Source organism: Siniperca chuatsi, linkage group LG1 (genome assembly GCF_020085105.1).
Source record: "Siniperca chuatsi isolate FFG_IHB_CAS linkage group LG1, ASM2008510v1, whole genome shotgun sequence".
NCBI classification, from domain to species: domain Eukaryota; kingdom Metazoa; phylum Chordata; class Actinopteri; order Centrarchiformes; family Sinipercidae; genus Siniperca; species Siniperca chuatsi.
This window is the reverse complement of record NC_058042.1, coordinates 33,762,806-33,906,984: the sequence shown is the minus strand read 5'-3', so window position 1 is coordinate 33,906,984 and position 144,179 is coordinate 33,762,806. Positions and strand designations below refer to the sequence as shown.

Below are 144,179 nucleotides of genomic sequence, written 5' to 3'. Positions count from 1 at the left end.
TACTGAAGTACCGTCAACAACAACTGAGGGAACCACAGCCAAACCTATAGAAACAACCACATCAGAAGCACCAACAGTAACGGTTGAGACAACAAAACCTCCTAAAGTCACCACTGGCCCAGTTACACTCTCTACCACAGCTGTTATTGAAACTACGACCTCAGTTCCAGGTGTCACAACAACAAGCCAAGAAACAACCGCTGTAACATCAACACCTTTTGTTGGTACCACAACTACTGAAGTACCGTCAACAACAACTGAGGGAACCACAGCCAAACCTATAGAAACAACCACATCAGAAGCACCAACAGTAACGGTTGAGACAACAAAACCTCCTAAAGTCACCACTGGCCCAGTTACAATATCTACCACAGCGGTTGTTGAAACTACGACCTCAGTTCCAGGTGTCACAACAACCAGCCAAGAAACAACCGCTGTAACATCAACACCTTTTGTTGGTACCACAACTACTGAAGTACCGTCAACAACAACTGAGGGAACCACAGCCAAACCTATAGAAACAACCACATCAGAAGCACCAACAGTAACGGTTGAGACAACAAAACCACCTAAAGTCACCACTGGCCCAGTTACAATCTCTACCACAGCGGTTGTTGAAACTACGACCTCAGTTCCAGGTGTCACAACAACAAGCCAAGAAACAACCGCTGTAACATCAACACCTTTTGTTGGTACCACAACTACTGAAGTACCGTCAACAACAACTGAGGAACCACAGCCAAACCTATAGAAACAACCACATCAGAAGCACCAACAGTAACGGTTGAGACAACAAAACCTCCTAAAATCATCACTGGTCCAGTTACAATCTCTACCACAGCGGTTGTTGAAACTACGACCTCAGTTCCAGGTGTCACAACAACCAGCCAAGAAACAACCGCTGTAACATCAACACCTTTTGTTGGTACCACAACTACTGAAGTACCGTCAACAACAACTGAGGGAACCACAGCCAAACCTATAGAAACAACCACATCAGAAGCACCAACAGTAACGGTTGAGACAACAAAACCTCCTAAAGTCACCACTGGCCCAGTTACAATCTCTACCACAGCGGTTTTTGAAACTACGACCTCAGTTCCAGGTGTCACAACAACAAGCCAAGAAACAACCGCTGTAACATCAACACCTTTTGTTGGTACCACAACTACTGAAGTACCGTCAACAACAACTGAGGGAACCACAGCCAAACCTATAGAAACAACCACATCAGAAGCACCAACAGTAACGGTTGAGACAACAAAACCTCCTAAAGTCACCACTGGCCCAGTTACAATCTCTACCACAGCGGTTGTTGAAACTACGACCTCAGTTCCAGGTGTCACAACAACAAGCCAAGAAACAACCGCTGTAACATCAACACCTTTTGTTGGTACCACAACTACTGAAGTACCGTCAACAACAACTGAGGGAACCACAGCCAAACCTATAGAAACAACCACATCAGAAGCACCAACAGTAACGGTTGAGACAACAAAACCTCCTAAAGTCACCACTGGCCCAGTTACAATCTCTACCACAGCGGTTGTTGAAACTACGACCTCAGTTCCAGGTGTCACAACAACCAACCAAGAAACAACCGCTGTAACATCAACACCTTTTGTTGGTACCACAACTACTGAAGTACCGTCAACAACAACTGAGGGAACCACAGCCAAACCTATAGAAACAACCACATCAGAAGCACCAACAGTAACGGTTGAGACAACAAAACCTCCTAAATTCACCACTGGCCCAGTTACAATCTCTACCACAGCGGTTGTTGAAACTTCGACCTCAGTTCCAGGTGTCACAACAACAAGCCAAGAAACAACCGCTGTAACATCAACACCTTTTGTTGGTACCACAACTACTGAAGTACCGTCAACAACAACTGAGGGAACCACAGCCAAACCTATAGAAACAACCACATCAGAAGCACCAACAGTAACGGTTGAGACAACAAAACCTCCTAAAGTCACCACTGGCCCAGTTACAATCTCTACCACAGCGGTTGTTGAAACTACGACCTCAGTTCCAGGTGTCACAACAACCAGCCAAGTAACAACCGCTGTAACATCAACACCTTTTGTTGGTACCACAACTACTGAAGTACCGTCAACAACAACTGAGGGAACCACAGCCAAACCTATAGAAACAACCACATCAGAAGCACCAACAGTAACGGTTGAGACAACAAAACCACCTAAAGTCACCACTGGCCCAGTTACAATCTCTACCACAGCGGTTGTTGAAACTACGACCTCAGTTCCAGGTGTCACAACAACAAGCCAAGAAACAACCGCTGTAACATCAACACCTTTTGTTGGTACCACAACTACTGAAGTACCGTCAACAACAACTGAGGGAACCACAGCCAAACCTATAGAAACAACCACATCAGAAGCACCAACAGTAACGGTTGAGACAACAAAACCTCCTAAAGTCACCACTGGCCCAGTTACAATCTCTACCACAGCGGTTGTTGAAACTACGACCTCAGTTCCAGGTGTCACAACAACAAGCCAAGAAACAACCGCTGTAACGTCAACACCTTTTGTTGGTACCACAACTACTGAAGTACCGTCAACAACAACTGAGGGAACCACAGCCAAACCTATAGAAACAACCACATCAGAAGCACCAACAGTAACGGTTGAGACAACAAAACCTCCTAAAGTCACCACTGGCCCAGTTACAATCTCTACCACAGCGGTTGTTGAAACTACGACCTCAGTTCCAGGTGTCACAACAACAAGCCAAGAAACAACCGCTGTAACGTCAACACCTTTTGTTGGTACCACAACTACTGAAGTACCGTCAACAACAACTGAGGGAACCACAGCCAAACCTATAGAAACAACCACATCAGAAGCACCAACAGTAACGGTTGAGACAACAAAACCTCCTAAAGTCACCACTGGCCCAGTTACAATCTCTACCACAGCGGTTGTTGAAACTACGACCTCAGTTCCAGGTGTCACAACAACAAGCCAAGAAACAACCGCTGTAACGTCAACACCTTTTGTTGGTACCACAACTACTGAAGTACCGTCAACAACAACTAAGGGAACCACAGCCAAACCTATAGAAACAACCACATCAGAAGCACCAACAGTAACGGTTGAGACTACAAAACCTCCTAAAGTCACCACTGGCCCAGTTACAATCTCTACCACAGCGGTTGTTGAAACTACGACCTCAGTTCCAGGTGTCACAACAACAAGCCAAGAAACAACCGCTGTAACATCAACACCTTTTGTTGGTACCACAACTACTGAAGTACCGTCAACAACAACTGAGGGAACCACAGCCAAACCTATAGAAACAACCACATCAGAAGCACCAACAGTAACGGTTGAGACAACAAAACCTCCTAAAGTCACCACTGGCCCAGTTACAATCTCTACCACAGCGGTTGTTGAAACTACGACCTCAGTTCCAGGTGTCACAACAACCAGCCAAGAAACAACCGCTGTAACATCAACACCTTTTGTTGGTACCACAACTACTGAAGTACCGTCAACAACAACTGAGGGAACCACAGCCAAACCTATAGAAACAACCACATCAGAAGCACCAACAGTAACGGTTGAGACAACAAAACCACCTAAAGTCACCACTGGCCCAGTTACAATCTCTACCACAGCGGTTGTTGAAACTACGACCTCAGTTCCAGGTGTCACAACAACAAGCCAAGAAACAACCGCTGTAACATCAACACCTTTTGTTGGTACCACAACTACTGAAGTACCGTCAACAACAACTGAGGGAACCACAGCCAAACCTATAGAAACAACCACATCAGAAGCACCAACAGTAACGGTTGAGACAACAAAACCTCCTAAAATCATCACTGGTCCAGTTACAATCTCTACCACAGCGGTTGTTGAAACTACGACCTCAGTTCCAGGTGTCACAACAACCAGCCAAGAAACAACCGCTGTAACATCAACACCTTTTGTTGGTACCACAACTACTGAAGTACCGTCAACAACAACTGAGGGAACCACAGCCAAACCTATAGAAACAACCACATCAGAAGCACCAACAGTAACGGTTGAGACAATAAAACCTCCTAAAGTCACCACTGGCCCAGTTACAATCTCTACCACAGCGGTTGTTGAAACTACGACCTCAGTTCCAGGTGTCACAACAACAAGCCAAGAAACAACCACTGTAACATCAACACCTTTTGTTGGTACCACAACTACTGAAGTACCGTCAACAACAACTGAGGGAACCACAGCCAAACCTATAGAAACAACCACATCAGAAGCACCAACAGTAACGGTTGAGACAACAAAACCTCCTAAAGTCACCACTGGCCCAGTTACAATCTCTACCACAGCGGTTGTTGAAACTACGACCTCAGTTCCAGGTGTCACAACAACCAGCCAAGAAACAACCGCTGTAACATCAACACCTTTTGTTGGTACCACAACTACTGAAGTACCGTCAACAACAACTGAGGGAACCACAGCCAAACCTATAGAAACAACCACATCAGAAGCACCAACAGTAACGGTTGAGACAACAAAACCTCCTAAATTCACCACTGGCCCAGTTACAATCTCTACCACAGCGGTTGTTGAAACTACGACCTCAGTTCCAGGTGTCACAACAACAAGCCAAGAAACAACCGCTGTAACATCAACACCTTTTGTTGGTACCACAACTACTGAAGTACCGTCAACAACAACTGAGGGAACCACAGCCAAACCTATAGAAACAACCACATCAGAAGCACCAACAGTAACGGTTGAGACAACAAAACCTCCTAAAGTCACCACTGGCCCAGTTACAATCTCTACCACAGCGGTTGTTGAAACTACGACCTCAGTTCCAGGTGTCACAACAACCAGCCAAGAAACAACCGCTGTAACATCAACACCTTTTGTTGGTACCACAACTACTGAAGTACCGTCAACAACAACTGAGGGAACCACAGCCAAACCTATAGAAACAACCACATCAGAAGCACCAACAGTAACGGTTGAGACAACAAAACCTCCTAAATTCACCACTGGCCCAGTTACAATCTCTACCACAGCGGTTGTTGAAACTACGACCTCAGTTCCAGGTGTCACAACAACAAGCCAAGAAACAACCTCTGTAACGTCAACACCTTTTGTTGGTACCACAACTACTGAAGTACCGTCAACAACAACTGAGGGAACCACAGCCAAACCTATAGAAACAACCACATCAGAAGCACCAACAGTAACGGTTGAGACAACAAAACCTCCTAAAATCATCACTGGTCCAGTTACAATCTCTACCACAGCGGTTGTTGAAACTACGACCTCAGTTCCAGGTGTCACAACAACCAGCCAAGAAACAACCGCTGTAACATCAACACCTTTTGTTGGTACCACAACTACTGAAGTACCGTCAACAACAACTGAGGGAACCACAGCCAAACCTATAGAAACAACCACATCAGAAGCACCAACAGTAACGGTTGAGACAACAAAACCTCCTAAAATCACCACTGGCCCAGTTACAATATCTACCACAGTGGTTGTTGAAACTACGACCTCAGTTCCAGGTGTCACAACAACAAGCCAAGAAACAACCGCTGTAACATCAACACCTTTTGTTGGTACCACAACTACTGAAGTACCGTCAACAACAACTGAGGGAACCACAGCCAAACCTATAGAAACAACCACATCAGAAGCACCAACAGTAACGGTTGAGACAACAAAACCTCCTAAAGTCACCACTGGCCCAGTTACAATCTCTACCACAGCGGTTGTTGAAACTACGACCTCAGTTCCAGGTGTCACAACAACCAGCCAAGAAACAACCGCTGTAACATCAACACCTTTTGTTGGTTACACAACTACTGAAGTACCGTCAACAACAACTGAGGGAACCACAGCCAAACCTATAGAAACAACCACATCAGAAGCACCAACAGTAACGGTTGAGACAACAAAACCTCCTAAATTCACCACTGGCCCAGTTACAATCTCTACCACAGCGGTTGTTGAAACTACGACCTCAGTTCCAGGTGTCACAACAACAAGCCAAGAAACAACCGCTGTAACATCAACACCTTTTGTTGGTACCACAACTACTGAAGTACCGTCAACAACAACTGAGGGGAACCACAGCCAAACCTATAGAAACAACCACATCAGAAGCACCAACAGTAACGGTTGAGACAACAAAACCTCCTAAAGTCACCACTGGCCCAGTTACAATCTCTACCACAGCGGTTGTTGAAACTACGACCTCAGTTCCAGGTGTCACAACAACAAGCCAAGAAACAACCGCTGTAACATCAACACCTTTTGTTGGTACCACAACTACTGAAGTACCGTCAACAACAACTGAGGGAACCACAGCCAAACCTATAGAAACAACCACATCAGAAGCACCAACAGTAACGGTTGAGACAACAAAACCTCCTAAAGTCACCACTGGCCCAGTTACAATCTCTACCACAGCGGTTGTTGAAACTACGACCTCAGTTCCAGGTGTCACAACAACAAGCCAAGAAACAACCGCTGTAACATCAACACCTTTTGTTGGTACCACAACTACTGAAGTACCGTCAACAACAACTGAGGGAACCACAGCTAAACCTATAGAAACAACCACATCAGAAGCACCAACAGTAACGGTTGAGACAACAAAACCTCCTAAAGTCACCACTGGCCCAGTTACAATCTCTACCACAGCGGTTGTTGAAACTACAACCTCAGTTCCAGGTGTCACAACAACCAGCCAAGAAACAACCGCTGTAACATCAACACCTTTTGTTGGTACCACAACTACTGAAGTACCGTCAACAACAACTGAGGAACCACAGCCAAACCTATAGAAACAACCACATCAGAAGCACCAACAGTAACGGTTGAGACAACAAAACCTCCTAAAGTCACCACTGGCCCAGTTACAATCTCTACCACAGTGGTTGTTGAAACTACGACCTCAGTTCCAGGTGTCACAACAACAAGCCAAGAAACAACCGCTGTAACATCAACACCTTTTGTTGGTACCACAACTACTGAAGTACCGTCAACAACAACTGAGGGAACCACAGCCAAACCTATAGAAACAACCACATCAGAAGCACCAACAGTAACGGTTGAGACAACAAAACCTCCTAAAGTCACCACTGGCCCAGTTACAATCTCTACCACAGCGGTTGTTGAAACTACGACCTCAGTTCCAGGTGTCACAACAACAAGCCAAGAAACAACCGCTGTAACATCAACACCTTTTGTTGGTACCACAACTACTGAAGTGCCGTCAACAACAACTGAGGGAACCACAGCCAAACCTATAGAAACAACCACATCAGAAGCACCAACAGTAACGGTTGAGACAACAAAACCTCCTAAAATCACCACTGGCCCAGTTACAATCTCTACCACAGCGGTTGTTGAAACTACGACCTCAGTTCCAGGTGTCACAACAACAAGCCAAGAAACAACCGCTGTAACATCAACACCTTTTGTTGGTACCACAACTACTGAAGTACCGTCAACAACAACTGAGGGAACCACAGCCAAACCTATAGAAACAACCACATCAGAAGCACCAACAGTAACGGTTGAGACAACAAAACCTCCTAAAGTCACCACTGGCCCAGTTACAATCTCTACCACAGCGGTTGTTGAAACTACGACCTCAGTTCCAGGTGTCACAACAACCAGCCAAGAAACAACCGCTGTAACATCAACACCTTTTGTTGGTACCACAACTACTGAAGTACCGTCAACAACAACTGAGGGAACCACAGCCAAACCTATAGAAACAACCACATCAGAAGCACCAACAGTAACGGTTGAGACAACAAAACCTCCTAAAGTCACCACTGGCCCAGTTACAATCTCTACCACAGCGGTTGTTGAAACTACGACCTCAGTTCCAGGTGTCACAACAACAAGCCAAGAAACAACCGCTGTAACATCAACACCTTTTGTTGGTACCACAACTACTGAAGTACCGTCAACAACAACTGAGGGAACCACAGCCAAACCTATAGAAACAACCACATCAGAAGCACCAACAGTAACGGTTGAGACAACAAAACCTCCTAAAGTCACCACTGGCCCAGTTACAATCTCTACCACAGCGGTTGTTGAAACTACGACCTCAGTTCCAGGTGTCACAACAACAAGCCAAGAAACAACCGCTGTAACATCAACACCTTTTGTTGGTACCACAACTACTGAAGTACCGTCAACAACAACTGAGGGAACCACAGCCAAACCTATAGAAATAACCACATCAGAAGCACCAACAGTAACGGTTGAGACAACAAAACCTCCTAAAGTCACCACTGGCCCAGTTACAATCTCTACCACAGCGGTTGTTGAAACTACGACCTCAGTTCCAGGTGTCACAACAACAAGCCAAGAAACAACCGCTGTAACATCAACACCTTTTGTTGGTACCACAACTACTGAAGTACCGTCAACAACAACTGAGGGAACCACAGCCAAACCTATAGAAACAACCACATCAGAAGCACCAACAGTAACGGTTGAGACAACAAAACCTCCTAAAGTCACCACTGGCCCAGTTACAATCTCTACCACAGCGGTTGTTGAAACTACGACCTCAGTTCCAGGTGTCACAACAACAAGCCAAGAAACAACCGCTGTAACATCAACACCTTTTGTTGGTACCACAACTACTGAAGTACCGTCAACAACAACTGAGGGAACCACAGCCAAACCTATAGAAACAACCACATCAGAAGCACCAGTAACAGTAACGGTTGAGACAACAAAGAAACAAGAAACAACAGCTGGTGAAATCACAGGAAAGCCACAAACAACAACTGTAATTACAAAACCTTCTGTTTTGAACACAACAACTATTGTGGCTTCAACTTTAATGACAGGAACAACAGGCAAAAGAACAACTTCTATTAGCCCGATAACACAGACACTTCCAGGCAGCACAACTTATTACACAACAGGTGCAACTACTATCGGACCATCCAGAACCACAGTTGTTTCTACATTCTCACTGTTTACCACAACTACAACATGTGTCTGCAATGTCAATGGAACTTCTTATCGTCCTGGTAGGTGATTCTTCGTTTTACATTTTCACATTACTCTTTTTTCTTTTATTAAGGGGTCTCATTACAGAAGGTGCAGGGATCCGTTTTCTTTCTTTCTTCTCTTTTTTTGCTCTTTCAGATCACTATTTTTTCTCCTTTAAACGTCTAAAATGAAATGATTATTATTAATAACTTTAGTTGGTAACACAAAATTGTGAGTATTTACTAAGGATGGAGTGAAGAACAAATCAGGAATGACCTGATAATTAGTGAGTTGTTATAAATTATTATAAATTATTATAAATAAATAGTTCCTGAACATATAGTAGATAATTAAGACTATATAGTAGCTAATGAGTTACTAGAGAACAGACTAGGAGATACTGTATCAATGAATCATTAGGTGTAATAATGATTAGTTCGTAAATATCTTTGATTCAACATACTGACACTTTCTTCATGAGTCGTTCTTGATTAATTCTGAATCCACCAATTCATTAAATATTAATTACTTAATCATTAGTAACTCTTTTTGTATACCCTCAAGTGATACATCATACTGAGTAGTCATTAAGTAGTCCCTCATTATTTGATGATTATCTTACCATTACCTACCATTTTTGTGCACCCTCAAGCAAAATGATACCTCATACTGAGTAGTTACTAAGTAGTCCCTCATTACGACATTATTATCTTTCCATTACCTACCCTTTTTGTGCTCCCTCAAGTAAAGTAGTACATCATACTGAGTAGTTACTAAGTAGTCCATGACATTACATGATTATGACAAAAAGCCACTGGGGAATTCACAATTAGGACTTTAATAACAAAACAGATGTTTTTTGTCATTACTGCAAGATATGCAGAACAGACAGTCTTAACGGTATGATGACAACAACAACAATAATCAGAAGAAAGACATAACATAAATCCTGACACAACAATTATTTCTTATATCCTGAATAAAAACAAAGAAACATTGAAATCAATAGAAAATAGAGACAATATATTAATATAATATAATATAATATCTATTGCATTTTATAGCTTTTCTGTTTTGTGAGTTTTTAACAAAGGTGAGGTACACACAGCTGATTGGACTGATCTGAACCACATCATGACATCACCCTGCAGTTATATACTGGGGTGGATAGACAACAGAACCAACTCAAGAATGTAGCAATAAAGGCAGCAACAAAAATATGTAACAATAATTAATAAGCCTCAAAGGGGCCCCAAATTATGGAGCATTAACACATTAGGCTAACTGATATTGATAGACAATAGACATCAGAGTATCAGAAATAATCAATATTTATACTAATTAACAGAATTTTACCATGAATCATTAAATTCACCTTGGGGCACCACCCTTAAAGAAGGGAAAACAATAGCCAATTAATTAATTCAGTCTCAATTCAGAGGTTGCTATTAAGTTATTGAGTTGTGTACAGTGATCATAATACTTCATAAACACAAACCACGTAATCAACTTCCTTATAAATTAAAGGTTTAATAAACAACTAACTACACACACAGCTAACAACTAGGCAACTAAACATAAACATGAGTGAATAGATGCAACCATGAATAAATGCAATGAATACAGCGATGAACAATTAAAAATGACCAGAATCAGAATCAGAAATACTTTATTGATCCCCGAAGGGAAACTCTTTGTTACAGCAGCTCGCCTTTACGTCAGTGCACACAGGAGAAAGTGCTAGCAAAAAATATAATACAATACACTATAAAAACACTATAAAAACAGAAAATAAATTAAGTACCAGGTGGGTATAAGTATACGATAAAATAAGTGTGAAGTACCAAGTGGGTTTACTGGTTGATGATGATAATACAGTATAATAATACAATGTAATAATATAATGTAACAAGTAGTGGTGCATGTACTGTCGAGTTAAGTGTAGCTTATTGAGATTATTAAGATATTCCACAGCAGTAATGGAGGTATATAATATCAATAAATAGGAAAAAACTAACATAGGAAAACTAATATTGCACGGGAGTAATACACAGAATATTGCACAGTTATTCAAGTATGGCAGAGATGTAATGATCAATGTCCAGTTTAGTGACCTAGGGTCATACAGACTAACACTTAGATGGAGGAGTTAAAGAGTTTGATGGCCACAGGCAGGAATGACTTCCTGTGGCGCTCTGTGGTGCTTTTTGGTGGGATGAGTCTTCCGCTGAAGGTGTTCCTTTGCTTGACCAGCACGTCATGGAGCGGGTGGGAGACACTGTCCAAGATGGCATGTAGTTTGGCCAGCATCCTCCTCTCTGACACCACCGCCAGAGAGTCCAGCTCAACTCACACAATGTCACTGGCCTTACGGATCATTATGGAAAATCTTTACGGAAAATTAATAAGAGCCAATGTATAGATGCGAACAATTATTAGATTTAAAAAAAACATGTTTCTGCTAGTTGAAATGGTTCATGTGTTTTCAGTGTCTGAGCAGTGAAGTGCTGAAGTGGTTTGACTGATCTGTACAGGGTATAGAATAATGCAGGTTTTTGATAAATGTCAGATGTTTGTCAAGCGGTTTATAGTAAGAGGAGACATAGTCAAAATAAAAACAACATTGCGCTTGCAATGGTAAATGTGCACCATTATTATTATTGGACAGTGCATACCGTATGTGCAAATACAAACTTCGCCATTAAAAGTCGCTACAGAGCTGTGAAAGCCAACTGACAGCTAATCCAGAGACATCGTTTGAGATGTCAGAGGAAAGGATGTATTTTCTCTAAAAACGTGTTTCCTCAATTCCTCTCTCCTTGCATCTTTCCCTTGCATCTCTCGTCGAGTGTTAAGTGGGATGGAAGGAAAAGACGCAAGTGAGGGAAACGTGGATGCAATTACGGGTATTGGGATGTACCCATTTCCCCCTTAGTTTTCCTTGATCCAGGAGCCATTTGCGATATGCGAGTCTTTCTAAATTATTCTGAAGTTTTACTATACCATTAAAATGTGCATCTTGGGTAGATTTAGATTCATGTATGATTAATTTCCAGTTGTGTTAGAAATTAGAAATTAAGCTGGTAAATCACGGAGGGACTGAAGGACCCCCAGAAATATATGTATTTCAATATACCATCATATGCTTACAAGTTAACATCTAGTCTAACATAGTATATGACGTAGATGTGAATTTTTTTGTAAAGATATATTTTTCGGCATTTCTGCTTTATTTGATAGTCACAATAGAGAGACAGGAAAGGTAGGGGAGAGAGAAAGGGCCCAGGCAGGCCTTAGTAAGCACTCAGCCTTAATTACATGGTAATTAACTACCAGGTGAGCTCTGGGGTGTCCATGGATGTGTGTAATGGTAAGATAATGGTAAAGTAATGAGGGACTACTTCATAACTACTCAGTATCATGTATTACTCTAGTATCATATATTAATTTAGTAATTTAGTAGTAAAAGTTTACTTGGGGGTGCACAAAAAGAGTAACTAATGTTTAAGTAATTAAATTAATTATTAGTAGTTAAAACATTACTTTAATTAATTAATAACTTGTTATTTCTTACTGGTGCCACTCAGCGAGTGATTCAGAGATAAGTAGTCAGTATGTTGGTTCACAGATATTTATGAATTATCATTACATAATGATTCATTAATATAGTATCTCTCCTCATTATCTACTTTATAGTCATCGATTCTGAGTTTTTCAATGTGAATTGATTGGTCAGTCCTTAATGTCTGTGTTACAAACTCATGAAATAAACTCCAGTTTGTGCCTCTCATGTATTAGCACGTTTGAGTTACAGAGGTGACTATCACTCTCTCTAAAAGATAATTAACCGCCATTTACCAGGTGGTTAAGAGACACTTGCCATCATTCTGAAGGTATTTCCAGAATCCCCAAATAATCTTCTAACCATCTGGAATAAAAAAATACTCCATCCACTGAATGATAAAGATTTTTTTAACCCGTTTCCCAAGTTGTGCCTGTGTTTCCGAATCAAAACAAAGATGGCAACCCGACCCACTTTTCCTATAGAGCAGGTCTAGACCATACTCTTTAAAATCTGGTCAGGTCTAGACCGTACTCTTTAAAATCTGGTCAGTTATCTTTTAGAGAAATTGATGGTTACCACTGTGAGCCGAATATATCCTAATATAAATTACCCAGACTTGTCTGCAGGCATCACTTTGGAGTTGGCTTTACAAAACAGATTAATTCTAGTTCAGTTTCTCAAGCTCTTTCAATACAGACTTTTCACATTTGCTTTTTTTTTAACGCAGGGCTGTTTTTGGTCTGCACACCCACTAACTCTCTCTCTTATTAAATCAATTTATGAATCAGTAATCCTTTAATTTTGTGGACTAAACTTTTATCTCCACTCTGATTTTTACAGGAAACTTGTTGTACAATGTCACTGATGGCTTAGGATGGTGTTACGTTGCATATTGCAATGCATCTTGTAAAGTTGAGATACAATCCAGTCCATGTCCCACAACACCAATACCCAGCACAACCGCACGTTCTACCCCTGCAGTGTTCAGCACCACTGCAAAGGCGACAATTTCAAGCTCAGTAACACCCACCACAACTATTCCTCCCTCTACTTCCACTCCATCAACTACGCTGGACTGCTACGATGTGTATCCACCAAGAAAGGTGTGATATAGGTTTAAATGTGTTTTTATTCATGATTGTGTTTCAAAAATACTTCAAGCATTATATTTCACCGGCTTTGTGTCAAGGAACACACCTGCAGGGAAATTTCTGTTAAACTTAGCTCTATGGGCCACATTTTGGTGTTGGCACAATGAATTGCATTTTCCTGGAGCGCACTGAGGTTTTTTCCTCAACTGTGCCAGTTTCGTATCTTGGTGACTCACCATTATAATACAGACAGATGAGTGCCTGTGATGAGCAACATGATATGATAGAGATTGTTCAGGTTTAATTTTATTGTGGTGAGTTATTTTAAAAATCCTACTTTATTTGTGCATCATTATCAGGATCAGATTTATATCGCAATGTGAAGGTTAAAGAGGCCAATATTTGTTCCCCAGATTGTCAGCAATTATTTTTGCATGTAAACCAGTTCAAATCTAACTGATTTAAACTTTAAAAATAATTTCAGAAATTATAAAAGGGCAAAATGCAAAATACTAGACCACATTTTAAAATCTACTTTTATTTTATATATGCCACTGTGGTTATAGTTAACTGCAGATGGTTATTGTATGGATCACTGTGATGTCAAATAAAATTGTGCACTAGTAGACATGGACTGCTGGATCATCAACATGTCCAGAAACATAAATAAAATTTTTAAAGAGTCATCATCTGCCCTGGGTACTATATTTGAGCTGCTGTTTCATATTTGAAACTCTGCATGTCCCAGACTACAATAAGTTTCCTCTGAAGAAAACTCTCCACAGGATTTCCAAACTGTCTGTGCATCATAACAGGGGAGAGCCCTGTGTTTAAAGCAGAAAGTAGAGAATGTGGTTGGCCATGATTGTCACAGCTTCTAACGCAACCAACTATAATGTATGATAATGTATTCTTTCTGGTCCCACCGCATGTCCAAGTGCACCATAGGTGCGCCAGACGAGCCTGGCACCAAAAATGCACGTCCCAACGCGCTGCAGAAAATAGAGCTCTGCATCTCGAAAAATTAATTGAATTACACTTTATTGTTTTACACATCCATGGTTTCCTGCATGACTTCTTCTTGACTTGATCCAGAATGGAGAGTCCTGGAAGATTAGCAACTGCACTACAGCTACCTGCACCAATGGCAAGGTCACAGAGACACCTACTCCCTGTCCCACAGTACAACAACCCATCTGTGCCAATGGACGTAAAGTTTCCACGGTCTATGATGATAACGGATGCTGCTTCCACTATGAATGTGAATGTAAGTTAAAAATGTAACCTTTCAATACAGTTTACCACTTTTGAATTTTATATGCAGCAGAGAATCTCTTGTCAGGGTGCTGAGACCCTTGACAACAACACATTCCTTCTGCAAATGAATTGACAATTCCACTAAAAACTAGAAAGCACGGGTTTACTAAAAAAATGAACAAAAATGTGCGCTGCGTTTTCAATGAATTTACAGCCACAATCTGTGTATTCAGCGCCAGAGTTACTAAGGCATTACGCAGTCAGGTCCAGGACTCACTCTGCGAGTGAAGGAGAGCTCATATTTCTATGAGATTGCCACACTCTTGATAACAAAACATTTACTTTGGCTGCTGTTCAACCCTATCTGAGAAAAACAATTAGGCTATTTCTCAAAATATTACTCATAAAATTTTGATATTGTAATCTTAAGCCTATATCTGATTATTTATACATTAGGAGGCAACATGTTCATGGAGTGGGGCGACTGTGGCTTAGTTGTAGAGCGGTTCGATCCCACATGTCAAAGTGTCTTTGGGCAAGACACTGAACCCCTAGTTACTTTGATGAGCAGTTCTGCCATCACTGTGTGAATGTGATATGTAGTTGAAGTGCTTTGAGTAGTCGTCTAGACTAGAAAGGCGCTATATAAGTAAGGTCCATTTATGGTGGAATTTGATTGATTCAAGTTTGATGAACACAAACCAAAATTCCCTGTCCACTCTTAAGGCCCTGACACACCTGGTTAGCTGGCTAACTAGCATCTTGAATCAGACTGTCAGTCCTGACAGGAGATCAGACATTTCAGATCAGACAGATCAGACAGGAAATCAGACATTTTCTCGATTAGAAGCTGTTTTACGAAACTGTCTGAGCAAGATCAGGCAAACCTAAATCCATGGGGCTGCTTTTGTTTGGGGTCTTCTGGTGTTCTTTTTTGAATGACGAACGCAGACTACCACTGTGCTGTTGTGTCACTTTTTGTCCAGGACACAGGCGACGTGAGGCGGCACAACAGTTGGCTTTTGTAGCCGTTAGTTCTTTGACATCAGTTTGGTGTGTCAGAGCCTTTAGTTTGCATTACACTAATCAGTAACTGTGTTCATTAATTATAGCTTAATTGCTCAATTTTTTGTTTCTAATAATCATTTTTTAGCTATATACAAGCCTATGGGGAGAGAGACACACTTAGCAAACACTTGTTAACATGACACCTTCATTAATCTTCCGCCTGGTGCGTCCATTTATGTACATTTGTTATTATAATAATAAAAATGTTTAATTTGCATTTGGATCCAGATCTGCATTAAAAATCATGTACTTCTCATCTAAATGTGGTTACCATTGCACAATGTCTTCATGATTTAATAGCTGTTTGTCAAATAGGCCATGCATATAAAAATTCAGCAACCAATTACAGGAAAATGGTATAGCATATCACAAAACAAAATAAATAACATGTTTTCATTCAAATATGCTATCTAGAATTTGGTAGATAGTAAGATAGGATGAAATTTGTGGGAGGAGTGGTTAAAAAAACACTGTTGTCTTGTTTCAGTAGTTATCATCACAGTTGTAGTCACATGATGGCAGTAATGGATCCAGACACTTAAAAAGTTACTAATTTATTTCTTAGGTCATCGTCTGACTATCCACTCAAATGCATCAAAATTGCTTCAGTAGTAGTAAAACTACTAAAGCGATTCTGTAATAGATACTAACTGCTAATAAGAAAACATGGCCTTCTTGGTGGAGGTAGTTATGTTTTCTGCATGTTCCAGTTCTTACTTATAATTTCCAAACATGGTTCTTGTTATCCTGCAGGTGTGTGCAGTGTCTGGGGTGGATCCCACTACATGACATTTGATGGAAAGTCATACAGTTTCAACAAGAACTGCTCTTACTACCTGGTCAAAGAGATTATTACTAAATATAGCCTGACTATTATAGTAAATAACAGTGACTGCGATCCTTCAGACAGCACATTCTGTCCCCAGGCTCTCATTGTTACATACAAATCCTACAAGGTAGTTTTGACTCAGTTGCAGACTTCAGGAACAGCAGCTAATGTGGTAAGTAATGATTTAAATTGACATTTGTTGTTTTAGTGTCAGTATCTCACTTCATTTATTATTTTGAGAGTTCTGACTAAATGGTTAATCTGTCAATCAAAGTGATGTGATGCATACACCACTTTGCACTTTGCACATACAGTTGGAGTTGAAAATGCTGCTGTGCTTGGTTCACATTCTTCTCTAATGTGTTTTGTCTCCTTGTCCTACAGGTGTATGTGAATCTGAAACGTATCTATCCTGCCTACAGCAATTCCGTCCTGCGCCTCACTAGCACAGATTTGGTGATCACATTGGAGATACCGGAGATCAACACAAAAATAGCCTATAGAGGCTCTTCATTCAGCATTGATCTTCCTTATTTACTCTTTGGTGGGAACACTGAAGGACAGTGTGGTGAGTTACCAGAACACTTAAGCCCTGATCCATACCCTCACTAAGTGACCCCTAGTAGACAAATCATGGGGTGAAAAAAATGTGAAACATTTCAATTTCAACTTTCAACTATGGGCACCTTAGAGACTGTCCATTGCACCTACTGACACTGTTAGGATATGCCTAATGATTACACTAAATAACACATCTGAAACTGAAAGAAATGTAAAGTGCAAAAATGTCATTATTCAGTACAACAATTCACAGATCTGGTATAATCAGAATGATCAGAAGAACAGGAAGACTCTTCAAAATTCATAAGAAACAGGATGAAACTACTACAGGTTAGCACTTGAATCAAGAAGGCAAAATGAAAGTTTAAATCTAAGTCGACAGCATAGCACTGCTAAAAGAGACAATGGGCTTCATACAAGAACATCTTTGTATTCCAATTATCCTAAAATTCTCTACTTTGTTCTTTGGGGTTTGCTTGTACAAGTGTTCCAAGTCAGACTCATCAAACTTTCCAAACTGCACAAACTTGTCATAAGGCCGTTTGGTGCCACCAGTTCACGAGGATGTGCGCATTTGTGAGATTTACATATATGTTCTGTGTGTGGACAAGATTTTCAGTGAGGAGCTTCAAGTCCTGCTGTCGGAAATCAGCAGACATAAGTTTCGCAGCGGTTGTATTACAAGACCACTTTGTTGTTTAGTCATATTTTCTAAACAATTGGAAAATATTAATCGTACCACTGCCCACGATGTGTCATCAGTGCAGACATAAAAACGGCATGGTTTAGGCTACATGACATTAATTGCTAAAAAAAAAAAAGTCTTTCTAAAGCAAAGTGCTCCATGACTAGTATGAGAGGCTGTCAAGGGGACAACAATCACTGAGGTATTAGACAAGGAAATATCATGGCCTAGAGTAATCACTGATGTTACACTGTTGGGTGCAACAGAGGATGATGCTGGACCTGCATAAAGACCATGAGGCAGCTGTCAGAGTGAGAGAATTTTCCTAAAAACTACTGAACTGTAGAACTTGCTGGATCAAAATATGCCACTATAAATATATATACATATATTATTAAATTAAATAAATCTTGGTTTCGTATTTAAACTCCAAATCAATTCAGATTAAGCCATTATAATTCTCAAGTCAAATTATTGCATTTACCTATCTGTACGTGACTTGTACTACAGGTCTGGACCACTCATAAATTTTGTTCAGAAATATTAAATATGAGAAAACTGTTAAATGCCACAAATTCTCTTAAATAGCTCTTACACACACCTTAAGAATAAATCTGCTGCTGTTCTCTGGCTTCATCCTGCTGCCTCTCCTTTTCCAGGAACCTGTGACAACTCCAAGACCAACGACTGCCGTTCTCCAAACGGCCAGTTGGAAAGCTGCTCAGACTCTGCAGGCCAGTGGCATGTCCCAGGCACACCCTGTGTCACCCCCACAACCCCACCAACTACTACAACAACAACACCCGGGACCACTTCAAAACCACCATACTCGACAACACCCCCTGTTTGCAAACCTGCCATCTGTGATCTCCTAATCAGCAGGTGAGGGGAACCACATCTGGATTCTATTCAGTTAGGACAGAGGTCAGACTGCACTGTCAGGTCTCTTGAGATGTCCTGTGCAGTCACTATACCTGTGGAATAGGATGCTGGCATATGTATTGAAGGCAGAATCATTAGAAAACACTGTTTTATGCAGTTTTCAGCACAAAAAACAGTGCTTTTTGCAGTGTATGTTTGTGCCTATTACTCCTCTACAGTACAGTATAAAAATGCCAGAAAATTATGGCACATTTGGGAGGCATAACTGCAATTTTTTGTCATCATCTTGTTCTTATACGACAGAACCTGCGTTTCTGATTATTTGTAATTTATTTGTGATGATTGTAGATGTGCATTTTTCTTTTTCTTTCTGTTTTTTGGCATTAGGGCCATGTGAAATTTTTTCGGCTGTAAAATATACAGTTTTGGATGTGAAACAGCTTGGTTTAATGGCAAATGGAGACCCTGAAAAGAATCACTACACATCTGGCTAAAGCTGACCTCTGGCTGCCCATTGTGGCATGATGATCAAAGTGGGAAACAGGCCTCCCCATGGGGGCTCCAAACTGTTTCAGGGGAGGCTCAGTGAACAAAAGTGAAAAAAATATTACATTAGTTATTACATTAGTTATCAAAAGGAGATCAGATAGAATAGCCTAAATGTGTGTGATTTGGTTAAAGAGATAGTTCAGAGATACAGTAGTTTTGGGGACATTTGCGACATGGTGACTGTGGCTTCCCCCACATGTCGAAGTGTCCTTGGGCAAGACACTGAACCCCAAATTGCTCCTGTTTGAACGATTAGTTACTTTGATGAGCAGTTCTGCCGTGTGAATGGGGTCATGTGATATGTAGTTGAAGTGCTTTGAGTAGTCAGAAAGTTACTATACAAGTACAGACCATTTATACGAGGATTGCTCTGAGACATTTATGGGATAAAATAACAATCATGATCCCATAGGCATCCAGGATTGAGCAAAACTAAACTGGGGAGGGGGGCTTTTTCCATGCTAACCAGCTAGCCCTGACCCATCCTGTGTTGTAATATCACCTTTGCCTCGAGAGGAGATAATGAGTCACTGGAACGTCCAGTCTTCCCTCAGTCCAACATGAGAGGATGAAAAAGTAGAGCTGTCCTGAGCGCTTGATGCTGCTGAACTAGCTGGCTACTCTCCCTCACACTCCTTGACCTCTCGTTCCTCCGCTGCCTCTATTTGTCTCCTGCCACCATTTGATCTAAATTATTAGTATTATTAGTTTAGTGACTTAAATATGTTCTGCCATGAAGTATGGCATATTGACATATTTTCTGCAAATTAAATGCACAGTTTTAGATGGCTTTGACCCTCCATAACCCTAATGCAGTCTCTACACCATTTGTGAGCTTACATAGGAAACAATAGGTGTACCTGTTTTGGCATGGGTCATATGCCGCTGTTTTGTTACACCCTTTAGAGACATCCTCACTTAGGCCTATTTTCCTCAGATTTATCAACATGAATAACATATTGCATGCAGAGAATGCTGAAAATTATTTACACTGTGTGACCAGAGAAATAGAAACTTCTATACACTGTAATGCTATCCAGTACAACACCACTACAAATTATGTCCTCAAAATACACCATAGACTGAATCAGAAAAATGGGCCTCAACAAAAACTGAACATTTTATGAAAGCTAATGTTTATTGCAGGTCTATTTTATTGCTTTCCATTACATCTTAGATGGTGTTTATGTTTTTCTGGTCACTCAATGTATTCAAAGTCTTCTGATAACTTTTCCTGACATACTGTCCTGGCTTGTATGTCCCCTGTAGTGTATTTGCGCCATGCCACACAGTCATATCCCCAGGACCATATGTGACATCCTGTGCATTTGATATTTGCAACGGTGACAATAACACCTGCTCCAGCCTGGAGGCCTATGCCACTGAGTGCTCTAATGCAGGAGTCTGTATTGACTGGAGGAATGCTACCAATGGGCAGTGTGGTGAGATATATAGTCAATAGTGTGCTATAGTACAGTTGTTGCTTGGAGTTATGAAAAACGTGTATATAAACATATCATATAAACATATCTCCATTTTACAGAGCACAAGTGTCCAAGTAACAAAGTGTATATGGCCTGTGGCCCCACAGTAGAGCCTACATGCAATGACAGGTAAAGTATATGTCAACAGAATGATGTTTTTTGGTTTGTTTTGGGTGTTTTTTAGGTATCTTAACATTTACACACCACTTTCCTGATTCATATGCTCACATTTCTGCTGTCATAGAAGCATTGAATTAAACGATGTTTAATGTCCATAGTGGAGGATGTTTTGTTTCTTGTCAGTGTGTGAGAAAGATGTCTCAAAAACCACTGAATGGATTTTGGAGTCAAACAGATTCTGATATAAGTAATATGTAATTTAATGCAAAACTATCAGAGACAGAGACTTGATTACAATCATGAAGATGTATAATAAAAGTTATCATTAGCAAAGGTTTCCACTCTCAGAGCCTTGTAGAACAATCCCTAAAAACATTTCACTCCAATGTAATAACCAATAATTCCATATTTCTGACATCAGATACAACAAGAAGTTCCAGGCAGATAGGGAGGCATCCACCAACTACACTAAGGAGGGTTGCTTCTGTCCTCATGGCACCATCTTATTTAACACAGTCTATGACACGTGTGTTTCCTCTTGTGGTAAGAGGCGATCCTAAAGAAAACTTGGTTTAAATGGGTCATGGAATATTTTTCACAAAAGAATTACTTGTCACACTTATACATCTACAAACATTTGTTTCTGTTTGAATTTCAGATTGTGTTGGACCTGATGGAAAACCCAAACAGGTGAAAACTCTGCCTGACATATACATTCATGTATACTAGTAAAGCATGAGCTGTGTGTCTGAACTAGTTCCTTTCTCTTAACCAGGCTGGTGACACATGGACAAGTGACTGCAATACCTGTCTGTGTGACAAGGATTCCATGAGTATCCAGTGTCAGCCTGTTCAGTGCCCATCAGTACAGAGCCCCAACTGCAGTGAGCCTGGCCAGCAGCTGGTCAACAAGGCAGACAGCTGCTGCACAACACAGTCATGTGGTCAGTTGTAGTGTCACAGAACTACACATGATTCAGTAAAATGGCAATAAAATCTGCCTCTGACAAAGATTAACCCACAGGCTTTTTTTTTTTCATGGGACTGGTGTAGAATATGATATACCCAATCTCCACCTGATACTAATATATCTGCATCTGGATATTTTATCTGGATAAAGAAAAACACATGTTAATTGGATCTGCCAGACCACATCTGGAAGTGGTTTTCTTTCTTTCTTTTTTTCTTCTTACATAGCGCCAATTCATAACAGAAGTTATCTCATTGCGCTTTTCCTATAGAACAGGTCTAGACCGTACTCTTTATAATATTAATTACAGAGACCCAACAAATCAAAAAGTTATATCTCAGCCACATTCTTTAGGTGTGTAGTAAATGTATGAATTCATTTTTAACACTGAACTGACTATACTGAATCATAGACTGTATATAAAGATCATCATCATCACCATCGTCACTGACTGAATCAGTAGCTATTTTGCACTGAAGCTCCCCTCACTGTACCATTGTCAGCTCAGGAGTAATATATAGTATGATACAGTATGTTAGGTGGTTGCTGAGATATTAACCTTATCAACAGTGCTTATATAGGTCTGGTTTGTACTGGACTGGATGCAACAGACTGAACTTACTACCTCACTAAAGACAGACAGAATCAGCACAGTCACGTTACAGTGTTATGAACAGGAAGCAATTGCTTACTGATGTACTGAAGTGCATTTAAGCTGTGATGCGATTGCTTTGCTCAGAAAAACATGCTTGAACTACATAGTCAGTGACTACAAATCTTTGAATGGAACAAAACAATAAGCAATGGGATTTGTAATTTCTGCCACTAGTGTAATTCCCAAAATGCTGAACTATTCCTATAAGAAAAAGTCCTCCTAACAAGTTAATAGGTGACCTAACCACATGTCTTCCAGCCCTGCCTACCTAATTTGCATAATGAAATCAAATCACAAGAACAGAGATAATGGGAACTCTAATCAATCATCAATACAAGATGTCATTGCAAAGGCTCATGATCAGATGTCATTATTCAGATGATATCGAGTTACAGATCGCATGTTAATACCAGGTGGAGATCGGATTTTACGTTACTGTTTAATTGTTCTCACCCACTTCAATCTAAAACATGTTTGTTTTAGATTGAAGAATATGTTTTTCCTACCTTCTAGCAGCCAGTGGTTTTATTTTCTGTATTGTAAAATAAGCTTGAGATATGTCATCCATCACACTGAACATCCTCTGCTTTTTTCTCAAAGTTACCTTGCTAATGCAGAGCAGACATTTTAAATCAATGGGCAGATATAACTGCCCTGCCTCACAAGAATAATTTTAACAGAAATTCAAGCAGACATAATATTCACTGTGATGTAATGAGCAAGTTTGAAGGCTCTACAGGACAATTTTCACAGGGAAGTAATTAATATAAACCAGCAGCTGTCTAGAGGGAACCAAAAATGACTCCACAACCAAAAACTTTGCTTTGAAAAATGGTCAACATTAATATTGGGGCATTGGCTAAAGGTTAGAGAAGTCCACTTGTGACTAGAAGGTCACTGGTTCAATCCCCAGACAGGTAGTATTAATCTGGATGGGGCAAGTGGTTGCCTCTCCCTCATTACCATCAGTGAGGAGCCCATGAGCAAGACCCTTAACCCCCAACTGCTCCAGAAGAGCTGCTCAATGACCAGCAGATCAGATCCAGGTGTGAATGTGTAAGAGCAGTCCTTCCTGAATAAGAGAGCCTGGCTCTCGGCAAAGTCTCCCGCTAACTTGTGGTGAATCATCTAAACATGGAAAACTGCTGTTATGGTTCTTTAAGTTATTGTTATCAAAGACAAATTGAGGCAAATCTCCACATTCACATACTGATCCCATCCTTTTGTCCCCAACAGAATGCAATGTAAACCTGTGTCCCGCTCCTATCACCTGCCCGCCGGGCTTCCAACTACACGTCACCAACAGCACCTGCTGCCAATCCTACGAGTGTGGTTTGTAACTCTAGTCTATCAACATAGCATTATCTGTTGGTGTATAATATGTAATGCTGTACTGTATATGCTGAAGAAACATACCGCAGTTAGTTTTATTTATTATTTATTTTATTGTTTATTTGTCAGGAACAGTGCAGAGCTTCTTAGCTGTACCAGAGTTAGCTACGTATAAGCTAATTTACATCTGTAGTCCCTGGGCAGGAAACAGAGAATGACATCTCTGTTAAGAAAATTAACACTAGTATAAAAACAAAATTACAAGACAGTACATATTCACTACACAACAACATCAGCAACAACAACAACAACATTTCAAAACAATAACAGTTTTGGGGAAAATGCTTGTTTACTGTCTTACCTAGAATTACATTGATAGAAGATCGATATAAATTTGTTTCTCTGAATCCTGTACAGAGATAGAGCTACAGTATATATAAACTTAGCACACATTACTAATCTAATTAAATAGCATCAATGGTAACTTAACTCGTGTCTTTTGTTTTTGCAGTTCCTAAAGGTGTATGTGTCTATGACATGACTGAGTACAAGGTAAGCGCACAGTCCAAATATAGTATATATAGTCCAGATATCAATATCTATTAAGGTTCCAGTACAACAGGGAGGAGGATCCAAATACAGACACAGGCAGGCAGAGCATGTTGAACTACAGGTACTTTACTAGAATACAAGTTAGTGAACAGGCTTACAGTTCAGCAGTCCAAACAGGCTAACAAATCCAACAGGGTAGAGGCAGGAAGCCAGTCAAAAACACAGGTAGCAGGACAGGGACAAAGACAGGAATAGCTGGAAAGTTCACATATAGGAAGGGGTAGTGGCTGGTATTTATACTGTGGGGCTAAATGAGGGAACAGGGGTGCAGGAAGGAGCAGAGGGAATAGGGAACTCAAGAAGGGCCACTGGTGGACAGATGAGGACTAGTAGGGGCTGAAAAGTTAAATTCAATTCAATTTTATTTATATAGCGCCAATTCATAACAGAAGTTATCTCATTGCACTTTTCCTATAGAGCAGGTCTAGACCGTACTCTTTATAATATTATTTACAGAGACCCAACAAATCCCACCATGAGCAAGCATTTGGCGACAGTGGCAAGAAAAGACTTCCTTTAAGAGACAATAGCCTTGGACAGAACCAGACTCAATGGTGGGCGGCCATCCGCTGCTGCCATGAGAGAGAGAGAGACAGAGAGAGAGATGGAGAGGGTGGGGGAGAGGGAGGCACAAAGCAAATTCCACCTAGAATCCGAACCCGTAAAATGCCAAGCCAGAGGAAGATAGAAATTGTGAGGTTGAAAGCGGGAGACTGAGAGAGAGCAGGTGTCACCATACCAATATCAGAGCCCCACTGCCATCAACATTCAACAAAGCTCTGAACCTTAACAGTCAAACAACATAATGAACACCATCTTTTATAGGTTTGAATCACAGTGAGAATGTCTTAATTTCCACTGAAAGACTGTCTGATCCACCAAAGGCATAACTGTTTTTTGATGTCCACTGTGTGCATGCACTCTTGTATATATTATATATACTCCTGACAAAAGAAAGCTACACTGAGGTCACTTTCACTCCTCAGTTCCCTTAGTCCAGACCAAAGAAAAAAAAGATTAATTGTTCCCTTTCTTAAACACAAACATATTACAAATTAACAAAGTTGTAAGCATGAAGTCATATGGATGGAGAGGGAACTCTTACTATTGGACAGTTTTGGTGTCTGTTATTCTGCGTCAGCAGTGCTACATGGACCTATGTGGGGAAATCAAAACAAACTTTATTCCTTTGAGTTTAATGCGCTTTATGCATCCTTTTACCTCACAAAGAGATAGTTGGTGATGACCATTAGCAGTCAAGACTGACTGAGAACCTCATCTGTCAAAAATAATAACAGATGAGACACGTAGAAACTGGATGAGAATGATAGTTACTACCATATAGCATTCCAAAATATACAGATTACTACACAAACACAACACACCTCTCTGTTTTAACCCTTTTCACTTTCTGATGTATGAGGGAAAATCTCAGTAATCACGTGTTGATGTGCATATGTATTACCATGACCAAAGGTCATCGACCTTTGGAAGAGGAAATGGTTTTCTTGACAGTTGCCATGATTAGCAGAGAGATCGCTTACATGTCATTTACCTTCTATATCACAGTGCTGGTGTGGACTAAACAACTGCACCAAGGCCACTTGAAAAGGTCGCTTCTGAGCGAACTCAGTTTGTTTATAGGAGATACATGATCTCACCATGAATTCAAAAGTTAAATTGCTATTAAATTAACACTATTCCACTGATTGTAGGAACTGTGAAGGAAGCAATCTCCTAGCATCTATATGAGCAATCTAATTGTTTAACCATGGTAACCTGTATTTGCATCATCATGTGATTTTCCCTGATCAGAAAGTAAAAAGGAATCCCTTTTCTAGCTGTCCATCCTTATTTATGACATATGAGGTCTAGTTGTTGTCTTGACCAATACCCATAACTTATTTCTTCATCAGCTCTTTGTGACACCAGAAAAACTAAATAAACACATAAGGTGTCTGTACAAGAATAAACGTTTGTTTTACCGCTGGGTCCACAAAACATTGATGATACACTATTACAGTCACCAAAACTTTCCATGGAATGAGTTACCTGTCAGTCAATTCATGTTTACACCTCTTGGTTTGTTTGCACTACATCAGTGTGAACATGAAAGAGACCAGAACTAAAATGTAAAACAATGACTCTTTTTTCCTAGAAATCTTTTTTTCCTGGTCTGAACTGAAGTACAGGTGTGAAAGCTTCCTTAGAATACTGAAATGATGTTTGAGAGTAAAGCATTGATCAATGTGTATTCTATAGCCTGGTGCCAAGATACCAACACCAGAAACACCATCAGAACCACCATTGGATGCACCATCAGGACCAGGACAACCATCAGTAACAACAACAACACCATCAGGACCAAGACAGCCATCAGGAACAACAAAGGCACCATCAGGACCAGGACAACCATCAGGAACAACAAAGGCACCATCAGGACCAGGACAACCATCAGTAACAACAACAACACCATCAGGACCAAGACAGCCATCAGGAACAACAAAGGCACCATCAGGACCAGGACAACCATCAGGAACAACAAAGGCACCATCAGGAGCTGGACAGCCATCAGGAACAACAAAGGCACCATCAGGAGCTGGACAGCCATCAAGAACAACAAAGGCACCAACAGGAGCGGGACAACTATCAGGAACAACAAAGGCACCATCAGGAGCGGGACAGCCATCAGGAACAACAAAGGCACCATCAGGAGCTGGACAGCCATCAGGAACAACAAAGGCACCATCAGGAGCTGGACAGCCATCAAGAACAACAAAGGCACCAACAGGAGCGGGACAACTATCAGGAACAACAAAGGCACCATCAGGAGCGGGACAGCCATCAGGAACAACAAAGGCACCATCAGGAGCTGGACAGCCATCAGGAACAACAAAGGCACCATCAGGAGCGGGAGAAGCAGAGTCTTTTAAACCTGGGCCCTGCCAGGAGTGTTACTGTGGACCCAAAATGGATTCCATCACCAAGCTGAACATCATTACCTGCAAACCTATTGTCTGCAACACAAAATGCTCCAAGGTAAGCTCATTCACAGGACATACCAACAAACACACACACAAAAGCAATTTTATTGGAACACGTCTGGACTTCAAGGATACATTCACACTTAATGGCCACTTTTTTGGTACAACTGTAAAAGCTAATGCATATTGTAGTTAGTGTTAATGGTTGTACTGGACTGTACAATACTGTATGTAAATGTGGTGGACAAAACATGAGAAATACATCTCAGTATAATGCAGTCCAGTACAACAGCACCATAAACTACGACCTCATAAAACACATGTAATTGAATTAACCGCTGTCTGACAGTGTCAACAAAAACTGAATATTAAAAGCTTCATACAGGTAGAATTTATGATAGAGCTATTGCATGTGATTGCATTAGCTCATACAGCATATATAAGTATGTACAATATGCATTTATTTATCACCTGTTTTTCTTCTATCTTGTTGCGTGTTTTGTTTCTTTTTAAAATATATTTATATTTCTTTTATTGCCATTTTTGGAAAAACAAAACATCCTGGGTCCTTTTGCCCATATTCTAAGCTAAACTGGTATCTCCTACAGTACTGAACAATACAATACATATAACCATATATCTGAAAATACTGTATGAATAGAAAATCCCAGTATCATGTTCCAGCTTTTTAGAAAGTTCCATTACATATGCTTTATCCATTTTTGGGCACCAATGAGTAATGAGGAATAAAGAATTTCTAATGTTCTAATCGTAGAAAAGGATTCAGTCGTAGTCATCTGGACACTGTTTTCAGAATCAAGACGTTTCGGCTCCCATCCGGAAGTCATTCTCAATTGTGAAAATGGTCTGAGAACTCAGAAATTTAAGCTACTCTGTATTAGCTACGATGGAACACTCCTGGACGAATGAGGGACTACACCATCTTCTAATGTTCTAATAATAGAATATGACATAATAATACAGCTGCAGAGGTTGCATTGAAAACTGGAATGATATATACAAAAAGGAGCTAAACATGGTGCACAGTCAAGAGCACACACACACACACAGTAACATGTTCTTACAAAGCCAAAGGAGTTAATTTTGTTTTCTTTTTTCTCCCTCTCCCTACTCTCTCACACTGTCACCAGGGTTATGAATATCAGACTGTACCTGACAAGTGCTGCGGGAAATGTGTTCAAAAGAGCTGTATTTTCACCACACCTGATAACACAACGCAAATCATTGAGGTCAGTTTCCTAACATTTTTAATAGCCAAGAATATGAGAAAAGGGATGTTAGCTGTAGCAAGAGTTCTTTTTACCAATTAATAATATAGATATATATTTAGACTGATAATGAAGGTAAGACAAACAGAAACAGAAAAATTGATTTTATTTAATTCAAAGCTAAAAAAAATAAGACTAGTCTTATTTCACTACATTAAAGTTGTTTACATTTTTAAAAAGACATATAAAATGTGATAAAATTAAACAAAATACCAGAACCTATTAATGTTACCTTCATCACATATGATGTTGTTAGTTCTTAGACTTTCTCTACTGCAGACACGTAGTGTCACTTAGGCAAAGTTGTGTTTGTATATGAGTATAAGGATTATCTCTTTGTTGAATATCTGACTTAGCTTCTGCTTTTCCTGTTGGTACAGGTCAACAACACATTGGTACCCCCTAATGACAACTGTGTGCAGTATACCTGTGAAAAGATCAAAGGACAGCTTGTTACCAAGGAGACCAAGATCACTTGTCCTCCCTTTAATCCCTTGGACTGTGAACCTGTGAGTTTATCAGACCTCTACAGCTGTTACCCCTCCCACTGTCACCTGCCTCACCACATACTGCCCATGTCTAACACACAATATGTCTTCCTCCTCCAGGGCACTGAGACAACTGATGCTAGTGGATGCTGCAGAACCTGTAAGTTAGAGGAGACACAGTATTTAAATAATAACTACTAAATCATGAATACATTTTAAGAATGGATAGTTGACTTAGGAGGACAAAGCTGTGTATCATGTGCCATTGTTAGATCCTAACAGTTGATGTGTGTTCCAGGCAAGCTGCGGAGCATCTGTGAGGTCCACAGTAAGCAGACAGTCATCGAGGTGAGCGGCTGTAGGAGCACGCAGCCGGTTAACATGACGTCCTGTGCCGGACACTGTGGAAGCTCGTCCATGTGAGTCTATTTAGCCCCAAATTTGAAGTTCAACTGATTTGGCAAAACCACTTAATTTTCAGTGTAATTTGAAGTTCAGTTCTCTCAGGTGGATTTTATTAAATTGTTTTAACTAAGTGAGTTTTCTCAGTTTGTGAGAGGTGGCTGTCAGCATATGCTGCCTCACTGCACTCAGCCTGCTATAGTTCATGTGGCACTGTGTACTCTTTAACACGGCAGCTCATTTAGACTATTGGTGTCACTTGTCAGAGTAGATTTAGCACAGCCTGACACCCACTGCGGGGCCCAATGACATCATTAACATGAACTGGGCTTCCATTTAGCAATAAACACCATGTGAGTATAATATATACTAAATTAATGAATCTTAAAACTGGATTTTGACACAAGACCCATCAATAAGACACAGGATTAGATAATAATGCAGATGTTATGTTCAACTGACTGTTGTCTCTGTGTGTGTGTATACAGGTATTCTGTAGCAGCTAACATGATGATGCACCACTGTGAGTGTTGCCAAGAGGCCACCACCAGTCAGAAGCAGATGGAGCTGATCTGCGCAGACGGCTCCAAGATCCAGCACAGCTACACCATAGTGGAGATGTGCCGCTGCAGCAAAGCAGAGTGTGTGGCGGGGACAACATCCAAACCACAGCGCCGCAGGAGACGCTGATCGATTACTTACTGCTTTACACTGAACTTAAACCTTACAAACACAATGCAAGACTTAACTTTAGACCTTCTTATTCTTATCAGGTTTTATTATTTATAGCCCAACATGTGCTCTTTTTCAGTGTCACAACATACTAGCATGATGTAAACTTTCTTCAATTGAGGATTTCTTGGATAATAATTAAAATTATATTTCTGCAATATGAACACTTGTATTGACATTCTTATTGATCCCGTGGGAATGGGAATAACAAAAAACAACTGTACATTCTAAGCAAATGGCAAAAAGGTCGGTTTGTTTCACAAACATTTTGATGACAGTTTGACATTTTGGAGGACACAAATTAAGCACTAGTCCAAAGCCTCATAGAAAGGCTTTCCATTTCCGAAGCTAATTACCTCATTCAAGCTGGGTATTAAAAACAATTTCAGCCTGTCATGTATAGAACTAAACACATATACTACCTGTTCTTGTTTTCTGGCTTAAAACATGAGTTTGGAATTTGAAGAAATTAACATTTTAAAAGCTGCAAATCAAATTTAAGACCAAACTGTCTGGGCTTACAGATGATGTGCAGCAGTGAATTGACAGAATCCCATGACACAGAATAAAATGACTGACATTTTAAGAATCTCAACAGCAATAGTTTTGAAATCACAACTACCAGTCATCTCTGAAACATTTGGCAGACAGCACATTACCAACAAGCCCTTGTAACCTACTAGTGTCAAGGGAAAGCTTTAGGAACTACAACACGTACAAATACTGTAGGTAAACATTTAAAGCTCTGCTTGCAGTGTTAGAAGCTGCTGTCCATTACACTCAATTATGAATCATGAAAGAGCTCCCAAAATTATTCTTTTCCCCCTAATGTACAAGTTTTCACCTGATGGTGGTGCTAACAGTATCGTCATTCTCATCATGCTCACACTGCATCTTTATCAAAACTCTACAGTTATTTTAAAAAGTGACTCCACAGGATATTATTTTATAACATCAAGTCTTGACATCCTTACTTCACTGATTGAAAATGGGTTACATCTAAACTTTACAAAAAACATTTATCACTGTGAAGGATGAGTGGTGTGGCGTTTAGTGGGGATATTTCTTCTAAACCTCAATCCCTCAGGTCATTTGTTCATTCTCAATTCTCAACATATACAATTCTATATCATTTAATACATCCATAATAATTTATCAGATTTTGAGTGCACAAAACATTTTACAGCTTCATATAAAACAGAAGTAGTTCACTGCAGGTTACTACAGACAGCTTCGCCATGCACTATTAACAACATCAACATAAACCGAAGAAGGACTGAACATGACTCACTGTAGCTCAAACAGTGCAATCAAACCCTGGGATCAGTGGGGGGAATACAGACTGGGTTACCATGGATACAGTGAAAGTGACTGTGTCACAAGTCACACTACTGCCAATTCAATATTTTGTTTGAGTCTCTACTGTGATACAAACTTTAATGATCCTGTCATGATCCTGCCATTGATATCATCTTAAACTAGTGACTCCTTAAAACCAAAGGTGAACACAGGTGTTGCAATGCTTTGAGAATCCAGTATCAGTTGTGACAGCTGTGTGATAGCAGAGACAGCCCAGGCTTCATATACTGTTAGGCCAACAAAAGGAGAGGAAACAGATCTTTGTGGCTACCAGCTGGTGGGAGCTCAGATATGGCTGCAGTATGGGGGTGAGCTATCATACTGTGGGAGGACTCTGTGTGTGTGTGTGTGTGTGTGTGTGTGTGTGTGTGTGTGTGTGTGTGTGTGTGTGTGTGTGTGTGTGTGTGTGCATGCAAAGGGTGGGCAATCTCTCCATGAGTAAAGACGGTTTTTATATGTCTGTGTGCATGCATGTGTGTTTGTGTGTTGGCATGTCCACTGTGAGATTGTGTTCTGCAGTTAGAGCTCCTCAGCCATCTGCAGCAGAGAGTTGATGGCTGCGTCCTTGTTGCCCTGTTGTGCGTCCAGTACAGTGCGAACCACCTCCTTATCTAGGTTGGGGAACATGTCCTGCAGAGCCTTCAGGTCCTCCTCGCTGCACACTGGCCCCTGGCCCCCAACAGCTGGCATGGCTGCTGGCATTGCCATGGGCACCATACCCTGGTTGTAGACTGCAGGCACTCCTAACAATACAGGACACACACTGCTGATGTAAGAGCCAGCTTTAATGTAGCACATTCAAGGTATGGAAATAAACATGAAAAAACGAATCAGTGTCCAAGTATTGTAACATAAGCTTTCTGTTATAAATTTGCCATTTACAAGCCTCAGCTGCAATAAATGATGACAATAAATGAAATCATCTGAACGGTTCAACGGTTATACATTAGCCTGTTTTCACAGACTGGGTGGTGAACAAAAGAACATAAATGTACTCTGTGTGTGTGTGTATGTGTGTGTGTGTGTGTCTGACCTGCAATGGGCACATATCCTACTCCTTGCTGATACACAGAGGGCATTAGGACAACAGGTTGAGTCATCATTCCTGCTGGTAAGGACTAGCACAGACACAGAGACAAGATTAAGAGCTTCACTGAACATTTAAAAGTGAATGTGCTTTACAATATGATATCTAACTCCTAATAGTATCACATCCCTGCAACATCTGCACTCTACAAGCTGAAGTCTTTGGAGGTAACATCCACACCGGCAGAGCAGAGGGCAGCAAAGCAGTGTGTAGAGAGGAGGTCCTGGCATAAACAATAAAAAGCCCCTGCACACAGTGTGATTTTAGGCCCTCCCCTTAAATTACAAACAATTACAACACCTTGCCCCTAATAATGTTTTAGTACAAAATCACCAATAAATACAAGATTAATAATATAATTGAGTGAATATGTCAGACTCATTAATTTACTAACACAATGTTGCAATACATCTGCAACACACTTTTAAAGTTGATCCAATGGAGGAAACTTGAAACCACCTCAGAGTAGAGGTCTTAACGGGGTCCACTAAGTTCTTAGTAACTATACCCTGACATGGGACCTGAGTCAGGCTGGGTCCAAATTAGATTCAGTCTCTGGGACTGTTCAGGTCCACCTGATTTTGGATCAGGTCTATTTTGAATCAGTTCTGACTGTCCTCCTATCCCTTTTGGATCGGGTCTCATTTTTAAAAATGAATTTATGCATTTTGGGTTGGTTTAACATGTGTGTTTGCATCTGTTTGGGCTGGTCATTGAGGCAACTGAAATACCCATTTTTACCTCTCTATCTCCTATTCAACCTGATCACCTGAAGAGGGTCGAAAAATGTGTTGCCTTTTCAAGTAGCTGATACCCATTTCACTAGGGAGCCACACGATGAGTGTTGTTTTGTGAACCCCCCCCCCCACTGAGGAATGGATTTTAAAAACTAATGTGTTTAATTTGCAAGTGCCTGACTCTTGCAGCCAAGAGTGCTATTTTGCTGCTGTATCTCGAAATGGAGGGATATTTCCCCTCATTTGTGTGGTGGAGAATGATGTTGGCTTTGTGAAGAAACTCATCTCTAATTTCTGAAGCGCTCTCACTCTCTTCCTCTCTCCCTGTGTCCCTCTCTCCTGAAGATGTCCATGGTACTGACTGATAATGGGGTTTTTTATGATCGATGTATTGCCTCCAAAACACTATACTGAGTGGAATTAGCTTACCTTTAAAAATGTATAGGGCTATCAGCTAAACAGTTGTTGTTTTTGTCTGTGTACGTTGTGCTTTTAAAACCTAACACGACAGCGGCGGATGACCGCCCACCATTGAGTCTGGTTCTGTCCAAGGTTTCTGCCTCTTAAAGGAAGTTTTTTCTTGCCACTGTCGCCAAATGCTTGCTCATGGTGGGATTTGTTGGATCTCTGTAAATAATATTATAAAAAGTACGGTCTAGACCTGCTCTATAGGAAAAGTGCAATGAGATAACTTCTGTTATGAATTTAATTGCTATTAATGACACTCAGTGTGACAATCTAGATTGTGGGGGCTTGGAGACCTGTTAGGATGACACACCGATGGTTCATTAAGTGCAAACAACAAAGTTCACTCTAATGCTAATGTATTTGGGCTCTCTTACCTTCCAAGATAAGCAGCAGATGTTTGTGAACACACTGTCTGTTTCAACCAATTTCTCCATTTAAAAAGGTACTGTATGGAGTTTTCAGAAAATCCTTGTTATTTATGACACCGATGGCTGTTAAGTGAACTGCAGTCAGCATCCTGTTGCTCACACTCCGTAGGCACCAGTGTGTATCGGCCAAAACAGTGAACACGGCCGAACCGGGACCGAAAACAGCCCGAGACCGACAGAGGCCAATTTGACGACAGGGAATAGAGTACCGAGGTGATTTACAGCGGCTCTGACCAGGACTCTGACTCTGGGGATGGAGGAGAGGAGCGAGAGGGAGGTCGGGAATCAGTCAACGCCCACCTCCGGTCGTATAAAAAGCAAACAAGACCATCAGCAAGAAGATTGGCTATTTCTATATAGGTATTCTAAATGCCTGTCACCCGGTCCAAAATCAGATGAAACGCAGACCGGAAGAGCCTATGTTTACATTTTCCCAGGCAAAGTTTCGCAGTGAGTAGTACATTGGCCAGTTAAAAGGAAACAGGAGATTTTTCTTCCCAGAATTTTATTTTTGGCGTTATATTTTGTGGTTATGGCTGATACTGGGGCAGGATCAGCAAAGAGAAAAAGGAAAGAATTGACCGAAGAACAAAAAAAAAGCTAGAAGGGACAGTGATCAGAGGTGAAAACACGAGTCAACCTTGGTCGGTCATTCAACAGATGGAGAGAATTGCAGGATTTGAAAGGTTTCAAAACTGATCCTGAATTGGCCCTCTTCCTCCTAGACAGGTATGTAATATGTCTATTTTATTTGGCGGTATACAGTCCATGGAGGTATAGGTCACGGTGGACATTAATGTAATACAACTGGCTTATAACATAACATTTTATGTTGGCCTTGCTACCGAGCTTGCTGTTGGCTTATTATTATGAAGACATTACTAGAGAATGTTGATAACTTTAGCTTTCTTGACAAAATTACTATTACAGAGAAACGAAATCTATTAGTTGTAGGTTTACATGTAACCTAGGTGTATGAACGGTACTAAAATTAAGTACTTTGTTTCACCATTGTCATATTACAGTTATTAATGTTACATAGCCACAAACAGTATTAAAATAAGTTGTGACTTTCTTTCACTCGCTTCCAAAATAAATGCACGTGCATTAGCCAGATCAAGATCTTTACGACACGAGGCGGTTTCATGGCACAGAATAGAAGGCATAATCAGTGACTAGAGGCGTTTCTCTTTCAGCTGTCTCGCTTGCTTGCTCTCTAAATTTGAGCAATAACCTATATATTATTTTAGCTAATGAAAAACATCCTTTTAGGAGGCAGAAACCAGACTTGCAAGTCCCAGTGCGCCACTTTTTCTCAAAATGCAGGGACGTTTACTGGGAAAAATCTCTCTCTCTCTCTCTCTGTCTGTCTCTCTCTGTCTCTCTCTGTCTCTCTCTGTCTCTCTCTCTCTCTTTAAGTATTGTGTTCAGTTTGAAAGCGCACGATACAGGTTAATATGTGTTGTGCGTTTCAACTTATTTCACCATTTACACTACATTTATGAAAGAAGACACAATGTTAGTGATGGTAAACACGTCAAATTTAACAAATACAGTAAACAGTAACCACAACTTGATCCTTTGTCACCTGGGAAGAAAGTCCCCTAGTCCCTATAAAAAAATCAGTTTTATGAGTAGTTGATAATAATAAGTGCTTCACTAAAAGTATGCTCTGTGTGGGAAGCACACCCTCTCATACACATCAAATATGATAAGAACTGCTGATTTCAGGCACACTGGGACAATGACAACGTCCTGCTACTCCTGGAGGATAAATAAAGTATTGCAACTGGTTTCAACACATGGTGCTTAGGGGCGTTATTAGGCTGAGCTGCGTTCACTACGTCATCGAGGGGGAATCTCATTTCAGCCAAGGACCCAGCAGGGATCTGTATGGGCCCTATCAGGGACCAGCTGGCAATTCTAGATGGCTGCATCTGTATATTTTTTTATTAGTTTGGTGAGATAGTGCATTTTACTTCATGTTTTACACCAGCTTCCAGACCAACAAACAAAAAATTAGCTGGTTTCGTGATCATTTGTGACAACTGCAAATAATATAAATAACCTGCATCATTGTACTGATAAGTTAAGCATCAGTGAAATTTTTCATCATAGAAACTTAAGGAGGACGAACACTTTTCAGTTTGTTGGACGGGGTGTCTGTAAATGTACTCACAGCAAAAGACATCACCAAGTTGATCATGCCCTCCTTGTCGTCACCCTGCCTGCCACTGAGGCTGAACCACTCATCCACCACACTACCCTCCCTCAGGCCTTCAGGGATGGTGACATGAGTCCATGCTATCCTGTCGTCCATGGAGAAGGCTCTCTGGGTGGCACACCAGCAAAAACACATGGAAACGACAAACTACATGTTCATCAGATCACTAAATACACACATGCAAAAAGGAAGGAACAAAACAGAGATTTTTCATGGGGCTTTTTCATTAGATGTATTTTACAGTTTAAAACTATTTTAACCCTTTGTTGTCTGGAACAGAACATGTTTCTTAAACCTGACTGCCGTGTTCTCAGAAGCTGTGGTTTCGCATAGATGTAGTTTAGTTTTAGTTTAGTTTAGTTTAGTACCCAGTAAACTTGCATCTTTTCCATCAGAAGATCCATCATAAATTTTACTTTATATGACGGCACAGCTGGATCAGTGGTCATTCGGGTTTAACAGCTCTGTAGCTCTGTGCACTATTTTTAACTAGATAGTGAATCAGAAAACAATGTGACGTGGTTTCAGAGCACTCTGATCAGCTGTAGCGTCCAATCAATAACAGATTTCCAATAAAGGGTGTGTCAGTCTGATAAAAGACTTCCGTGAAGTTTGGTCTTGTGTATCCCCACTCAAGTCTCCTCTGGGATCCATCCTCAATCCTTTGAGCAGAATTAAGCAAATTGGAACGTCCTTCATAATGGCGGACCAGATCAATTTCCAGATCAAGCTAGGAGTGAGGAACGATCACATACGGGAATTTAGATGTCCCAGTGTTTAACAAGCCCTTGCTGACTTTGCCTCTGCACTTCCCCTCCTCCTCACCAATCCATGTCCACATCTTAACCATTTAAACCCTCAACTGTTTTTGTTCAGTTTTTACTCCCTTTATTTATGGCAGAGTCACTACATGTCTTAGCTACTTCTATCATATACTGTTATTTTCAGGAAAAGTTAGGATACATGCCATCAATTAGCAAGTCAGTGGTTCTATATGTTCTGGGACAGTTTATATGCACCTTTATGTGCACAGGTTTTCAACCCACCACAAATATCTGTATATATATGGAAAGAGCAGTGTTAGTGTTCCAGTGATATAAGGACCAAGTTGATGGGGCATTCTGAACCTTAGTTCTGTAAACTTACAGTGCAAAACTAAAAAACAAAAAATAAATTTTCATGTCACTCCTGTTTTTGTTTTTTTGTATATCTACTAGGGATGAATATATTTTGAGTTTGTGACACCAGGGTTCCCATCATACTGTGTGTTGATTTAAACAGGAGGTGTAATATTGGCATATGAGTCGGTCAGCTGGGAGATATGCTTCAATACTGCCTGGGGAAGAGCGGCAATCTTTAAAAACACATTGCAATCCAGGGTAGCTGCCGATCCAAGCCTGTTCTGGGTTCTTCATGCCATTAAGTGCCTCTAATTATGCACATATTTAGCATAATACATTTTCTCACATTTCTGTATTTGACAGCCTTTTTTCTTTGTGTTAGATATGCCAATAGCGGGGAAGTAAAGGAGGGCATGTCAAACAATTACATGAGCTGCACTGATGGTTTAACTGAGGTTGAAAATGTAGTTTTCAACCTTTCAAAATGCAGTACTGTACATATTTAGTAGTTGAGATGATCCACAACCCTGTGGCCACTGCGACCTCCTCACCTCATCAAAGATCTCCAGATAGAAGGAGTCCACCCCAGGAGGCACCGTGCACTGGATCACCTTGTTCCACCGCGGGTTCTTCGCTCCATTGTGAGCGGTTGGTGTCTCGTAGACTGCATAGCCTAGTCGGATCCTACAGTACGGATCCATCCGGGTCATACCATAGTTTTTAGCCAACTTGGCCTATACAGCAAAACAAACAAGGTGGCTTCAGTTAGGTAATACAATCATGTTGGCTACCATCAGTTAGTCTGTCAGTTCAGCTGGCCTGTGTATTCAGATGTACTCAGTGGATGGTGGTATACAGTTTGATGATTTCAAATATGCAATGAGGAGTCAACACATTATTAAGCTATTCCACATGATTTCAGTTCTGACTGACTACATTTATATGCACACAATAAAAACAGGTGAATGTGTGAAATTAGTGTACCGTTCTTTAAACATGGCTTATACCATGGCCACTGAAAATGACTGATTCTGATTGGCTGGAAGATTCAATTAAATTTTATTTATATAGTGCCAATTCATAACAGAAGTTATCTCATTGCACTTTTCCTGTAGAGCAGGTCTAGACCGTACTATCACCATGAGCAAGCACTTGGTGACAGTGGCAAGGAAAATCTCCCTTTTCACAGGCAGAAACCTCGAGCAGAACCTAGGCTCAGGGTGGGCAGCCATCTGCCTCGACCGGTTGGGTTGAGAGATAAAGAGAGGGGAAAAAGAGAGAGAGGAAAAAGAGAGAGAGAGAGAGCAAGCAGGAGGAAAGAGAACACACACACAGAGATGTAAAGTAATAGTAATGCTAGTGGTAATAATAATAAAAATAATAATAAAAATGGAAATAACAATAATAATAATTATAACAATAATAATAATACCTAGACCTGCAAGCAGGTATTAACGGGGTCAAAGCCTCCGGCCAACGGAGGCAGTGTAGGTCAGAACTGCAGTCCTACGAGCACGGTGAAAGTCTCATCGTTTACAACATTTAGTTAAAAGAAAGTAGTGTGGAATGTTTTTTTTTTTTTGCGTATTTAATGGTTTTGCAACAAAAGCACCACCTAGTAGCTGATTGGTGTCAAATTTTGTACAGAGCCTCAGGGGGGTGTGGGAAAGTACTGGCCCAAGTTTTGTGTTAATCGGACAAACCTTTGTGGATATATGACATAACTTCCTATTTTAAAGCAACCTACAGGAAATTGTTCCTTTATAACCTGCGCATTTTTTGGAGTATCAAAATTCTAATATTATAATTACTAATAGTTTAATAACTTTTCATCATAAGGGTCCATACCCTTACAAGTGCAAAATTTCGGGCAGATCGGACACACAGCCTAGGAGGAATCGAAAAAATTTTAAACAACATTTATGGGCGTAGCCTATATCATGAGTTGCAGCTCAATTCAGGGAACGCGTACATGTGAGGTTTTTGAATGTGCAACATACTATGTGGGAGTTACTGGCCAAACATTTACCTTGATTATAGCGCCACCTGTGTCATTTTTGGTGTCTGAGGTGTATGCACCAGTCTATACCTCCCCTGTGAATTTCACTTGCATAACTCTTACGGTGTAGGCTGCAGTACCACTTTAACCAACAGAAAAAAAGCGATTTCAATAGGGTTCCCAGCACCGCTCGTTCTGGGCACAACGATGCCTTGTATTTGTGGTTCCCATCCCACTTGGGCTTGGACCCCTAATAATAATTGTAGCAGCGAGTGATAAGCAGGAACATGGGGGCCCGCAATAATAGATCCAGACTACAGCTCTGGAGGCAGAAATACCTACTGAAAGCAACAGAAGGAGAGAGAAGAGAGACGAGAAAGCACAGAACTACAGGAGAGAGAAGATGTAAAGTTGCATTAATGCATTAACATGCATTAATGCAATTAATGGGATAAGAATGCATTAATGGGATAAGAATGCATACAGACAGAGAGGGAGAGGAAGAAAGAGGATCTCAGTGCATCATGGGAAGTCTCCCAGCAATCTAGGCCTATAGCAGCATAACTAAGGGATGGTTCGGGGCTCACCTCAGCCAGACCTAACTATAAGCTTTATCAGAGAGGAAAGTCTTAAGTCTAGTCTTAAATGTGGAGATGGTGTCTGACTCCAGAACCCTAACTGGGACATGATTCCACAGGAGAGGAGCTTGATAACTGAAGGCTCTGGCACCCATTCTACTTTTGGAGTCTCTAGGAACCACAAGTAATGCTGCATTCTGGGAGCGCAGTGTTCTAGTGGGGTAATAGGGTACTATGAGCTCTTTCAGATACAATGATGCCTGACCATTAAGGGCTTTGTAGGTGAGGAGAAGGATTTTAAATTATATAATGTCTCTGAAGTGTTTAGGGTAAAATAAGTAAAATAAATTCAGTTTGTCTGAGTTTAACATCAGAAAATTGCACGTCATCCAGGTTTCTGTCCTTAAGGCATGCAGTTTAGCTAACTGATTGGTTTCATCTGGCTTAATCGATAGATATAATTGGGTATTACCTAAAGGAAGGAAGAGAACTGATCCAACCACAGAACCTTGTGGAACTCCGTGACTAACTTTGGGTGTGTATGGAGGATTCATCGTTAACATGTACAAACTGAGATCTGATAAATAGGACTTAAACCAGCTTAGTGCGGCTCTTTTAATGCCAATTAAATGTTCCAGTCTCTGTAATAGCATGTGATGGTCAATGGTGTTGTAGGAAATCTACATGTTTCTGCCTGCATTTTGTATTAATATGTAGTGAATACGAAACAGCAAGCAATTTAATTAACACTCTCCACCATTTAACATGTAGTTAAAATTTAGCTCAGTTTTACACTAAGCCGTTTCTCTTAATCAGTCAAGAGTAATGCACAAATTAGCTTTGTGAGGGAATTAACCTGAAATCAGGTAGCAAGAGGTAAAACAAGGGACATACATTCGTAAAGTGACTGAATGTAAGTTACAGAAACCAAAGACAACAATCTCCCAAGAGCTCGGACTTCTTCGAGCATTGTTGGTCCCGCAGTGTAACTTGGCTTGAATTGGTCTCTCTCGGAAGGTGAATCACATCTTGCGCACCCAATTGGCTGGGTGTTCTGTAGCTGCGATGGCTTTCAGAGTTTGATAAACTTACAGTTCGCTCAGTTCTAACTTCGTCATGTTAGAATGCTGGATGTTGGCCTTCAACGCGTTCATACAGGCGGCCGCTAGCCGCTATCCGGACGAGTCACAGAAATTTGTTAAGGGTCTGCCAAGTATTGAAGAGAAGAGCGTGAAGACTTAGACTTGTTTGGGCTTTCTCTGTTTTAGTAGTCTTAAGTCCGGGGAGCGGCGATGTGATGTCATCAGCACAACACTTCCACGCTCCCAACCCCAGATCTTTTCTGTCTTAGTTATTTTCCTGTACTAATTTCTTCCTAAAGAATCAATTGTTTGTTACCTCCGATGGGCGTAATCGGGTGTCGTTCCCGCCGGCGTGAATAACAATCTTACTATATTTACGCTTATCCTTTGCCAGAAGTTTTAAATACGATTCAACGTCGCCCGCTCTGGCCCCAGTAATACCTTTGACTACAGTCACTGGTGTCACTAACTTCACGTTTCTCAAGATAGAGCTGCCAATAATCAGATTCAGTTTCTCAGCAGGTGTGTCGCTGAGTGGGGACAACCTGTTAGAAACATAAACTGGATGGTGATGAACCATGCTTAGGGCTTTGCTTCCTTTGGACAGTCACCCAGCCTCCTTGGCTTCCGGGATGCTTGGGAGCTGCCAGGGGACGGCTAACAGGAGCTACACTTGGTCAGCCCACACAGGCTACTGGGGGCCGGCTAACCACAGCAGCTAGTGATTGAGTTTCTATGGTGCGGAGCCGCATTTCCAATCCACTATGCCTCGCGGGCCAAGCGGGAGATCTCAGGCGGACGGCCCGGGGGCTGGACAGAGATGGAGCTGGGCACCTCGGGCGGACATCCGGCGGTGAAGGCGGACCCCCTCTGGAGGCTGGCGGTGAAGGCTGAACCCCTCTGGAGGCTGGCGGTGCAGGCCGAAGGTCACTGGAGGCCGGCGCAAAGGCAGAACCCCTCTGGAGGCCGGCGGCGAAGGCCGAACCCCTCTGGAGGCTAATGTATCCGAGCCTGACTGACTGAGGGCTAGTAGGCTGGCTGTTAGCATGTTGGTTGCTAGCAGGCCGGGAATCAGGCTGGTTGCTAGCAGACTGGGGTGAAGGCTGGAGGCTTTGCTTGAGGGTGGAAATCACTGATAAATTTGTAGCCACAGCCAGCATGGCCAATAGCCTGGGCCTTGACAAAATTGCTTTCTCCATTAAGGAATAAGCAACCAGCCTGTTTTCAATGTCTGTAGAACCTGCTATGGGACAAGTGCAGTCTCTGCAAAACAGAATTTCCTCCTGGAGCTCCTCGGAGAGGGAACAAAGTCCGCTGGGTCCATGTTATTCAGTTCATTCTGTCGTAGTGGATGTCACGCAAAGGAGCAGGGAACACAAGGAACAGGACCCAAAAGCAGACTCCAAGGCAGAGCAGATGCAGAGCACATGCAGTTCGTTAATTTATTACAGGGAAAGGCTTACATGGATTGTCAGGCAGGCAGATGTCCAAATGAGGAAGGCAGTCCAAAACAGGCAAACAAATCAGACAAGTAGCAGGCAATAAACAAAATCCAAAAATCCAGGCGAGGTCCAAGTAAATGCAGAAATAAATCCAAGAGACTCAGGAGTAGTACAGGAAACAAGGCTGGGATACCTGACATGTATACCACATACCACTGCTGAAGCAAGTGATAATGACAACAAACTGACACTGAACAAAGGACAAAACACAGACTAAATACACTTTAGGGGAGTAGGGGAGACAACGAAACACAGGTGCAGTTGATCAAGGCGGGGCCAACAATCTATACTGGGGGGAAAGCAAACAAAGACCGGAAGTAAAACCACTAGACACACGAGGAGGGAAGAACACTACAAAATAAAACAGGAAACAGGACAAAACCAATACTATGACAGTTATGTTACAGCCTTATTGCAAAATAGATTAAATTCATTATTTTCCTCAAAAATTCTACAAACAATACCCCATACTGACAACGTGAAAGAAGTTTGTTTGAAATCTTTGCAAATTTATTACAAATAAAAAACAAAAAAAAAATCACACATACATAATTAATCACAGCCTTTGCCATGACACTCAAAATTGAGCTCAGTTGCATCCTGTTTCCACTGATCATACTTGAGATGTTTCTACAACTTGATTGGAGTCCACCTGTGGTAAATTCAGTTGATTGGACATGATTTGGAAAGGCACACACCTGTTTATATAAAGGTCCCACAGTTAACAGTGCATGTCAGAGCACAAACCAAGACATGAAGTCCAAGGAATTGTCTGTAGACCTCCCAAGGTCCCAATGAGCACAGTGACCTCCATCATCCGTAAATGGAAGAAGTTTGGAACCACCAGGACTCTTCCTAGAGCTGGCTGCCCAGCCAAACTGAGCAATCAGGGGAGAAGGGCCTTAGTCAGGGAGGTGACCAAGAACCCGATGGTCCAGGCTCCAGCGTTTCTCTGTGGAGAGAGGAGAACCTTCCAGAAGAACAACCATCTCTGCAGCACTCCACCAATCAGGCCTGTATGGTAGAGTGGCCAGACTGAAGCCACTCTTTAGTAAAAGGCACATGACAGCCTGCCTGGAGTTTGCCAAAAGGCACCTGAAGGACTCTCAGACCATTAGAAACAAAATTCTCTGGTCTGATGAAACAAAGATTGAACTCTTTGGCCTGAATGGCAAGCGTCATGTCTGGAGGAAACCAGGCACAACTCATCACCTGGCTAATTCCCTACAGTGAAGCATGGTGGTGGTAGCATCATGCTGTGGGGATATTTTTCAGCGGCAGGAACTGGGAGACTAGTCAGGATCGAGGGAAAGATGAATGCAGCAATGTACAGAGATGTCCTTGAAAACCTGCTCCAGAGCGCTCTGGACCTCAGACTGGGGCGAAGATTCATCTTCCAACAGGACAACGACCCTAAGCACACAGCCAAGATAACAAAGGAGTGGCTACATTCACAACTCTGTGAATGTCCTGTAGTGGCCCAGCCAGAGCCCAGACTTGAACCTGATTGAACATCTCTGGAAAATTGCTGTGCACCAACACTCCCCATCCAATCTGATGGAGCTTGAGAGGTCCTGCAAAGAAGAATGGGAGAAACTACCCAAAAATAGGTGTGCCAAGCTTGTAGCATCATACTCAAAAAGACTTGAGGCTGTAATTGGTGCCAAAGGTGCTTCAACAAAGTATTGAGCAAAGACTGTGAATACTTATGTACATGTGATTTTTTTTTTTGATTTTTTTTATATTTGTAATAAATTTGCAAAGATTTCAAACAAACTTCTTTCATGTTGTCATTATCAGGTATTGTTTGTAGAATCCAGGCTGGAACGTACAACTTGTTGGGTATTATCTCTTACTTAACTCATCCAGGTTAAGATGATGTTAGCTAGCTAAAATGATCCTGTTAATTCTCACCAAGCTAACACAGCTGGAGGATTGATTTGTTAATCCTGAGGTTAGCTTGAATAACATACAATACAATAGTATTCCTTAATGTTGTCTTCACTCTCAAGAAACCACACCAGCATCAGAAACAAGTAGGGGAAAACACAAGCAGCCAATCACAGTTCTATCAGTCCCCAAGTGGTATCAACCACGGCCATCAACACCATAACCTCAACATGTAGTTACATTTTTGAGGAGGTGCACGTCAGCTACGCTGTAGCATAACACAGAAGTTTAAACCAATCTTAACAGGGACACTGTTTCTTGAAAGAGAAATATAAGGTACTGTCATTCATATTATGCTTTATACCTTAAAAGTACACGTTATTGGTACAAATATTCAAATGAGATGCAGTTGTATTTAACAGCAAAGCTGAGCTGTGTTTACCTGGACCACAGTAATGCTGAGTCGCCCTACGGTGCCTATTGAGCCTCCATACTGCAGCTGCCTGGCTGCCTGGGCGTCCAGCTGGACCTGCTGCTGCTGCTGTGTGGGAGTGATCCGCAGGAAGTCCTGGGAAAGCTCCCCAATATACACCTAAATACACATAAATAAAGGGATTCAGACAGTGCAAAGAGAAAGCACACACCTGAGATAGATGGACAGCAAAACAACTTGATATACCTTGATAACACAGATTTTTTCTAACAAACTTATGGTTCAAAGTCAAAAATGTACTATATTACAGTATAACTAATAATAGTTTCAACTAAAAGTCAACATTTCTGCTGATTTTAATAAAGCATTTGATAAGGTCAGTTTGGATTTTATCTACAAATGTGTTAAATACTTTTAAAATACTGTTACATTTTAGAGATATATTAATTAGTGGGAAGGGACACCTAAGTGATGTTATTTTGAGACTATCATGGAAATAAGGAAATGGAAACATAATTGGAAACACTGGATGTAGTAGAGTGTGATTTTTAGGTTTTTGACTTATTTCTATCTAAGTTTGATTAAGTCGAATGGCAAATGTATAACTTTTGGGGTTTTGTTTGTTTTGAGCCTGTGGTATCTATTATGCTGTATCTATGTGTATGTTTAGGTCTTTGTGTGAGTATAAGTTTTAAGAAAACTAAAAGTAACCATAAAATGACAACTCCAGACTGAAAAATTGGCTGTCAAAAGTAACAATCATCACTCGAATCTTGCGAACATCATGCAAGTCTAAACTTACCCATCCTTATGATATCAACGTTCAAGGTACATTTATTTGTCACTCTACAACATATGGCTGCACAATGAAATTAAAGTTGTAGCTCCTTTCACACTACACACAAAACATTTACAAATATTTAAAATTAGAACAGAATAAAAATGAAGGAAAGAAGCTGCTCTGTAGTCTGGTGGTATTGCAGTGGCTACTTCTGTGTCACTACTTCAGAAGGCAGTAGGGTGAACAGGCTGTGGCTGGGGTGAGTATTGTGTTTTAGTATACTTTGGGCTCTGCGCAGGCACCTCACCTCACTGATTTCACAAGGTAGGTTGGTACCAATATATCTATATTTTGAAAAATATAGAGTGAAGGACTTAATTGACTATAGGTTGCAAAGAGGCAAACTTTTATCACACATCAGTGGATGTGCTGTAAAAATTTCAGCTTTGTAGGACGTACGGGTGATTTTTTGAAGTTTGGAATGTGAAATGTGTAGAAATTTACATTTGTTGTATTAAACCACACCCACTTTTATCAAACATTACCATATTTTATGCATCAACTGAGTCATGACCCTAGATCGTTCATCCTGGTTCCCAGGTTTGTGGTTCCTAGCCCACTCAGGCTTGGACCCTAATAAATAAAAATCTGAGCGATTTCAAGAGGGTTCCGAGCACGGCTGGTACTGGGCACCACGATGCTTTGCATTCATGGTTCCCAGCCCACTCAGGCTTGGACCCTAATAAATAAAAATCTGAGCGATTTCAAGAGGGTTCCGAGCACGGCTGGTACTGGGCACCACGATGCTTTGCATTCATGGTTCCCAGCCCACTCAGGCTTGGACCCATAATGATAAAGTTATTATTAAAAGATGGCTCTGAATCAGTCATCAAATCAATTTCTGTTCCCAGCCCACTCGTTTCTTTCTCTTTTTGCTTTTTAATATCTTCAAATATGTGATCTAGTACAGCCAGATAAAAGCATCAAACCACCTGTTAAAAGGCCCCTAGAATACATCGACAATGAACTAACAGAGAGTAATAAGTGTGTAAATATTTGTGCTAATGTGTCCATCTTTGCGACTGTATTAACTAGTATTGGTCATTCATGTACTTGAGACAGAGAAGTAGAAAGTAAATTATGCACGAGAACAGAGAGACAGCCTACTTTTATTTTATGTGGACATGACTAATACGTTTCAACCACAGATGGTCTTCCTCAGGTAAAATTGAAGGTTACCCTAAATGAGTCATCTGATATTACACATTTTCAGTAAGATTAGAGACAGATTTGACCAGTTGTGTAAGTTTATTGTCTTCACTTGATTGAAGAGACCTGGATATGATGGGCTCACACCTGAACTGTGGGTGTCTGTGATGGGAACTGAGACTATATGCTGGAACGATCAAAGTTTAAGGACACTGTAACATGTTGACACTACATTACTTTTTGACATAATAAATATGGTCCATTCATAATAATTTGCTTATATATTTGCCAAATCATAATATAATATTGGAGAGAAAAAGCTAAAATATCTTTACTTATTGGTGTATTTAAAACTGGGAATATTGTCTTGGTGTATATGTAGCAGATTATCTGATGACCCTAAATGCAGGAGTAAGGTTATGTTCACTTCCTTACCTTTACCGAGGAAGACCATCTGTGGTTGAAATTATGTCATATGATCCACATACAATAAGGGAAATGGGAAAAAGACAGAAGTGTGAAGGTATTTTTTCTTTTACTTATTAAATTACTCACTTTTTTCAATAGATAATGTTGTACTCAGTGAAGTAATTATTTTGATAATAATAATAGTAATACTACTTTTACTTGAGTAATAGTTTTTGGCAGCTCTCCCCACCTAAGGACCATCTACTCCTAATTCACTAGCTTGCTCATTTTTATAACAAACTTCTTTGTCGTTGTTGATGAATTTATTCTGCAGCAGATCCGTCTATTTACTTGGCAGCTTGATCCGTGCATGAGCTGCTGTAGCGGGTCAGTAACGTTAAACCCAGAGACTATTAGCTAAATATAACCTTACATTAGCTCGTTATATATCGTTACTGGATGTTTCCGCTAACGGCAGATAATAGTGTCAGTGTTGTAGACCGCTGTGTGCAACTGTATGTTGCTGTTTAATGACTAAAGTCAGTTAACCCTCCAGCTAGTTCCGCCTAGCTGTCTCCCTGTGATTCTCACAACAAACTGAATTAACTCAGAACCCACTGGATACCTGTCCTCGCTGAGTGCTGATGGTGGTCGCCATGTTGTCTCTTCAGTGTGTGGGGGATTAGACTCTCGCGTCTTCTTTAATCACAGACGTTCTTGACAAAGTAAATAACAACCTTCGATCTGTGTTCGGATTACTGTTGACCCGGAAGTGTTGGGTTTTTTTTTTTAAGAAATCTTTATTTTCAACCAAGTTCCACATTCGGCAAAAAATGTAGTATGTTTTTTTGTTATACAAAATACTTAGTACAGTCTAACAAGAAACTTTAAAAATGATTCCAACAACTGAATCTTAACATGAATAATCACATTCATGAGGAACAGATTTAAATAGTAATATTAAATAAAAATATAATAACAAAATTTCAGTGCGTATAAAAATAAAATTAAATAGAAACGCTCCGTTTAGCTCCCTAAAAAGCCCACTCTGTTGTCAGTTACTAGGAGGTTGCTAGGCAGGTATTATGCAATGTGTTAGAATGACGAGTAACAGAAGAAAAGACTGAAATACAAACGAGGTGTTTCAACCAGGTCAGGAGGAGTGTTTTCTGTGGGAGAGAGTAACTCCCTAAAGCGTGAACTTTGGGCTTTCTAACGTTGCAGATCTAGGGAAAAACCCCAAAAAGATATTTTAAATGAGTCTAATATATTCCTTAGATGGATATATTTCATTTAGGATTTTAAAGTCTATTTCTTTACATGTAGGCATTATGGGAAATGATACATATTTTGTTCTTATTGCAATGATTTCTTTTTGTGTCCATTAAATTAAGTTAAATTAATTTCTTCTTATTTCGCCTAGGTACAAAACTTTTCTGAAATAATTTCTTAAAAGATTATTATTACATTTTCACTCCAATGTTCATGTGCTGTAATCCAGGTGACTGAGAATTACTATTCCAATTATTTTTAAGCAAATGAATTAGTGCTCTGAGAATGTTTTTATTATGTTATTAAATACTGTAGATGAACAATTAAGATAGTATTTGTTAGTAAATCCATCATGCCTTAATATAGGCTAATTCAGTATATTTCAATCATCATCTAATAACTGAACAATTGACCGTATGCCTTTTTCCTTCCATTCTGATATGTAAGTTTTCTTCAAAATAACTCTTATTATTCCATATTGGAACATTGTGGGGACTGAAATTGTGCTGGTAAATCATCTTCCAATATAAAGGCCTTGTAGAAAGTCTGATTGGTAATTTGGACAAAGTCGCAGTTTAACAGAAATTCGATACCTCCTAATTTACTAAATATTGCAGATCCATTCAATATCTTAAATTTTCTATAAAGGGGTCTTTTGTTTTTCCCTGGTTTAGGAAAAAGTGAGATCAGACCTTGTTTCATTGTTGTCATTAGTTCTTTACCCTCATACATTCCTTTATTCCTTCAAACAATAACATTTCGATTTCTCCCAAAAATGCTTAGCCTATAAAATGCACACGGCCATCCATCAGCTCCAGTCCAGCAGCACTTAAACTCCGGCTCTTCCTCCACTCTTCACCAGATCGATGCTTCAGCCTGTTTGGTACCAAGCACTCTTGGCCACCTTAGTATAATGAAAACTAAGTTTGTTTGTGTTTTCTGCCTGAACCAACGTTTGTTTCCTTGTGCTTCAGGATCATCTCTTGCTTACCTGTCAGTCTGCTACTCTCCGCCTGCCACTCTCACTGCTCAGCTCTGCCATCTGCCATTTACCCCTTTTGCCCTCCACCTTCACCAGCTGGAAACCTCACTCACCCTCTCATCATACATTCCAAAGCCTTTTGCAATAAAGTCCTTATTTGGTTATCTAGCCAACAAGTTTGTGTTCTGCATTTGGGTTCGCTCATTTAACATAACTTTGATGTAAAATGATTAAAGCATTCTTAAAACTAACGCACTTTTTGTTCACTTTTTTGGTAGTAACATATACAAATAATACTCTTAAAATGAAAACATTAAATTGCAACTCCGATACCTACTGCATCTTGAAGTACTTTTTATAGGTGCAAATAAATACTGATTCAAATTCACTTTAAGTTCATTCAGTGTACTTAATAATGTATCACAATAACTTCAAAGTGCACCATTGTATTTATTTACATTAACTTAGTACAATCTATAGTTGTATCACACACAGTGGTATTGTATGGCAAGAGTATTTAAAGCAAGCTTTGTAAAAAGCCCACTTCAAAATACTCCATGCCAGTGTACTTATAGCATACTTTTATGTAAAATGATTAAAGTGTGCTTAAAGATAAACCATGAGAATGCACCCATGCGTAAAGTTAAGGTACCAAGGTGTACAAAAGTTTCCTCTTGTTTGGACCAACAGCCTCAAAAAATGCAGAGCTGACGCGTGTTTCATTGATTTTTTTAAATGATTTTTTAAACACTTTAAACTTCAGACTAGTGCTGTAGCACCATCATCAAAACCATTTTGCCACAAACTTTAGCAGACGTCTTTTGGCATGGTAATAAAGCTATGTGCCAAATGTGTGCATTTTAATGCATGGTTAGGCGGTTTTATTAAGAAATACAAAAATAATAATAACACTATAATAATAACACTAGTTAATACAATAGGGACCATCAACAGAGCTGGCCAGCCCCTATTAATGCAGATATGGTAGTGGCATGAGGCAAATAACAGAACAGATACAACAGTCTAATAAATTCAGAAAAGTAGGGTTAGTGCAGCCTTTAAAATCAGGAAACAAACAAGTTAAAGACAACACTTATGCCATAATTTTGATTATACTTTGTTCATACAAGACTGTTTACTACAAGACACAATTCACAATACACAATTAATTAGACCAACTGTCCCCTTTCTGATTCTATCAATTCAATAGGCTTTATTGGCATGACATTTGACATGTGTTGTTATCACTATGGAACCAGAACGTTTACTGATCACCTAACAGCGGTAAATGTAGGCTATTGAATTGATTGGTACTTCCAGTTGTAGTGTGAATTGACAATTATTGTATCCAAGCTATACACCCCAAGCTCACCCCGACCCACCCCAGAGATGCTGGTTGTGTTTACCTAACATTAACATTAGCCATGCACGTTTACAGTTGTCATCATCTATTGCTGCTATTCATGCTATTAATGTAAAATAAAACTGATATACTGTTTGGGCAGCAGCCCAAGTGGCCAGCAGCATCCATTCTATGCACGGCTTCATACCCCACCGGCAGTGTTTCAGAAGCAGTGGTTGCCTGCCCGACGTTGTTGATTTTGAGTTTTGTGCTTCTACCATGGGTAAGTGGTAAGGGATAAAATGCGCGATCAAACCTTCTGCACTTCACCGTTTGTGTAGCGCCTCTTAAGGTGCGCTATTCTAACCGCATTCCTTAATGACATTTCACCTTGATATTACTTGCTTTTATCGGCTACACCCAATTCAACTGCTGTAATCGTGACATGATGTTTACAAGTGCAAACAGCTGTTAACATCACATTACTATCGTAGAAAAGGTTTCACTCGTAGTCATCTGGACACTGTTTTCAGAATCAAGACGTTTCGGTTCCCATCCGGAAGTCATTCTCAATTGTGAAAATGGTCTGGGAACTCAGAAATTTAAGCTACTCTGTGTTACTTAAGCCCTGCCCTCAGGAAGGAGTCTTCCTGAGTGTCTGCTGTTACCCTGTCAAGGTTCACCTGAAACTGACCTTCTTTTGTTTCCATGATGGCCCAGTAATCACATTACTATATCAACAATGACATTCTCCAATGAGAGCTAATTTGCTGTGTTTCATCCTGTCTTGGCATTTTTATCAAACGTTTTAGATTAGATTAGATTAAACTTTATTGTCATTACACATGTACAAGTACAAGGCAACAAAATGCAGTTTAGGTCTAACCAGAAGTGCAATAAGCAAGTGCAGGATATAAAGTATGTGCATAAATGCAGAATAGAGCAGTATTATGAAAATATTTTACAAGTGGTACTATGGACATTATATACAGATGGCATTACTATAAACAGAAGTATACTGATGAATATTTCCAATAATGAATTGGACTGGGCAGAACAGTAGTGCAATGAATATTTAGTAGTGAATATTCATTTTCAGAATCAGGTCCCAGTTTGGGTTCGGGAGGCAGACACCATCTCCACATTTAAGAGTAGGCTAAAGACTTTCCTCTTTGATAAAGCTTATAATTAGGACTGGTTTGAGTGAGTCCTGAACCATCTCTTAGTTATGCTGCTATAGGCCTAGACTGCCGGGAGACTTCACATGATGCGGCTCTTTCCTCTCTCCTTCTCCATCTGTATGCATTTTTATCCCATTACTGCATGTTACTAACTCAACATCTTCACTCTCCCATAGTTCTGTGCTTTCTCGCTTCTCTCCTCTCTCCTTCTGTCGCTTTCAACAGGTATTTCTGCCTCCGGAGCTGCAGAGTCTGGATCTGTGGTTGTGGGCCACCTGCTGCCCCCGTGTTCCTGCTCGACAGCTGCTACTACAGTTGTTGTTATTGGCTCTGTTACTGATGCTGACATTATTCTTCCTATAGCTGTCATTCCTATTATTACTAATTTATTAATATTAACACTACAATTACTATTCTACTATATAAAAAAAATCATAATAATTCTACGTGGTCTTTGCATTGTGCCTCCCTAACCCTATCCACTTCCCCCAAACCCCTCCTCTCTCTCTCTCTCTCTCTCTCTCTCTCAAAACCTAACATGGCAGCGGCGGATGGCCGCCCACCATTGAGTCTGGTTCTGTCCAAGGTTTCTGCCCTCTTAAAGAAAGTTTTTCCTTGCCACTGTCACCAAATGCTTGCTCATGGTGGGATTTGTTGGGTCTCTGTAATTAATATTATAAAGAGTACAGTCTAGACCTGCTCTATAGGAAAAGCGCAAAGAGATAACTTCTGTTATGAAATGGCGCTATATAAATAAAATTGAATTGAAATTAAACATAGTACTGGAGTGCAAATGTATATGTATATGTAAATGTATATATGTATAAATGAATAGTCCGGTAGTGCAAATTAACATATTGTACATGTAGCAAAAACAATAAGCAGCAGCACAAACAATATAGCAGCATTTTAAGTTAAAGAAGACTGTTGTCTTCTTTTATGAATGCTTGTGGCATCTTTGACAAATTTCAATCAGGTTTCCATGCATGTCTGCTGTCAAATCTGCTCTTATCAAAGTGACAAATGACCTTTTACTTACAGCCTCAGATCCTCAGGCAGGGCTCTGAGGGCTGTTCCTGAGTCCCGGCTCTAAACTAAAGGTGACAGGGCTTTTGCAGTCAAGGCCTCTAGGCTCTGGAACTCCCTGCCCAAGGATCAGAGGCGTGCTGAATCTGTGACATCTTTTAAATCACTTCTCAAAACACATCTTTTCAAAAAAGCCTTTTATTAATTCTAGTACTCTGTTATTGCTAACATATATCTGTTTTATTATTAGTAATTAACTTTAAAACCCCCAACTTTGTTTTATTTCATTGTAATGCTGTATTTTTAAATGCCTGATTGTATTTGCCACAGTCCTGAAATGTTTTAACAATGATTCAATTTTTATTGCAATCAGCTCTATCTTGAATTGTGTGCATGATCTAATTAAGTGTGTGTGGGGTTTTTTTTCTGTTGTTCAACTCCCATGACTCCCCTGCATGTCAGTCAAATTTTGTCACTGCTTAGGCAGAAAACAGCCCTCCTACTGTGCTTGGTTAGAGTCCAAGCACACCCAACCCAGCTCAGGTTAAAATATAATCCCACACCCTTCTGCTCAGGGCCCCAGAGAGACTTTTGCCAACACATCCATTACAAAAGAAATGGGTTCAAAACTATGAAGAAAATTTCCTGAGCAATACCTTGCTCAAATTTACTCTGAATTCTGACAGCTTGAACCACTAGGTCCATCATGTATTTAAAAGCCACAAAGAGTAGCCACAACTCCATCTGCTGATGAAGACCATGAGATGCGTCTGAAAGCAAGCGAAAAGGCTAGTAAGTGGAACTTAGGACCTACTTACTTAATAGTAACTTACTATTAAAATAATTTTGTCCAATTCTCAGTAGGTTTCACATTACACAGACTGATTTCATGCAAATGATATAATACAGTATGGATAGTGTAGATTAGTGTATGGTGAAAACATTGGCAGTACATATCTTTTAGAAATACAATGTAAAGCACACTGTTGGAGTTCTGAGAGAAAACACAGGAAATATGAAGGTTTCTTAAACATTTTATTTGCACAGAAACCAAACAGCTAACCAAGCAATAGGGATCACATAGTTGGCTCACAGAAATGACAGCTGGGCTGCACTGCAGCTTAATGTGCTGCAGAAAGCAAAGATCCGAAGCTTAAAAACAATCCAAGCACTGGAGACACAGATCCCACCCCAAACAAAAGAAAAACTAACAGGCGATTCATTCTAGCAATTCAGCGGTCTCACATTAAAATCACAACAATGTAAAACTTTGCATGAAGTTGCATTCACCTCAATGCAGTGGAGCAAAAGGCAACTTCACAGAAATACTTCAGAAGGCTTCATCAGTTCATGTTCCGCCCATATGAGCAGGGAGTTTGGTCAGAGTTTTTACCTTTAAACAGTTTCAGTCTCAGTGTACAAGAGGATGGTTGTCGAAAAATCAAAACTATGTTAACCCAAAAATGAACACTCACCCTGATTGCACCAGGAAGAAATTCTGTATCTAGTCCTTTTACGTGACGAAAACCCACTGAAATTAACCAGATGTAGAGCATTTGATTGCTCTTTCTTGCTGCAGTGCAAGCACCACAGCAGAGAACACAGACTTTAGTCCAGTTTATCATCTAATCACAAAAACACATCATTCATATAACCTTGCTGACATGCCTTCAGATTAATATGATTTGTGAAAATTTACCTCATATTAGCAAATGTATCTTTGCCTGTTATAACTCATTTATTACAAATCAGGTCCACTTTATTAGTGCTAATCATTTTCCAATGCTGTTTAAAGATGTTTAGATTTTTAAACATAAACATCTACTTCTGAATTCTCTCAAGAGTTAACACAAAGATCAATGTACTTTCAGGCCATCTGGGAAACAGCAATGGAGTGGTTCATAGGCTACTACTATAACTATTAGGATGCATTCCGCCTACAACAAGAAGACCTCGGGCATATTTCTTGTGCAGAGAATTTTCAGATGTTAAAAAATGTAATCAACTGTAATGTGGTATTTAAACTTCATACCCACTAAATGAAAGCACAGATCATCAACTGCTGTCAGAAAATAAGAAAATACTGCAATATGTATAATTCTGTGGAGGCTACATATCATGGGCTGACTATATAGCCGGTTGGAGCATTATCTAATTAAGACATTGTACAATTCCTCTTTAATTGTTAATTCACAAATCATGTGTAAACTCCTCCTAACATAAACTTTATTCCCACTGTTATTTAATTTGTAGCTGTGTATAAAAACTCATCTGTGTAATGCAGTTCAAATTGGATACAAAATATGCGCAAATATAAATTTATTACATGATCACATAACATCAACAGACATTTTTGATAAGGATCCCTTTCGTTTTGTTATTAAAGAATTGTGACCAAAACATGTACCGAGTGGGACATTTTACAGAGTAAAAATAAACTTGTCAGTGCTCTCTGGTGGACAAACTATGTAATGGAGGCACTGTCTCTAAATTACCTCAAATATATCTTTGACATCTCTCTACTGAAATATATTAAATAAAATACTGATATATACACCGATACTGATACATCTGTGACTAACTAAAATCGGCTGATAATATCAGTCTGGCCAAAGTATCAGTTGGACTCTATTTTGCATCCAAATATTTGCATGCAGTAACAAATAATAATGACTATTTTTAGACCCTCAGCTGTAACAGAAAATAAACAGTAATACTATCAATCACAGGTTTACAAAGTTCATTTTTGGCTAAATGTTTCCCTTACAGTGTATGGCTGACTGATATGGAGGGTATACAGTATGAAGTACAAGTGAAATGTCTGGTCAGAGGGAGTATTTGGACAGATGATTTGTGCATTATTAAAAAGAGGAGTTTTACAGTGGACAGTTTCAAAATGTCAGTAATGTAGAGTACAGGGCAATATACAGTTGAGGGTCTGTAGTTTTTTTTTTCCATACACAGCTACAGCTTACATGATTTTGTGAGTATAAAGTACAGGTCTAGAATAATATTTAATACATAATATGTGCAGTTCTTGTTCTGAGTTGTTTTTATTCACAAAAACAAAAAACGTAGCACATCTCATCAGTGTTCATCAAACAGCGTTCATCAAGCGCTCTGATGAAGGCTCTGTGCCGAAACGCGTAAGCATTTTTCTGTTGTGATGTGAGCCAAATAAAGAAGTGGATTGTGAGTATTTTGTCCTCCTTGACTTGATTTTTGAGATGGGCTACCTTTTTTGATTTTTTGGAATATACTCATTGGATTTTGGGTCTAGCACTCCACTGAGAATCCCATTGTTGAAGCGCAACCTTTTTTGTCAATATTGTTTTTTATTCAGTTAACATTTGTGGATATGTTTATTTTTTTTGATGGCAGGAAGTCTTGCTGCTGGAAGAATACTAGCAAAATATGTCTTGGGAAAACACAAAAGTTCACCATGGCATGCAAATATTTTTCCCCATATCATTTGTAATATTTACCTCTGTAGTTTTCCCACCTGTAAAGCAGCAGGTAAAGTCAACTTGTTGAGACATGCTTCAGTTATGCAATCAACCAATGAAAACCCTGGCTGCTTCTATTGTCATTAATGTGGTGTTACCACTGTGTTGTAATGCAATATGTGCAATGTAACTGCATTACTAAAATAGTGTATGAAAATGGACTGATGGTACACTTTAGAAAATCTGTAGTAATAAAATATATACATGATTTATGACCAAGACTAGGGCTGGGTATCAAACTTTTTCTCTTTTTTGGTATCAAATAAAATGTGTCAAAAAACAAACATTTCCTAAGAACGTTCCTGGAGAGACCTTGTTTTTAGACTGTTCTTTGAGTTCAAGTTTAGTTAGGAAATATTTGTTCATTATTAATTTCATGACCTTGGAATTATAAGGTTCCATCTGCAATCTGAGATGTTGACGTTCAAAGTTTTCACATCCAAGATATCAAAACTGCCATACAGTAAAGTTGTCTTTTATTGGTCAAAATAATAGGCATCCTCAGTGTATCAATGTATCTATTGATCACATTTTTAATGTTTAATTTTTTTTTTTAAGATCACATGGATTTCAGACCTTGTAATTCTAAGAACTAATTTTCTGTTTGGAATTATAAGGTTCTATCTGCTGTGGCTTTACAGAAAGCAACCATTTTGTTGAAAAAAGTTGACAGTTTAGTCAAAATCAAAGTATTAATTACTGAAGGGAGTAATAATATCAGATATTTGAAAACAACACAGACACACAATTTAGCTACACATTTGAAATTTAGACAAAAACATCTGGTCACATCAAAGATTTTTATTGACTGATAAAACAATTTAAGTTTTACTAACAATGCAATTTAAAACAAAAAATATGCAAAAATGTTTCGGTACTAATTTGATGTTTTCTCTCCTTGTTCAACATATTTTCTGTATGCTAGTCTCCCTTTGACGCTCTTCTTTTCTGTTCTTTTCTGGTCTCTTTTCTGCTCCCAAATTAGCTTTCATATTTTTGCCTAGACAAGCTGTAGGGTCATCAATGTCAGTCTGATGCACTATACTCATTGTGTGTACACAATACACAAGTTCTAAACAGAAGCAAACCCAGTAAGGAGTATGGTAGAGTTAGCATCAGATCAGAAATGTTCAGCAATTAGCTAACTAATGACAGACCTTGTTGTGAGCAGTTTCATGTAGGAACTATTTCTTTTTACCGATAGTTCCTACATGAAACAGCTAACAACAAATCTGTGGATTATCTTGAGTAACCGGGTCCTGATTTCTGGAAAGAGACATTGCTGTTGAGTTTTTCAAATGTATTTTTTTTGGCACTTTGAGCACCACAAGCCGAGTGCAATATAGTTCTATTTTATTCAAAAAAGGCAGACATCTCTATGGCCGATATCTCCAAAACTCGACAACTCACACCAAAATAATCTACATGGTAAAGACAGCACTACTGGTAAGAGAAAAGTATGTATTTTTGATTTTGGGGTGAACTGGCCCTTTAAGATTGAGCAATATTTTATGATCTTTCCACAGTCACAGAGCAGTGTGGGACATGGTAAAGAGGCAGAACCTGATTGGTCCTCCTGTGTACATTTGGGGCATTCATTGGTGCATTGCAGGTAGAACCATATAGAACCAAGTAAGAGATTAATTTTAGGGCCATAAAAACCACCAAAGTCAAAACAATCCTACACAACAAATTGTTAATAATTTGTCAAAGAAGAGTTTCAATAACACATTTTTGACAAAAGTCAGACAGGACCTTAATAATTCCAAGGTCATGATTTATTATTGGGAATTTTATTCTCCATATATGTTGAATTGTATTGTTGCCTGTAGATAAATTTCACATTTTAGTTGACCTGCTATGCTCTGACTAAAATACAATGAGAATGAATTGAATCAAAGTGTACTGATTAAACTTGTCTTCATTTTCCCCTTAATTTGTACCAAGTTAGACAGTTCTTTCCAAGAACCCTCCAATGAATTTACAGTAACATTTCAGTTTCTGAAACTGGGAAACTATGGAACCCGTAAAATAAAGTTTTACCAAGTATTCAAGCAGGATGAGATCATGGGTGGGTGGTAAATTACACTCGGCACAAGTCACAACGTTGGTCCACTGGTCAGGGAAACTGACTGCAGCCTAAATGAGTATGGGTCTGTAGGGTCTCTGGATTCTATTCAATAAATACACACAAACAGTACACACACCACTGCTTATGAGTAGCCCACTTGTGTTTGATATTGTTCTGTGAGCACTCTAGGTCTGTAAAGATCTACACAAAACTAATTTAATGTTGCAACCAGTCGACTTGACTTCAAGTTCTTAAGTACATGATGCCACCTGCCCCACCACCCTGCTTCTACAACTAGTCTTACCTACTAGTAAAGCAAGTCCAATAAAAGGGGAAAATACTGATAGTGCAAAACATTTGGCACCAGTTTATTCATTATTTTTAACTCAACACAAACTAGGTCACATTTTGCCAAGAATTTCAGTGCAGATATAAAAAAAAACATGCATACTAAATATACTGTGACAAAAGTCTTTGTGTCTGATTCTCCACACAAAAAAGAGCAGAACAGCATCATGTGCTTGCGGTGGTGAGCTGACAGACTTAAAGTAAAAACTGATTTTTACACTAACGATAAATGTTACCTCCTCATTACATCACTCAAATGGGAACTCCCAAGGATGAACTCTTAGCTACTCTAGCATTAAATTACAAATGTCCAATAACACTTGATCACTAACTTGCTTGAAAAGTTTTTCAAACTTAAGAGACACACACCAGCACTCACACACAATGTCACCTAGAGACAGATTAGCTACTGTCACAAAAAACACAACAAAACCAGAGGATGGGGGCACTGGGAGGACTGCTCCACAATACAGGAGATAAAAACAAAGTTAAAGGTCAGACTCATGTCAAACTGATTTTGCAAAAATCTAGTGGTTATGTCAGTCAGTTCTAGAAAAATAGATTCTCTTTTTTTCTTGTAATAATTCAAATGTAACTTTCAAAGATGTTCAGTGGCAGTCTTTCTAGTGCCCCTGTTGGCAGCACATAGGACATATGGGAAACAACAAAACAAAACCTCTGGGTAATCAATGTCAAACACAAGGTCAAAGGTGAAATTGGAAGCATCAGAGAAGCGCAGAAGACAAGGACTGGACGATGAACTGTGACGCCACATCAACATGCTAGGGCAAACAGGAAGAGATCTAGAAAAAACAAAAAGAAAAACACAACAGGGAGACAAACCTAGGTTAAACAGCAATGGAACACAGACAGGAGAGAGAAAAGAAACCAAGAATGATCCTCTCTGTGTGGGGTTGATTACAGTCTAAACACTCAACAGTCAGTGTCAGGGACAGAGTGAGGACAAGCCACATGCTACCAGGAACTGAGGTGGATGACAACAAAAGCAACACACACACACATACACACACGTCAGCCTAAATAAAATGCCAGCGCAGAGTCAATGACAACATGCAGGTCAAACCAGGCCTCCAGAGTTCTGGAACAGCAGCTACAGTCCAGCATGTTATCAAAACACAGCTAATCACATATGGAGGCTGGAGAGGGCCACTGAAATAATTACTTTTTTTATACTGATCTTTTATAATCAATTATTATCAATGGTTAACAGGCATTTAAATTATGCAAATATAAAACTATAAGTAAAACAAGTCAAATGTTCCACACTACATGCTACTTCAAATAACTGAATTTGTAAAAGGATTTGGAAAATTATTTTCAAAAAAAGGTATTTAAAGTACCATACCAGTAGTTTTGCATGTTATACAATTTTTAAAATCACAGCTAACCATTGTGCAAATCATGTTGCTGTGTTTTATTTTCTGGATGTAATGTTTCAACCATTCGAGGCAGTGACTAGTTTCTATTAATTCTTTATGATAGATAAAAATATATTAGCAGACTCTTTGTGTGAGTTGTGCAGGCCAATCACTGCAAACATCAATTGATAGATTTTTGTCAGTTACATTATTGTTGCAACTTTGACAAAGACTAATGCAGACTTGATGTTCACTCTGCTGGATTAGACCATTTGTGCAAGCTTCTATAGTTTGCCATTTGATTTTCAATGCCATAAAGACATGAATGGAAATCAATTGCTGCCTGTAACAAAAGAAAAAATACATCTGAAGCTATACAGCATGTATTTGAAAATGGTTGATAAAAATGTAAAGTATATATGATTTGTAGTTAAGAGATGTTACTTTTGTCTTTCCATTTACACATGAATGTTCTTATCATATTCCATCTGACAATTCATATGCCTCCTGCTTTCTGGTGATATTCTCTATATAGTCAGCAAATACCATGTACAGAGCCAAATAAACAATGACCAGATCATTCTAACAATGATTTTCATGCCACATCCTGCAGGATGGCCAGTATTGTGTGTGTGTGTGTGTGTCTTATTCTTCAGTGCCATAGAGCTCCATTGTTTTCAAAAACTATTAAAAACATAATGAGGCACAGTGTTGCACTACGTGACATGTAGTCCACAAGAAATTGACTATTTCCTCCCGTTTGAGTAACGTTTGCTAAAAACAGTGACCAGCAGTTTCAGGAAATTACAGAGCCTTTTTTAAAATGAAAAATATATTTAAGAGCTGTTTTGAAAGATTTACATAGTAGGAACCATGGGCTTGGGGCTGGGAGCCACAGACAGAAATAGGGAAGTCAGGGAAGTATTGAGAGACGGACATGCATTTTTGGTTTTGGTTTTTTCATTTAATTTTTTTTTACTTAGGCCTTTAAAATATGTCTATGTCTATTCAAGACGTCTAGCCAGTGTGCCACGGTTAAAATTAAACAAGGTCCAGCGGACAAAGAAGTAACAGGATCTGTCACAGGCCAAATGTCCAATGAACAAAAACTGAAAAGTGAATTTATGTGATCCTCATTAACTTACAAATGTACCACCAGGAAGCTGCTGCTGCCATTATTCACATCCTGCAGGAGTTTTTCCAGTAGTCCAGCTCATTTGATGATTGATTTGCAAGGGACCCATGACCTTACCACTATTAAACAACACTTAACACACATAATCTTAAATCACAACACAGCTGGATCAGCTATGACTACCAAGTTCCTGATGCATAATCACGATTTTTGTGCAACAGCAATAATGCTTTGGTATACAATATACCAAGAAATTTCCAGCACTGATATAACATTAGGTAAATGGGACAATATTACACAAAACACAGTGACCTTTGACTGCTTTGACATGAATGACTCTGTAGCAGTAAGAGATTCTCTGAGCACCCTGGTCATACTCACATTACACATAGTTTTACTCTGACTGTCTAGACTGTTTTGCTCTGACTCAATATTTGGACTTGGACCTGGATTCAGTTTTAAAACTAGTTCTACTACTAAAAATACACCCAGGACTTTGCCTGGTGTAAAGTTGTTGACAACACATAAGATGACTATTTATTCATGTGGAAAGACAGGACCAACAGGCACATATTGAAATTTACTTTTAGAATAAACTATGCTCCCTATGTTTTTGGAAGATGAGTGATTTATTCAGATAAAGGCATGTACGACAGAGAGGGGATTCTATGAAGTCTGTAGCAGCACTGATGGATCCTACACACATGCCACACTGACACGTAGTACACACACAAAAGGAAAAAACGTTTAACAGGCAAAGAGAGGACACACACCAGGAGTTGTTGGACTTCAATTCAGATGAATAATTTAGGCAATAAATAGTTCCCCAACACACAGGAGAAGTATAAAACCTATATAAAAATAGAAAAGGCATAATAGTTTAAATATACATCTCAACAATTGTCTTGCTTCCTAGTTCTATTAAAAAAACATGTTTTCTTGCAAGTAAGCAACTAACAGGTTTGTCATGAGCAATTTGACACTAATTTGCCAATCACAGAAGATATTCAGTGAGAGACAAAGTGGTGTAGCCCTCTATAGATTGGCTAGTGGCTAGCTAGCTAGCAGGACATTAGCAGAGGGATGTTACTGAATTTTTACAAAACACCTAGATTCAAGATAGAAACTAACTAAATCCATAAAATGTATTTATACAAAGCACTACTTCTGCATCAGACAGACTTTTGGATATTAAGATAAGTGCAACAAGCCTATGATGTTTGGTTTTTATTGCCAAATTTCACAGTATTGCTAGCTACAGCTGACAGTTGGGCTTAACAGCCATTTCAGCCTGACCTCTGACCTGTCACTCAGAGTGCAGAAGCACAGAAGGAGCACCACCAAAACATTCTGTGTTTAGTACTCTGGAAAAGTCTATTCTTACATCAAATTTCATCTGCCTTAGAAACGTGTCTAACTAACCTCCAGATAACGAAAAATACAATAAATGCAATGAGTACACTGCTTGACAGAAGTAAAATATCCATGTCATACAGACGCAAAAGTGTAGACATTCACCCAAGGCCGCTTGATAAGTGTAAGCCATGCTACACCCAGATATAAACAATCAACAATCTGTAATCTTCAGATGTTACTCAGAAACAGGTAGCAGTAACAGAGACAACCATCTCAGCAACAGGTCCTCTCTCCCTCTATCAACAGGAAGGTTATGGGAGGTTGTGGGTTGGAGGTTAAACCTGACTACAATGACTTTAGCTCAGAGTTTAAACACCAGAGAACAGGAACAAGATGTTCACAGCATCAACAGGCTGCTTAACTGTCACAACAGTCAATGATTTCGACTATGCCCTCACAACACACGGGTGACAAATTAAAGGAAAAACCCACATGAAGCGTCTTACTATGGAGACAGGCCACCATGAGTCTCCAGAACAGCTTCAGTGCTTCTTGCCAAGTCTGTGGAACTCTATTGGAGGGATGAACACCATTCCTCCACATGATATTCCCTCATTTATATATACCACCTTTATTTAATCAGGTAATCTCATTGAGATCAAGATCTATTGCAAGGGAGACCTGAGTACAGCAGAGAGAAAGAAAAACAAACATAGGCAGACATAACAAAAGGACATATAGAGACAGTCACAGACATCACTAAATAGATTTAAAGATGAAAGTTTATATTATATCATTTGGACTTATGGACATGGTGGTGGAGATCAAAATCTTCTATAGGTATTCAATTGGGTTGAGATCTGGTGACTGCAAAGGCTGCAGCATTTTATTCACATCATTTTCATACTCACCAAACCATTCAGTGAGCCCCGGTGCACAGAAGCATCTGCATTTGATATGTTTCTCCACTCTTTTATTCAGGTTTTTCCTTTAATTTGTTCCATATGTATGTCTAAATGCCATCTGTATGTTTTGGTGGAGCTCCTTCTTGTGAACAATCTAAGCTTCTGTGCCTTACCTTACATTGAACCTTACAACTAATTTAGGTCTATATCACATACATTGTCTCCATTTCAAGAGATAATACAGATACCTAATACATAAGTAGGGGAAACCACACATTTTGGTTTGTGAAAATGTAAAATAAAACCTAGTAATGATTTTTTAACCAAATGTAGCTCTGTCTTTTCCAGCAGCTGCCTCCTTTCAGGAGCTTCATGCTGGGTCTGGGTAGTGCAGGGGAAGGCAAACAGGAAGTAAAAACAGATGGATTTGGCACCTGACTGTCAATGTGTGCAACACATCCTAACAATCAACTCATATGTATATTATGTACCACAGCAAACTGATAACATTTCAACTTAAATGAAAATACACCCGTTTCTCTTATTTGTTAAAAGGAAAACAAAGTGCATAAACCACAACATAACACATGAAGAATCCAGTCTAGCCTGAAAACTCTTGGATGTAGCTTCTTGTGTCTCTTTGCCAGGACACATTATAATGACCAGGAGAGGCAGTGTAGCAGACACCCTGTAATGCACAGACAAGTTTCTGAGTGGACCGGTCTTAGTTGGTTATTCATACTCCACTTACCATAACACTACCCTGCCTAACTAGATCTGCAGTGCCTCAACACCTTCAGTAGGGCTTGCTGTCATTCTTTGAGCGCTTCAGCTGCACCTTCAGCCTCTTCATACCGATCTGGAAGCCATTCATTGACTGGATGGCTGCCTGTGATGACACAGGGTTGTCGTAGCTCACAAAGCCTGAAGGATAAATACAAAAACTCAGAATAGCAACAGAAGACTAAAATAATGTCTCATGGAATTTGCAATCTGGCAACAACAATAATGATTGCAAATAAAACCAATACCCACATTATCTCCAAGAGCTTGCAATTGCAGTTACAATAATTTCAACACAGCACTGATCCTGGGCGGACTGATTCAAATATTGTATTGATCATAAGAAGGCTTATATACAGTAGTTTGCATGAACTCACCAAAACACTTGCTGAGGTTTGTCTGTTTGTCAATGAAGACTTTAGCAGAGATGACATTTCCAAAGGGCATAAACATCTGGAGCAGGTCCTGGTCTCCAAACTCCTGGGGCAGGTGGTAAATGAACAAGTTGGCACCTTCTGGACCTATAAATCAATGAGTCCGTTTTACCAATCATTCAAACATTAAACATAGTGATATTTTAACAGTTTATGACTCAATAAAGGTCAAATTAATTCTTCAAAATATGGCCATGATCACATTATGTCCTCAATAAATGCAATAACAGCTGTATCATATGGAACCCTCCCAGGGCTCATGTGGTAGGAAAAAAAAATATTGATGTGGAAATCTGTTTCAATAGATTATTGAACTGAGGGGACAAATTCTTTAACCCAGGTGCACAGATTAGTAAACTGTTTCAGAAGAGGAGCATCTGTTCTTCAGCAGCCACAGTCATAATATAGTTTAGAGTTGTTGTGCTGACATTTTTCATGTTTTACAAGCATAAAATACACATTCATTTAGATGTGGTAGCAGATGCTTTGGCTGTACCTGAATATAACAATATTGCTTCTAACTTTCTCTGGTCACTCCTTTTAAATGTCTACAGCTAATATCAAAGCACGGCTGCTGTCATTATTGTTGATTTTGTCTGACGGTGTCATGATCATAAAATAATGATTTTATCTGCAGCTCAGCAGTTTGGTAATAACTGCTGGTCAACATAGTATTTATGAGCCACTATCAAATTTAATTCTTGTTTCGTTATCTGACAACAGAAAAAGAATATTTACAAAAATATGTAAATGAAAACAACTATATCATGAATTCAGCTGCATTAAAACACTGTATACATAGGTGGTCACACCTAGAAGGAGGGGACTGAACGGAGGTCTAATGGGCCGTGTCCCAATGTAGTGAATAATTTCATTAAACAAACTATGTGTTATGGATTTATCTATTTATTTTAGTGATTAACACCAATTTTGTTGTGATGTATAACACTGCTGAAGAAATTACATGTATTAGAACATATAAAGTGTGAAGAAATGAAATATGTTAAGAATATATAAGGTGTGAAGATATTAACGTTAGAAAATACAGCTGAGATGCCCTCAGATAGAAGAGATCAATAATGAGATCATGGAAAGTTTTCGGTACTTTCCAGAAGCCCAGTCACAGTGTCAGAAAACTGGTCTGAATCGGCTGAGACAGGAGAAATCAGGCTCTCTCCTGGCTCCTCCATTAAGATGAGATAATGGAAGATTTTCTGTACTTTCCACAAGCATGACACCATTGTTTCTTGGAAAAGTTGGATTATTCTTAGAAAAATAGGTGGGGAAACCACCCAAAAGATGGAGCACTTTGGCTATAAAAAACAGTACGAGGGGTTTCATCTTTTATTCAACTCCGGAGTTGGCCCAGGTTTATCTCTTGTGAAAGAATGAACTCTAATTGCATTGAACTCTTATCTTCTCCAGTGATTTATTGTGAGTGTCTTCAGTTTTTGTTCATCTGAGTTAATTGGGAAAGAAAAAGGAAGCCAGTCTCATTCCTAGGCCCAAACCTGGACTTCTGTGATCTGACATCTCTCTCAATCCCTCCCTTGCTTTTCTCACTCACAAACAAACACAAAAAGTAGTCAGAAACAAATGAAATGCATAAATAAGTTGAAGTAATTGGCAGTAAACACAGGCTTCTATTTACATTTACAAATATATTTAACAAATCAGATTATATATGCATTTTTCGTCCTCCTCATAGTTTAGCAGGGCTGAAATCACGAAGTTGAATCTTTGCGCATGGTCTGCCAATGCGAATTTCCACATTAATATTTTTTTTCCACCACATGACCCCTGGAGAGCTCTATAGTACCATATAAGACATTAATTATAAAAAAAAATCTAAATAAACAATTGGCGAGAGAGTATCTGAGAAAGAGGGCTAACATTAACGAGCAAACAAGGACAAACTTTCTGTTAGGCTTGAGCTTGTTTTAAAGTTACGTGAGGCCAGAAAGAAGGTGGTGACATCTTACCGGTGCTGCGACTGTTGCTGGCTGACGCAGCAGATTTAAAATAAGACAGAATCCTTAGCAGAAGGTGAGATCAACACACAGCACACACATCTCTACCAACCTGCCCAGAACTTTAACAGCACTAACCAAGTATCACAAAATACTGTGGAATTTCCCATCATTCAAAACTGTTAGGGTTCAAGCACTGAGTATGCTTGCACCCTGTCGTTACTGTTAGCTTTCTTAATTTTATCTGCAAAGGGAGTCTATGGCAGCCTATTGAACAGGTCAGTTTTTTTTTTAATGAAAATAGGCATATTAGAAGTACTCACATTTTAGCCTGCAGCTCTTGAAGTTTTTGTTTGCCTGAGTGTTTGGTCAATTAGAGTCCAAAATTGGACTGAAGAAACACTTTGAAGCGTGCTCATACAGTAGTCATTTAGTAAATAGCCCCCAGCTCCTCCTGCTGTCTTTACAGCCTTTTAACCTTTCCAGTCACTTCATCTATATAGTCTACCAACCCCCATTTCATCTCCTTTTTTCTACTCCCAGCCCACAGAACCCACCTTCCTTTTGGCTGCCTGCGGCTGATACACTCTGCTGGGACAGCAGACTCTGGTTGTACAGGCTGGGGAGCGCAGCAGCAGCATACTGCTGGATGCCTGAGTAGGCCTGGCTCAGTGCCTCCATGGTGTTTCCTGAGCCATTAGATAGGCCTCCAGAGCCAAGGCTGCCATTCAGCGCTGCCATGCCTGCAACAGAGTTACAAGAAAACCAAAATGGCATGGGTGAAAATGTTAACTCTTATCACTCAAAGTGATGTTGAGTTCACAAACAGTAAGTAACAAGAGTCATTATCAGTGTCACTGTTTATTCATTTACAGACAAGGTAAATTAAAGCCTCTAATCATAATAAACTTTATTTATAAAGCACTTTTCAAGATACTCAAAGATGCTTTACACGACAAATTCAACAAAAGAACTTGGAAAACTGAAACACAATACAGGCGCAAGGTATAACTTCTGAACAGCATACTTTTGAGCCTGCATGTTAGACAGGTATTACACAATAATGGATTTAATTTCAGTACAGCAACTTATTAGCAGCCTGTGTGAAATCAAATCAAATTCAGTAGAAGCACTGGTGTTCACCATAAATATGAATATTGGCCACATTAACATCTCTAACAACTAACTGTCATGTTACAATCAACATCTCTAACAACTAACTATCGTTACAATTACACAACTATAGACACCTGGAGGACGTTTGAGTGAGGCATTACTTTTGTCTTCATACTGGTAGGCTCTGTATGATTTCTTGCTCTTGTACTGGCAGCATTAAACTATGAGAAACCAAGAGCAGCAATATTTTGACAGGTGTGCCCGATGGCAATTGCAGATAGCTAATATCAACACACTATCACATTCACAAGACAACCTCGTCTGCTCTGTAAATCTTTAAGACAAAGATTTACATCAAGCTTACTGCCTCACAGTAATCTAATCAGAGGAGATTTTTAGTCCAACAACAAGTACAGCTTAGGATTCATACCTGCCAGGGAGCCCATGTTGAGGCCAGCTCCAGCACCAGCAGCCAGAGACTGCAGGGCTCCCAAAGAAGCCATGTGGTTCACTGATGAGTTGCTGCTGGAGTTGGGGGAGGAGCCTGCTTGGGGAATGTTTACTGTTAATGTTAATAATAAACACGACAATTGTTGTTGATTCCTGGAGACTTTTAATATAGCTTATTTATACATTATATAGTTAATATATATACATTATATAGTTAATATATATTTATATTTCTATATAGTTATACAGTTGACAGTGAGAGTACAATTTCTGAGACTATGTGTTAGAGCTTTAGGTGGACTCATGGATGTCAACATACCACTAAGCCCTACTGTGTGTACCTTAACTATGAAACAGTACTGTTGTTGTAATTCTTTTTACCTGAGCTTGTTAGTGCACTTAGTGGGCTACTAGATGTTGTCATGGAGCTGGAGCCTGTGGGTGTGGCCTGTGTGGCAGTTGCTGCTGCTGCTAAAGCAGCCAGGTTCTGCATGGCATTAAGACCTGACAGACACACAAACGGTTAAGTTCAAGACTCCACCCACCCCTTCCTCTTACCACTATTATTAGTATATAAAAACAACAAGGACGTGTTCTCCCCTGTAGTTTGCTGGCTGTATGGGTGTGAGGCTGGACAATGAAAACTTCCTCAGCATCCAGAGGGACAATTAAGCCACCTTGACATGAACCTCGTACAAACCCAGAGGCCACAACTGAGATAATTATTTAACCAACAATACATATTCACATATTCAAATCTTAATCTTACATAACTGCATGATATTTCACGGTAGAATGTCTGTTAAAGCATGTGTGTACCTGAAACAGGGTGCAGGTTGTTGAGTGCATTCCCCGTGGAGGCTGACTGCTGGAGCAACTGTAAATAGAGCTAAAACCAGGAGGAGATAGGAGAAACAACATGCTAAAGTAGAAGAGACAGCAAAACTTAAACTGGTGAAACGGCTTTGTCAATATGCTAATCATTACGTATTGCATAAACACACAGAGACCTCATAAACTCACTGCTAGATACTGTGGCCCCAGGCTGTTGAGCCCAGTGAGATTTCCCCACATGGAAGCAGCACTGAGTTGCTGCATCTGCTGCTGCAGCTGCTGGGCCATACGCTTCTGCTCCTTGTCCTTCTGAGTGTCTGCAAACTTCACAACGATGGGTGATGAACAGCCCTAAACACAGACATAGGAAACTTTTGTACAATTAAAACATCATTAACTTGCAACTGAAGTGCAAGTCAAATAACTGAGATTATTTAAAAAAGCTCTGCTGATTTGAATGATTAACAGTTTTTCTTGGTAATATCAACAGTGGAGACGATATAAGCCACCAATTTTGAAATCAAGGTCAAAAGTTTACAACATCACATATTGTTTTTAGTGTGAAGCTGAAGTTCACCTCCATGGTCTGGGACTGGTGCATGGACTTAATGGCTGAATGGGCCATTTGTCTAGCTGTGAATGTTACAAATGCACAACCTGAAAGAGAGAAACACAATGTATCATGATTCATACAGATTTCTCTAAGGAAAATTCTATTTTGTCAAAATCTCAGTGTCTTTATCCAACAGTGAACTTGGACCAGAGTGGATATTTAATGATTTTAGCTGTTTTTAACTGTGCTGAAATCTGCTTGATCCTGCAAAATGAAGTAGACCAAAAGAGCTTCAAAAGCTAGATATCGTGCCGAGATCCAAAGAAATTCAGGAACAAATGAGAAAGAAAGTCATTGAGATCTATCAGTCTGGAAAAGGTTATAAAGCCATTTCTAAAGCTTTGGGACTCCAGCGAACCACAGTGAGAACCATTATCCACAAATGGCAAAAATATGGAACAGTGATGAACCTTCCCAGGAGTGGCCGGCCGACCAAAATTACCCCAAGAGTGCAGCAACGACTCATCCAAGAGGTCACAAAAGACCCCACAAAAACATCCAAAAGAACTGCAGGCCTCACTTGCCTCAGTTAAGGTCAGTGTTCATGACTCCACCATAAGAAAGAGACTGAGCAAAAATGGCCTGCATGGCAGAGTTCCAAGACGAAAACCACTGCATTATTAAGGCTCATCTTATTTTTGTCAGAAAACGTCTTGATGATCCCCCAAGACTTTTGGGAAAATACTCTGTGGACTGATGAGACAAAAGCTGAACTTTTTGGAAGGTGTGTGTCCCATTACATCTGGCGTAAAAGTAACAGCGCATTTCAGAAAAAGAACATCATACCAGCAGTGAAATATGGTGGTGGTAGTGTGATGGTCTGGGACTGTTTTGCTGCTTCAGGACCTGGAAGACTTGCTATGATAAATGGAACCATGAATTCTGGTGTCTACCAAAAACTCCTGAAGGAGTTTGTGACCTATAATAAGAAATGGAAGGAGGCTTTTTCACACCACTGTATATTTAGGGGTCCAAGTCCGAGTGGGTTGGGAACCACGAATGCAATGCATTCCAAATAAACCTAATTTTATTCATGGATATGTATGTGTTTAATGGTCTCATAACTGAATAACATCTGCAAGCAGCAATGAGTTGCTCCTCGCACCTCCCGCACGTTGGGGCATGCCGTGGCACCATTGCCATTGAGGTCGGATGACGCGGCTCTGAATTGTCACGCAAATGTCAGCCTGTAAATTGCAAAAAATGACTACTAAATTCAAAATGGCTGACTTCCTGTTGGGTTTAGGGTATGGGTCCAAGAGGTTTTTTTTACTTCTGGACATGATACATGTGCCTCCCAGATTTCATTCATTTAAGTGAAATGTGCCGCAGGGGCTGCTCTGTAGAGCCATTTTTTAACATCCATGCCCAAGATCCATATCAGATGTAAATTTCCGCCACTTCTGAATTTTGTGCAAAGTTTCGTGAGTTTTCGAACATCCCAACACACATTGTGTTTGTGATGAAAAACGTAAAATAAATATAACCAGACCTGCAAACAGGTATTAACAGGGTCCCAGCCTCTGGTGCAAGTCGCAACATGTGGCCCACGGAGGAAATGCCGCAGGTGGAGATCAGCACAGAGATTGGAAAACATTTAGTTCAAAGACAGAAGTTTGGAAAAATTATTTTATTTATTATTTTATTTTTTATGATTTTGCAACAAAAGTGCCACCTAGTGGCTGATTGGTGCAAACGTTTGCACAGGGCCTCAGTGTGGCAAGGGAAACTACTGGCCCAACTTTCGTGTAAATCGGCAGAGCTACGTGAAGATATGGCATCACTTCCTGTTTTGACTGCAACCCAGGAGGTTTTTGCTTTTTAACTTGTGCATTTTTTGGAGTATCAAAAGTCTAACTTTTGTCCATGAGCATCTATAGATTCTATGTGCACAGTTTGGTGCAGATCGGACTCAAGGCCTAGGAGGAGTTAGAAAAAGTTTTGCAGTTTGGCACCAAGTTTTGCAGAGCACCTCAGTGAGACATGAAAAACTACTGAGCCAAGTTTGGTGTTAATCAGACCTATGTTGAGATATCGATGTTAACTGATTTTTCCATATTTAGAAAAAATTTATAGTGACGGACTTCTGAATTGACCATAGGTTGCAGTGAGGAAAACTTTTGTCACGCATCAATGGATGTACTGAAAAAACCTTCAGCTCTGTAGGACGAGATGCAGCTCAATTCAGGGAATGTGTGCATGTAAGGTTTTCAAATGTGCGACGTACTATGTGGGAGTTACTGGGTAAAAAAATGTATTTCCATGTTCAGTACCAGGACTTGAAAATACAACCCCAATAGGTGCTGACAAGGACAAAGTGACAAGCAATGTTGGAGTTAGAAATCAATTTCCATTACGTCTAGCCTGGGCTTGCACAATACATTAAGTGCAAGGTTTAACTTTAGACAAAGCTGTGTTGTCATTTTAAAAAAAAATCTTGGCTGGCCAAACATATGTAGCCTTAAGTCGAGTGACATCTTTGGAAAATCTTGTCATTTAAGATTTTAAAGCCACTGCCATATTAAAAAATGATGACATTTATCTAGAGAAAATGGAAAAATATATTGAGGTTCCATTAACAAGAAGAGAATTTTCTCTGAAGGTCTGCTTACATAACATTCAAGGTCTAGACGTACATGTAACAGACCTAAAACATGATGACAGGGTATTGGATACAAACATACTTCTGTATTACAGAAACATGGTTGCAACACAATGCACCACATAATATTACAATGTCAGGATGGACATTTCACCATAAAATAAGGTTTCAATCATACAGCAACATGACAATTTTCTCTAGTTTACAGATAGAAGTCAACACCACCATGTTGTTCTATCACAAAAAACACATCATTTGTAACATTCTACATGTGCCTTGTAGTGACTTGAAAGCCATAATGTTTTATGTTCAGCCTCTGAACCACAATTACATAGTGCTGTGTAGACTGCCATCATTGAAAATGTGCCTATTCAAAAAAAAAACCTGACTACTGTAGTTAGCCATTTTACTCAACTTTCAGGAGGCAAAATAATAATGAGTGATTTTAATGATAATGCACTTGTAAATGTGCAAATAATTTCCACATACTACAGCTATCATTTCGATGGGTTTCTTACTTGCTAACTAGGGCCTGCAACATTCATCAATGAAGGTGAAAAGTCTGTACTACCGTGATGGGGGCTCTTTTGGTGAGCTTATGAGCTTTTTCATGCGTATGACTTAACAAGTTACACACTTGAGGAACCATATCTGTCATGTCATGACTGCAACCTATAGGAAGTTGTTCCTTTTTAACTTAACTTTTGATCATGAGGATCCATAGATTCTATGTGCAAAGTTTTGTGTAGATCGGACTCACCGCCTAGGAGGAGTTCGAAAAAGTATGTTCGCATAATGGAAACGGCATTAAACTTGACTATAGCACCGCCTGCTGTTTTGTTTTTTGTTTTGACATTTTGTTGTAATTTTTGGTGTCTGAGGTGTGTGCACGGTTCTATACCAGCCCTGTCAATAACAATTGCATAACTCTACAGTGTAGGCTGCAGTACCACTTGTACCAACGGAAAAATAATTTAAAAAAAAGAAAATAATAATAATAAAAATCGATAATAAGAAGCGATTTCAATAGGGTTCCCAGCACCACTGGTACTGGGCACCACGATGCCTTGAATTTGTGGTTCCCAGCCCCCTCGGGCTTGGACCACTAATAATATTTTGTTTAAATGTTATTCGATTTGTTTCGATTTCCTAATGCATTCCCAGCCCGCTCAGGCTTGTATCCCTAACTAGACTTGCATGCAGGTATTAACGGGGTCCAAGACTCAGGTGCAAGTCGCAACATGCGGCCCAAGGAGGCAATGCAAGTCGGCCCTGCAGTCCCACGAGCGCGATGCAAGAGATCAGCACAGAGATTGGAAAACATGAAGTTCAAATACAGTAGAATGGAAAAATCATTTTAGCATATTTTATGATTTTGCAACAAAAGTGCCACCTAGTGGCCTATCTGCACCAAGGGCCTCAGTGTGGCAAGGGAAACTACTGGCCAAACTATTTTGACTGCAACCCACAGGAAGTTGTTCCTTTTATAACTTGCGAATTAAAATTCATTAACTTACATACAGTGGTGTGAAAAAGTGTTTGCCCCCTTCCCGATATCTTATTTTTGTCACCCTTAAATGTTTCAGATAATCAAACAAATTTAAATATTAGTCAAAGATAACACAAGTAAACACAAAATGCAGTTTTTAAATGAAGGTTGTTATTGAGGGAAAACACAATCCAAACCTACATGGCACTGTGTGAAATACTGATTGCCCGACCTGTTAAAACTGCATTTTGTGTTTACTTGTGTTATCTTTGACTAATATTTAAAGATGTTTGATGATCTGAAATATATATACATATATATATACATATATACATATATATATACACACACACACACACATATATATATATATATATATATATATACATACATACATACATACATACACATACATACACTTTTTCACACCATTGTATATCTAACCTTTCCTTTCTCTCTAAGATCCGTTGTGTGACTTTCTACATAACAATAGTTTATTTGAGGATTTTCAGTCAAGATTTAGAGTGCATCATAGCACAGAGACAGCACAGGTGAATATTACAAATTACATTCTAATTGCATCAGACAAAGGACTTGTCTCTCTACTTGTCTTGTTAGATCTTAGTGCTGCATTCAACACCATTGACCATCACATCTTATGACAGAGACTGGAACATTGGCATTAAAGGAACCGCACTAAGCTGGTTTTGATCCTATTTTTCAGATTGATCTGAGAGGCAAATTCACTGCTGTCATGATCACTGGAAAGTCTGAGTGTGACATCTCTTATAAATAGGCTACATGAGGTTCCTACAGTCTCCAAAAGCAGAATCTGCCAGATACTTCAGCTATCAAGATCCTCTCCTGTGGAATCAGGTCCCAGTTTGGGTTCAGGAGGTTCAGACATCATCTCCACATTTAAGAGACTGCCGGGAGACTTCCCATGATGCACCTCTCTCCTCCTCCATCTGAATGCATTCTTATCCCATTAATGCATGTTACTTACTTTACATCTTCTTTCTCCCGTAGTTTTGTGCTTTCTCATTTCTCTCCTCTCTCCTTCTGTTGCTTTCAGCAGGTATTTCTGCCTCCGGAACTATAGAGTCTGGATCTCTGATTGCAGGCCACCTATTGCCTCTATGTTCCTGCTCAACATCTGCTGCTCCATTTATTATTATTAGTTTTATTATTATTATTATTATTATTATTTTCTTAATATTACCACTACCATTACATTATTAATATTTTAAAATTAGATGTGGAATTGACATTGTGCTACTGTATGCTTTCTTTCCTCCTGCTCTCTCTCTCTTTGTCTTTCAACCCAAATGGCAGCGGCAGACGGTCGCCCTGCGCACACAGCCAAGACAACGCAGGACTGGCTTAAGGACAACTCTGTGAATGTCCTTGAGTGGCCCAGTCAGAGCCCGGACTTGAACCCAATCGAACATCTCTGTAGAGACCTGAAAATGGCTGTCAGACAGAGCTTGAGAGGATCTGCAGAGAAGACTGGCAGCAGTTACAGAGTATGACAACAAGCTTTGCGCACATGGATTTGGGGATTTTCTACCAAAGGTGCTTCAACTAAGAACTGAGTTAAGGTCTGAATACTTATGTCAACCTGATATTTCGTTTTTTTCTTTTTAATAAATTTGCAAAAAATTCTAAAATCTATACATTGTTATTATAAAAATAATAAAATCAAAAGTAAACAAATAATAAAAAGCCAACCAGAAAATAATTAAGCCTCCAATTACATACAAATCAATTAATTATGTTATCTATTTAAAGGCATGTTTATTATTTGCTGGCACACAGAGTATTAACAAGTCTGGTGTGTGTGTGTGTGTGTGTGTGTGTGTGTGTGTGTGTGTGTAAGAACAGAATCTGCCTTACCACGACTGAGTCCATCAGGGCCTCGAAGTATCCGGCACTCCTCTATCTGTCCATATGGTGAGAACATCAGTCGGATGTCGTTCTCGTTACACTTCTTGGAGATCATTCCAATAAACAGTTTCCTGTCCTCCACTGCTGTATTCAACACAACACAACATCAAACACACCTGCTCTGTGTCAAGGTAAATGATGCAATACAACATTCAACATGCAAACGTGTTTAATTGTGGCTCTTTTGCAACTTAAGTTAAGTTTAGGACAATATCTTCTAACAGCTGAGCTCTGTCCGCTTAAAGGATAGGTTCACACTTTTTCAAGTCTGTCTCATAACAATAGTCGGGTGCGCATAAAAACATTGAAAAGGGTTTTTGCTGGCTGTAATAATTCTTCCTGTTCATACTGGCCATTAACAGATCCAGTAATGCAATCCCAATGTAAGTGATGGGGGACAAAATCCACAGTTCTTCTTACGTGCAAGAAGATATCCACTCGATTGACTGCTAAAGCCTCATTTTAGTTTCAGATAAACTTTTAAACACATTTTTCACAAAACGAGGATTTTGTCCCTATCTCTTACATCGAAAGCAGTTTACGGAGGGATCTTTTAATGGCCAGTATGAACAGGAGGAATTACTACAGCAAGCAAAAACTGTATTCATATAGGCACCTGACTATTGTTTTTAGACAGCCTTGAAAAATTGTGAACTTATACTTTAACAACAAAGAGCTTTGCTCAGTTTGTTTTCTCAGCAGGATAAAAAATTTTAAAATCATGTCCACACTATTGTGAATACATTTGAAAAGGCCAGTCTTACATTCCAGAGTGGATGAGAAAAACGGAACTTCTGAAATTTAAGAGACAAAAAAAGAGGAAATTTAACTATTTCTTTGTTGTGTTGGTCTTTCAGCATATGGAAGGAAACCTGCTTAACAGGTAAACAGTGTTTTGCTCAGATCTACTTGATAAGCAAAAATTAAAAGCACTTAATAACTAACAGCCATTATCAAAATAGGGATTATTCCTTGTCAATTTCAGCACAACATGACACTGAACTGCATCATACTCAGCTACAAGCACAGCTGAATGCACAGCAGCCATTTGTCCCATCTACAAACAGAAATAGCATTTGATGTCTTCCCACTTGTCTAATAACCACCCACATACACCTGCTGTAAATGACTCAATCGGGATATTATCTGAACGTAATGAAATACTGGCTGATGCAGACAACCTTTGGTGTGTCAAACAACAGCAGTAGTCACTGAACAGAGTGTAAATCTACCTACTGAGTCACAACTCTTCCCCAAATCTATAGTCATTTAGTCACAGGTTGGAACCAGCATAGCTCACACAATTGGCATTTCAACAGTGTTGCATTAATGATGTCATTCAACAGCTTTACCAGTCGATTACATTGATAAATTATATAATTATGATCGTTTAAAGCAATAAGCTTTATTAGGATTATCATTATCATTAAAAAGGGAATTAACAGAGTTGTCTGCTAGTATCAAAGGACAGAGAAGACAGATGGGAATGCTAGAAAATCCTTACCATTGTTTTTCTCACTGTCAGCTGGCTTCATCTGGATTGGGTGGTGCATCTGAAAAAGGTAACAAATAACACATTAGTATTCATAATGCTGAAATACGAACATCTGTGTTGTCCGATGCATTTCAGTAATGTTGGCAGAGATACCATGTCCATGTTACTAGTTTTAGAAGTTTGTATCATGGTTGAGGTATATAAGAGAGAGTCAAGGCCGGTTTTGATACGGTTTAAAAGATGGTGTTTATGCTAGATGCACACTTGTTTCGCTTTCTAACCTTCACTAACTTAAGTATTTTGACTTTTTCATTTTTTTAAAGTTATTTGGGTAAAGAACATGCAACATTAAAGCTGTTGTCTTGTAATGCCTTATCAAACCTAAACATGTGTAAAAGCTAACATCTAATTGTAAAAAGCATGATACTATAATTGTACTACCAGGAACAGCCAATAGCAAATTACAGTACACAGTTTTTTTATCATTGGATGTTAGACTTTACACGGTTTTGAGTTTGTCATTTAAACCATAAAGGCCTTCACAGATCTCATGGTGAACAGTGCTCATTCAAACTACCTACTACTGAAACACTCCCCGTGAAAATTGTACACAGTGTGTGTGTGTCATCATGGCAAAATGTGATCCTGGAGACAACTACTGTTGCGGGAAATACCACAGAAGCGGTTGTGAGTACTTTGGCAGGTGTTTATATATATATATACACACACACATAAATATACACACATACATATATATACACACACATATATATATATATATATATATATACACATATATATATATACACACACATATATATATATACACACACATATATATATATACACACACACATATATATATATATACACACACATATATATATATACACACACATATATATATATATATACACATATATATACACACATATATATATATACACACATATATATACACACATATATATATATATATACACACATATATATACACACATATATATATATATATACACATATATATATATATATATATATATATATATATATATATATATATATATATATATATATGAAAGATAAGATCATGGCGAGGATGAATACAAGGCAACCCCGACGCCAACTACAACGGCTAAGTGAAGTACCATCAGAAAGTCTCCTAGACTAGCGTAGCTGATATACGCCTCAGCAGCAGTGATCCTAGAAAACTGCCAAACAAAGACTCCAAGCCTTGACCAGCCACCTAAAGAGATACACGAGAGATAATGAAGCCAGAAGAATAAACCGGCTGTTCGCAACTCAACCTGCGAAAGTGTACGCTCAATGGCAGGGTTATAACAGCAGAGCAGACCCACCAAGGCTGGAAACGGAGCAGTACTGGAAAAGTATATGGGAGAGGGAGGCATCACACAACAGCGATGCACAGTGGCTGGCGGCTCTGAGAAAGGACCACAGCAACCTCCCTGAACATAATCCAGTCACCATCACAGCGGCAGACATCCAAGGAACTGGACAGCACCGGGCCCTGACAGGATCCACGCCTACTGGCTAAAGAAGCTCACTGCACTCCATGAGCGCCTAGCAGCACAAATGAACCAGCTGCTAAGAGATGGGACGCACCCTGAATGGCTTACCGAAGGGCGCACAATTATGATCCTGAAGGATCCTGCAAAGGGTACAGTCCCATCCAACTATCGGCCAATAACCTGTCTCTCCACAACATGGAAGCTCATGTCAGGCATTATCGCGGCTAAGATAAGTGGACACATGGATCAATACATGAGCAAAGCACAGAAGGGCATTGGCAAAGGAACCAGAGGAGCCAAACACCAACTCCTGGTTGACAGAACAGTCACCCAAGACTGCAGAGCCCGACACACCAACCTGTGCACTGCCTGGATTGATTACAAGAAAGCATATGACTCAATGCTGCACACATGGATCACTGAATGCTTAGCGATGTACAACATCAACAGGACTCTAAGAGACTTCATTGCAAACTCGATTAGGCTGTGGAAAACCACCCTGGAGGCCAATGGCAAGCCACTTGCACAAGTATCCATCAAATGTGGCATATAGCAAGGTGATGCTCTGTCCCCACTGCTGTTCTGCATAGGTCTGAACCCCCTCAGGAAAATAATCAACACGACTGGCTATGGATACCGACTCAGGAACGGGGCCACCATCAGTCACCTCCTCTACATGGATGACATCAAGCTATACGCTAAGAGCGAGCGGGACATCGACTCACTGATCCACACCACCAGGATCTACAGCTCTGACATTGGGTTGTCATTCGGGCTTGAGAAGTGCAGTCGAATGGTTACAAAGAGAGGGAAGGTAGTCCACACAGAAGGGGTATCACTCCCAGAAGGAACAATAGCAGACATTGAGGATGGTTACAAGTACCTTGGAATACCACAGGCAAATGGCAACCTCAAAGAGGCAACAAGGAAGACGGCAACGGCCAAATACCTCCAACGAGTAAGGCAAGTCCTAAGAAGTCAGCTCAATGGCAAGAACAAGGCCCAGGCAATAAGCAGCTATGCCCTGCCAGTGATCAGATACCCTGCGGGAATAATAAGGTGGCCAAAGGAAGAGATACAGACCACAGACGTTAAGACACAAAAGCTCCTCACCATGCATGGAGGGTTCCATCCCAAATCCAGCACCCTGAGACTCTACGCTAGCCGTAAGGAAGGCGGCCGTGGACTAGTGAGTGTGAGAGCCACTATCCAGGATGAAACATCCAAGATCCACAAGTACATCCAAGATAAGGCCCCAACAGATGACGTGCTCAGGGAATGTCTCAGGCAATGGGGAACAGAGGAAGACGTGCTGGAGGAGGGACCATCATGGGAGGACAAACCCCTACATGGGATGTACCACTGGAACATAACTGAATTGGCTGATATCAAGAAATCCTACCAATGGCTAGAGCGGGCTGGATTGAAGGACAGCACAGAGGCACTCATCATGGCTGCACAGGAGCAGGCCCTGAGCACCAGAGCAATAGAGGCCCAGATCTACCACACCAGACAAGACCCAAGGTGTAGGCTGTGCAAAGAGGCCCCTGAGACAATCCAGCACATAACTGCAGGGTGTAAGATGCTGGCAGAAAAAGCATACATGGAGCGCCATAACCAAGTGGCTGGCATAGTGTACAGGAACATCTGCACTGAGTATGGACTGGAAACCCTGAGGTCAAAGTGGGAAACACCTCCAAAGGTGGTAGAGAATGACCGAGCCAAGATCCTGTGGGACTTCCAGATTCAGACTGACAGAATGGTAATGGCGAACCAGCCTGACATCGTGGTGGTGGACAAACAGCAGAGGAAAGCCGTTGTGGTTGACGTGGCAATACCAAGTGATGGCAACATCAGGAAAAAGGAACATGAGAAACTAGAGAAGTACCAAGGGCTCAGAGAAGAGAAGAGCTGGAGAAGGCCTGGAAGGTGAAGGCAACAGTGGTGCCCGTGGTCATCGGAGCACTCGGGGCAGTGACCCCCAAACTGGAGGAGTGGCTACAGCAGATCCCTGGAAGAACACCAGACATCTCGGTCCAGAAGAGTGCAGTACTAGGAACAGCAAAGATACTGAGCAGATCCCTCAAGCTCCCAGGCCTCTGGTAGAGGACCCGAGCTCGAAGGATGAGACCACCCGCGGAGGGTGAAGGACAAAGTTCTTTTTACACATATATACATACAGAGTTTCTACTGGGCCGCAGAACATGAAACATTTCTTTTAAGCTCATGAATGTTCCATAGCTCTAGTAAATTCCAATTCATCACAGGGAAAAATAAGTCCAAAGGGAACACTGCTCCACCTGGGCGTCTCCATTGATGTTTGACTAGTCTAATATGTGTTGACAGAAGGTAACTGCTCAATTTCTATGAAGTGTTGCACAGTGCAGGTGTATTTCAGGTGAAACATGTACATTTGGCAGATTTTTCCCCATAAAACTTCCACAGAGCTTATTCCAAGTGACAAAGAAAAAGGATATTTGTGTGCACGGCAAAGAGCGAAAACACTGTCAATGGTGATTTTTAGTAGAGATGCAGAGTTATGGGTGCTATTTAAGTTTACATACCATTGGACTGATTAATGTTTATAAAGCCCTTGGACACTGTTCAGAAAGGCTGCATTCATGTATTATCTCCCTTACTAGAGGATTTTGTGGACAACAAGCATTCTCTTTGTCGACTCAAGTAAAGCATAACCTAAACCAGACATGGGCAAACTACGGCCTGCGGGCCACACACTTATTGGGCTTATTAATCCGGCCTGCCAAACGTGACCAAATTATATTAAAATCGGTACTGGTAAACCTTGTTCCAATTACCTTTCCCCTGTAATGCCCACGTTTCCCCAAAAGATGGCGCACTGCTACATTGACCTTGTTCGCGTGTATTAGTCTCTTCTTCACTTATGAGCCCTCTTGCAAAAATGAGCTTATCAAAGAAAAGAAAAGTGGATAGTGAGTGCCAAGTTTTTAATAAGGAGTGGACAACAAAATATTTTTTCATTGAAGTCCGATCAAAGGCTGTATGCCTAATATGCCAAGAAACCGTCTCGGTTTTCAAAGAGTATAATATCAGCCGTCACTTTGCTATGAAGCATGCTAACTATGCTAGCAAGCAGTCAGCGCAGGAACGGGCGGCTACGGCTCAGAGGTTGGCAGCTAATTTACAGACTCAGCAACGTTTTTTTCACCAGCAAATTGCGATTCAAGAGTCAAGTACCAAGGCAAGTTTTTTGCTGGCATTCAAATTAGCAAAAGCTAGCAAGCCTTTCTCCAAAGGCGAGTTTTTAAAAGAATGCATGGTAGAGACGGCAGGTGTCTTGTGTCCGGAGAGCCAAGGCAAGTTTGAAAAAATCAGTTTGTCACGCAGAACTGTGACTCGCCGTGTATAACTGATTGACGAAGATATAGCCAGCCAAATAAACAAAACAGCTGAGTCCTTCAAGTTAAATTCACTAGCACTGGATGAAAGCAACGACTTAAAAGACACTGCTCAGCTCCTAATTTTCATCCGAGGGATTAACGATAGCTTTGACATAACGGAAGAGCAGGATGTTATTTTCGTTCACTGCATCATCCATCAGGAATCGCTTTGCAAGTCTATATTGCAGCTTAATCATGTCGTGAATCCAGTCGTTAAACTTGTCAACTGTATACGCGCACGGGGACTACAGCATCGTCAGTTCATCAAGTTCCTAGAGGAAACTGATGCGGATCATCAGGAGTTGCTGTACCACTCTCGTGTCCGCTGGTTGAGTTTGGGCAAAGGGCTTCAACGAGTGTGGGACCTGAAAGAGGAGATTGGCGCATTTTTGGAGTCGGTGGGGAAATCTGACGAATTTCCTGAGCTAAGCAACAAGAACTGGTTTTGTGATTTTGCGTTTGCTGTGGACATATTTTCACACTTGAATGAGCTGAAAGTAAAACTACAGGGGAAAGATCAGTTTGTGCACGACATGTACAAACATGTTACAGCCTTCAAATCTAAGCTAACTTTATTCTCCAGACAAATGGCAAACACATCTTTCACTCATTTCGCCACACTTGGCATGCAGAAAGAGGCGACGCGAAACGCAAAGAAATACAGCAAATTACTGGATGACCTGCACGGAGAATTCAGCCGTCGCTTCTCTGACTTTGAAAACATTGAAAAATCACTTCAACTGGTGTCCTGTCTCCTGTCACAAGACCCTGAAGCTGCACCACAAGAAGTGCAATTGGAACTGATCGATCTTCAGTCTGACTCAGTCTTAAAGGAGAAGTTCAACTCTCTTAAACTGAATGACTTTTATGCTTCACTTAACAAAGCCATGTTTCCAAACCTCCGGAAGACAGCACAGAAGATGCTGACTTTGTTTGGTTCGACCTACGTATGTGAGCAGACATTCAGCGTCATGAACATCAACAATGCCCCTCACAGATCCAGGTTAACTGACCAACACCTCGGATCTATCCTGAGAATTGCCACAACAAAACTTACTCCAGATTTTGATGAACTGGCAAAACAAGGAGTTCAACAACACTGTTGGCACTTGATGAAACTGAATTTGTGTTTTTCTGCTGTGTTTATTCAACTGAAATTTAATAAATTAATTATTAATTTAATTAATGCATTTGGAAAACAATTTGTACAATGAGCCTTGCATATTCATGCTTTGCTACTTGTTACAGGCCAAATCTCTAATGTAATATATACATATATATATCCTGGCCCAGCCCAAAGTTTGCCCATCCCTGACCTAAACTCTGTTCCATTCTCTCTACTGTGGTATATAGTAAGCATGTAATTATGATTAATTATTCAAAAATATTCAATATTCAAACATTTGTGACAAATGTAAATTTCTGTACCTGGAGCACATACTGGATGTGATATTTGAAGGATGTTATCCTAAGAAAATACAAAAAAATATGTTACAGCGCCACCTAAGGATAGATTTGCACCAAACTGGCTTGCCAGATCATACGTAATGTGGCTACTAAATTTCATGCAATTTGGAGCTTCTTTGGGTGAGATAAAGTGTTTTCCTAAAATGACACTGTACCATCAAAGAATGAAGTCATGTGGCTAGCAAACACTTAAAATTACACCTACTCCTTCTCCTCTATGATATCTATGAATATGCAAATATTGTCCACTTCAAAAGTTTAACTGCTGGACCCAAGATGTCCCCTACTTGACAGAAAAAGTCCATTCTCAGTGTATGTGAACTAAAGGCTTTAAGTCACACTTATGTGGCAAGTTGCACACTGGACCATGATTGGCTTCCAAACTAATCATACTCTCACTACATGCTTTCAACTAAGTTTTAAGGTGAGCACAGAGAAACTTTCCCATTTAGCAAATGAATGTGAAAACAGCCTTCTAATGTTAAACTCTGTACATTCATTCTGCACAATGGAGGTCAAACATCCAAGTCAAGTAACAATAAGCAAAACACATGTTTGTTTGGAGCTTACAGCCTTAAGCTTCATTCTATTCTTCAAACCTCTTTTAAAAGATAAAAGGCAAGCTAACAATCCTTGCAGAGGCAGACAGATAACACTGCAAGAATGCCAATACTCTGTAAGTCCACTAGAGAGAAATATGTCTCCATGGTGAGACCATGAAAAGGGATCATCTTGACTGTTTTAGCCTGGTTTTAATAAGCCTGATCATCTTACCTGTACATTGGATTATGGAATGGTTTCAATTTACATCATCTGTTCAGATTAACTGAAGTCAGGCTTTTCACAATAGCTGCTTTTCCATCAAAAGTACCAGGAACTAATCCCCAAGAACTACTTTTCAAGGACCTAAAAACTTCCTTCAGCCCATTGTTGTGTGTGTTTCCACTGCAGTCTAAAGACCTGGGAAGATTAGGCAAATTACTAATAACCCATTAGGTTACACCCATCACACAGCTGCATAAAACAATCACAAACACATCACCTGCAATTCAGCATATGGACCTTTGCTTATTTTAACCTATGCACTCTCACCTGTTTTAAATACTGAGCTTACCGGTGTATAATGATGAAATTGAGAGCCACTACTTCCTTAGAGCGTTGTAATAGTAGAATATGGTAACACAAGCATAAGTGTTACTTGTCTTTTTACATACTGTATATAGCAGTATATACTTGTTTTCAGATAAAAGATTGTAAATGGACTGTAAAAGCATAACACCTTTCTAGTCTTTCTGACTACTCAAAGCGCTTCAACTACATATCACATTCACTCCATTCATACACACTCATACACTGATGGTAACTGCTCATCAGTTGGATACTAATCATTCATACACCGAGTCCACTGAGTTTTGTCATATCAAACACACATACACACACACACATATACACACACACACACACACACACACACACACACACACACACACACACACACACAGGTAAAGCCCATCAGAACTGGGAATTACACATGCAGCGATTTGCGTAGTCAGAAAGACTAGAAAGGTGCTATATAAGTACAGTCCATTTATCATTTACATGAATATGTGACCAATACAAATATTTATACTATACAATACCTTAAAGTGGTGGAATTTAATTTCTAAATTATTTTAACATTTATCATTTAATATTTGTTATTCTGCAACATAATATATAGTAAGAAAGCAGAAGCTACCATTATACCATCTGAACTCACACCACATCTGACATGTAATCAGGACTATTATCCACTTGCCTACCGAGGACCCTACACTCCATCAAGACGGTGAGACAAAGTATGGGTTGAGGAAAGTCCAAGAGAAGAAAATCAGTCAAAGCATCTCTTTTAGCTAGCTCCTCTAGCTTTCCAACAATGCTTTTAATGCCCTGACACTAGCATATAGAGCAAAAGATGGCCATGTGAGACCATGAAATTGAAGTTACATTAAATATATTAATCATATAATGTTATATGATTACAAGAATAAAAAAAGCATATTATTACATTAGAAGAAAAAATGTCTATAAAAGTATTTACATGCATATATATAATAATGACTAAGACCTCTAGATGACACCAATAAAAAAAATATTAATAAAAAAAGAATGTATATTTAAAACACCCAGCATCTGATCTAAAAGCATGTCCCACTCTTAATTGAGCTACTTAATTCTCTGAGTTAGACACAGCGATCAGGGAACAGAAAGCCTTTCAAAAATTATTTTCCCCTACATAGCCAAAAGTGGGGTAAACAAAATCACAACGGAAATTCTGCCATTTTAAGCAATGTTTATATAAAACCTTGGTAAATATTACATGTATTTGCATTGCTAAAATTTTTTAAAATTTGTTAAACAATATCACATTTTCAGATTTTTTAAATCAATTCATAATCAAATATACATTTTATGAACAATATAGATATCAAAAAGCAAAAAGATGTAGCTGTGGATTGTATTTTTTCAATATATGCTGTTTCATCCAGTAATACAGTTTTACACTGGAAAAGTGACAATTCAAATACAAATTAGGTAATCCTGTCGCACTACCTACAGCAGTTTGTACCTCAGGTGTTTGATGATGCCTTTCCGTGCGACTATATTCAGGTGAGTTTGCAGAAAACCTGTAGAATTGTGACATAACTTTATTTTATTTATTTTATTATGGCGCGCCTGCGCATATAGATGCAGCATCTGGTAGCTCCTTCAAACTTGGTACATTTTTGTTTTAAATTAGGGGTTTTTCGGCTTTATTGCTGAAACATCATTGAATGATGTCTGATTGGATTTGAAGGGCTAAGCCAAAATTGTTCAACCAGAGGTAGCGCCTGTTAGCTGTCTCCCAGCATCTCCCTAGCAGCTAGGAGAAGAGGGAGGCTGCACTGCATCCTATTTAAAACTGCTGGCTAAGGATAAACGTAAATACAGTAAGACTGTTATTCACGTCGGTGGTAACGAGTCCCGATTATGCCAATCAGAGGTCACTAAAGTTAATATTGAGTCGGTGTATGCGTGTGCAAAGACAATGTTGGACTCGCTTGCTCTGGGCCCCTGCCAAACCTGACCAGTGATGACATGTTTAGCCGCTGGCTGTCGAGGTGGTGTCCAGCAAACAATGTGGGCTTTGTAGATAATTGGCAGACTTTTTGGGAGAGACGCCATTCATCCCACTTTGGATGGAGTTTATTAGTGGACCAAAACCATGACAACTCAGGGTTGAGACCAGGAGGCAGAGTTGCAGTCCTACACGCTTCTCTGCACTTCCAGAGCAGTTACCCACCCAAAACTCCTGAGTGACGGTGTCTGTTAATAAAAGAGGAGTTATACATAAAAACAAAAACGCTGAAATAGCACAACAGAATAGGAGAATTAAATGTGGAATCTTAAACATCTGATCTCTGTCATCTAAAGCTGTACTTCAAAATAAGACGGTGTAGCCCCTCATTTGTCCAGGAGTGGACACTGTTTTCAGAATCAAGACGTTTCGGGTCCCATACGGAAGCCATTCTCAATTGTGAAAATGGTCTGGGAACTCAGAAATTTAAGCTACTCTGTGTTACTTAAGCCCTGCCCTCAGGAAGGAGTCTTCCTGAGTTTCTGCTGTTTACCCTGCCTAGTTTCACCTGAAACTGACCTTCTTTTGTTTCCATGATGGCCCAGTAATCAGGCCTATTGTTTTCTGGCTGCACCTCCCTCATCACTGTTAAGCACCTGATTAGCATATGATTGGCCTGACCAAGGAGTTAATACACTGTGGTAAACCGTTGGCAAGTTGAATCTCAGACCACCATTTCTGTTTAAAGAGGGGTTTTCTTTTTTCACAAAAATGGCTTCTTTGACTCCTCTTTCAAACCAACTCTTCTCTCTACTTAGAATCTTCACCTCACTGTCTTCAAATGTGTGGTTGGTAGCTTTTAGATGCAAATGCACGGCACTCTGCAATCCCGAGTTAGCGTGTCGTCTGTGCTGATAAAGTCTTTTGTGAAGTGGCTGTTTAGTCTCACCTATGTACCGTTCTTTGCAGTTTTCCTCACTGCATTGAATTGAATAAACTACATTGCTCTGTTTTTGTGTGGGCATCTTGTCCTTAGGATGAACGAGTTTCTGTCTTAAAGTGTTGCCTGGTTTAAAGAAAACAGGAACATCGTGCTGTCTAAAGATCCTTTGTAGTTTTCAGACAGTCCAGATACATAAGGTCCTTGTACATTTAGTCCTTAAAGTAATTATTGTAGGTGATTTCAATATTCATGTGGACGTTGAAAATGATAGCCTTAGTACTGCGTTTATCTCATTATTAGATTCGATTGGCTTTTGTCAGAGTGTACATGAAGCCACTCACTGTTTTAACCAAACCCTCGACCTTGTTCTGGTATATGGCACTGAAATTGAACATTTAATAGTCTTTCCACAGAATCCTTCTTTATCGGACCATTAATTAATAACTTTTGAACTGCTATTGCTGGACTACACACCATTAGACAAACATTCTTACTCTAGATGTCTAGCAGATATTGCTGTAGCTAAATTTAAGGAAGCAATCCCATCTGCATTTAATTCAATGTTATGTCTCAATATAACAGACTCCTATGCAAATCGCAGCCCCTCCCAAATTGACCATTTAGTTGATAGCGCTGCAGGCTCACTGCGAATGACACTAGATCGTTCCTCTAAAAAAGAAGATAATAAAACAAAGAAGTTTAGAGCTCCATTGTATAACCCACAAATTAAACTTGAAAGGAAATGGCGTTCCAACAACCTGGAAGAATCTCGTTTAGTCTGGCAATATAGTCTTAAAAAACATAGGAAGGCCCACAGTAATGCCAGAGCAGCTTACTACTCATCATTAATAAATAAATAAAAACAACCAGGTTTCTTTTCAGCACTGTAGCCAGGCTGACAGAGAATCACAGCTCTATTGAGCCATGTATTACTATGGCTATTCCTATTCCTCAGTAGTAACGACTTCATGAGCTTCTTTAACGATAAAATTAGAGAAAAAATTCATCAAGTCCTGCCCTCAACCGGTGCCGACTTGTCTTCAAACACAGGAACCTTGGAAACAGCTGCAGAGCCTGATGTGTGTTTTGGCAGCTTTGCTCCTGTCGATCTTCTTCAGCTGACTTCAACGATTAATTCATCTAAGCCATCACGTCTGCTTAAAGACGTTTTACCCTTAGCTAACACTTCTTTACCGGATACAATCTGTCTTTATTAACAGGCTATGTACCACAATCCTTTAAAGTAGCTGTAATTAAACCGCTTCTTAAAAAGCCCACTCTTGATCCAGGGGTTTTAGCCAACTATAGACCTATATCTAACCTTCCCTTTCTCTCTAAGATCCTTAAGAAAGCAGTCGCCAATCAGTCGTGTGACTTTCTGAATAACAATAGTTTATTTGAGGAATTTCAGTCAGGATTTAGAGTGCATCATGGCACAGAGACAGCACTGGTGAAAATTACAAATGACCTTTTAATTGCATCAGACAATGGACTTGTCTCTGTACTTGTCTTGTTAGATCTTAGTGCTGTGTTCGACACCATTGACCATCACATCCTATTACAGAGACTGGAACATGTAATTGGCATTAAAGGAACCGCACTATGGCTACATCCACACTACTACGTTTTTGTGTTAAAAACGCAGTTTTGCTCAGTTTGATAGTTGAGTCCTCCGTGCACACCAAAGTTAGTCATGGAGTTCCACAAGGTTCTGTGCTTCACACAAGTGTGAAGTGGAAGGAAATATTTAACAAGATTTCCAAATTTTCTAAAAATAAAAAACTTAAAAGTGCAGCGTGCAAAAGTATTCAGCCCCCTTTTTCTTGAATGCAACCAATTGCTTTTAGAAGTTGCCTGATGATTTTGGAAAGATTGAATGTTGACCTAATGACTAAAAAGAGTCCACCTGTGTGTAATCTTGTCTCAGTATAAATTCAGCTGTGCTGTGAAGGCCACAGAAGTTTGTTAAGAGAGTGTTGGGGAGCAAACCACAAAATGAAGTCAAAGGAGCACACCAAACAGGTCAGAGAAAAAGTTGTGGTGAAGTTTAAAGTGGGGCTTGGATATAAAAATATTTCCCAAGTGTTGAACACCTCAAGGAGCACTGTTCAATCCATCATCCGGAAATGGAAAGAGTATGGCACAACTGCAAACCTACCCAGACATGGCCGTCCGCCAAAACTTACAGAACAAACAAGAAGAGCACTCATCAGAGATGCAGCCAGGAGGCCCATGGTGACTCTGGAAGAGCTGCAGAGATCCACAGCTCAGGTGGGGGAATCTGTTCACAGGACAATTATTAGTCGTGCACTACACAATTCTGGTCTTTATGGAAGAGTGGCAAGAAGAAAGCCATTGTTGAAAACCATCCATAAGAAGTCTCGTTTACAGTTCGCTAGAAGTCATTTGGAGGACACAGCATACATGTGGCGAAGGTGCTCTGGTCTGATGAGACCAAAATCGAACTTTTTGGCCTAAAAGCAAAACGCTACGTGTGGAGGAAAATTAACACTGCACTCTGAACACACCATCCCCACAGTCAAACACGGTGGTGGCAGCATCATGCTGTGGGGGTGCTTTTCTTCAGCTGGAACAGGGAAGCAAGTCAGAGTTGATGGGAAGATGGATGGAGCTAAATACAGGTCAATCTTGGAAGAAAACCTGTTGGAGTCTGCAAAAGACTTGAGACTGGGGCGGAGGTTCACCTTCCAGCAGGACAACGATCCTACACATAAAGCCAAAGCGAAAATGGAATGGTTTAAAGCAAAACATATTCATGTGTTAGAATGGCCCAGTCAAAGTCCGGACCTAAATCCAATTGAGAATCTGTGGCAAGATCTGAAAACTGCAGTTCACAAACGGTCTCCATCAAATCTGACAGAGCTTGAACTGTTTTGCCAGGAAGAATGGGCAAAAATTTCAAAGCTGGTGGAGACATACCCCAAAATACTTGAAGCTGTAATTACAGCAAAAGGCGGTTCCACAAAGTATTGACTTAGGGGGGCTGAATACTTTTGTACACTGCACTTTTCAGTTTTGTATTTTTTTTAAATCTGGAAATGATGTATAATTTTCTTTCTACTTCACAATTATGTACTATTTTGTGTTACTTATTCACATAAAATGCAAATTAAAAAATATTTAAATTTGTGGTTGTGACGTGACAATATGTGGAAAAAGTTCAAGGGGTATGAATACTTGCAAGCCACTGTACGCTTCCTTTAAGCAATATTATTAGGAAACACTCCATAAACTTTCATTGCTATGCAGATGATACCCATTATATCTATCGATCAAGCCAGATGAAACCAACCAGTTAACTAAATTTCAAGCATGCCTTAAGGACATAAAGACCTGGATGACCTGCAACTTTCTGATGTTAAACTCAGACAAGTTATTGTACTTCCCAAACACCTCCAAGACACATTATCTAAAGATATAGTTACTCTAGATGGCATTGTCCTCGCCTCCAACACCACCGTAAGGAACCTTGGAGTATTCTTTGATCAGGATTTATCCTTTAACTCCCATATGAAACAAACTTCAAGGACTGCCTTTTTTCACCGACGTAACATTGCAAAAATCAGGCACATCCTGTCTCAAAATAATGCCAAAAAATTAGTGCATGTATTTGTTACTTCTAGGCTGGACTACTGCAATTCCTTATTATCCGGCTGCCCAAATAAGTCCCTTAAGAGTCTCCAGTTGATCCAGAATGCTGCGGCACGTGTACTGACAAGAACTAGGAAAAGAGATCATATTTCTACACCTACAAAGCTCTTAATGGTCTGGCACCATCGTATCTTAAAGATCTCATAATACCATATTATCCAACTAGAACACTTCGCTCTGAGAATGCATGGTTACTTGTGGTTCCTAGAGTCTCCAAAAGTAGAATAGGAGCCAGAGCCTTCAGTTATCAAGCTCCTCTCCTGTGGAATCAGATCCCAGTTTGAGTTTGGGAGGCAGACACCATCACCACATTTAAGAGTAAGCTTAAGACTTTCCTCTTTGATAAAGCTTATAGTTAGGGCTCGCTTGGGTAAGTCCTGAACCATGCCTTAGTTATGCTGCTATAGGCCTAGACTGCCGGGAGACTTCACATGATGCACCTCTTTCCTCTCTCCTTCTCTCCCTCTCCATCTGTATGCATTTTTATCCCATTACTGCATGCTACTAACTCGACATCTTCTCTCTCCCGTAGTTCTGTGCTTTCACGATTCTCTCCTCACTCCTTCTGTCGCTTTCAGCAGGTATTTCTGCCTCCGGAGCTGCAGAGACTGGATCTGTGGTTGTGGGCCACCTGCTGCCCCCGTGTTCCTGCTCGACAACTGCTACTACAGTTGTTGTTATTGACAAAGTGAGTGGACACTGTTTCCAGATGTCTAACATTTTATGTGAAGATAATAACCATATTATCTTGTTGCATGTGCTGTGCATCCTGCACGTTGGCCTGCGGTGGAATGTAAACACTGACCAGAGTGAATGAAAAACTCACGGGGGGAGTAGAAGGGTTTATGTTGCAGTTTATGAATAAATATTCCAGACCAGGAGAACAGTGCTGTTGAATCTTTACACCAGCCACTGTTGACGTAAAAACAGATATCTCCACCTTTCATTTGCCAGAAAGTTTTGTGTCATGATTCGCTCTAAACAGTTGGAAGCCTGCCAGCTGCAGCACAAAGTCCGGTATCCATCCACACAACCATGTCTCCGTGAAGCATAAAACAGAAGATGAATAAAAGTCTTTGTTTTTCCTCACCAGTAGCTGAAGTTCATCTAGTTTATTGCACAGTGAGCGCACGTTGGAGAGAAATATTACTGGTAACGGTGTGCGAAGTCCGTGCCAACAGAAGAGCACAAGCGCACCGGCACATTTCTCACTCCTCCAGCATTTCACTGCATGAGCAAAGGTGAGAGCACCTTTGACCAGAATGCCCAATAATTCTACTGATGACAGCAGAAAAGACGGAAATAAGTCTGCTGATGTAGTTCCCCTAATGTTCATGAGCTCTTCTCTGGTGAAAGAGCTCCGGGTATCACAGAAGAAAACTGAATTTACAAACAAAACAAAACAAGACAAAACAGCATGCAAGGCATCCACAACGCCATCTTGAAGCAATGTTAATGGAATTAAACACTACAGGATTGGAAAAAATCTTGGTATTGGTACATGATGGCAATGGAGCAGATAATAAGGATATTGGGGAGATTGATATATGTGAGGTGAGTTCCATTGATGCCCAGACAGGCTCATCTTTATTAGAAAATGCTGTCACCCAAGTGGAGGTATTTGCTGCCCAGTAATAATAATGATTATTATTAATTAATTATGAAAATTAGGTAGACCCAGCCCTCCTTCAGATTTAGGTCTTTCCAATAAGAGTTTTTCATTTGAGGGTTTAATTGGTTCCACACAAAAGTTGAGATATATTTCTCTAATTTAACAAAAAAATATTTTGAGAGCCAGACAGGAAGTGCTTAAAACAAGTACAGAAATCTTGGTAACCATATAATTTTGAGGGCGTTAACACGTCCAGATAATGAAATCGGAAGGCATGACCACCATTCTAAATCTGCTTTCTGTAACAAAAGAGTTTCCCCTCGGGGATCAATAAAGTATTTCTGATTCTTTCATACGTTCTAACATTGTATTGAAATTTGCCACTCTAAGTACTTAGGTGCACATATAACTAGTTCCCTTAAAACACTCAAAGGATTGATGTTCAATTTTGAAAGGGAACTGGTCATATCTTAGTGATTTGCCAATATTGTTTACAAGAAAAAGAAGACTTTTAGTTTAAATTTAATTTATAGCCTGAGAAGCTCCCGTAGCAGACATAAGAGGTGAGGTATAGACTGTACCAGGTTGGCAACATAGAAGAGAAGGTCATCAGCGTATAGCAAAACCTTGTGGGTTTATCTCCCCTTGTAATGCCCTTAATCCTCTTGTCATTCCTGATCGCAATAGAGAGAGGTACTATAGCTAAATCGAACAAAAATGGCGACACGCAACAACCCTTATAAAGCGTGTACCCTACTAAATTGGGAAATAATCTGATATTAAGCAATTTGTTTTAACAGCAGATCTAGGGCTGTCATACAGGATTCTAATCCATTCACAAAATGTTTCCCCAAATACAAATTTCCTTAGGACTATTCAATTCAACTGTATTTATATAACGCCAATTCATAACAGAAGTTATCTCATTGCACTTTTCCTATACAGCAGGTCTAGACCGTACTTTTTATAATATTATTTACAGAGACCCAACAATTCCCACCAAGAGCAAGCACTTGGGACAGTGGCAAGGAAAACCTTTTATGCCTTTTAATAGGCAGAAACCTCGATCAGAACCAGACTCACGGTGGGCGGCCATCTGCCGCTGACTACATGCAAATACTCCCACTTGACTATTCTGTCAAATGCCTTTTCGGCGTCTAGTGATAAGATCACCTTAGACAGCTGTACTGGATGGGTTGAGTATAACTGATAGTTGATGTGTAATTGTAGGTGTCACCTCGTTTAACAGGAGATTTGGTCAGTATTTTGTAGTCACAGCAGAGGAGATTGATGGGCCTGTAGGATGAGCAGTCAAGTGGGTCTTTATCCTTTTTTAACAATACTGATATAGTTGCTTGTGTGAGGGTTGGCGGAAGATTACCATTTTCTAGTGTTTCATCATACATTGCTTTAAGAATGGGCATGAGAATTGGAGGAAAAGCCTTGTAATAATCAACCAGAAACCCATCTGGTCCTGGGGCACTTCCGCTCTGCATGGAGTACACTTGCTTGTAGTGATAAGTGGTTCATCAAGAGAGGTCTGAATGTCTGAATTGAGAGTGGTAATATATAGTGTATCAAGGAAAGATTGCATTGCACGTTTTTATATCAGAGAGATATAAATCTGAGTGGTATTTCTTAAATTGATTATTAATAAGTTGAGGGTCGCATGTGGTTGTATCTGGGCCAGTATTTATCTCTGCAATTTGAGAATTACTGGACATTTGTAATTAGTTGATGTGTGAGTATTCTACCTGCTTTGTCTCCATGTTCACAGAATTTGTGTTTTGTTCAAGTAGGTTCTTCTCTGCCTGATCGGTGGAGAGGTTATTAAATTCTATTTGTAAAAGGAGACACTCTTTGTGGAGTTCTGATCTGGGAGATGCTGAATATTTTTTGTCCAAATCCATTATAGATTTTTCGATGTCTTAAAGGCCTTTATTACATTGCTTATTCATGTGGGCTGTGTATGAAATTATCTGACCTCTGATATAGGCTTTAAGTGTTTCCCATAGTGTACGTCGCGATATGTCTGGACAGTCATTTATGTCAAGAAAGAGGTCTATTGGCTGATCGACAAATTTTTTTAATTGGGCGCATAGCAATAGCGAGAGATCAAGCCGCCCCATCGGGGCTGTGTATTCTCAGGAAAATGTATGTCCAATTGCACTGGAGAGTGATCTAATATAACAATACTATAGTTCTGTGAATTGGTAACTGACAGGAAGAGATTGCTGTTGATTAAGAAATAATCTAGATTTTCGAATAACTTTTGTGAACTGGTGAGAAAAATGAGAATTGTTTCGTAGCAGGATTTAATTTCCTCCATGGATCTGTAAGACCACAGGACTACATGAAAGTAGCAGTTCTTGCTTTGGATAACTGGTTGTCTGGCTTGGGGTTGGATCTATCTAGTTGTGGATTCAGTGTGCAATTTAGGTCTCCCGCTATGATTTGCTGATGAGTGTCGACATCAGGGAGAGAGGCTATTAGTTTAAAAAAATTGTGGGTCATCCCAATTTGAACAATAGATATTTGCAAGGGGGGTGCACGGTGGCAGAGCGGCTAAAGCTCCTGCCTCCCAATAAGGAGATCGTGGGTTCGTGGGATCGATTCCCGGACCAGACCAACATCACACAATCTCTCTGGGTGGAGTCTGCATGTCCTCCCCGTGTTACCGTGGGTTCTCTCCGGGTTCTCCGGCTTCCTCCCACCGTCCAAAGACATGCATGTGTAGGTTAATTGATAACTCTAAAATTGCCCGTATTGAATGAATGTGAGAGTGAATGGTTGTCTGTCCTTGTCTGTGTCTGTGTTAGCCCTGCGACGAGTTGGCCACTGTCCAGGGTGTACCCTGCCTAAGGCCCAAAGTCACTGGGATAGGCTCCAGTCACCCGCGACCCCTAACGGGACCAAGCGGTAGAAAATGGATGGATGGATATTTGCAAGGATAATCGAAGTGTTGCATAACCTACCTACTAATATAATTTACCGGCCATTAGGGTCTTGATTGATTTGGTTTTATCAAACTGGACTCCCTTTCTGCTGGATGGGGTGCTGGCTTGATGCTTTTGTCAGAACGTCCATCTTTTCCTGAAAATAGTGAAACTTGACCACGATCGGTCTCAGGGATCCCCATCCATCGGTTTGGGCAATAGATTTTGTGAGCTCGGTAGAGTGTCTGGGTGTAGTCCAAGCCCAGCGGGTTCAGGAGAAACTTAGCCACCGACCATTCCATACAAACATCTATAAAGTTTTCTTCCACACTGATTATCCTGCAGTTGTCTCTGCGTTGCCTAGATTCCAGATCTTACGTTTTTGGCCATCAATTGTTTGATTTCAGAGGTTAGCGACATCAGCTGCGATTCTAGCTCCACGCCTTGGTCAGAGTAGTGGTTAGCTCCCTCCTCTAGACCTCGTATCAATGTAGCTTGATCTCCTGGTTAGTGTTGTCCTGAGCTTCATGTAATTCCGTAGCGGACGCCAACAGACTCATCAAACTAATCCATAAGGCCAGTGACATTGTGGGGGTGGAGCTGGACTCTCTGGCGGTGGTGTCAAGAGGAGGATGCTGGCCAAACTACATGCCATCTTGGACAGTCCACCCACTCCATGACGTGCTGGTCAAACAAAGGACTACCTTCAGCGGAAGACTCATCCCCCCAAAAAGCACCACAGAGTGCCACAGGAAGTCATTCCTGTCTGTGGCCATCAAACTCTTCAACTCCTCCCTCTAAGTGTCAGTCTATATGACCCTAAATCATTCAACTGGACATTGGACCATTAACATCACTGCAATAGTTTAAATAATTGTGCAATATTCTCTGTTTAATACTGCTGTGCAATATACTCTTCAGTTTAAAATTCCCTATTTATTGATAGTTATTGATACTTCTATTCCTGCTGCGCAATATCCACTGTCTCATAATCATCTTAATAAGCTACACTTAACTTGACAGTACATGCACTATTACTTATTACTTATATTATATTATATTATATTATATTATATTATATTATTATAGCGTTCATACTTATCATCAACCGGTAAATCCACTTTGTACTTTACAGTTATTTTAATTTTATATCTTATATCTATAGTGTATTATATTTTGATTTGCTTAGAACTTCTATTCCTGTGTGCACTGACGTGATAGTGAGCAGCTGTAACAAAAGAGTTTCCCCTCAGGGATCAATAAAGTATTTCTGATTCTGATTCTGATTATAGTGGCGACGGCCAGACCTGACGTATATCAAATTTTCCAGATTTTTTAAAAATCAAAATCATGGTCAAATACATTAAATATATAAAGGTTTAAGAGCAGTATAGATACAAATAAGCAAATAGATGTAGTTATAGGATGCAAAGAGTATCTGCTGTTTCATCCAGTAATACAGTGAGCATTCTGACTTATGGGGGTAACTTACTTCAAGACTGCTAGAATTAGTTTATATTTACTTTTCAAATAGGCATTTCTCTGCTTGACTGTGCTTTATCTGCTGTGTTGGTATCCAGTCGTTTTTTGTTTTGTTATTGCAGCTGGTATAGCAGTATTAACAAATCCTACTGGAATACCTTGACAATAGCTCCTTTTTTAGTGCTTAAAAAGTCCTTGAAATTCAAATGAACCACATAACGCTGTATTATATTTTGACCAAAGTTTTGTTCAAGTCATTATAATTAAATTTCTCAGAATCAGAAATCGCTCAGCATTTTCATTTTCCTTTTTTAAAATTCTGACGTGTCTCTCCCTCTCTGACTCATCACTGCCTCTCCCTCTCCTTTCTTCCTCACTTTGATGAGCCCATTACTGAAAACTAAATATGCCAGAGAAGTAAACAAATACAATCCACACCCTTGATCGGTTTTCGTGATCACCAACTGTAAAGCATTAATCCCAATCTCCCGATCGCATAATTTTACTGAATATTGGCCGATAACAATCTTGTCACAGGGGGCCTATGGAACTGCCAGTCAGCTTCCTGCAAGACTGAGTTAATCTCTGGCCACGCTTCCTTGCGATCTCAGGACTTCCTTGCTCTCACTGAGACTTGGATAACGCCAGAGAATTTCACCCAAATTGAGATTTCTTTCTACCTGCTTCCACACTTTACTCCTTTCGAATTTCACGCTGTGTCTATCCAGTGAAATTAAACATTGTTATGTTGGGGGGGCCAAATCAACCTTATATTCGCCAGGAAGTGCTCTACCACTAACCTTTCTGTAACTTCTCTTCATATCTCTAACTACTTCTTCATATCCTACTCTCTCCCCCTCTCTCAAACTCTCAAACCTCTCTCTCAAACTCTCTTCTACATACTGTCCCTATCCGACACTTAACTAATCCTGTTTTTTCCCCGGTCTGAAACCCAGGTGGCAGCATTGCGTGTCTGGCTGACATCTCTCAGTGGATCTCTGCACTCCACCTAAAGCTCCACCTCGACAAGACTGAGCTGCTCTTCCTTCCAGGGAAGGCATCTCCCGTCCATGACCTCTCCATTACCATTGAGAACTCTGTGGTGTCCCTGGCTTGGACCGCAAGGAACCTGGGTGTGACAGGATGTGAGGTTTTTAATGTAGTGAGTCCCCGGGACCCACAGGTGGTCATTTGAGTGGGTCCCCAATAAAATTTGTGTTTTTTGACAAATTGTAGTGTTAAACTTGTGTTTAGGAATGGGTATCATTAGTATTTTATCGATACTACTACTCTTATCCGTACGCTCTACCACTAAGCCACAGGGACAACTGTGGTTTAGTGGTAGAGCAGGTCGTCCACCAATCGGAAGGTCGGCGGTTTGATCCCAGCTTCCCCCAGCCTACATGTCGAAGTGTCCTTGGGCAAGACACTGAAACCCAAATTGCGGTGTGTGATTACTTTCTTTCAACTGATGAGCAGTTGGCACCTGCCATCAGTGTGTGAATGGGGTGAATGTGATATGTAGTTAAAGTACGCTTACGACTACGCTTTGAGTAGTCAGAAAGGCGCTATATAAGTACAGTCCATTTACTATCTTTTCGGATCTTTTTCATTGCTAAATAATTGCTTTATAAAAAAATATATTCTTTTAAAATATAATCTTTTAAAAAAGAATTCAGAAAAGGATTAGATTTTAATATTTTAAATATAACTAAAAGTTGTTTCTAGAGAAGCAACAGCAAAGTCACTATATAAACTCAATAATATTTCACTGAAAACGAATCTAAAATGTCAATAAAATAAATCAAATTCCTGACATCAAAATACTGAGTGAAGTTTAGAAAGAAGAACACTGACAACAGTCAGTATCAGTCCTTCCTCTTCTCCTCTGTCCTCCTCCCCCTGCTGCTGATGTGATTCACTGGCTGCCTGCAGGTAAGTTACCGTTGGTAGAGAAAGAAGGGGCTGGTTTGTCTCAGCCAACAGTAAGTTTACAAAAATTTGACAAATTTTAAAGATACGGTACAAACTAAGAAACAGTTAGACTACATACAGAGAGCTTTTGTTTTAGCTTGTAACAATTCACTTAGCTGAGCTAGCATGCTGTGCTTCTGTAAACATAGTGCCAGTGGATCAGACTGCAGACAGAGCAGATTAAATTAAAATATCGCTTTCTAGATGTTTATGCTTGTTGAACAGGTGTATTGATAAAGTACAGTTTTTTTACTCACAAAGGTTTTTTTGCACTCACTTACAGTAACAAGTGTAGTTGTCATCAACTTGAGTAATCCCACCCGCCTCTCTGCTGTTCTGTGTTCCGTGTGTGTTTGTGTGCGTGTGTGTGCTCAGGCCTGAGACAGAGAGCAGGTGAGAGGCTGCAGCCTGATAATAAATTACACCAAGTTTTTTGACAGCAAGGTTTCTTTTTATGATTTCAATACATATTTGCTGTTCACAATGTAGCATTGTCAGGGAAAAAATAGGGTGCATCTCCTTGACGTGTCGGTATGAGTTTACTGTGTCCCTTCAGATTTTGATGCACAACAAATGAGATTGTTGTGTCATTTGGAGCAAGTATTTCGACACCAGGAAGAATTCTCTATCATTAAATAACTGAAAAATTGGCACAGTGCCACCATTTGACCGATTTGCATCAAATCTGACATGCTGAATCTGGAGCTCATTCTGGATGTGCCTATTAAATATCATGCAATTTGGAGGTTTTTTTTTTTGATGAGATACGTTTTTCTAATGATGAAGTCATGCAGCTATTACAAAATCAAAAATGTGCTTGAGGTTTCAGAGAATATGTTATCACCAATTTTGTCACTGAGTCAAAAAACACAGACTAGTAGTGGATTTTGCATATTTCGCAAATTTCTGAAAAGTTATTACAGGCAGAAATAGACATGGCCTATAACATGGAATGCAACTCCATATGAGGGACATGTAGATATTTGTAGATAGGACTTGAATGTGTGATGTACGGTTAGTGAGTTAACGTGTTTACTTTTATTATAGCAGCCCCTTGTGGTTAACATGGGACTTTCTTTTTCTGCAAAATATTTGCAGGCTCTAAAGCCAAATTCATACTTTCCTTGTCCACAAGGCGTAGATGTTGTCATCACCCACATCTGCGAGGGTCCGCACACAGCCCATAATTTGTGACTGTGCGGACTGTACGCATAGCAAGCGCGCCTTCTGCGCATGCTCCAGATAATGGAGCAATGGAGTAGGTCTGTTTGTAGTCGAAGTAGTCGCTGCTGGACTTTGGAGGCGCTTTGATTTGCACATGCTTTCCATTCTTAGCGCCCAAACAGTGGAAAGTTCCAAATCATCCAGAAATCTTGCTATGTCTGCCTACTGTGCTTAGGACAGGATGGCAACAAACTCCAGCTGCAGGCTACTCCATAGACACTTCAAGAATAATCAGTGACACGTTGCTACAGCCCAATCTGTAACTTGGTACTATACTTTGCTGCGAAGATCCTGACGCGTGGAACGCCAGACCAACGCGGACCCTCATCGTAGTATGAATGGAACAGAGTGCGCGTGACTGGTTCAAGTCCGCAGCTGTACGTGAAATGCGAAAAGTATGTCTGAGCTTTAATACATTCCCTTAAAATATCACCTTTGCACCATTGACAGTTTAGTCTGCACAACCAAAACTGCACAAACTTTTACAAACGGAATAACAACAATAATAATAATGATAGTCAGACCAAAAACAATAGGGTTCCAACACGGTTGGTGCTTTGACCCCGAACAATAGACCTGATTGCTCAATCAGCCCCCACAGTTCAAGGAAGACAGAAAACCCTGTATTCTGATGGTCTGTTCATGTTCACACTCCAAAACTGAACCAAACTCTACACTGAAGCTGCAGCCCACCTTTGGTACAGCTGTTAATGGCCAACCACAGAGAACAAGTCCAAGGTATCCATATGAACCAGCATGCATTGAAAGAGCAGTTTATGGAGGCTGTCACCTACCCCTGGCAGAATCTTCATGTTGTGCAGAGCATTCTGTGCTTCCAAGGCTGATTTGCGAGTGTAGTACGTTATAAAACAGCAGCCTGCCGGGGAATGAAAAAAACACCCATGTCACACACCTGACTCAGTTAATAGATTTGGTGTGTAAGCTCATACATCTGCTATGTGGAGGGTATGCTAGGCCCCACAACAGTTTGGCAGCACTACCACTAGGCCATTATGAGGTCCTTATTAATCCAAAAAACTAATGTAGAGTGATTACCTCTAGAATTCCCAATAATAATAATTATTAATAGTAGTAGTAGTAGTATAGGAATAAGTAACCCAAAAAAATAATTACTTTTGTTATTACCGAAAACACAAAGACAAACACAGACACACTAAAGGATACAATGATGGACTGATTGACAGGACAAAATGGTATGGTTATTAATCAGTCATGATACAACGTTAATGTAAAAACAAAGACATTACATTAGAAGTGTAACATGTACAGAATAAGGAGGCATGGACTTATTCTAGTCTACTAAGGTTTAGTAACTGATGTAACTGATCATTAATGTGTTTTTCTCTGTCCTTAAAGCCAAAAATGTTTATCTAACTAATGATATCTATCATATCTGAGATAAATAGAGGGGTTCTTTGAAAAAAGCCAACAGTTTGGGAAGTTTTATATAGCAAGTCTTTGGCACACCGATAATGTGCAGCCCAGTCAAATTTTATACTACACTACAAAATTAAAGGGTTAGATATTACTACTACAGATTCATTGTGTGTGTGTGTGTGTATGTGTTACTATGTTACTTCAGGCTAACCTTTGCTCTGTGGTGGATTCTGGCTGCGGTCTCGGAGAACATTAATCTCATAGACTGGTCCATAAGGCTCAAATAGCTCACGAAGCTGCTCCTCGGACCAGGTCCGTGGAATCTGTCCCACAAACATCTTAATGGCATCAACGTCTGGTTGGTCGGGGTGGTCCAGAGACCCATTCATCTTCTTCCCACTACAAAGACAAATACAAGTGCATTAGTTGGAGATTAGAAACAAACATGTTGATTTCCTTTTCTTACAACTGCAACAATACAACAGCTTGCTAGGTAAATTTTGTCAAGTAACTGATTTTTCAGTGAAAAAAATGTGCAAGAGAAATAGATAAATGATATGGAGGAAAGTAGGGATGCTCTGATAGAGTTTTATTTTCTTTATGATATTATCAACGTCATATAATAATAATAATGATCACATATTCTACTGAGTATTACTTCTGCGTTATTCTACTGCTGTTGTATTACGTCATGCTACTTCTAGCATGACACCACCTCCATTGCCAGGTACCACTTCCCAGCAGTACATCTTCTAACACTGGTATGCCAATGGAAGATAGGCTTTCATACTTCTGTCACCTTCAACTAAAATTTTACTGAGATTGGATTGGATTGTGGATTGGGGATGCCACTTGAAACCTGGCTCTGAATAGAGATTTTTGCCTCTCTGCCTTTCTCTCCTCTGCTGTCTGTGTCTGTTTGCATGAAGGTGTGGTTGAGTCCCCACACACACACACACACACACACACAAACACAGTGGGCAGTAGTTCTGAGTAGAGACCACAGCGGAGAGTCAGGTTTCGAGTGGAATCCCTAGTCCGCAGCCAAGGCTATGCATTATTGGACGTACAATAACAATAATTGAATTATTACATTACATTATATTCTTATTCAATGTAATGGAAAACCAAATATGTGTTTGAGCCATTTTATTATCATTGTCCCTATTGCATAGTTTGTCCACTTCAGAGCACTGTGACACACTGATCCGAGTTGCCTGAAAACATCACAGCTGAGCTGAGCACTGACTGAGCGGAACAGAGTCTAAGTTTGTAGGTCTCTTAATGCATCTTCATGGTAAGGTGCCCATTTGAGTGTGAAACACATGACTTGAAAGATAATAAACCGTGGCCCCTCATTTCTCCATTTTGTATAACCTAAATAAGTCACAGCAGTCATGTCAGCCATGTGGGTGTCCTGTTTGTCCTTACTTTTACATGTGTTTGTTAAATAGTTAATAAGACAGTTCTAGCTGTAAATGAACAACGGCCCTATCATTTTCTCCCTTGTCAGTATAACACTGACAGCCTATAAAACACATGCTTGCAGTTTATCTGTTGTTAAATTAGTTTCCTAGTTTGTCACAAAGCTAGCTAATGTTATGCCTTTTCAGTAGAGTGGACGATAGCCAATGAGTTAACGTATAGCATTATACTGATTCTGCTATCGTAATGGTAAATACATTTGCGACTCAAGTATGTGTTAGTACAGTTACAGTCGATGCATTGGAAACGCATCTTATTTTCTGATAAAATTATAGATTCTCTAAAAACTTTAAAGCTGAGGCATAGCACGTTTTTGGAATTACTAATCCCCTTAGCTAATGTCTCATCATCACATTCCAAAACAGCTGGCTAGGACAGGAAATATTAGAGGGAATATTAGGCCAGTGGAAAAACACTAGAAATAAATGTGTGCACATTGGGACAAGTAAATAAGAGTGAAAGCTGATTCAGACACTCCCCATGTCCCCCTCCTTCTCGTGGTTTGTCTTGTTTCAGCCATAGGAATAGATTGGACATGTCCGTACTAATGTCAAGATGCTGCTGAATTGTCCCAACCAATATTTTTACCAATCTCAAATTATCTTGTTATTTTAACTCCACGCAGTTACCGGTAAGATCTATGCAGAGTTGCAAGGTATGTGTGTTTTCTTCAAAAGTAGGCAATTATGATGAAATGTGAAAGAGTGAGATACAGGAGATACCTGACCTGATGATCTGGCAACCCGCTGTACTATGCATTGATGGCTAGCTACAACACAAGCTATTGTAGCAGAGTCTAATTGGTGATAAAAGAATAGCAGTTTGAAGCTGTTAGTTTTATAGTTTAAACATTTCAAACACTACAGAATTAAAAACTTCTTCACTGGATATAACTAACATTAGTCATCTGATACTATATTTAAATTTCAGACGAAAGGTTTTGGCTAATATGTGATCATTGCTCAAAAATGTCATCTTCTCAAACAATTTTATTACCTACTGTTGGCGAAAATGCGCCCCAAAAAGTTAATTAGCGCAGGACATCAGGTGCTTTTTTTTTTACGAAGAACCAAAGCGTAGTGAAGTAACAGCTTACATGTGAACAACACGGATATACATCAGGAACCTTTGAGCATGACAAAACTGCAAAGAGAAAACAAATGACCAAGAAAGGGGCAGTTCTCATTCTTAGGCCTATTTTCACCCTGACACGCTATAACAAAGCTTCTCATAATTATTACTAATTATACATGAAATCACAATAAAGACTTTAAAACAGACCAATCTTTTGTAGCTGATTTCCAGAGACACAGGACAACCCTAGGAAACATATAATACTTACAAAGCTGGCCAGAGGGAGTTACTTACACAGTACTAGAATTCAAAGAGCAATGGTCCACCATCATCTCGGGGAGAAAATCCAGCTTAAAAGAAGCCATGATGGCACAATCTGTTTATTTAGCTTTCTTCTTCTTTAACACAATGAAGCTAAATTGACAGAGTGATCAGAAGGTGGTGGTAAACTCCAGATTGTACACTTGTTGGTAAGTCCCTGACGAAGGGTATAATAAGGCAGCCGACAGTGCACAAAAAGCAGAGAAAAACAGTGTGCTGCAACAAACAAATCCACATGGAGAACCCGTCCACTGGAACACAAATACAACAAACAAAATCTGGCTAAGGAACCACCTTTGTTTGAGATGGAAGAAAAGCACAAATGACAGACACAAAGCGACAGGCCTTCAGGTTGGCTTTCCAGGTTCTGGGACTGGGACTAACCACTGCATGGAGATCATGGAGACAGAAGGCTGCTGGGATCACTGGGGACAGAGAGAGTAATGGCCATTTGGGGTCCCACAATCAAAGTGCTGATGGTCCATGGCCTTTGTGAACATTTCTCCTAGGCCAGCAGATCTAGCTGCAGCGTCAGATAAACAGGGTGTCAGATTGATGGTGATAAGGCCCAGTGGGCAGAGGGAATGAAAGAGGGAGTGAATAGTACTCCCCAGCCAGTAGCTAATCCCTGGACTAGCCACACCAGGGGCTAACAATTAGGTTCCGGCCAGAGGAGGGCTGTGTTTACCCTGTTGTCCTACAGGCTGCACTGGTTTGTGTGTGATTTGTGTGTGTAAAAACAGAAGGGAACCAATGTCAAATGACACTGGCTTTGGTCTTTGTGCACCCTGCAGTGTGCACACAAACTCAAATGCACATACACACCCACACCTATGAAATGAGATAAACTGCAGGGATGTATGTACTACAGTATCTGCCAACCTGCCTTCAGGTAGTTATTGGTGCTGGACTCAAACTTGTCCTGTGTTTGAATCGCATACTGGAAATAATGTTGCAGAATTCCTAAAACTGGGAATGGAAGTTGGAGAGGCACATGACAACACTGCTATGATTACAGACAATATGAGAAATACAGACACTGCAGTTACTGAAAGTGTGCTTGCCCCCCACATTATCTACACACTGAATCTAATTACCCCACAGGTGTCAGTTACCCAGAGTCAACCGTCTGGTGTGCAAAGAGTGACTTCCTTCTGTGTCTAGTACAGGCTGTACTAGAGCTGCAGATGCTGCACAGACACCTCCAAAAACAAAAGAAAACATTTGTCTAAACTGAGTTTAAACAAAATGTTTGTAACTGTTAGTGTTTTCGATGGAAATGAATAATGGAAATAAAACAGAGGCTGTACATATAATGACCCAGAATGAAATGTTGGTCTAAAGTGTCATTTACATTTAACCTGTTTGGTTCGGTTAAAACAAACCCTGGTGTGTTTGCCCGGTTAGTACAGTTCGTTTGGGCTGGTGTGAAAGCTGTAACTCGAATCAGGGGCCGGACTAAACAACCAAGAGACCTTCCTCTTCAAGATGTCTCAGTCCACTTACAAGCAGACTCTGGTGCAGTTTGTTTGTGGTGTGAAAACAAACAGTATATCGTGATTTTAGCATGAATTGCATAATTTGGTAACCATGGCAGCACAAGAGTGCAGGGATTTTCCCTTTTCAAAAGCAGTTAAAACTGCGGACTGTTGTGAATGTATCATACTCCGTCTACTCCATGTTCTCTCCTATTGGTTCGTTTGTATAAATCCAGTGTGAACATGAACCAGACCAGAACTGCAATGCAACAACATATAATTTTTTCCCTTGGTCTTGTGTTCCTAAGGGTGCATACTTCAATATGGGATCTTGAGGTTAATCCTAAATTTGTATTGTATAATCCTAAATCAATATGGGATCTAGAGGTTAAAAAAAAAATCTGTCCATCATCAGTCAAGCTTTATCTTGCAGTGCACTTAGAGCTATATTTGTTTACATTTTGGCAAATGTTTACTATGGAAAGATATGCAGCATTAGCAATCAGAATCAGAATCAGAAATACTTTATTGGTACTTCACACTTATTTTATCTTATACTTATTTATTTATTTTCTGACCTGTTTTTATAGTGTATTGTATTATATTTTTTGCTAGTACTTTCTCCTGTGTGCACTGACGTAAAGGCGAGCTGCTGTAACAAAGAGTTTCCCTTCGGGGATCAATAAAGTATTTCTGATTCTGATTCTGATTATTGATCCCCGAAGGGAAACTCTTTTGCTACAGCAGCTCACTATCACGTCAGTGCACACAGGAATAGAAGTACTAAGCAAAAAAAAATATAATACACTTTAATACAGGTCAGAAATAAATTAAGTACCAAGTGGGTATAAGTATAAAATAAAATAAGTGTGAAGTACAAAGTTGGTTTACCGGTTGATGATAATAATATGGTATAAAGTAATAGTGCATGAACTGCCAAGTTAAGTGTAGCTTATTTATAATGAGACGGAGGATATTGCACAGCAGTAATAAAGGTAAGAATAAATATCAATATCAATAAATAGGGAATTTTAATTGAAAAGGGTATATTGCACAGGAGTATTAACACAGGATATTGCACAATTATCTCAAGTATTGCAGAGATGTAATGATCAATGTCCAGTTTAATGACTTAGGGTCATACAGACTGACACTTAGAGGGAGGAGTTAAAGAGTTTGATGGCCACAGGCAGGAATGACTTCCTGTGGCACTCTGTGGTGCTTTTTGGGGGGATGAGTCTCCGCTGAAGGTACTTTGTTTGACCAGCACGTCATGGAGTGGGTGGGAGACGCTGTCCAAGATGGCATGTAGTTTGGCCAGCATCCTCCTCTCTGACACCATCGCCAGAGAGTCCAGCTCCACCCCCACAATGTCACTGGCCTTACGGATTAGTTTGTTGAGTCTGTTGGCGCAACCCTCAACCTGCTGCCCCAGCATGCAACAGCATACAGGATAGCACTGGCCACCACAGACTCATAAAACATCTTCAGCATTGTCCGGCAGATGTTGAAGGACCTCAGCCTCCTCAGAAAATAGAGGCGGCTCTGGCCCTTCCTGTAAACAGCTTGAGTGTTCTTAGCCCAGACCAACTAGCAGTTCCTGTTCACATGTAACCAAGGATGTTCACGATCTGAAGTTATAAGGAGTGCATTTTTTCAGTGATTTCAAATTAGGTTTATGGACGTTTTTCTTCAATGGATCAAAGATAAAACTATCACTGGTATAAGTGGGTTCTGCTGATTCCAGCTGTGTGTGTGTCTGATCTGACTGAGCTATGACTCTTTGGTGCATTATCTGTTCATATCCACATAATGTATTTGGTTAAATCCCTAGTACACTTGCTTGATTTCAAGTAGTGTGCAGCATTCACACTATTGTTATTATAATCTTTATTAGGGCCTAAGCACAAAAGTGCCAGTGCCAACGGCTCCTGGCACTGAAAGTCCACGGAACCTACTGCTTCTGTCAAGATTATTATTTTTATTATTATTGGGGCTCCTGGCACTGAAAGTGCAAGTAACCTATTGTTTTTGTAGAGATCATTATTAATTATTATCATTATCATTATTATTATTATTATTATTATTATTAGGGCCCAAGCAGGAAAGTGCTAGGGCCTATTGTTTTTGTAGAGATTATTATTATTTTTCTGCCCCCTCTGCTACCTGGTTCCAAAATTTGTAAAAGTGCTACCTGGTTCCAAAATTAGTAACAGTGCTACCTCGTTCCAGAATTAGTAACAGTGCTACCTTGTTCCAAATTTAGTAACTGTGCTACCTCAGCTCCACATCATCAGACCTTTTTTAAATATCTTTGATAAGAGTCCCAGCCTGAAGATTTGCCTTTTAAGACATAGTCATAGCGCCACCGACTGGAAACAGGAAATTACCGGCCCTATACTCTTAGCAGGTTAACCAGATCCACCTCAAATTTGATGATGCTAAATAGTGAAGCTTATGAGTTTTCATCAAAAGCCATTGCCATGATGGCTCATTATTCGCCATGAAACAGTTGTTGTAACTTGAGTGTACATTGTCCGATCTGCCAAAAATTTCACGTTTAATATGAGTCCCGGCCTGAAGACTTCTACATGTCAGTGCTGAGTTATAGTCATAGCGCCACCTACTGGCAACAGGAAGCAAGCCATGTGTGGCAACCATCTGATCTACATGAAATTTAAATTGTGTGGTCTACACTTGATATCCAGCAACATCTGTTGGTTTGTCTAACGTGGTCGCCATGACAGACGCATGACACCATGCCAAATAGGAAGTGGGAATAACTCAGCAATGTTTCAACTGATCAGCCTCAAACTTCATGAATTTCATGAAGCTTGGCACACGTGTCAGAAACGGTCTATTTTGTTGTCTGATATGCGTTGCTGGCATGGATCAATAGCGCCCCCAACAAAATTTCAGTGAAGTACCCCTCGCTTGGATGTACAAAATTTGAGAGGCAGATGTATCATCTCTTGACTTAAAGAAAAGCCTCTTGTAGCCATACTTTAAACGCAACAGGAAGTCAGCCATTTTGAATTTACTGTGCAATTTTAGGTTATTTTTGCCATTTACAGGGTCTGTACTTTAATGAACTCCTACTAGAGAAATAATCAGATCGACTTCAAATTTGGGCAGTGCAATCTAAAGACCTTTGCGATGAAAAGTTCTTCAAATATTGAGTATAGTTCAATGGCATGTCCGTGGCGTGGCATTGAATTGCCATGTTACGATGTTTTGAAATTAGTAACTGTGCTACCTCGGTTCCACATCGTCAGATCTTTACCAAATTTCACATGTTTGATAAAAGTACCAGCCTGAGGACATCTACATGCGAATTAGGAGTTATAGTCATTGCGCCATCTACTGGCAACAGGAAGTTACAGGCCGAATACACTTACAAACTACTCCTAGCCGGTTAATCAGATTCACCTCATATGGGTCACTAAAGTCTTAAGATGTTGATGATGCTAAATTGTGATACTTTTCATCAAACGCCGTTGCCATGATGGCTCATTATTCCCCATGAAACAGGAAGTTGTTGTAACTTGTGTAACTTGAGCATACATTGTCCAATATGCCCCAAATTTCACACATTTGATAAGAGTCCTGGTCTGAGGACATCTACATGCCAATAAGGATTTATAGTCACTGTGTCACCTACTGTGCCGGTGCCACGGCTGCAGCAACCCCCAACGTGCAGGAGGTGCGAAAGCCCCCTCATCACTGTTTGCTGCTTTAATTATTATTATTTTTCTGCCCCATCAAATGCATTTTTGAGGGGCTTAGGATGCTTACAAATGCTTGAAATTTTGCACACATGTCACAACTGGCAAAAATCGCAAAGTTCTACAGTGACTGGGCGTGGCCAGGGGGCTCTATAGCGCCCCCAAATACACGGCATGGTTGACATAAAGTTGCTTTGATCTTCATGAGATTTTGGGGGTTGATTGCTCTCATCATAAAGAACATATTTCAGTTCTTTTGAGAGAGTTTTCCCATTAGGAAGTCAGCCATTTTGGATTTCCTGCGTCAATTAGAATTTTTCAAATACATATTTAAGGCCATTAGAATGCTGAAAACGACTCAAAACTATGCGCCCAGACTTGATCTGGTAAATACTTTAATTTGAGTTCACTTTTAGCGTTGGGGGTGGCACGCCAGCTATATAGTGTGCCCTAATGACTTTTGGCCTTCAAAACGGCTAAGGATAGTGGAAAACTCACAAAACTTAGCAAACACATCAAAAGGGGTGTGTTTTGTTTTCTGGTATAGTCTGGGGCTTGGTTTGGCAAAATGGCTCGATAGTGCCCCCTACAAAATTTCAACAAAGCAACCCTCACGGTGCATTTTACCTGTGTACAAAATGATGTACAAAAATTTGAGAGGCAGATCTCTAGACTTTAATAAAAAGCCATTCCCTAAATCCAATAGGAAGTCAGCCATTTTGGATTTAACATGCCATTTCTCGCCATTCACAGGATCCGTACTTAATGAAATCCTCGTAGACAATTAATCGGATCAACTGCAAATTTGGGCAGTGCAATCTTAAGACCTTTGCGATGCTAAATTGCGAAGCTTTTTAGGGTCTGTCAAACGGCGTTGCCATGGCAAAATTGCACTCACTTCTATTAAGTTTTTGAAAAAAGCTTAACATTTTTAAAAAGCAAAAAAGGTAGAAAAAGGTGGAATAGAAACATAAATGTCCTTAAAGAGCTGAACATTTTGACATTTGAATGGCTTATGTAAATGAAAGTATGCAGATGTAGTAGTCCACCGCTAAGTATACGGAAGAAGACATAATAACCTGGAAACTGAACTGCAATAGCTAAAGAAGCTAAGAGCTGAAATACATTGCTAAAAAAGCTGGAAGCTAAACTGTAATACTGTCAAAGCTGGAAGTAAAACTCAGAAAGTCTGAATCCAAGTCACCAAGCTTGAAAAACTAGACATAATGTTTTCGAAGAGTGGATGGCTATAGAATTTGGTAAATGCCCACCCACATTTCAAAGGTATCATTCCATGGTCAGATCAGTTTATAGATGCAGAAACAGAGACACTAGTAATAGTAGCAGTAAAGACTGTAGTAGTAGTAGCAGTAGCAGTAAAGACTGTAGTAGTAGTAGTAGTAGCAGTAAAGACTGTAGTAGTAAGAAGTAGCAGTAGCAGTAAAGACTGTAGTAGTAGTAGTAGTAGCAGTAAAGACTGTAGTAGTAAGAAGTAGTAGTAGCAGTAAAGAATGACTTGAGAAACATAATGATAGTACAATGATAATATTAGTGAAAATAGTATGTATCCATGTAAAATTATTATTCAGTATTGTAAATGTATAGATAGTTGTAGGTGTTTTGTCTCACTATACAGGTTAATTATGATTTCTTTAATGCGTTCATTTCATATAAGTTTCTGGAATATTCAAGGGTCTCCACTCCTCAACCTTTGAGCTAAAGACTTAGCGAAGATGTTGATGTACTTGTGTTAACAGAAACATGGTGTTAAAATTATCTACTCACTTACTGTGCTCCAGGATATAATGAAGTCAAGATGCTGGCTATAAAATTTAAAAATGGCCACTCAAGGGCAAAACATCGGGGGGGGGGGGAATCTTTGCCATCTGATCTCACCAATTAAACAGGGTAACTCACACATTTGGTTAAGATTAGATCAAAGCCTGGGCATAACTGATATAGACCTATATCTCTGCGCCATTTATATACCCCCAGTAGATTCTCCTTATTTTGAAGGAGAAATTTTTGAAACTCTCCACTCAGAAATCGCCCATTTCCAGGCTCAGGGAAATGTGCTTCTAACTGGAGATCTGAACAGGAATCAAACCTGATGTCATCAACCCACATGGCAACAACCACGTGTTTGACCAGTCTGCCCTGTTTACCACACACTCCCATCACCCCTCGGAACAACTTTGACTCTGAAAGAAAACAGACCAAGAAAACTGACAGTCTCTGTCAGACCTTAGGCCTGTACATAGTTAATGGTAGGTTCAGAGGGTACTCTTTATGGAGATATATACTCCTACATACATACATATAATAGTAGACTATGGAATCACTGACATGGACAGTCAACTATCAGTGCATTCACTGTCAGACAACATTCCTCCCTTTCAGACCCCAACCAAATAAATGTGCTCTTTAAACTTTCGGGTCAAATGAGTGACACAAAAAGGAACCCAGTAAGCTGTACAAATTATATCCACCCACAGATGGGCCCAAGACAGTAAAGACAAATTCATCATGGCCTTGAACTCACCTGATCTGATGAATGACATATCAGTATATAATCAAAATCAATATGTCCCTAGAAGAGATGGTGGAAAAAAGTCCATAGATGATATCAATATGATATTTCATAAGGCAGCTATTAAAGCTAACCTTGTAAAACAAACAATGGAAGCCTGTTAAAAATCAAAAATGCCAAACAAAAGGTTTGTTCAAAAATACTAAACCACCTGAAAAGACCTAGGAAGAATAGGCAAATGAAAAACATCGCCAACCAAACAACCCAGCATTATGTACTAGGTACAATGAAATTCTAAACAAATATAAACATACAATAAGTAACACAAAACAAAATTATACCCACATAAAACTTTTATTGACTTCAAGAAAACTTTCAACTCTATTTGGCATGACGGGCTCTATTAAATACTTCTACATGATCTGGTTAAAATCAATGTATTTGGAAAAAAGGGAGATAGAAAGGTGAAGTCTCTGTTTTACGCTGATGTTCTACTGTCTGCAATTAAGAGAAAATTTTATAATTTCGAGATTCCAATAAGAAATTTAGCTAGTGATTGATAGTGTTATCCACCCCATTACACTGTATGGTAGTGAAGTATGGGGTCCACTCCAACTACCCGTTGATAGCAACATCCAACAGAATCGTTACATGCAGAATTCTGCAGATACATTTTACACGTACACAGAAAAACACCAACAGATGCATGTAAAGCAGAATTAGGCAGATACCCACTGATAAATAACATTCAAATGAGAGCGCTCAACTGTTTTAATCACCTTAAATCCAAACCCCTAGACACCCTCCATTCCAAAGCCCTCCAAACCCAAGAGCTGAGCCCAGAAAAGAATCCCCTACGTCAGTTGGTGCTGAGACTAACTGCCTCCTCTCAGACACACTCTGATCAGTCTCACAAAAAAACTGCTTTCCAAACACCAATCAGAGTAAACCAAATTATAAAGCAATGTAAAGAAACCTACTTGGAACATTGGAAAGAAGAAACTAAAAGCCAAAGTAGATTATAATGTTATCTGGCCCTAAAAAGAGATTATGAATTGGCAGAATAGCTCTCTACTGTCAGAGATAGAAAGCAGAGACAGCTCCTAACCAAGTACAGGCTTAGTGACCACAAACTGGCAATCGAAAAAAAATATTTTAACAAGTTCAACTCTGTAATCTCAGATTTCAAAGAGCTAAATGACCACTCAAAATTAAAAACACTCCTAGGAGAAGGAGACAAGGAATATCTTGCTGCCCATTATGTATCAACACGCCACAACCTGAGGGACAGTGAATGACCTAGACACACACACATATACAGTGGTGTGCAAAAGTGTTTGCCCCCTTCCTGATTTCTTATTTTTTTGCGGGTTTGTCACACTTAAATGTTTCAGATCATCAAACTAATTTAAATATTAGTCAAAGATAACACAAGTAAACACAAAATGCAGTTTTTAATTGAAGGTTGTTATTATTAAGGGAAAACAAAATCCAAACCTACATAGCCCTGTGTGAAAAAGTGATTGCCCCCTAAACCTAATAACTGGTTGGGCCACCCTTAGCAGCAACATCTGCAATCAAAAGCATTTGCGATAACTTGCAATGAGTCTTTTACAGCGCTGTGGAGGAATTTTGGCCCACTCATCTTTGCAGAATTGTTGTAATTCAGCCACATTGGAGGGTTTTCGAGCATGAACTGCCTTTTTAAGGTCATGCCACAGCATCTCAATAGGATTCAGGTCAGACTAGGCCACTCCAAAGTCTTCATTTTGTTCTTCTTCAGCCATTCAGAGGTGGACTTGCTGGTGTGTTTTGGATCATTGTCCTGCTGCAGAACCCAAGTTTGCTTCAGCTTGAGGTCACGAACAGATGGCTGGACATTCTCCTTCAGGAGTTTTTGGTAGACAGCAGAATTCATGGTTCCATTTATCACAGCAAGTCTTCCAGGTCCTGAAGCAGCAAAACAGTGCCAGACCAACACACTACCACCACCATATTTTACTGTTGGTATGATGTTCTTTATCTGAAATGCGGTGTTACTTTTACGCCAGATGTAATGGGACACACACCTTCCAAAAAGTTCAACTTTTGTCTCGTCAGTCCACAGAGTATTGTCATCAGGATGTTTTCTGGCAAAAATGAGACGAGCCTTAATGTTCTTTTTGCTCACCAGTGGTTTTCGTCTTGGAACTCTGCCATGCAGGCCATATTGGCCCAGTTTCTTTCTTATGGTGGAGTCATGAACACTGACCTTAACTGAGGCAAGTGAGGCCTGCAGTTCTTTGGATGTTGTTGTGGGGTCTCTGAATGGCTGAAGAAGAATAAAATGAAGACTTTGGAGTGGCCTAGTGGAGATAAGTTGAGCAAACTGTTTGCAAATGTTTATTCAACATGTGTTGCATATTAGCCAAACCTTAGATGGATTCAGATGTGAATTTGATACAGCATTCTAGTGAGGCTGACAGATGAAGAAGAACAAAATGAAGACTTTGGAGTGGCATAGTCAAAGTCCTGACCTGTTCCTGATCCTGATCCTATTGAGATGCTGTGGCATGACCTTAAAAAGGCAGTTCATGCTCGAAAACCCTCCAATGTGGCTGAATTACAACAATTCTGCAAAGATGAGTGGGCCAAAATTCCTCCACAGCGCTGTAAAAGACTCATTGCAAGTTATCGCAAACGCTTGATTGCAAATGTTGCTGCTAAGTGTGGCCCAACCAGTTATTAGGTTTAGGGGGCAATCACTTTTTTACACAGGGCCATGTAGGTTTGGATTTTGTTTTCCCTTAATAATAACAACCTTCATTTAAAAACTGCATTTTGTGTTTACTTGCGTTATCTTTGACTAATATTTAAATTTGTTTTATGATCTGAAACATTTAAGTGTGACAAACATGCAAAAAAAACAAGAAATCAGGAAGGGGGCAAACACTTTTGAACACCACCGTACATAAGAACATGTTGCAGTGTTTATGTAGTTTTCACTTACCTGTATTTGTATTTTTAACTGCAAGTCAATATTTTTATAATTATTATTATTACTATATTATCTTACTTATCTGTATATATTCTAATAGCACTAATAGCATTTTTTCTGTTTCTTTTTATTTCACACATGCTTTGGCAATGTTAACATCTGTTTCCCATGGGGGGTAGCAGTAGCAGTATTAAAAGTAGTAAAGACTGTAGTAGTAGTAGTAGTAGTAGTAGTAGTAGTGTCTAGTAGTAGTAGTAGAAAAGATTCCTGCAGTAGTAGTAGTACAGACAGTAGTAGTAGTAGTAGTAGTAGTACAACAGACTGTAGTAGTATATGTAGTAGTAGTACATAGTAATAGTAGTAGTAGTATTAAAGACTGTAGTAGTAGTAGTATTACTGGTAGTAGTCGTAAAGACTTGTAGTAGTACTAGTGGTAGTAGTACTACTGTAGACTGTAGTAGTAGTAATAGTAGTATAGTAGTAGTAATAGTAGTAAAGGCTGTAGTAGTAGTGGTGATAGTAGTAGTACTTGTAGTAGTAGTAGTAGTAGCAGCAGCAGCAGCAGCAGTAGTAATGACTGTAGTAGTAGCGATAAAAGTAGTAGTAGTAGTATTAGTAAAGACTGTAGTACTAGTAGTAGTAATAGTAGTAAAGACTTCAGTAGTAGTAGTGATAGTAGTACCATCAGTATTAATGACTGTAGTAGTAGTAGTGTTAGTAGTAGCAGTATTAGAAGTAGTAAGGACTGTAGTACTAGTAGTAGTAATAGTAGTAAAGACTTCAGTAGTAGTAGTGATAGTAGTACCATCAGTATTAATGACTGTAGTAGTAGTAGTGTTAGTAGTAGCAGTATTAGAAGTAGTAAAGACTGTAGTAGTAGTATAGACTGTAGTACTAGTAGTAGAAATAGTAGTAAAGACTTCAGTAGTAGTAGTGGTAGTAGTACCATCAGTATTAATGACTGTAGTAGTAGTAGCAGAAGTAGTGTTAGTAGTAGCAGTAATAGTAGTAGTAGCAGTATAGCAGCATCTGTATATAATGTCCATAGTACCACTTGTAAAATATTTTCATAATACTACGCTATCCTGCATTTATGCACATATTTTATATCCTGCACTTGCTTATTGCACTTCTGGTTAGACCTAAACTGCATTTTGTTGCCTTTTACTTGTACACGTATAATGACAAAGTTTAATCGAATTGAATCAAATCGAGTAGTAGTAAAGACTGTAGTAGTAGTAGTAGTAGTAGTAGTAAAGACTGTAGTAGTAGTAGTAGTAGTAAAGACTGTAGTAGTAGTAGCAGTAGTAAACAATATAGTAGTTGTTGTAATTGTAAGAACTGTAGTAGTAGTAGTGGTAGTTCAGAATTCATAACAGAAGTTATCTCATTACACTTTGAGGCACAATGCAAATATCCCTAGAATTATTTTTATTTATTTTTAAATAGAAGAATAATAATTGTAGTGTTAATATTAAGAAATTAATAATAATAGGCCTCCTGAACCCAAACTGGGATCTGATTCCACAGGGAAGGAGCTTGATAACAGAAGGCTTTGGCTCCCATTCTACTTTTGGAGACTCTAGGAACCACAAGTAACCCTGCATTCTGGGAGCGTAGTGTTCTAGTCGGATAATTAAGGTATTATTAGATCTTTAAGATTAGATGGTGCCTGACCATTAAGAGCTTTGTAGGTGAGAAGAAGGATTTAAAATTCTATTCTGGATTTTACAGGGAGCCAGTGCAGAGAAGCTAATATTGGAGAAATATGATCTCTTTTCCTAGTTCTTGTCAGTACATGTGCCGCAGTATTCTGGATCAACTGGAGAGTCTTAAGGGACTTATTCGGGCAGCCGGATAATAAGGAATTGCAATAGTCCAACCTAGAAGTAACAAATGCATGCACTAATTTTTCGGCATCATTTTGAGACAGGATGTGCTTTATTTTTGCAATGTTACATCGGTGAAAAAAGGCAGTCCTTGAAGTTTGTTTCATGTGGGAGTTAAAGGATAAATCCTGATCAAAGAAAACTCAGAGATTCCTTATGGTGCTGCTGGAGGCCAGGACAACGCCATCTAGAGTAACTATATCTTTAGATAATGTGTCTTGGAGATGTTTGGGACCAAGTACAATAACTTCTGTTTTGTCTGAGTTTAACAACAGAAAGTTGCAGGTCATCTAGGTCTTTATGTCCTTAAGGCATGCTAGGTTTAGTTAACTGGTTGGTTTCATCTGGCTTGATCGATAGATATAATTGGGTATCATCTGCATAGCAATGAAAGTTTATGGAGTATTGCCTAAAGGAAGCATATATAAGGTGAATAGAATCAATCAAAGCACAGAATCATGTGGAACTCCGTGACTAACTTTGGCATGCGCGGAGGACTCACCGTTAACATGTACAAACTGAGATCGATCTGACAGATAGGATTTAAACCAGCTTAGTGCGGCTCCTTTAATGCCAATTACATGTTCCAGTCTCTGTAATAGGATGTGATGGTCAATGGTGTCGAACACAGCACTAAGATCTAACAAGACAAGTACAGAGACAAATCCATTGTCTGATGCAATTAAAAGGTAATTTGTAATTTTCACCAGTGCTGTCTCTGTGCTATGATGCACTCTAAATCATGGCTGAGAATCCTCAAATAAACTATTGTTATTTAGAAAGTCACACAACTGATTGGCAACTGCTTTCTCAAGGATCTTCTAGAGAAAGAGAAGGTTAGATATAGGTCTATAGTTGGCTAAAACCCCTGGATCAAGAGTGGGCTTTTTAAGAAGCGGTTTAATTACAGCTACTTTAAAGGATTGTGGTACATAGCCTGTTAATAATGACAGATTGATCATATCCAGTAAAGAGGTGCTAACCAAGAGTAAAACGTCTTTAAGCAGCCTAGTTGGAATGGGGTCTAAGAGACAGGTTGATGGCTTAGATGAATTAATTGTTGAAGTCAGCTGAAGATTGACAGGAGCAAAGCAGCCAAAACACACATCAAGCTCTATAGCTGTTTTGAAGGTTCCTGTGTTTGAAGACAAGTCGGCACCGGTTGAAGCCAGGACCTGGTGAATTTTTTCTCTAATAGTAAAATTTTATCATTAAAGAAGCTCATGAAGTCGTTACTACTGAGGGCTATAGGAATACATGGCTCAATAGAGCTGTGATTCTCTGTCAGCCTGGCTACAGTGCTGAAAAAAAACCTGGGGTTGTTTTTACTTTTTTCTATTAATGATGAGTAGTAAGCTGCTCTGGCATAACGGAGGGCTTTCCTGTATTCCTGTTTTAAGACTATATTGCCAGACTAAAAGAGATTTTTCCAGGTTATTGCAACGCCATTTCCTTTCAAGTTTTCATGATGTTTGCTTTAATTTGCGGGTTTGGGGTTTATACCATGGAGCTAACCTTCTTTGTTTGCGATTTGCATAGGAGTCCTCTGTTATATTGAGACATAACATTGAATTAAATGTAAATGGGATCGCTTCCTATGCAGAACTACTTACATTTCAAAGTGGAGTAAGTTTGAAGAGGATTTGAAGATTGCGCCTTTGACTTGAAAAAAACATACAGAAGAATAATATTAAAGAAATACAATAACAGGAATGCTTAATCAGCATTCGAACTAATTAAAGCTGTTTGTGAACAGAGGCCAGCTGACACCGCTCTGAATCTTCACGACCATCGGGCACTGTGCGAAGGAGTTAAATATCACTTCCAGCATCCACTATGTGGAGGTGAAGAACACTTACTAACCAGACACGATGTTGTCGTATATCAAGTGTAGATCACACAATATAACTCCTAATTAATTCCCACTAAAAAGGATTAAGATTGGATTGATTAGGATTGTTATTCAAATCTTCAGCATTCCCACTATTGTTATTCAAATCTTTATTATTACTATTAGTGGGAATGCTGATTAAGCATTCCTAGCAGTAGTTCATTGTTGGGTTTCACTTACCGTTTGTCTGCAGTTGGTTAACAAACTTTTGAAGCCTGATGGCCTGATGCACTTAATGGGCCACAACCTCTCAATGCTGAATTGGATTGCAACCAAATTTGGGACTGCTGTACATACAGCCACATTGCACAAGTGTACAACATGTCATAGAATTCTACCCACAGGGGGTGCTACAGTAACATTAAAACATGATATTTGTACACTTCTGTTGACTTCAGTAAAATGAAACTTGGTACACAAGTTCTCCAAGAGCATGTGCATGACATACAAGCATTGCACCAATAGCCCCACCTTGTGGCCTTAGATAAACACCACCATACTCCTTATTAACGGCCGTATCTCTTTAATGTAATATTCCATGGTGACCAAATTCAGCAAAGTTGTAGAGATGGGGATGCTGAACAAGTCTGTAGCATTTGATACAATTTCACCTGTAGGTGGCGCTAAAAGATTTGAAAAACCGCTGCTGTAGCAGCCGCAGCTGGGAGCACTAGAAGCAGCAGCCAACAGCTTCCAGCTCTCACTCTATTTATTATTATTTCGCCGTTTTTAGGTGTCTAACTACTCCTGTACCGCTTGTCCTAGAAAGTTTGTTTCAACTTCAAAACGTACATATTCTTCATGAGATTTCTTTCTATGTAACATTTTTCAGTGATTTTATATAATTTTTTAAAGTGTTAAAATTTACAATGAAAGTCTATGCAAACCGAGTTGGAACCTTTTAGATGCAGAGGTTGGGAGATCGAACCCAGGTGCTGGCAATATGTTTTTAATTAAACTTCCAGATTCTGTATTACTTTCTACTGCACACACACTGTACATCGTCACATTCTGCAAGACCTCCTGCCACTAATAATGTTCACATTTCTTACCTAAAAGCTTAATTTTAGAAAAATAATTTTTTTCTCAACAAACTGTGAATTTGTGCTCTGTATGCCAGGGATCCTCCGCTGGCTCTGTGGTTAAACCTTGGTAATGGTCTGCTTCCCTGTTAGATAACAAGGTTCTGGGTTTGATACCAACAGACCTCCATGTAAAATTGCTGTCATGGATAAATTTGCTTTATACTGTATGTAAATCATGTACCATCATTCAATACAACTCCTGCACTCTTTAATATTATTGTTTAATATTTAGATTGATAGGCATTTTAAAAAACAAAAACTCATCTTTTTTATTGTCTGTTAACAGTATATCTCAATAGTCCAATGGTAAAAGAGCTTGTCAGTTCTGTGCCCCTTTTAGTTCCAGAGGTTGGGTGTTTGAACCCAGGTGCTGACAATATGTTTTTCATTAAACTAAGAGATTCTCTCTTATTTTAAACACTTTAAACACACACTGTACATCCTCAAATTCTGGAAAACCTGCCACTAATAATGTTCAAATTTCTGACCGAACGGCTTAATTTTAGACAAATACATTTTTTATCAACATAATCTAAATATGTGCTCTGTGTGTCAGGGATTCTCTGCTGGCTCTGTGGTTAAGAGAAGGGTTAAGGGAATTAGTCAGTTTTCCCTGTTGTATAGCAAGGTTCTGTGTTTGATACCAGCTCAGGGCAGTCCTCCATGTAATGTTGCTGTCATGGATAAAGTTGCTTCATACTGTATGTACACTCCCTGACAAAAGTCTTGTCGCCTATCCAAGTTGTAGGAACAATAAATAATAACTTGACTTCTAGTTGATCATTTGAAAACAGAAGTGGCTTATATGAAAGGCAAAGGCCTCTAAATTATGCTTATTTTACCGAAATAAAATCTTATCATGCCTTGATTTTTAATTCTTTAATTAGGACAGAGAGGTCAGACTTTGCTTAGACAAAAGTCTTGTCACATCTTTAAAGGATTCAACCAATCACAGATTAGAGCATCACCTGTGACAAATACTGTAATTAACACATTCCCAGGTGTGTAGAAGAAGAACCCCAGCACACCCAACCTTCATTTGAAATGCATCCTGACCTCTGACAGCATGCCAAAGATTCAACCACAGACCAAAGTGCTGATCATCAAGAGCCTGAAGACCAAGTCTCCTGCTGAGGTGGCAGACATCTTTAATGTATCTAAACGTCAAGTGGAGAGGATAAGAAAAAGATTTGAAGAAACTGGTGAAGTTCATGACAGGCCCAGGTCAGGCAGACCCCGTAAGACTACTGTTCGAGAGGACCATTTGTTGGTTCGACAGTCCAGGGCCAGCCCTTTTTCAACTGCAGCAGAGCTACAGTACAACTGGTCACCAGAAACCCCCGTATCTACAAGAACAGTTTGTCGAATTCTGTCACACAGTGGCCTCAATGGCCGAATTAGTGCTAAGAAACCAGCATTAAACAGAAGACAACTAAAAAATCGTGTTGCATTTGCCAAGGCCCACAGCATGCAGGAAGGATGGACTGTGGAAAAGTGGCAGAAGGTTGATTTTTCCGATGAATCATCTATTGAACTGCATCCCAATCATCGCAAATACTGCAGAAGACCTATCGGAACCCGCATGGACCCAAGATTCACACAGAAAACAGTCAAGTTCGGTGGAGGAAAAATCATGGTTTGGGGTTACATTCAGTATGGGGGTGTGCGAGAGATCTGCAGAGTGGATGGCAACATCAACAGTCTGAGGTATCAAGACATTCTTACTGCCCAATACATTCCAAACCACAGGAGAGGGCAAATTCTTCAGCAGGATGGCGCTCCTTCTCATACTTCAGCCTCCACATCAAAGTTACTGAAAGCAAACAAGGTCAAGGTGCTCCAGGATTGGCCAGCCCAGTCACCAGACATGAACATTATTGAGCATGTCTGGGGTAAGATGAAGGAGGAGGCATTGAAGATGAAACCAAAGAATCTTGATGAACTCTGGGAGTCCAGCAAGAATGCTTTCTTTGCCATTCCAAATGACTTTATTAATAAGTTATTTGAGTCATTGCCGAGACGTATGGATGCAGTCCTCCAAGCTCATGGGAGTTATACACAATATTAATTATTTTTCCACTGCACCATGACTTTATGTTCTGTACTGTACATTATTTCTTTTAAATGACAAGACTTTTGTCTAAGCAAAGTCTGACCTTTCTATCCTAATAAAATAATTAAAAATCAAGGCATGATAAGATTTTATTTCGGTAAAATAAGCATAATTTAGAGGCCTTTGCCTTTCATATAAGCCACTTCTGATTCCAAATGATCAACTAGAAGTCAAGTTATTATTTGTTGTTCCTACAACTTGGATAGGCGACAAGACTTTTGTCAGGGAGTGTATATCATTAAATTCAACTCCTGCACTCATTAATACTATTGTTTAATATTTAGATCGCATTTATATAAGCATTTTGAAAAACAGTGATCTTTTATTGTGTATTAACAGTGTATCTGAATAGTGCAGTGGTTTAAGATGTTGCCACTTACCCCTGTCAGATTCCAAGGTTGTGAGTTTGAATCCTGCTAAGGACATGAAAACCTATTAAAGTGAAGTTGTACAGATGGCAACGCTGAACAAGTCTGTAGCATTTGATATAATTTTACCTGTAGGTGGCACTAAAGGATTTGAAAAATTGCTGCTGGAGCAGCAGCTTGCAGCGGTTTCAGTGTTTTAGACAGTTGATTTTATTACTAATATGTTTTAGTTGTATAAAATTAGAAACTTATAATGTCACAAGAAATAATTATAAACAAATCACCCAGCTAAATCATATGAACTCAATCAATCAAACTATTTATATGGCATCTTTCATTGAATGATTGATTGATCGATTTGTTTATTTGAGTGTCCCGCACCTTATGGTGCCCAGCCCATATGGGCTTACAAGATACTGGAAAACAACAACAACAACCAGGAATGGCCACATGACCAATCACAACATACAGTTCCACAAATTCAACATATCAGAATATTCACTTCCCATAAAAAATAAAGTCTTATTATGATGATATACTGTTCTCTGTCTTAGTTTCCATGCATTTTCTATAAATCTTGCTAAAGCAAAAACCTCCTCATTAAAGAGCCAACTCAACATATTACCTTCAGACAACGAAAACAAATCAGGCTTCCTCAACTGCATTTTTTCATACAAATGATTCCTCAAGTCGCTGTACATGGGACAATGGAATGCAAAATGAAATTCATCCTCAACAACACTAAGATCACAAAAAACATTAACACTGCTCTTCAGGAATACCTTTATATCTGCCTACCTCAATTGCCAGAGGCAAGGTACCAGTTCTTAACTGAGCACACAGGGACCTCTACCCTCTCTGTAAATGTAACTGTATGTAAGTCTCAATGTAGTAATCCTCTTTGATTTGAACACGGTTTCTGAGCTTTGGCTTATTCCAAATCTCATCCTTCCATTGTTCCTCATGGATCTTTAGTAGTTTTTCTTTGTTACACTGCAAATTAGTGCTGAAAATAAAATGTAAATCACAGAGAGAGAATATTGCAGAGACCTCTCTTGATCAAGGGTAAATGTGTGCTGTGTCTCAGTTAAAAATCTTTTTGGTTAGCCTTTCTTCTGGCAACTGGACCAGGCGGTTCCACAGCCAAACTATTTCACATCTCTGCTTTACCAGACATGAGACCCATCCCATGTCCCCTTCAATAGCCTGCTTAGCCATATATTTATGCACCCCAAGAAAACACCTTATGGCTCGACTCTGAATAGCATTACTGTCAGGGGTATCCTTAAAACCCCACACTCCTGCAGCATAAAATAAAATTAAGCCAACCATTAAATCATAAAGTTTTGAAAATGTTGAAAAACCAAAGTCAGGGCACAGTTTCATTTTATTCATTACAAACCTGAACACTCTTCCTGCTGACTCTGACAATGCTTTACTTCCCTCTGAAAAGCACATATTTTCATTAAAGACAAAACCAAGATATTTGTAAGAAATGGTGTACTCTAAAGGCATTGATCCAAACTGAAATGTATGGTTGCTTTGCTGAAAACATTGCTTTCTAAAATGCATAATCTGTGTTTCTTCACTGTTAATAGCAAGTCTCCATTTACTACACTATAAACTCATAATATCCAGCATTTTTTGTAAATTAATCTCTTTCCCTGCAACCAACACAATGTCATCAGCATATAACAGAATACTAAAGTTCATTTTATCAATTGGTATACCTAGATCAGCCTGCTTGATTTCTTAAGCTAAATCATTTATATTAAGGGCAAATAAAGTGGGGGAGAGCACACTCCCTGCTTCACCCCAAATGGAGTTGCAAACCAACCAGTCCTGAAATTATTTAACTGTAAACATGCAACTGGGACTATTAAAACAATGTTTTGATAGCATTGTAAAATTTACCATCAATACCAGAGCAAAGTAACTTATACTCCAAAAGATCTCTATTGATCCAATCAAAGACTTTCTTGAAATCCACAAAACAAGCAAACATATTTTTGCCCTCTTGTAGTCTAGCTCTCACCACAGAGGATATGGCCTAAGTATGATCAATACATGCCCTGTTTTTCCTGAAACCATCCTGCTCATCTACCAACACCACATGAGACTCTAGGTTTAAGTCTATTGAGGACACCTGAATACAATTAATAAACTGTACTGATCAGGCTGATACCTCTGTAATTTTATGGAACTCTAGGGTCAGCTATTGCAGATTTGGGTATGAGTTTGATTATAGATTTATTCCACACAGATGGAATAATACCATTCTGAAAGCACGTTGGACATAGACCATGTAAAATATTCAACATATTAGGGGCTTTAAGGACCTCATTAGGTATGTCCTCCAGACCCACAGCTTTATTTAATTCATTTATCTCTGCACCTCACACTTTTGTTCTCTTTGCTCTTTATTATTTATTTATTTTGCCGTTTCTGGCGTCTAACAACACCTGTACCGTTTGTCCTAGAAAATTCATTTCAAATTCAAAACATACATCTTCTTCATGAGATTTATGCTGTTACTTTTCTTTATTCTAACATTTTTCAGTGATTTTATATAATTTTTGAAAGCATAAAAATTTAGAATGGGAAGTCTATAGGAGCAATGTTTGAAAGCTGAAATCTCAACAACTAGTGCTAAAGCATACTTTCAGCTACAGACTCCATTTAAACCTTAAACTGGTCACAAGACTTTCAACTATTTCATTCAGCTTTTTGATATCTTTTATAGTTTATTTCAATATAGCAATTTATGTTTGATGCTTTTTTCATTGCTTTTCTGAGTTTATAATGGGTGTGTATTGCGCTGTTTAGAGTATGTCACATGACCTGTGATGTCACCCACTGATCCTCTTCTGCCTTTCTGCTTTTTCAAAATGTCAGTAACTTCCACAACTTTGAACTGTCTGCCTCAAAGCACCAAGAGAGCCCTTCTGCTATCTCAGTGAGTGTTGTTATATTTTGGCTCTGAAACCCTTGAGCAAAAACACAAATGCAGCAATTTATTACAATAGAAGTGAAAACCACTGGCAATATTACAATAACTTCCAGCTTTTCTGGCAATGTATTTCAGCTCTTAGCTTGTTTAGGTAATGCATGCTTCTGTGTGTTTTTCAGCCTTCTTCATATCTTAAGCTACAGAAAACATTCAAATGTTAAAACTTGCTCTTTAAGGACACTTCCATTCAACATTTTTCTACCATTTATACTTGCCTACCTTCCAGCTTTCCTAGCAATGTATTTCAGCTCTTAGCTTCTTTAGGTAATGCAGTTCAGCTTCCAATTCTGGCAATTAATTTCACATTTCTGCATTTTTAGCAATGCTTTGCAATTAATTCTTCTGTAAGTTTTTTGGTCGACTGGTTTGAATTGTTTCTGTAGCTAAAAGTATTCTGAATACTTTCAGCTACAGAAACAATTCAAACGTAAAACTGTTGTGCTCTATAAGGACAATCTATGTTTCTATTCAACTTTTCAACTTAACTTTTCCAACTCCCAATTCTACCAGTCTTACATTTCAGCTTTCAGGTTTTTGAGCAGTCTAGTGCCAAAAGTTTTGAGCTTTCAGATTTTTCAGGCAAATTAATTTCAGATTTCTGCATTGTCAGCAATGCTTTGTGATTTATTTCAGCTGTCAGCCTTCACACGCATTTTCTACAGGAAATGTAATTTTTATAGTTAGAAAGCAAAAAATATTTATGGGACAAAATAAAATAGAGGTGTTTAATGTGTCCCTGACTAAGATCCCTGTGTATGCTGAGTATTGTAGATGAGAATTTACAGATACACCCATGTGTACTTACAGGATGTACAGTTATTGTGGTTTTCGTTTATTTAAGCAATTGCTACAACTAATTTCTAATGTTGCAAATTATGAATGAGTTATATTTAGAGTCTCAGGACATCAAGACTGACAGAATCAGATTTACCATCAGCGTTGCATCAGCAGAGCCACAAAGATGATCAGAGACCCTCATCACCCATCTCTTGGTCTGTTTTCCCTCCTGCCTTCAGGTAGGAGGTACAGGATGCTGAACAGCTTTTCCCCACAAGCTGTCAACGGACTGTGCCCCCTCCCAATAATATGCCCACAACACACCAACACACCCTCTAACCCCCCAAGTAAACTTACTGCACTGCACAATTACACTTTACATAACCATCCCCTTAGTTATGCTGCTATAGGCCTAGACTGCCGGGAGACTTCCCATGATGCACCTCTTTCCTCTCTCCTTCTCTCCCTCTCCATCTGTATGCATTTTTATCCCATTACTGCATGTTACTAACTCGACATCTTCTCTCTCCCATAGTTCTGTGCTTTCTTGTTTCTCTCCTCTCTCCTTCTGTCACTTTCAGCAGGTATTTCTGCCTCTGGAGCTGTAGAGACTGGTCTGTGGTTGTGGGCCACCTGCTGCCCCTGCGTTCCTGCTCGACAACTGCTACTACAGTTGTTGTTGTTATTGGCTCTGCTACTAATACTGTCAATATTATTCCTATAGCTGTCATTCAAATTTATTAATATTAATGTTACCACTACAATTACATTATTACTATTTTCAAAATTCTAGGTGGTATTTGCATTGTGCCTCCCTCTCGCCCACCCACCCCTCTCCCCCAAAACCTCTCTCTCTCAAAACCTAACACGGCAGCGGCGGATGACTGCCCACCATTGAGTCTGGTTCTGTCCAAGGTTTCTGCCTCTTAAAAAGAGGCAGAAACCTTTCTTGCCACTGTCGCCAAAGGCCTGCTCATGGTGGTATTTGTTGGGTCTCTGTAAATAATATTATAAAGAGTACAGTCTAGACCTGCTCCATAGGAAAAATGCAATGAGATAACTTCTGTTATGAATTGGCGCTATATAAATAAAATTGAATTGAATAACCAGTATGATGAGATCTTTTTAACTGATACTTCTTAGCCATACTTTCTAAATTTATTTATTTTGTATATATTGTTTGGGGAACAGCATTTAGTTTTTTATGTATGCAAATACATGAAGGAATGACAATAAAGGAAATCTTGAATCTTGAAGACCTGTTTTTAAAACATGGAGCCAGTTCTTGGACCATGCTAACAAGTAGTGACGATGTCTCTTTATGTATCAATACAGTTAAACTCAATGTACCTGTCTGATAAAGTATACAATCAGTGCATATACATCTTTACTTACTGTCATGGTTAAGCCCACTGTACTGTAGGTATACATTATTTTGTTTATAGTTTTTTTATGTATAGACTGATTGATTGTGAGAGAGATATATGGCTGCATGGTGTGGGTTACTGGGTCTTGACTTCTTTTTTTTAACCCCCTGTTGTCCCCCAAACAACTATCAGAAAACAGAGTAGTGTAGGCTGAAGGCTCCTTACCCCCCTAGTGCCAAGTTGGAGACTTCCAAATTAGGGAGGGGGAGTGTGGGCTGTTCAGTCTGCTCCGAAGACACATGCAGGATTTCAGGGTCCAGGCTATCCATCCAGGGCCTTGCACTACTACCACTAACATACACAAATACAGAACCACAAACAAAAAACAATTACAAATAAATACACAACAAAAATAAACACAACAAACATTTACACATTTAACAGAGACCCTCAACACATGAATCAATACCCCAAACTAAAGTGGAACACACGGGTGGTAATTTGTCCTTCAAAAACAAGAACAAGTAGTGATATCCAAGACTGATTAAGAATAATTACTAAGATCAGGGGCATGTATCACAAAGGAAGTTCAACTTATGGGGTTTTTTCATGGCCCCAAGATGGTCCGCTTTGGCCACACTGTGCCAAGCAAAGCCATGATGACAAGCATTTCCACTACTGCCTCACAGCAGAGTATAGCCATGCCTCACTGATGTGGTCCTTCATGGTAGCAGGGCTGAACCACAGCCAACCCACGATGATCTCCCCCTCCATCAGCTGTGTCTTGTGCTGCTCAACACTTGTGTGTCTGTGCTGGCTATGAGACTATGAGTATGAGAAAGCTCAGTTTTAAGTCTGTCTGTGACCAGCTCTCAGTTCTTTTATAGCTTCAAACTGAGTCTCTGTGGTTCTACGGTGTTCTTGTTTGTACTTTCAGATATAAGCCTTATTTTACTGTTTATCGCTTTCAAACGTGTCAGAACTGTGTTAAGTTACTGCTGATGCAAACAACATTTACCGCTGCTGCCTCACATTAAACTGACAAACCAGCGGGAAGCTTTAATTGTGAACAAGTTATAGATGCAATGTGTTTATCCAGTGCTTAATTTGTAAAATCAGGAGGTCCCGGAACACAGAGGGTACTGTTCCCCACGGGTCAGGGGGAGAGAAAAAGTCATGGAACGCATAAAAAATCCACAGTGGCTGGAGCACATCTGACAACACTTAGGTGCTAGCTCAAACAAAGCATTCTTTATTAAGATTTATTAATCAGAGCATTCACAATAAACACTCAAAATCAGCAGGTGAGGCGCGTAGAAACAGCTGCTCTCTCTCTCTCTTTGACTGTCCCTTCACTACCCTGTTGTTTCCCTTCTGTCTGTGGATTGCTGCTACAATGGGGGGAAAATAAAATGGAATTAGGGCTGAAAGTTCTATTTACAACCACGAAAAGCAAGCAGGCTAAAAAAAACGAACTAAGTGACGTGTTCTGTCTGTCTGTCTGTCTATCTCTGTTTCAATACTGTGGACAGCGCTGCACCTTCCACCAAAACGACTTTGGCCTGCTTAAACTGCCCTACTGGTTTGAAGAAATTCAACAATTTTGATTGTCTTTTTGACATTTTATCACATGACACATTAGCTCACATGACATGCACAAAGAACATGCTTCAGGTGTCACTGCGTGACCTGACCTCTCTCTCTTTGTTTTTAAAAATCAGATTTAAAATACATCCAAAATAACAAGCGCTTTATGAATGACAGCATTAAATATTACATAAAATTTAATTACAGATTTTGACAGTGACAAAGGAGGTGCCAGATCCAATCAAATAGGTGCTGGTCTCAATCTGGGAGGTCCCGAATCCAAATTAAGCCCTGTGTTTATCACAAAGTTAGCAAAGCTCTGTTAGTGGTGCTATTCTTCAATCTACACTACATATTGACATATTCTGCACTATTTGGTAAGCAGATCCATTTTATCCAGATCCATTTTTTTGCATTATCTGCAAACCAGTACACCGACAAGACATCATCAGGTACAACTTACTCTACTTTCCTGTGTTGTATAGTCAAAAAACATTCGCAGCGTGCCAACACGGCTCGACTGTTCATGGCATGGCTCAGCAGAAGTGCCCCCTCACCATTGAAAAACCCTATTAGTCTGGCTCCCTTTAAACTTCCCTAGGTGCACCTCAAGAACCCCTATCACAAAGCCAGTTATCAATGATTTAGTTAACTACAGGGTTACACATCCAGCAATGGGCATGTACATATATGAGAAGTGCAGCTCTTAACTACAAGCCAATCATATTTAACGTCTTCAGATCAAGAGTGGACTATTTAATTTGATGAAACTGTGACACACATGAGGAAATTAAGTTATTGTAGTGGCAGAAAGTAACATTTGGAGAGGTAGAGCAGCTAAGCCTATAAGCGTGGCAATTAAAGTATGATGTGTAGTGCATGATGTATGCACTACACATCATACTTTAATTGCTTATAGGCTTTTGCATCTCCCTGCCCCCCCTTTACGAGATGTATAACCTATTCGCCTCTCCCATGTTCCTCAAGCATTTAGAGAGCCACAGGATGTGAGTCTGTGTGAAAGAAGAGGACAACATCTGATAGTGCACACAGATTTCTTTTTGGATGATCCCTTTTCCATTAAGAGCCCGGTTTCAAAAGCATTCATTGGTTCCATAAAAACAGAGATTCCAAGACAGTTTTCCTCCAAGATTTATCTAAATCTACCTTAAGTGTCAGAACATCTATTTGTGATATGAATAGCATAGTTTCAAGGTAATTTATTATCATTTTACAACACAAGGTTGTACAATGAAATGAGTTTGTAGCCCCTTCATGCTACACACAAAAAACATAACAGATAATTACATATATATTAGAATTGGGTAACATATAAAATAAATTAAATCAAACAATATATACAGTTATTTACATACATGCATACATACATACATATATACATACATGCATGCATGCATACATACATACATTACACCCATGAAATAATTATGCAGTGCATTTTTTAAATTTGCATCTGGTGAAATGTAAACAGCAGAGATAGTGATGATAATATGGATTTCATCACATAAAAAGCTTGACATTTGAGAAGCAGTGTCCGTCCCCTTTGCCTGCGTTTGAGCAGTAAGCATTATCGATGTAAACACAGAGTTCTCCTCCTTTCATCTACCAGAGTCTTGCGCTCTGTCAGCTTGGAACACGATCCATCCGTCAAGTGCTTGATCCAGGATGTTGATGGAGCAAGTCTGTAAAGATGTAGTCACAACAGTATCTGATTTTCCATTGCTTGGCCAGACTGAGTCTTAAGTCCAAGCCTATCCTGGATCTCTTTCCTCTCCTCCTGGAAAGATCACAGCACCCGCCGTTGTGCCTGATCAGGTTGATCTGGCTGGGTGGATCGTCTCAAGGTTGGCTGCTCTTTAATCCAAACCCCGGCTTCCTTTTCTGATGACGATGATGTATTTCTGTCATAGGTAATACGTGTTTCAGCAATAAAGCCAAAAAAATAAATAAATAACAGATGAAAAAACAAAAATGTAGCAGCATCTGCAGCCGTTGCCATAGTCAAAATCTCCTGTTCCAGTCGATTTGAACAATTTTGGCTTAGCTCTTTAAAACAAATCCATCAGATGTCATTCAATGATGTTTCAGCATTAAAGCTGAAAAAAATATCAGACAAAATCAAAAATGTAGCGACGTTTGAAGGAGCTACCAACCACTGCAGCTACATGCTGGAACATGAATTGGAACAGTTTGTGTGTGCATGTTCATATTACTAAGATTTGGTGTCTCTGACATTTATTACAGCAGTAATAACCAATGTTTGTACAACTTCCACTGTTAGACAAGTCATGTTTGATGTCATTTAATAGCACAAATAATGCCAGTTTATGGAAAACTACTCTCAAATCTAATTTAATTTAATTATAGCAGCTGAAGTCTACAGTGTTCAATAAATAATTAAATTACTTGGTTCAACGTTAAAACTTAACACTTTCTCCAGTGGCCAGGCCACTAGGTTACACCACCATTGGCACCAATATTATTGTTTCGTCAGTTCTGTTAGCAATCTGTTTTAAGACTGCCCTTTTAAAAGTTTCTCTATCACAATGCTTAACCTTTCTCATAAGAATCTGTGTTTTGGAATTTTGTTTAACTCCTCCTGTTTAGGGTTTACCGCAATGTATTACAGCAGAGGCGCCCCAACATAAAGATCACCTCCACTAACATCAGAAGAAATTGTATAGGCTTGATAGAAGAGCCTGGATAGGCTTGTTCCAATGATGAAGTCAAAAGTAACAGCTAAGCGTTTGTTTATTTAGATATTTAATATTTTAATATAAGAATTGGAGCATATCTATAACATTTCTGTCACAGTGCACAAAGCAATGCTTTTGTCAGGAGGAGGAACAGAGTGTGTTTATATCAAATTGCATTGCATACATCTCTTAATTAATTAAACAAAATCAAGAAACAGAGTGACTTTTGTTGATTAACATCATGTCCATCATGTTTTTCAGCCTAGTTAACCCTGCAACTCCAGGAACGTGACACCAAAGTATGCCGATGTAATGACCAGACAGAGCAGAATGACTGCTGGTGCATGGCTGACCCTCTGTTAAATGGTGTACTGACATACAGAAAATATACTGAAGGAAACAATGCTTTGGCTGTTTTCTATCACATTTTAGTTCTAAATGTAAACTACAAAAATAGGAAATGGATTACCATAGCACATCAGGATTTTTTTTACACAATTCATGAAAACCTTTTGCCCTACTGTCCAAAATAACAATCCATCTTAGAATTGGCTGGGGCATTAGAAATTGGCCATATTCTATCGTCAATTGTTGTTATGATTAGCAATTGGCACAAGCCTATTGATTATATCGTCCAGCCATACGTGGTACCACAGAGATTATGAATGAGAGCAGGAGTATCTAAACAAAGTGATATCAAACACCTTAGTGTAGTGAAAAAATTGTACTCAATAATAGCTAATCAAAATAAGAGAATCAGAGTTGACCATGACAGACAACCAAATACTCAAGGTAAAAGCTGCAAGAGAGGAGCCTGCTCTCTGCAGAGACAAATAACAGGATCAATACAGTTAAGGCTCAAGTGGCTGCTGCTCTAAACTATAAAAACTCTCAACACTATTCTCATACCTCATCCACCAACTGCAACCCCTGACATGGAAAGAACTCTGTTGTCAAGTTTACAGATGACATTACCACCAGATTTCAAACAACGATGAGAATTCATATCGTGAGGAAGTTAACAATCTTGCAGGCTGGTGCACAGAGAACACATGGTGTGGTGCTCAACATCCACAAAACCAAGGAGCTGATCGTTGATTTTTGAAAAAAGGGGGGGGGGGGCAAAGACACACACCCCTGTCTACGTCAGTGGAGCTGAGGCGGAGCAGGTGAACAGTTTTAGGTTCCTGCTACAGAGCAGCTTCTTTCCTCAACTGTACCTCATCCGCCGCACTCCACCATAAATAAATGACATGGAACTTTCTGTTATGCTGGTTGATTTTGACAGACAACGTTTCGACTTGGGAATGTTTACTGTTTAACAGGTAGTAGTTATGGGCCGTGATTAAGTAACTATTTCATACTCATTCAGTTGTCTAACAACAGATAGAATAAGTGAGAACAACAATACGGGGCTACGTCGCAGCAAAGTTAAGAAGACAACTTTCTGTCATCTAGCTTTTTCTGTGCTCACGGATTTTTAAAACATCAATATAGCCGATTATACGGAACAGCTGTTGTAATTAATCTGTATTTATGCTGATTTTGTCAGACGACGTCATGACCATAAAATTACAATTTGGTCATCTAGGCTGTCTGCCTCACTACTTACCAGATGTTGGCTGTGATGCAGTTTTATTGCTTGCCAACTGAAAAGAGGGAAGGAGGAGATTTGACCATTTTTATGTTGTTCAGGCGTTCTGTGGACAGAGGTCTCTACTAAAACACCCTAGAATCACAAGTATGGACGCAAATAGTTTTCACACAAAAGACATAGCTTTACTGTCGAGTCCTTACTGTTGCTGCTGCTGGCAGACACATGCCCAAAGCCATATGGTCCTAATTCAAAATGGGATTTGTCTACCTCATCAAAATCCCAAAGACATTGACGATGATGTAATAATAATACAAACAGAAATATATTTTAAATCCTTATATCTACAGAGGAGATGCCATTCAAACTCTACACATTTTAACCCCTTGTTCATATAACATTTGCTGGTCAGCAAATCATGTATTCATAACCATAACTTTATTCAATGAACATATTACACTCAATCTTGAACCATGTGTTGCCTTCAAGAAAAACAAAGGGTTAGAGAACTGTAAGATAACAAAATGTGCAAAATTACTTAAAATTAAAGCATTTCAATTAAAATAGCATTTATTTTATCTAGGGAAAAGACTATGCTTAGTATCTTAACGTATACCCCTGAGAAGTATTAGTGTCAGTGTGGTAAATTAACTAATCAGATCCTTTCCTATTTTGTTATACCAACTACAAAATTAATGCAGTAAGTAACAGGCGAGGGAGAACCTAGGATATCTATTAACCTAGGGTACAGCTGAGTACTTGCCACTCACAGCACAGTAGAGCGGGACTTGGCGCAAAACGGATGGGGAAAAACCATGGATACATCCATGGGAAAAACAGCGGCGACTTCCGCGTTCGGTGACATCACGTGCATACCCTCTTTTCGGATATATACACCATTAACTACAAACCTTTCAAAAGCGTAGCAAAGCCCCATACCATTACGGGTTAACAGCACCCGAAACACTGCTCACTTATGCACACTAAACCAAACCAACTCTATCATGACGTAATTTCATCAACATATGACAGCTACTTGTGCTAGCTGAATGATCAAGCCAACAAGTACTTACAAAACTACAGTACCGTGGGTATGTTATGGTAACGTTAGCTAGCTAGAACAGCGTTTGACAACTTAAAACGACCAACTTACCCGTGTTTTTTTACGCCACTGTTAATTTGACTTGTGCTTAAAACAAAGTGTCGTTTTGGATGTTTGTTTACAATATAACGTTATTTATACTGTACTTTCGGAAACAAGCTGACTACTACATAGGTGAATTAACTATGGTCTGTCACTTTAGAGATTTAGCTAGCAGTCACTGTGTAAAATGGCAGTCTGTCCTGCTGAACCGTTACCACTCGACAGCTGCAGGGGGGGTGGGTGGGGGTGAGGGGATTGGTAAGAGACAACATTATATGTGATATTTGCTTCAAAATAGATTTAAATGGCTGTATGTAGAATTGTATTTTTCAATAGAAAAACTTTTCTTTATAAGCGATCGTTGGTATCTAGTGCTCTTTGAGACGGTAGTGAAAGTGCACGTGAGAGTTCCCTGGGTTAGAGAGTAGTGTGGTACGGTCCATAGAAAGGAACCCTATCATAGACAATCATTTCCTAATTTCTTTCAAGCTACTGAGGTGGTTTAAGTTTTATTTCTTATTATGCATGAACGCAGTTTAACAGGTAAAAACAAGTACAAAAGATGCACTAGCTGGATAAATACAATACACAATTGAACACCTTCAGAGCAACAATGTAACTTTTAAATAAAACAATGTTTTGACTAAAATTTCACCAACATAAAACGTAAATTGAGTAATATAACACATTTAAAGTCGAAGGCTACTTCTTATCTTCTTATTAAAGCCTGACCGATTCTGGATTTTTTAGAATGGTACCGATATTGATGCTGAAATATCTGATGATATGTCAGCTGTTTTTTAGTTTTTTAACAGAAATCATTACTTAAATTTGGTTAATAAAGAATTGTGACCAAGATATGTACTAAGTGGGACTTTGTACAGTTAAAAAAATGTCAAAAATATAACACTAACAGCAAATATAACAGTATATTTGAAACATCAACAACAACTTCACTGGAAATGAAAAAGGATCAATAATGTTAAACAACACAAATAAAACAAAAATACATCTATTGAACTTGAGAGAATAAAAATAAGACTTAAAACTTAAAATGGAAGAGATGAAGAGATGACTTTTTAAGAAGTGGTTGAACTACTGGTGATTGAAAACACTCAGGCACTTGACCAGAAATGAGAGAAGAAGTATGGCTAGCATAAATGGAGAGATGGATGAAAATATCTCTTTTTAAAAAGTGAGTGGAAGGATGTCCATCAGCCTGTTGCACCACCTGTGTCTAAGTTAAAACTTAGCCTAGTTATATATATATATATATAAGTATAATAAGTTATATATATATATATATAAGTTGTGATTTATGCATTACTAAAATAAACACGGTTGCACCACAGAGATAAGTTACAATATAACTCTAAGTAACAACTAAATAGTTACACATGCCCCTAGGGTAGGTATAAATCATAAAATATCACAGAATTATACTCACTAAAAACAGCAGTTTTCCTGCCACACAGCATACTCTTTTTATTAATTAAATGCCATTTTGCAACACCGTAATCCAGTAGACACCCAATTATTGATATGATATTTCAATAACAATCTAGCTTACTACGATGTGCTACAATGCCAAGTGGCTCATACCATCCAGAAAGCTAATGCGTACCGTAACCATGACAGTGGAACTCTATCTTTGATCAGTGATTGGCCAGTTGCCTTAGTTATGACTTTATGTACAAACTAATAAGGTTATGCCCCAAGTAATCACAGTGCAACCAATTTTAGTAGCTGATTTAGTCACAAACTAACTAGTAGTTACTAAGCCTCTAGTGTCGACTTTACACCCTAACTTAAGAGAGAACTTACACATAGCTGGAACATGTGGATGATGTCATTTAGCCATGGTGTTGGTCAGATGTTGAGTTGTCACAGGTTTAAACAATACTAGGGAGCTAGATGTGTTACAGCAAAACTCAGGGAGAGTATGAGCAGGTGGAGTAAGTTATTGTATGGGGGGGGTTGTAGTGCAGCTAACAATTTAAAATAAATGTCTTGAGTTGTGCTTATGCTTCTCTATAAGAACTGAGCAGTACCTAGCTTGAGAATTTTTTTACCTCTAAGTTCAAGGTTTTCATGAGATCCGTCAGCCTTGAAGGTTTTGTACTCCTCCATTTGACAAATATTCTTCAGTGAGTGGATTTCTTCATTTAGCCAATGCTGAGATGACGTTTTAGGCTTTTTGAGTCTAAAAGGTGTGATTATGTCTAAAATATTTAGTACAATTAAAGGAATTAAAAATATCAGCAGTGCGCATTGAATGGTGGAGTTGGAGGTCAGAAGAGGCAAGGACATGGTAAAACTTACTTGCTGAAGATTAATTAAAAATGTGAGCACAAGTGGCTTGTGTATTGCAGCTAAGGGTGTTGGAAAAGGCAGTACAAATCCATTTGTGTTCAGAAATCCCACTGTTTCATCATTCACTAAACAGCCAGTTAAAACCAGGGTGTGTCCTTTTATGTGAGTATTTAAAGGTCCAGTGTGTAGGATTTTGTGTCATTCACCCTGTGAAATTACGGTTTGCAACCATTTAAATAACGGTGGCCTCACCCTCCACTTCCAAACGTGTAAGAGAAACTTTGGTTGCTGTGAAACTTGCGAAAAATGCGAACGGCCCTATCTAGAGCCAGTGTTTGGTTTGTCCATTCTGGGCTACTGTAGAAATATGGTGGTGCAAAATGGCGACCTCCATGGAAGGGGACCCGCTCCCTATGGAAGCTTAAGTAATGGGTTTATGACCTTTTCCAGACTGATAGATCTCAATTACTTTCTTTCTCATTTGTTCCTGAATTTCCTTGGCTCACGGCATGATGTCTAGATTTTGAAGATCTTTTGGTATACTTCACTTTGTCAGGCAGGTCCTATTTAAGTGATTTCTTGATTGAGAGCAGGTGTGGCAGTAATCAGGCCTGGGTGTGGCTAGAGAAATTGAACTCAGGTGTGATAAACCACAGTTAAGTTATGTTTTAACAGGGGGGGGCAATCACTTTTTCACACAGGGCCATGTAGGTTTGGATTTTGTTTTCCCCTTAATAATAACAACCTTCATTTAAAAACTGCATTTTGTGTTTACTTGTGTTATCTTTGACTAATATTTAAATTTGTTTGATGATCTGAAACATTTAAGTGTGACAAACATGCAAAAAAATAAGAAATCAGGAAGGGGAGAAATGATGGAGAAAAGGATAACCGCTGCGCCCTGCTTTCTCCACACTTAGTCGACTCTGCTGTTTTCCTCAGCTACTGTGAGGATAAGCTTTGCCGTTGAACCCGCCGACATGACGGCCTCCATGACGCATGAAATTGCTACCAAGGGCGAGCTCAAGTAAGAGGCTTGTGTCTGGGCAGAGATAGGTTTATAACTGTGTTATTTTACCAGAGCTTCATTGCTGTGATTTTGTTGTTTTACTGTGGGAAATAATGGACCACCACATCCTGTTTCCTGCTGTGTGTTTCTGAGCTTAGCTTAGCACGTTTCATTGTTTGTATTGGTACCACACCGCTGGGCCTTTACTTGTGTTAGCTTTCGCCACTGCAGAGTCAATAACTGCTGCTTTTTTAAAACCAAAGTCCAGCAACACAGCTGCCGAATATAAGTTCGCTGCTGGGTTCTTGTGTGATAAAGGGACAATTGTGTCTTGCCACAGCATTTAGGATCTTTTGTACCTTGCTTTGTGTGCCTTTTTCCTCTCCCCCTCTCTTTTCCTTTACTAATCCACACACACATTTACACACCTTACACACATCAACACACATCCGATCTGCGATCCACTCTGAAGAGTTGGAAGCCTGCCAGCTGCAGCGCACAGTCAGGTATCGATCCACACAGTCACATCTCCGTGAGGCTTAAAACGGAAGATGAATAAAAGTCTCTGTTTTTCCTCACCAGCAGTTGAAGTTCATCCAGTTTATTGCACAGTGAGCGCAGCAGAGAGCTGAATTTATGAATAAAACAAGTCAAAACAATGCGTACCAAAACACAGAGGCAGCCTTCCATGGAGCCATCTTTAAACTTGAGGACGAGTACAGTGCGTCCTCTATTTTGGTTCTTCCCCTTTGAGTTTCGCGGGCCTGCCTGCCATTTTGGATCATTGCGTGATGAGCCACCCATGTGGTCATGTCTGCCATTTTCCTCGCTTCCCCCTCTGTATTGTGCTTAGAGTAGATAATAGTGGTTTATTGGCTGAAGTTATTGATTATTGATCGGTGCTATAATTAAATAAACTCTACTGTACCTTTTTAAAGAGCAGTTGTCTGTGGTTATTTGGGTATGTGTTGTAATGACAGCTGGTTGTGACAGTCAGTGCTCGGATTCATCCTTCACTGTCCATCTTATTAATGTAAAATAGTATTTTAAATATTGACATTTCTAAGTGGGCAACTACTTTTTGAGACTGTTTTCATGTTTTGGTTATTGGTCCCTGATCCCTGGGTGGTGCCCCGTAATTATTCGTCCTTATAAATAATTTTATTAATATTAATCAGAATCAGAAATAGCTTTATTAAAAACAAGGACAACAAGCTCAACTATGGAAACAAATTAGGGTCATTAACATTTTGAGCTTGTGAAATGATGTTCACAAATAATTTCACAGCCTGCAGTTGTATATCACTTGTTGTGTGCATGTGAAAAAATTTTGCATGCCCGTATCTGAATGTGTAACTAAAGTTTTGCAGCTGTAGAAATATTTTGTGTATGTGTAATTAAAATATGTGCAGGAATATTTTACACACAAATGTCCTATCTTTGTATGCAACGCTGAAGTTACAAGCTATGAGTTACAAGCACAAATTTTGACCGTTTTAACATCTGTGCTGAATAGCCAATCAAGTCAAACTGTCCAATCAGGGGGCAAAAGGTTCTAGGCGTTTTGGTTACTTCGTCTATCTGTAGTATGTTGGAGTCAACATGGAGGAGCCAGAGGGAGTCGGGTCCAGTTTGTTCTCAAGTCTATTCTGGTAAGTAGCAATGAGCCTCTTCAAAATAAGACGGTGTAGTCCCTCATTCGTCCAGGAGTGTTCTATCGTAGAAAAGGTTTCAGTCGTAGTCATCTGGACACTGTTTTCAGAATCAAGACGTTTCGGCTCCCATCCGGAAGTCATTCTCAATAGTGAAAAAATTGGACGGGAACTGGAAATTTAAACTACTCTGAGTTACATAAGCCCTGCCCTCAGGAAGGAATCTGCCTGAGTATCTGTAAATAGCTAGTTTCACCTGAAACTGACCTAATAGTTTCAAGATGGCCCAGTAATCAGTAATCAGGCCTATTGTTCTCTGGCTGCATCTACTTCATCACTGCTAAGTGCCTGATTAGCATGTGATAGGCGTGACCAAGGTGATAATACACTCTGATAGACTTTGGGCAGATTAAATCTCAGACCACCATTTCTGTTCAAAGAGGGTTCTCTTTCTTCACAAAAATGGCTTCCTTGACGCCTGCTCAAACCAACTCTTCTCTCTACTAAGAATCTTCACCTCACTGTCTTCAAATGTGTGGTTTGTAGCTTTTAAATGCAAATGCACGGCGCTCTGTAATCCTGAGTTAGCGTGTCGTCTGTGCTGATAAAGTCTTCTGTGAAGTGGCTGTTTGGTTTCGCCTATGTACCGTTCTTTGCAGTTTTCCTCACTGCACTGAATGGAGTAGACAACATTGCTCTGTTTCTGTGTGGGTAACCTGTCCTTAGGGTGAACGAGTTTCTGTCTTAAAGTGTTGCCTGGTTTAAAGAAGACAGGAACATCGTGCTGTCTAAAGATCCTTTGTAGTTTTTCAGACAGTCCAGACACATAAGGAATGGAGACACCGTTCCTTCTTGGTTCAGTTACACTTTTGTCCTGTTTTTTTGGCTCTTTTAACTTTGTTGATAGCCCAAGTAGGATAACCACAGGCTGAGAGTGCATTCTGGACATGCCTTTCCTCTTTCTTCTTACCCTCTGAGCCTGTGGGCACTTCTTTGGCTCTGTGCTGTAATGTCCGGATTACACCCAGCTTGTGCTGTAGTGGATGGTGTGAGTCAAAGAGCAGGTATTGATCCGTATGTGTTGGTTTCCTGTAAAAACAGGACAAAAGTGTAACTGAACCAAGAAGGAACGGTGTCTCCATTCCTTATGTGTCTGGACTGTCTGAAAAACTACAAAGGATCTTTAGACAGCACGATGTTCCTGTTTTCTTTAAACCAGGCAACATTTTAAGACAGAAACTCGTTCACCCTAAGGACAGGTTACCCACACAGAAACAGAGCAATGTTGTCTACTCCATTCAGTGCAGTGAGGAAAACTGCAAAGAACGGTACATAGGCGAAACCAAACAGCCACTTCACAGAAGACTTTATCAGCACAGACGACACGCTAACTCAGGATTACAGAGCGCCGTGCATTTGCATTTAAAAGCTACAAACCACACATTTGAAGACAGTGAGGTGAAGATTCTTAGTAGAGAGAAGAGTTGGTTTGAACGGGCGTCAAGGAAGCCATTTTTGTGAAGAAAGAGAACCCTCTTTGAACAGAAATGGTGGTCTGAGATTTAATCTGCCCAAAGTCTATCAGAGTGTATTATCACCTTGGTCACGCCTATCACATGCTAATCAGGCACTTAGCAGTGATGAAGTAGATGCAGCCAGAGAACAATAGGCCTGATTACTGATTACTGGGCCATCTTGAAACTATTAGGTCAGTTTCAGGTGAAACTAGCTATTTACAGATACTCAGGCAGATTCCTTCCTGAGGGCAGGGCTTATGTAACTCAGAGTAGTTTAAATTTCCAGTTCCCGTCCAATTTTTTCACAATTGAGAATGACTTCCGGATGGGAGCCGAAACGTCTTGATTCTGAAAACAGTGTCCAGATGACTACGACTGAAACCTTTTCTACAATGAGCCTCTTCTAACTGTTAATGTTTTGAACGGTCGAAAAACAGGTTTGGTGGTTTCTAACTCATACAGAATTTAAACATGAACCAATGGGTGAAATATTTGTGCAGCGTAGTTAAGCCCTTATTGTTAGCTAGCTAATATTAGCCACGATGTTATCGCTAGCATAGCCGCTAATACTAACTTTAGCCAAGTTGACTGACAAAAGAATCACTAGTTAACCAATCTTTGGCTAGCTTTAATCTTTATACTGGATAGGTTAGAACAGTCTGGCTAGTTTGTTGTTGAATGTGCATGTAAGTTATAAACCAAAGGTTACACACACTAAACAAACTTTATCATGAACAATCTTTATAAAACAACTAGTGCGCATGTGCCAACGTGCATGCTGCCTGTTGCCGTAGCTCCATCTCGTCGTCTTACTTTTTCCAACTTTTAGCTTAGCATAATTTAAACTACGGTCTTTATGAAAATCAGAGTAGTAATCAGTGTTTTGGTACTTTTTTTCGCCGTGAAATTTCTTCTCCTGCTACTCGATCAGGGCACCTCTGCAGATCAGCTGTTTGGCCGCATTGTTTACACCAGGGAACAGCTGGTGTAAACAATGTCCTTTGTTACCCACGGTAACAAAGGACATCAAAGACATCCTGAATGTCTTTACTGATGATAATAGGGAGGAGGTGAGGGCAATCCAGGCTGACCTGAAGGAGGCTGAGGTCGTTCAACATCTGCCAGACAATGCTGAAGATGTTTTATGAGTCTGTGGTGGCCAGTGCTATCCTGTTGCATGCTGGGGCAGCAGGTTGAGGGTAGCGGACGCCAACAGACTCAACAAACTAATCCGTAAGGCCAGTGACATTGTGGGGGTGGAGCTGGACTCTCTGTCGGTGGTGTCAGAGAGGAGGATGCTAGCCAAACTACATGCCATCTTGGACAGTGTCTCCCACCCGCTCCATGACGTGCTGGTCAAACAAATGAGTACCTTCAGCGGAAGACTCATCCCCCCAAAAAGCACCACAGAGCGCCACAGGAAGTCACTCCTGCCTGTGGCCATCAAACTCTTTAACTCCTCCCTCTAAGTGTTAGTCTATATGACCCTAAGTCATTAAACTGGACATTGGATCATTAACATCACTCCAATACTTGAAATAATTGTGCAATATTCTCAGTTTAATACTGCTGTGCAATATACTCTTCAGTTTAAAATTCCCTATTTATTGATATTTATTCATACTTCTATTACTGCTGTGCAATATCCACCGTCTCATAATAATCTTAATAAGCTACACTTAACTTGGC

General features: G+C 39.7%; 3 protein-coding genes across 24 annotated transcripts in view; 1 reads left to right on the top strand and 2 right to left on the bottom strand.

Moving 5' to 3' along the window:
* LOC122873051 (mucin-5AC-like) overlaps window positions 1–30,736 on the top strand; it is a 57,485-nt gene extending 26,749 nt beyond the window's left edge. The window contains exons 30-50 of the mRNA XM_044189361.1: window positions 1–638; window positions 1,292–5,083; window positions 6,956–9,055; window positions 13,423–13,685; window positions 14,769–14,940; window positions 16,752–16,999; window positions 17,212–17,395; window positions 18,733–18,955; window positions 20,774–20,946; window positions 21,048–21,117; window positions 21,530–21,651; window positions 21,767–21,798; window positions 21,884–22,052; window positions 23,970–24,065; window positions 24,577–24,617; window positions 26,940–27,716; window positions 28,813–28,911; window positions 29,331–29,459; window positions 29,559–29,598; window positions 29,737–29,857; window positions 30,329–30,736. The exon at window positions 1–638 is cut by the window's left edge and continues 1,354 nt beyond it. Of these exons, the coding sequence (XP_044045296.1) occupies window positions 1–638; window positions 1,292–5,083; window positions 6,956–9,055; window positions 13,423–13,685; window positions 14,769–14,940; window positions 16,752–16,999; window positions 17,212–17,395; window positions 18,733–18,955; window positions 20,774–20,946; window positions 21,048–21,117; window positions 21,530–21,651; window positions 21,767–21,798; window positions 21,884–22,052; window positions 23,970–24,065; window positions 24,577–24,617; window positions 26,940–27,716; window positions 28,813–28,911; window positions 29,331–29,459; window positions 29,559–29,598; window positions 29,737–29,857; window positions 30,329–30,530 (9,691 nt within the window). The 3' untranslated portion in view covers window positions 30,531–30,736. The remainder of the gene's footprint in view (window positions 639–1,291; window positions 5,084–6,955; window positions 9,056–13,422; window positions 13,686–14,768; window positions 14,941–16,751; window positions 17,000–17,211; window positions 17,396–18,732; window positions 18,956–20,773; window positions 20,947–21,047; window positions 21,118–21,529; window positions 21,652–21,766; window positions 21,799–21,883; window positions 22,053–23,969; window positions 24,066–24,576; window positions 24,618–26,939; window positions 27,717–28,812; window positions 28,912–29,330; window positions 29,460–29,558; window positions 29,599–29,736; window positions 29,858–30,328) is intronic.
* LOC122873046 (toll interacting protein) lies at window positions 30,590–48,666 on the bottom strand. Its single transcript, XM_044189349.1, has 6 exons — window positions 48,504–48,666; window positions 45,490–45,639; window positions 38,548–38,730; window positions 36,831–36,983; window positions 32,965–33,049; window positions 30,590–32,674 (listed from the first exon to the last, which is right to left on the bottom strand). The coding sequence occupies exons 1-6, from the start codon at window positions 48,534–48,536 to the stop codon at window positions 32,451–32,453; spliced, it is 828 nt and encodes a 275-aa protein (XP_044045284.1). The 5' UTR covers window positions 48,537–48,666; the 3' UTR covers window positions 30,590–32,450.
* A 6,031-nt stretch (window positions 48,667–54,697) lies between these two features.
* On the bottom strand, window positions 54,698–136,209 carry celf1 (cugbp, Elav-like family member 1). Of its 22 annotated transcripts, XM_044189157.1 has the most exons (16): window positions 136,009–136,208; window positions 129,183–129,308; window positions 103,079–103,266; window positions 102,264–102,346; window positions 78,124–78,172; window positions 77,384–77,413; window positions 76,569–76,703; window positions 70,546–70,625; window positions 70,158–70,319; window positions 69,954–70,023; window positions 69,516–69,638; window positions 69,115–69,246; window positions 68,126–68,311; window positions 65,542–65,685; window positions 65,133–65,305; window positions 54,698–60,409 (listed from the first exon to the last, which is right to left on the bottom strand). In XM_044189157.1, the coding sequence occupies exons 2-15, from the start codon at window positions 129,284–129,286 to the stop codon at window positions 65,178–65,180; spliced, it is 1,614 nt and encodes a 537-aa protein (XP_044045092.1). In that variant the 5' UTR covers window positions 129,287–129,308; window positions 136,009–136,208; the 3' UTR covers window positions 54,698–60,409; window positions 65,133–65,177. The 22 variants fall into 22 exon arrangements, with proteins under 22 accessions (XP_044045092.1, XP_044045083.1, XP_044045101.1 ...); XM_044189148.1 differs by having other exon boundaries at window positions 54,698–65,305; window positions 136,009–136,209; XM_044189166.1 differs by having other exon boundaries at window positions 54,698–65,305; window positions 76,569–76,700; window positions 136,009–136,209.
* Between the last annotated feature and the right edge of the window lie 7,970 nt (window positions 136,210–144,179).

What these genes read in the sequence shown, in the direction of transcription:
- LOC122873046 (XM_044189349.1), bottom strand. Translation starts at nt 48,536, where the DNA reads ATGGCGACCACCATCAGCACTCAGCGAGGACAG. An exon ending in TCAGCACTCAGCGAGGACAG is followed by an intron (nt 45,640 to 48,503) that starts GTATCCAGTGGG and finishes ATGTGTATTTAG; the next exon opens with GTGTATATTGGGGAGCTTTC. An exon ending in TCAGCATTACTGTGGTCCAG is followed by an intron (nt 38,731 to 45,489) that starts GTAAACACAGCT and finishes TTTGCTGTATAG; the next exon opens with GCCAAGTTGGCTAAAAACTA.
- celf1 (XM_044189148.1), bottom strand. Translation starts at nt 129,286, where the DNA reads ATGGATAGCCTGGACCCTGAAATCCTGCATGTGTCTTCGGAGCAGACT. An exon ending in AAGTGCACTAACAAGCTCAG is followed by an intron (nt 69,247 to 69,515) that starts GTAAAAAGAATT and finishes TAACATTAACAG; the next exon opens with TAAACATTCCCCAAGCAGGC. An exon ending in CGCAGGCAGCCAAAAGGAAG is followed by an intron (nt 65,686 to 68,125) that starts GTGGGTTCTGTG and finishes ATTGATTTATAG; the next exon opens with GTCCAGAAGGTGCCAACTTG.